Consider the following 136,675-nt stretch of genomic DNA (forward strand, 5'->3'; position numbering starts at 1 on the left):
GCCGAGCCGCGGCGGGTCCGGCCCATCCCGCCGCAGCGGCCCCGGGGCAGAGTAGAGGCGAGGCGCGGCGGGAGCGTCGCCAGGTGAGGCCGCCGGGGCGGAAGGGGCGGGGGCTGTGCCAGGCGGGCCCTAGCGGGCGTGGGGGGCGTGTTTGCGTGTTCTGGGTGGCAGGGGTGTGGGTCCCAGAGCCAGCGCCAGTGGCCGTTTGCGCGCTCGCGCCTGCGGTCACGGAGCCAGAGTGGGCTCTGAGCCAGTCCAGGCGCTGCCTGTGGCGCTCGGAGTGTACAGGACTGTGTGCGTGCACGCGCGTGTTTGTGTGGCGGGGCCGCCGGGTGTGTATCTGCGTATGCTCTGGGCCGTCTTTGTGCCTGCCGCGGGCGCGGGGCGCCGGCCCGCCCCAGCGCAGTCCCTCCTGCATGGGGATGTTTTCCAAACAGGCTTCCTGCGGAGACTGGCTCTGCTGCAGCCGGAGCTGGAGGGGGAGCGCCGCCCCCACAGGCCTCCAGGGACCCGGGCAGCCTGGGGACTGCAGACAGACACCTGAGGGAGGAAGGGGGCGCGCATCCGGGAGGGGTCCAGAGGCCTGCCGCAGGGCGAGGCCAAGATGGGGAGACTGAGGCAGATGAATAGGGAGGCGAAGGTGGCCAGACAAGCAGAGATGGGGAAGAGGGTGGGAGGAGAAATAGCAAAAAAGACAGAGGCAGAGAGGACAGAGTCATTGAGAAGAGACAGAGGCCTAGACCTGCAAAAGGGCAGAACGATTAAGATGGACAGACAGATTCCAAGAATCTGACAGAAGGGTTACTCAGAGGTCCTGAGGCTGAGCAGCTAAACCCACGAACTGAGCCGAAGCTGAGGAGTAAGGGTCCTGGTCAAAAAGAAGCCTCAGATCACCCCAAGTTGGACCATCCCTTTGGCCCCACCAAATTTTCTGACCCTCTATGCGGCTTCTCCCTCTTGGTTCCATTCCACTCATCAGCTCCCGCCAAACCTGCCCCCCCCAACCCCCCCACCCCCGTATCCCAGCAACCCTGGCAGTTTAGGAGAGGCAGAGGTGAAGTGGTTGCCATAGCAACAGAGGCAAAGAAAGGTCACTCTGGCTTTAGCCTAGGTGGCCCTGCAGCAGGCCAGAGCTGGCATTTGAGGGGGTTGGGACGAGAGGCTGCAAAATTCTTTTATTTCCTCTCCCATTCTGCCCAGAATGGTGCTGGAAGGAAACCCTGAAGTGGGGTCCCCCAGAACTTCTGACCTCCAGCACCCTGGGAACCAAGGCTCTTGCCTCCTCTCTTCTCCCGGTGAAGATGCACAGCCAGGCGAGGAGCCCATCAAGTATGGCGAACTCATCGTCCTGGGGTGAGCATCCTTGGTCCAGGTGTGGCAGGGTACTAGGCGCTCCCCAGTTCTCCCCACCTATGATCTGCTGTTCGTCCCTCCTCACCTTCCCAACTGAGAGAGTTAACCGAAGCTACCGTTCTTTTATCTTCCCATTTTTCAAAAATGACTGAGACAACTCTTAATTGTCCACTTAAGTTTCAGAAAAGAAAGTAACACTGTTGCCTTTCATAAAACACCTAGTGTGTGTGTGCACGCACGTGTGTGTGTGTGTGAGTGTGTGTGTAGTCTTTGGTGAAGAACCGTGGTTCTCCAGCAAAATTGCTTGGTTCAAATCCTGCCTCTGCAAGTTGCTTAACTTCCCTGCGCTTCCGTTTTCCCCTTTTACAAATAGGGATGATGATGATAATAATACCTCAGAGGGTTGTCAGAAGGAATGAATGAGGCGATTTCTGTAAAGCACGTAGAACCGTGCCTGGCACGTATCAAGTGTTCTGGGAGGCAGGCCTGTGCCAAGCCCTTTCATGGACATTATTTCATTTCAATCTTCACAAAGATGCTGTGAGGAAGGAGGTGAGAAAACCGAGGCTCAGAGAGGGGAAGTGACTGGTCCAAGGGCACACAGCTGGTAAGTGGCAGGGCTGGGATTCGGACCCAGGTCTTTCTCACTCTAGGTCTAGTGCACTTTCACTAAGCGACCGCTGACCCTCACGCTGCAGATGAGGAAACAAGCGAGAGGAAGCGACGTGAGTTGGCGGCTGGGCAGACCTCGTGCCTTCGCCACCCACTTAGCTTATTGCTCAGGCACAGATCCCTCTTCCTCCCCCGTCCATACCTACTTTTGGCCTCTCTCTCTCTGCCATCTGCCCTGAAGAAAATATCTGATGAGCTATGCTATCGTTATGATAATTATATAAAAATAATAATGGCTACTGTTGGTTGACATGTGAAATGCCACGTGCTTTAAAAAAAATAATAGCTAACATTTATCAAGGACTTACTGTATACATACCAAACTCTGTGCCAAGCATTTTTAAATGTTTTATCTCATTTAGTTCTCACAGTGAACCCAGGAGGTAGGTCTGATAAATCGCCCCATTTTATAGAGGCCATGTGATGAGGGAAGAGCCAGGATTTCAGTCAGGCCCATCTGATCCCCAGCCTGTGTCCTGAAGTGCCCCACGCCCATATGTGGGAAGAGCACACAAGGGCACGAGTGATGCCCCTCTCGGGGGTGCTTGCATTAGAATAGCAGCTGCTTGGGGCCGTGGTGCCCATGCCAGTGTTGCAAAGACAGGGCTGGCTTTGCCTCTGAGGGCGAGGCCACTGGGGGAGAGCACAAACCTAAGTAAGGGTCAGGAGCTCTTGACAGACGGTAGTTCTCTGCAGAGCAGTGAGTCCCCACGCTGACCACATCAGGGCTCCCTGGAGAGCACATCGAATGCACCCAGTGACAGGCCCATCCCAAATCTACAGAATCAGAATCTCCGTGGGCGGGGCCAGAGAATCTGTATGTTAGCGATCCCACCGGAAGATGCTGGTGCGAGCAGTCCATGGCTGTGTCTGGCAGCTGTTTCTTGTCGCTCCTGCTGCCAACCTCCTCGGTTCCCCAGTGCTTACGGAGTCAAGTCAGGCTCCTCAGCCTGGTGTGCAGGGCCCTGCTGCCAGCTTCATCTTCCCCTACTGCACCTTATCACCCGAGTCATCGCTCCCTGATCTCACCCACTCTGCCAGCCCTGGGGACTTCGCTCAGGGCGAGCCCTCCCTCTAAAAGGGCTTTTACAGGAGGCTGGAGTCAGACAGACCCGAGTTCAAATCTAGACTTTTTCACTTACTAGCCTGGGACCTCAGGCAAGTCATTTTACCTCCCTGAGCCTCATTCTTCCTCATTGGTAAAATGGGAAGGAAGATACTCGCCTGGCAGAACACTGCACAGATTCCATTAGGTAATTAATAAGGCCAAGCACCAGGAACACAGGAGACTCCAGTACATGGCAGCAGTCACGGCTGTGACTCACCCCGTCTTTGCTTTCCACATCTTTCCCTCCGGACAAGAGCTGGAAAGGAAGGTAGAAATATAACATGTATGGCTATATGGAGGCGGTGGCATTGTGGGTCTATTTTTCTCTTTCGTTCTGGTTTCCAGTAGTACTTGTGGTGTAATAAATGGCAGTTTGCTAAAGGCGACTCCTTTCCAGTTCTTCAGCATAGGGTTTTTCCCTCTCCCAGAAGCCCGGTTCTGGGGCCAGAATTCCCGTCTCCTGCCTCTGGACCTGTGGTACACTCGGCTTGTGCCTGAGTCATGGCAGATGGCACCCAGGTTCCTTGAAAGTCTGAGGAGCCCCTCCCTGACCACTAGGGCACAGAACTGACCTGTGGTGCATCCCCTGTGCCACCCCAGTGTCCAGCACCTGGCCAGGATGGATCACAGGTCCGGGGAAAACTGGTTAATTGAATGAGAGGCCTTTAGAAGGTGTTCTGACCCCCAGCCCGCCCCCCAAAGGCACTGATTTGACGTAGTTTCTGGTTTTGGGTGATTCTAGGGCTTGTTTATCAAGGTAGGACCTGCCCAGAAGTTGACAGTTTCTCCTCGTCTCTCAGGGGGCTCAATTGCTCTCTCTCCCCCTGCAACCCTTTCTTCTTAACTCCCACATCCGCAGCTACAATGGGTGCCTGGGAAGTGGGGACAAAGGCCGCCGGCGAAGTCGCCTCGCCCTGAGCCGCCGGCCACATGCCAACGGAGTGAAGCCAGACGTCATGCATCACATCTCCACACCACTCGTCTCCAAGGCAAGCAGCTTGTCCCAGCAGAGCCGGGGCGCTGGCCCTGCCCTCCCCGCCCCGGCCCCACCGGAGGAGGGACCCCACTGCATCTCACTCACTGCCTGTGGGGCTGCCAGAAAATGGTCCTGATCCGAGAGCCTTTGCAGTGTGCACAGTTCTTCACCGTTTGCAGAGCATTTTCTTGACCACCGGACCCCATTCATTGGACAGAAACGACCAGCATCATTTTAGAGGCAGCCAAGCTCAGAGGGGGAATGCGGCAGTCACACGGCAATGGCAAAGGAAAAGCCTTCGGGTTACAATTCGAGCTCTGCCATTGCCAGCTCTGTGACTGTAGGCCAGTTCCTTCTCCTCTCTGAGCTGCAGTTCCCTCAGCCGTAAAGTGGGAATGACCACCATGGGGTGGCCGGAGGGAGCAGACGAGGTAACTGCGTAAAGTCCTGGCCGCACTGTACACCCTCTGCGAAGGGCGGAACCCTTCTTTTCCCGGGAGTGGCCCCGGCCTCAGGCCCCAGCTTCTGGTTTAGAGGCTCACACTGCTCACGGCCACATGCTCTTGGAAGTGACTTCTTTCTCTCCACCAGGCCCTGAGTAACCGTGGCCAGCACAGCATCTCATACACACTGTCCCGGAGCCACTCGGTCATAGTCGAGTACACACATGACAGTGACACAGACATGTTCCAGGTACGCTCAGGCCCCTGCACAGGCCTCCTGGCCACCGGCCTCAGTGCTTGGCCCCGCAGGCCTTCCAGGGTGAGGCTGGGGGACCGAGAGCCATGGGGAAGGTGCTTTGGGGCCCTCGGTGCAGTCGACCACTCTTCAGATGAGGAAGCAGGAAATCCCAGTGAGGGCTGTTGACTTCCCAGAGTCACACAGCAAGTCAGTGGCTGTGTCGAGATTCAAACCCAAGACACGACTCCCCGGCTGCAGGAGGCCACACAGTTTAGGGGCTCAGTGTAGGTGTCACACTGTCTGGGTTCAGATCCCGGCTCCATCGCTTACTAGCTGGGTAACTCTGGGCAAGAGTCACCTAACCTCTCTAGGCTTTGGTTTCCTAATCTCTCAGGTGGGGACCATAATAGTACCCACCCCCTAAAATTGTTGGAAAGATTACCTGAGATATCGCACATGAAGTGCTTATCATGGTGTCTGGCATAGAAAAAACACTTACTAAAAATTCACTATTTGCTGCTGATATGTGAGCACTCTCAGACCATGGGTATTATCCTTCTGCTGTTGATTCAGCAAATCCACTAATTTTTATTGAATGGAGTGCTCCCCAGAGCTGTGGGAAAGGTGAAGAAGAAGCCCCAGACGTCACTGATTGGATGTGGAGGCCCCCAGGGAATTGGGATGGTGCTGGCCCCTTATCCTTTGGCGCCTTGCACACCAAGCAGCTGCCGGGCCCCCTGGGGTGGGGAGCCTGTGGGACCGACCTGTGCACACAGCATCCCTCCCCTTCCTCACAGATCGGCCGCTCCACGGAGAACATGATTGACTTCGTGGTGACAGACACATCCCCCGGAGGAGGGGCGGCCGAGGGCCCCTCCGCGCAGAGCACCATCTCTCGTTACGCCTGTCGCATCCTCTGTGACCGCCGGCCGCCCTACACCGCCCGCATCTATGCCGCTGGTTTCGATGCTTCCAGCAACATCTTCCTTGGAGTGAGTGAGCCCCCAGGCAGGGACCAGCGCTTCATCTGAGAGTGAGCTCAGGGGTAGGCTGAGGATGGGCAGTATTCTGGGGTGATGGACCAGCCCATGATAATCATGACCATGACCTGTGCAGGGATTAACAACCCCACTTGACAAATGAACAGAGTGAAGCTCTGAGAGGTCAGGTGATGCCCAAGGTCGGGCAAAAACAATCCCGGTCCTTTCTGGGCCACCTCTGACCTTGAGGGTAGAGGGGCGGTACCCCCGCTTGCAGCCTGCGGGGGGCCACTCGGGGATGTGGTCTGATCCCACATGTCATCCCAGGAGCGGGCAGCCAAATGGCGGACCCCTGATGGCCTGATGGACGGCTTAACCACCAATGGGGTCTTGGTGATGCACCCAGCAGGCGGCTTCTCCGAGGACTCGGCCCCAGGTGTCTGGCGGGAGATCTCCGTCTGTGGGAACGTGTATACTCTGAGGGACAGCCGCTCGGCACAGCAGCGGGGGAAGCTGGTAGGTGGCCTGCTCCATCCCTAGCCCCCCACCCTGTCATCCCGCGGAGGGCTCTCCCAGTCTGCCTCTCCCCCTGCCCGAGCCAGGAGATGATCTCCAGCCCTACTGCACAAGGGAGCCCCAACAGGCTTCATCTGGGGGCACATGCCACTTGCTCCACAGAGGAGGCCAGACCAGCGACCCCAGGTGTCGCCCACGTGGAAGTCCATGGGGTGATGGGAAGCGGAGCGCATGCGAACACACTGTGCAGTACCAAGTGGCTTAGAGGATGCCGGCAGCTTCAAAAATCACACCGTCTTACGAGGGTGACACTTGGCCCATGTGCGAGCAGTTTATAGCCTAAAGTGTTGGCAGTGTGTAACGCGTCTGTCACATTCAGACGGGTTTAGCTTTATTATCCTCTCCCAGGGGAAAGGGCCCATGGGGTAGTTCTGATAGTTCTGACACAGAAAGCAGTGAATGCTTCACCTGGTACTGATCAGACAACTAACATTAGGGGCTGGGAGAGGGTCCTAGGCAGACATCAGCGCTTGACGGAGGTCATGTGGCCAAGCTCCTCCCACGGGCCTTGCAGAACCCTTCCTGGGTCTGAGCGTGTCAGGCAAGGAGGAGCCAAACTGCAAGGAAAAGCATGGCTTATCTTTCCAGAGCATCAATTGTACTGGGAGATTTGGGGGGAAATTATTTTAAAAATCACCCACGTGCAAGTCTCACTGGCATGCGTGTGCTGAGTACCTGCTGAGATCCAGGCACGTGCCAGGTGTTTGCATTGATTGATTCGTGAGAACCACTGACACGCAGGGAAGCGGAATCCATCTGGGGGAGGAGGAAACCAAGGCGCAGAGAGGTCGACCAGGGATGCAGAGTTAGTACACGGCGAGGCCAGAATTCACAGCCCGCCATTCTAGCTCTGCAGTCTGGGCTTGACCCGCAGCCCTTAGGACAGCTGCTTTGGGCTCAGTCCCCAGCGTTTCAGGTAGAAAAGTGTCCTGCCTCCGCCATTAGGGAGAAGCCTGGGAAAACATCTTAGAAAAACCCCATTTGGGTCCAGGCCTCCTGATTTGGCAGACAAGGGGACCAAGGCCCATATCCCACTGAGAGCGGGGAGCCCCGCGTGCCTGGGAGCTCTTGCCTGGCCTCCCACGTGGAGGCTTGGTCATTGTCCCTCCCCTACTTCAGCCCGCCCTGCTCCTCAGCGCCTGCCACCCGCCCCTCTGCCCCAGCCAGCCCTGATGGTCCAGGGCGCCCTCTCCAGGGAGGGCCGGTGGGATGGGTGGGTGGCGAGGCTGGGGAGATGGCTGCTCGATGGCAGAGACTCGGGGGCCTTTCGAGCAGTGAGGCTCTTCTGCTCCCCTGGCAGGTGGAAAACGAGTCCAACGTGCTGCAGGACGGCTCCCTCATCGACCTGTGTGGGGCCACGCTGCTGTGGCGCACGCCGGCGGGGCTGCTGCGCGCCCCCACGCTGAAGCAGCTGGAGGCCCAGCGGCAGGAGGCGAACGCGGCGCGGCCGCAGTGTCCCGTGGGCCTCAGCACCCTGGCCTTCCCCAGTCCGGCCCGCGGCCGCACGGCGCCCGACAAGCAGCAGCCCTGGGTCTACGTTCGTTGTGGCCACGTCCACGGCTATCACGGCTGGGGCTGCCGGCGAGAGCGCGGCCCCCAGGAGCGAGAGTGTCCCCTCTGCCGCCTCGTGGGGCCCTATGTTCCCCTGTGGCTCGGCCAGGAGGCCGGCCTCTGCCTGGACCCTGGGCCGCCCAGCCATGCCTTCGCACCCTGTGGCCATGTCTGCTCCGAGAAGACTGCCCGCTACTGGGCCCAGACACCACTGCCCCACGGCACCCACGCCTTCCACGCCGCCTGCCCCTTCTGTGGGGCGTGGCTCACGGGCGAGCATGGCTGCGTCCGCCTCATTTTCCAAGGGCCACTGGACTAGGCTCCCTGGGGCACCCTGTTGCCGTGCCCACCTGCCCGCCCAGGTCCCCCACCTCCTGCAGCCCAGAGGGAGCTCTGCATGTGGGACTCTACCTGCTGGCACATGGCCACACCAGATGGACGCATTGGATGGGCTGTGTCCCTCTCCTTTTAACTCTGGCCCCCAAGGGGGTCCCCAAGACCCCTACCCTGGTCAGAACGATGGGGCTCTCAGCACCAGCCCTGTCCCAGGCTGACAGAGGGAAGCCCACCCCCACGCCCTGGCCCTTCCTGGGGCATCTCACATCATGCCGCCTACACTGTGCCCTTGGGGGAGTGAAGGGGCCGCGGGCCCCTGACCCCCAGCCTAGGCTGTGCCCTGAGCCTGCCGACCCAGTTCCAGATATTCACCCTGCTGCTGCCCTGGGTTCCTCTATAAACCGTGCTGCTCGGCTGCCCTCAACAATCCCATGTGTCCCACATGTGTGCAGTGCCTCCAGCCCCCGAGTGAGTGACAGGTGGGCGGCAGGCTGGGGAGCAGCATCTGCCGACTCGCCGTGGGCTGGACTCCATGCCTAGTGGTCTGTGGGGACTCGGAGACGATTAGACCTGGTTCCCTGCCTGGTGGGGTTCACAGTCTAGTGGCTGACAGACCAAATTACTGAATGACAGCACAGCCTCCCGTGTGCCAGCATCAGGGAATTATCAGTGGCTGTGGAGCAGGTCTCACTGGCAGGCGGAAAGTGAAGGAGGCTTCATTGAGGAGGTGGCATGGGAGCTCAGCTTAGATGGCTGCAAGGGAGTTCCCGGCAGGAAGGGGGTGCTTTAGGCAGAAGGGAGAGGCGGAGCACAAGGTATGTGAGCAGGGAACTGAGGGGTTCAGAGTGGCTGGGCCAGGGGCTGCCGGGGGACAGGAAGGAGGCCAAAGCAGCAGGTGGGAGAGGGTGCTGGGTGGGGGATTCAGCACCTCACTCGTGGACAGTCAGGAGCTGAGGGAGGAGAGGACTCGTGGTTCCAGAGTGTTGGCTGTGACACGGGGCTGCCATTCCCTAATGCCCACATGTGCCTGGCATATGCCAATGATGACAATGGCTACGTTCTCACCAGGCACCAGGTTCTGCTTCTCTGAGATTTGGTTATTGAGTCCTCACAGGAACCCAGGGTGGGCGGTGTTACTATTTCTGTTTACGGGGAAATTAAGGTACATCCTCCAAGCCACACAGCTAGAAAGTGGTCAAGCCAGGTGTGTATACACACCTGCCTGCCTGGCCTCAGAGCCTGCCCTCTTCTGCACACTACGTTGCTTTCCTTGGATGGGCAGGAGGGGTTGGGAAGGCAGCCCAGGTAACAGTAAGGGGAACAGTGTAGGCAAAGGCATGGCAGGAAAAATGCTTAATGACCAATGACCCAGGTGCAGAGGGGGCAGAAAAGAGAACTGAGAAGTGGGGACATTGGGCTAAGGCCTGCTGGGCCTTGGTTGTCATGGAAGCCAGATCTGAATGGGATCCCTATTCATCCTGGCAAAGTGTCAGCACTTCCTGAGAGCTAAGGCAAGCTTGGGGCGCTGCTCAGTTTGTCCCCGGCCATTCCTAGGGGGAGTGAGCTAGGAAGACGGAGGTTCCGGACATATAAAAGCCTGAAGAGTCTCCGAATACAAGCCTGACCTGGGCATCATCCCCAGTGGAAGACAGCTGCCTTAGGGGGTACAGATTCCTAGGGGAGGGACCTGCCCCAGGCCACACAACCAGTTGGAGCCACCAAGACCAGATCTGGGGCTGTTGAGAGGAGGGCAGGCACCTGTCACTGGTTAGAAGAGGGTGTGATCGGATTCCTGCTTCCAGAGCAGAGCATCGCACTGCCACCATGGGGGAGCCTCGCTGGGGATGCTGGGAGCATGACGACTACACACACACCACCTGCTAGGGATCCAACTCTTTCAAGTGGTTTTCTCTCCTGACCCGATCGGGAACCAGATGGGAATTTTCCAATCCCATTTTCAGCAGGGAACCTCAGGCTCTAGAGGAGAGATGAGCAAAGGGCACAGACACAACTCAGAGTTGGTGGTGGAGGGCGTCAGACAGTCCTGGCCTTGGCCCAGCTCTGCCCCTTTCCAGCGCTTGGAGCCTCAGTTTCTTCAACTGTTAAATGGAATAACAGTCCCGTCACCACGTGGTTGTGAATTATGGAGCATACCTGTAACACAGCAGGTACTGAATAGTTATTTTCCTCATTGCTGTGGAGAACAGCCAAGGCTGGAGACAGTAATGACTCCAGTGAGTGGCTCCACGTGATACTGCGCGCACGTGTGTGCTGGGGCAGATGGAGAGAACAGTGTGGCGGAAAGTCTGAGGAAGGGGTTGTACACTAGTTCAGGGACATCTGAGGACATGCTGGGTAGCCTTAGGGAAGTCGATGAACTTATTAGCCTGTTTCCCCATCGGTACAATGGGTAAAATGATATCCTATCTCAGGGTTTTTGCAAGATTGAAACGAGATCCTCCATGTCAAGCTGCCAGCATAGGAGCTTAGTAAGGCTTAGTCAGATTAGCTGTGATCGTAAAAATGCAGCTTGGTTGGGGCTTCCCCAAAGTGCTAGGATCGTTTGCTGGTCGGAGCTGCCCCCTGGTGGCAGTGCACTGCACTACCTCCTTTACCGGTGTCAACTTCACCAAAGTCAGAGAAGACTTTAAACCCCCAACTTAAAGACAATGAAAGACAGCTGATTTTCTAAGGACATAGATCAATTTGAGCTCCTCAGTATAATGATAATCATCAGAGCTAACAGTAGACTGCTGTGCCGAGCAGGGTTTAGAGACCTTTATGAATGAGAAACTGGAGCTCATGGTGGACAGATAGTGCTCTGGGCCTAGACACAGGTATGGCAAAGGCAGGTAAGGAGTTTGGGTGGATTTCAGGTATCCCCTTCCCGCACCCCTCTCTGCTCAACACTAGGGGGCAGCATGCCCGGTCGACACAGCTCTCAAGCCTAGGACATCTTCCAGAGTGGAAACAATTATTAGCCCGGTTTTCCTGTTGAGAAAGCCAAGACTCAGAGAGATAAGGTGACCCACCCAAGGACACGCAGGCAGGAGCTGGGGGAGGCCCGATTCGACTTTAGATGGCCTGACTCCGCCCCTACTCTGACCTGGGACCTTGCAATGCTCCCTACTCAGCCTGGCTGGGCACCAGGCACTTTCACACGCCATCGTACCCCACCCAGGCCTGTGACACCATCCAGACATGAAAGAATGAACCTGAGACCCGGTTGTGCCCTGGGCAGCCTTACTGGGTCGCAGGTGGCTTTCTCATCCATTAGGCAGGTACCTGGCCAGCACCAAGAAATTGCTCTTGCCTCTTTGTGCTGGGGGAAAAAAAAAAAAAAAAAAAACGTGGCTCGGAGATGTTCAGCAGATAACGCCAATCCCCGCGGCCCCGACCCCCGCTGGCCCCCAGCGAGTCGGTGGTGGTGCAGGCACCGGGTGGGACCGTCAGCCCAGGCAGGGGCCCTCTCGCCCGTAGTTTCGACTCCCAACACGGAGCCCTTTGCAGTCTCCAATTTCCACCTTCTGATCATCGAATCCACTGAGGAAGTAGCAGCCACATCACTCCCATTGTGCAGGTTCACGCCTGCAAAACTGAGGTCGGGGACCTGGGAAAAACCCCAAAGGAGAGTGGAGTTGGGGCTGTGTATGTGGGGGGGAAAACCCTTGGTACTCCGCCCAGGACACTCAATCGCCCCACCGGGACTCGGGAGACCTCGTCTACGCAATCTGCGCGATCAGGCCGCGCCTAGGCGGGCCTCGCAGGTCTCCGCCCCCGTGCGAGCGCTGCCTACGTACGAAAAGCCAAGGCCGCGCGGGCCATCCCGCGTGCGACCCCGTAGAGCCTGGAGGCGGGAAGCGGGCAGGCCGGCGGAGCTCGGCTCGGCACGCCGATTGGCTGGAACCGACGCCCATCCGGGCCCCGAGGCCCGACAATTGGCCTGTGGGGGCGGAGTTTGCGGAGCCCCAATGAATGGGGGAGCCGGAAGCAGGAAGTGAGTTTGCGATCGGAGCAGCTACTGCAGGTGAGACATGGTTCCCGGGTTTCGGGGTCACAATGTGTCATCCTCGGGGGACAGGGCGAATCTTGACCGAGAGCAAGATAACAGTCCCATTCTTCCCCCCTACCATCCAATACCCCCTTTACAGTCGTGGCGGCCCCGGGGCTGAGGAAGGCTCCGGGCAGCAAAGGGTTAACACCCCTTTCAGAACCCGGAGGATTGTACTATTGGGGCGGAGCTTTGGGAGTGGCGGGGAGGCTGGAAACACTTTCAAGGTAGAGAGGACGGTGTGGAGAATGCCCTGGGTTGGGAGACGCCCTGGGTCCCGACGGGGCAGTGAGACCTTCGTAATTTGCTTGGTCTTACTGAACGGGTCAGCCTCTCTGTCTGTAAAGTGAGTTTTCTTCCGGCTCTGAACTTTGTGGTTCTGGCTGCCCTGGCTGAGCACAGGGCAGGAGCCGTTGCAAACGCAGAGGCATGAGAGTGAGACAGGTCCCGGGAGCAGATAGGAAAAGAGCCCAAGGAAAACCGTTTACTGCTGTGGGTCCATCCCGCCCCATGTGACCTCATCTAATTTGCACACCCACTTGGGAAGACTGGGGTCATTTATCACCCCCATTTGACAGAGGTGGAAACTGAGGCACAGAAGAGTGAAACAATTGATTTGATTTTCGGAGCCTGGGGATTGGATCCTGGGTCTTCCAGCTGGTAGCCTGGGACCCTGTCCTTGTGGGCACAGTGTGAGTGGAATTGTAGAACCTGCAGGAACATTCTGAAGAGGAGGCTAGAAGGTCAGAGAAGGAGGTGGGGAGCCAGGAGGGGCCTGGGCTGGGATTCTAGAGGTGCAGATCTCTGCTTTTGAGCCTTCCCTTGTGTTATTAGGCAAAGCTCCTAGCCCCTCTGGGCCTCAGTTTCCACATCTGTAAGACTAGGGAGTTAGAGTCAATCTTTAAGGTCGAAGGGTCACAGGCCAAATATGGCTCACCAATGTATTTTGTAATCACCTTGGGTGAGTCACCTAACCTTCTCTGAGCCTCGATTACCACATCTGGTGAATGGGTCCAATGGTAGTCCCTCATAGGCCTTTGGGAGGATTCAATGAGATTACGAGAACACGGAGCCAGGTGTGTGCAGTTGGCATGGGGTGAATGATGGCTGTGACGATGGTGATGGTTCCCAGCAGGGCCCATGGCGGACACCCAGTACATCCTGCCCAATGACATCGGCGTGTCTAGCCTGGACTGCCGCGAAGCCTTCCGCCTGCTGTCGCCCACAGAGCGCCTCTATGCCCACCACCTGTCGCGGGCCGCCTGGTATGGAGGCCTGGCTGTGCTGTTGCAGACGTCCCCGGAGGCCCCCTACATCTATGCCCTGCTCAGCCGCCTCTTCCGTGCCCAGGACCCCGACCAGCTGCGCCAGCATGCCCTGGCTGAGGGCCTTACCGAGGAGGAGTACCAGGTCAGTTCTCTGAGGCCCACCTGCATTTCTCAAGCGGTTTCTGGGTGTGAGGGACCAGGAGGCAAAGGTACAAAGTTCTTTCTCTCTCTTTGGATTAAACGCAAAATTACAAGTCCTGGAACCTCCTCTCCTGGAGCCTCAGTCTTCCCGTCTGCAAAATATGCTTGAGAGTAGTCTGTACCTCTTCGGGTCATGGTGACCCAGCTCCAGGATGGTGGCTGCCATGATCATAACAAGGGCTGTGAGTAAAGGAAGCAGCTGTGGAGATGCAGGGGTGGTAGAGGAATGAGCACAGGGTAGCAATCAGGAGGTCTGCCTTCTAGACCAGGTTTTCCTCTACCTGTTGTGTTCTGCCTGTCCCCTGGTTGTTGCCTGGGACTTGTTAGCCAAGTAATACACGAATGAATTCTTAATGCATTGCAGCAGTGCAGAAAGATATAAAACAAAACACAAAAATCGCTCATTCTCAGTGCCTTTCTCAGAGGTAGCCACTGAGGATGGCGGGGTAAACAGCCTTTTCAACCCTCTGTCTGTATTGCATACCTCCACACGTACATGTGCACATGGATTGGTTCCTTATTTTCTCTTTTACATAAACGAGATCACACGCTCTATGTTCTTATGAGTCTTGCTTTTTTCACAGAACACCATGTCTTGGACAGCTTCCACGGAATACATATAAGTCCACCTTATTCGTTTTTATTGACTGCAAAACATTCCAAAGCAGTGTACACTATAATCAATTTAATCTTTTCTCTATTGCTAGACATTCAGTTGTTCCCAGTCCTTCTCACAAACAGTACCACAGTGAGCATACTGGTGCACATATGTGAGTAGTATCTATTTCTAGAATTGCTGGGTCAAAGGCTCTGTACATTTACACTTAATCGGTGGTGTTAAATATTCTAAAAAGCTTCACCAAGAATGTATGAGAATCTAGCCTGTTTTTCCAAATGAAAAATAAAGGGATTGGATTGCTTGTCTTGGAGCTGAGGCCCGGGCTGTTTCTTCTAACTTATTTGAACTTTGTGTAATCACATCCTGTCTCTGGGCCTTGATTTACTCATTAAAAGAGTTAAAAGCTGGCAAAGTACTTAAAAATAGACAAGTGTTACCCAAGTATTGCTATTTTCAGTAGGAGTCTTTTGTTTGTAAGTAGCAGAAATCCACCTCAAATGGTCTCGAATGGAAAAATAAAATCGTGACTTCTGGTTTCTAGCCCGGCACGTGTGGAGCCTAGAAGTCACCAGTCTATCCTAACAACAAGTAAAACCTGAACACTCAACAATTCTTCTCAGATTCTTAAGAGAAGTGAAGTCACAGGGCAAATTGTTGTCCCCCAAATTAGAGAGAGACAGGCAGGTACAGAGAGTATCACAACCTACCAGAGCAAAAATTCACGAGCAGAAGCCTCCCCTGAAACCAGCGCTGGGATGGGAAAACCTGAGCTGTGATTGATGAATCACTGTAGGCTCAGTGTGGACAACTCTGAGTTTTAAAAATCCCAGGAGGTCCCCATGCTTTTGGGAATTTTACCTCTAGGAGCTTGACCTGGTTCTCACAATGAATTTCAGAGATAAAGCCCCTCTTGCTTCCGGCAGGAGGAGGACAAAAGGAACCGTTTTTGAAATGCTCTAGGACATTCTGTTCTTCTCAACATGGTTGGCCCTCAGGAGAAGATATTTAACCAGAACCTAATATGCCAGGGTTTTATCTGAACATGACTGGAACCTAGCTGACCTATGGGAAGGGAAAGGACCAACTCCAGCGCACTCCAGCCTTATTGTGAATAAAGGAAGCAGCTGGGACGTGGGACCGAGAAGTACACGTGAAGTTCGCAGTCCAGGCACAGGCTCACTAAAAGACTGAGGCCTAATCATGGGGCCATAGAACCTTCCTCTGCCCCCACACCTCACCACCACGTTGCTAAAGGCCTATTTACAGCAATTCTTCAGCCAGTACATCATGTCTGGCCATCAGGAAGAACATTATGAAACATAATAACAGGCAAAAAACATGATTTAAAGAGACAGAGCAAACATCAGAACAAGAGTCAGGTAAGGCAGGAATGTTGGACTTACCAGACCTGGAATTAAAACAACTGCGATGAATATGTTAAGGGCTCTAATGGATAAAGTAGACAATAGCTGGGCAGTGTAAACAGAGAGATGGAAATTCTAAGAACCAAAAATGCTAGAAGTTGGAAACTAACAGAAATGAAGAATGCCTTTGATGGGTTTATTAGTAGACTTGACACAGCTGAAGAAAGAATCTCTGGGCTTGAAGATGTCTCAACAGAAACCTCCAGAACTGAAAAGCAAAGAGTAAAAAGACACAAACAAACAAACAAACTCAGAACTGAAAATCCAAGAACTGTGGGACAACTACAAGAAGTGTAACACATACATAATGGGAATAACAGAAAAGAAAGAAAGAAACAGAAGAAATATCTGAAACAATAATGACTGAGAATTTCCCCCAAATTAGTGTCAGACACCAAACCACAGATCCAGGCAGTTCAGAGAATGCCAAGCAGGATATTAAGTGCAACCCCCCCCCCCCACACACACACCCACACCTTGGCATTATCATTTTCCAACTATAAGAAATCAAAGATAAAGAAAAAATCCTGATAGAAACTAAAGGAAAACTACTTACCTATACAGGAGCAAAGATAAGAATTACATCCAACTTCTGAGAAACCATGCAAGCAGGGAGAGAGTGAGTCGAAATGTTTAAATGTTGAGAGAAAAAGCCGACAACCTAGAATTCTGTACCTGTGAAATTATCCTTCAAAACTGAGGGAGAAATAAAGAGTTTCTCAGATAAACAAAAATCGAAGAAAGGTATTGCTGGTAGACCTGCTTTGCAGGAAATATTAAAGGAAGTTCTTTTAGAAAGAAGGAAAATGATAGAGATTAGAAACTCAGATCTACGTTGGAGATGTAGAAAGAGCATTGAAGAAGAAATAAGTGAAGGTAAAGTTAAAATTTATTTTTCTGATTCTTAATTATTCTAAGAGATAATAATTTGTTCAAAATAATAGCAATGTTCAATTATATGTGTATATAAATAAAACATGTTTATGTGTGAAACAAATGGCAGCAATGACATAGAGGAGGGGAGGCAGGAATTAGGATTATTTTGTTACTGTAGGAGTTCGCATTATCCATGAAGCAGTATAGTGTTATTTGAACGTGGACTTGGGTTAGTTGTAAATGTATAATGCAAACTCTAGGGCAACCACTAAAAAAAGTAAAAAAGGAAGTACAACTAGTATGCTCAGAAAGGAGAGAAAACAGCATCATATAAAAAGCTTTAAAAACCACAAAAAGCAGAAAATAGAAACAAAGGAGCGGGGAGGTAGACAGGGTAAAAGAGGTCAAATATGTGGTAACAGAAAGAAATCTAACTATGGGAGGTGAATACACTGTAAATATATATATACGCCTTTCCGTTAACATGTACAGCTGAAACATTGGATTTCGTTAACCAGTGTCACCATAAAACAAATAAATATCTTTAAAATAAATCATAAAAAAATAGAAACAAAGAACACGGATGACAAATAGAAAACAGTAACAAACATGGTAGGTATTAATCCAATCATTAGTAATCACTTTGAATGTCAGGTGTCAAAATGTACCATTTAAAAGACAGATTGTCAGAGCGTATCAAAAACCAAGACCCAACTGTTGTTGTCTACAGGAAACCCACTTTAAATATAGACATAGAGATTTAAAGGGATGGAAAAGATATCCCATATCAAAAACTAATCAAAAGAAGTGGGAGTAGCTGTTATTAATTTTGGAAAGAGCAAACTTAACCTGGAAAGTTATCAAAGACAATGAGGACAATTATGTAATGATAAAAGGGTCAGTTCTCTAAGAAGACGTAACAGTCTTTAACGTGTATGTCTCTAACAACAGAGCATCAGAATATGTGGGGTAAAAACCGGTCAAACTACAAAGAAAAAGAGATGAATCTACGATTATAGTTTGAGAATTTAACACTCCTCTATCAGAAATATACAAATCCAGCAGGCAGAAAATCAGTAAGGACATAGTTGAACTCAGCACCATCAATCAACTAACTGCATGTAGTAGACATCTATAGACTAATTCATCCAACAACAATAGAACACACATTCTTCTCAAGCTCATGGGGGACGTTCACCAGGATAGACCACATACTGGGCCATAAAACACATCTTAACAAATTTCAAAGAAGAGAAATAATACAATGTCTGCTCTCAGAATAAAATGGAATTAAACTGGAAATCAATTTAAAAAAAAGCTGGAAAATCCAAAAATACTTAAAGACCAAACAACACATTTCTGCACATGGGTCAAAGAAGAAATCTCAAAAAAAAAGTCAGAATAATTCGAACTAAATGAAAGTGAAAACACGAGTTATCAAAATCTGGGATGCAGTGAAAGCAGTGCTTAGAGGCAAATTTACAGCATTGAATGCATATATTAGAAAAGAAGATCTAAAAATCAATAATCTAAGTTTCCGCTTTAGTAAACAAGAAAAATGAGAGCAAATTACAGAAGAAATAATAAAAATTAGAGCAGACATCAATAAAATTGAAAACAGGAAATCAGAAAAAATCAGTGAAACCAAGAGCTGGTTCTTTGGAAAGATAAAATAAAATTGATATCTTAGTCTTTTGGGAACTGCTGTAACAAGATTGCACAGAATGAGTGGCTTGTAAATGACAGAAATTTATTTCTCTGAGTTCTAGAGGCTGGAAGTCCAAGTTCAGGCTGGGTTCTGGTGTGAGCCCTCTTTGGGGCTGCGGACTGCTGACTTCTCACTGTGTCCTCCCGTGGTGGAATGAGCAAGCTAGCTGTCTGGGATTTCTTTTATAGGACACTAATTCCAGCGATGAGGACTCTGCCTTGTGACCTGATCACCCTCCAAGGGCCCCACCTTCTAATATCATCGCTTTGGGAGTTAGGTTTCAAACATATAAGTTTGAGAGGTTGTGACACAAGCATTCAGGCAGTAACAATTGATAAGCTTCTAGTTAGTCGAAGGAAAAAAAGGGAGAGGTTACAAGCTACTAATATCAGAAATGACAGAAGGGACGTTGCTACAGATCCCATGGACATTAAAGTAACTGAATTAATAATTTTCCCAAACAGAAAACCCCAGGTTCATATGTGTTCACTGGTGAATTCTACTAAACACTTAATGGCAATTTATACCAATTCTCTATAATCTCTTCCAGAAGAGAGAAGCAGAGGGAGTACTTCCTAACTCATTCTATGAGGCCGGCATTACCCTAATACCAAAACCAAACAAAGACATTATAAGAAAACTACAGACCAATCTCTCTCATGAACATAGATGCAACAAAATATTAGCAAATCTAATCCAACACTGTATAAAAAGAATTATATTCCATGACCAAGTAGGATTTATGCTGGGTTTGCAAATCTGGGTCAACATTTGAAAATAGACAAATACATCTAATCCATTGCATAAACAGGCTAAAGAAAAAAAATCACATGATCGTATCAGTAGGTGCAGGGAAAGCATGTGACAAAATCCAGTACCTGTTCATGACAAAAACTCAGTAAACTAAGGATAGAGGGGAATTTCTTCCACTTAATAAAGACTATATTTAATAGTGACAAACTCAAAGCTTTTCCACTAAGATCAGGAACAAAGCAAGGATGGTCCCTCTCATACCGCTTTTCAACATTGTATTGGAAATCCTAGCTAATGCAATGTGAGAAAAGGAAATAAATTTATCAGATTGAGAAGGAAAACAAAACCATCTTTGTTGCAGGTAACATGTTCGTCTATGTAGATAATTTGAAAGAATTGACAAAAGGCTCCTGGGACCTCCATAGACTGCTGTAATAAGCAATTATAGCAAGGTTACAAGATACAAAGTTAATATACAAAAGTCAGTTGCCTTTTTGTGTACCAGCAATTAACAAGTAGAATTTGAAATTTAAACACAATACCATTTACAATACAAAAAAGTAGAATACTTAGATATAAATTCAACAAAATATACACGAGACTTATACAAAGAAAACTGTAGAAGTCTGACGAAATATATCAAAGAACTAAATAAATGTAGAGCTATTCCATGTTCATGGATAGGAAGACTCAATGTTGTCAGGATGTCAGTTCTTCCCTACTTGATCTATAGAATCAATGCAATCCTAATAAAAAAACCCAGCAAGTTATTTTGTAGGTATCAACAAACTGATTCTAAAGTTTTTATGGAAAGGCAAAAGACCCAGAAGAGCCAACACAAGTGAAGAAGAACAAAGTTGGAAGACTGGCGCTACTCGACTTTAAGACTTACTATAAAGCTACAGCAATCAAGTCATTGTGGTATTGGCAAAAGAACAGACAAGTAAATCAATGGAATAGGATGGGAAGCTCAAAATAGACCCCATGAATATAGTCAGCTGATCTTTGACAAAGGAGCAAAGGGAATACAATGGAGAGAAAAAAAGAATTTAGACATAGATTTTTACCTTCACAAAAATTTATTCAAAATGGATCACAGACTTATATGTTAAGGCAAAACTATAAAACTCCTAGTAAGAACACAGGAGAGAATCTAGATGACCTTGGGTATGGAGATGACTTTTTAGATACACCACAGAGTATGAGCCATGAAAGAAATAATTGGTAAACTGGGCTTCATTAAAATTAAAACTTTCTGCTCTGTGAAAGACACTGTCAAGAAAATGAAAAGACAAGCCACAGATTGGGAAAAAATATTTGCAAAAGTTATGCTTGACAAAGGACCATTACCCCAAATATATGGAGAACTCTTAAAACTTAACAATAGACAAACAAAAGACCTTAACAGATACTTCACCAAAGAAGATATACAGACGGCAAATAAGCATATGAAAGGATGCCGCACGTCAGATGTCATTAGGGAATTGCAAATTTAAAAAATAATGAGATACCTCTACATACCCATCGGATTATTCAACATCCAAAACACTGACAACACCAGATGTTGGCAAGGATGTGGAGCAACAGGAACTCTCGTACGCTTCCGGTGGGAATGCAAAATGGTAGAGTCGCTGCGGAAAAGAGTTTGGCAGCTCCTCACAAAACTAAACATGCTTTACCATACAATCCAGCAATCGTGCTCCTTGGTGTTTACCAAGGTGAAAACTAACGTCCACACAAAAACCTGCACACGATGTTTTAGGAGCTGTATTCATAACTGCAAAAACGTAGAAGCAACCAAGATGTCCTTCAGTAGCTGAATCAATCAACTGTGGTCCATCCAGACAATGGAATATTGTTCAGTGCTTAAAAGAAATGAGCTATCAATCCACGATAAGACAGGGAGGAACCTTAGATGCATGTTACTCGATGAAAGAAAATCTGAAAAGGCTACCTACTGTATGATTCCAACTACATGATATTTTGGAAAAGGCAAAACTTTGGTGACAGTAATAAGATCAGTGATTGCCAGGCATTGTGGGGAGGGATGATTTTTAGGGCAGTGATACAGAGTAATGTGTTACACGTGATGGTGGATATGTCATACATCTGTCCAAACCCATAGAACGTACACCATCAAGAGTGAACCCTCATGTAATTACGGAGTTTGGGTAAAGATGTACCAGTGTGGGTTCTTCAGCTGTAACAGATGTACCATTCTAGTGAGGGATGCTAATACTGGGGGAGGCCGCGTGTGTGTGGAAGAAGGGGATACATGGGAAATCTCTGCACCTGCTGCTCAATCTTGCTGTGAACCTAAAACTGCTCTAAGAAATAAAGTCTATTTTTTAAAAAGAGAGTCGTTGGCTCACATAATTGAAAAGTCCAAAGCAAGGGGAGGCTTCAGGCACAGCTAGATTCAGGGACTCAGTGATACCATTGTGATGCAGCCTTCACCTCTCAGCGTCGCTTTCTTCCCGGACTCCAATAGGGAGCTCCGGGGGCTCCAGGCTTGATGATCCTTAGTACATAACAGGGGCTCTTTGCACCTGGGAAATTGCCTGGATAGGGAGGGCTCTGACTGGCCAGCTTGATCCTATGGCCACCCCTGCAGTGGGGGAAGGGAGATCCCCTGTTCCTAAAGGAAGATGTGAGGTTTTGCTGCTGGAGGGAGACTAGATTTGAGGTTAGCAAAAGCCATAGAGTAGATGACCAAGACCCCTCCAGCCTTGACATCTGACACCTCTTGTGCCAGCTGCCTGCTGTGTTGGGGGCAGAGGACAGGCTTCCTGCAGAAGGGGATGGTGTTTAAACTGGGCCTCAGGTGGTCAGCAGGATGCTGGGCACAGTGGGAACAAAAGTGGATGAGCACTTGGGTATGTCAGGGAGCTGCTGAGAAGACCAGTTCGGCGGGACAGCGCGTGCATGAGGGCTGGTCTGTGAAAGTATGTTGGGGTCAGACGGGGGCCTCCCGAGGGCAGGGAGGCTGTGCCTCTAGGAGTCTGATGCCCGCCTCCCCCCAGGCGTTCCTGGTCTATGCCGCGGGGGTCTACTCCAACATGGGCAATTACAAGTCCTTCGGCGACACCAAGTTTGTTCCTAACCTGCCCAAGGTAAGCCGGGCGAGGGCTGGAGAAGGTCAGAGAATTTGGGGCTGATGGGGTGGGAGTGGGGCCCTGAACGGAGGCCTGACCCTGTCACTACCATGCTGTGTGACCTTGGGTTGGCCACCCCAGCCTTGCTGGGTGTAGCTTCCTCCTAACTGTGCTGATCCAAGGGGCAGACAGGTGGAGTCACTGGGCATAGTGGAGAAGCCTGGGCACAGGGAGTCCCTCCCTGGGACCATGGGGCTCTGGCCTGTCTGGGGCCGAGGGGCTCTCAGCCCTTACTGTGCACATGAACTGCCTGGCGGTCTTGTTGAAATGCAGCTTCTGACCAAAAAGGTCTGTAGTGGGGCCCGAGATTCAGTATTTCTCAGGCAACGCCAGTGCCGCTGGTCCATCAACTGCTCTTGGAGCCGGAAGTTCTTAGATGGTGGAAGAAGAGCTAGCTCGGGGTGGCTGTGGAGGTTCCAGAAGACAGGTTCGGGTGGTGCGGCCGGGCCAATGGCCTCCCTTCCCCTGCAGGAGAAGCTGGAACGTGTGATCCTGGGGAGTAAGGCTGCCCAGGAGCACCCAGAAGAAGTCAGGGGCCTCTGGCAGACCTGCGGGGAGCTCATGTTCTCTCTGGAGCCGAGGCTTCGACACCTCGGGCTGGGGAAGGAGGTGAGGCCCTCAACCACACGGCAGAGCGGGGGCAGTGAGCTCTGCCTCACACTCTCGAGGCAAAGCTGCTCCCCACTGCGGGCTTCGGTTTTGCCACCTGTAAAATGGGAAGTGGGTTGGATGGAGTGTTTTCTGCGATCCTGGAGTGCCGTGTGCAGAATGGGGGAAGGAGAGAAGAGCTGAGAGCTGGAGGGAGCAGAGGAGGGAAGGAGGGGAAAGGTGGGGACCCAGGCTTCCTGCAAGCCCGAGGGCTGGGCAGACCTGTGAGAGGCTGCAGCAGAGCAGCAGGAAGGCTGGAGATGGGGCTCTGTTGTTTGTGTTATAATTTTCTCCTCTGGGAAGAGATGGAGGGGGCCAGGGTGGGGCTGCTGAGAGGAGGTGCAGGAAGCCGGGTGGCTGGGGAGTGCACTGGGAAGGGATTCATGGCCACCGCTGCACTGACCCCAGCAACGCCCCCTTCCACTGCCCCTCCCCCGCAGGGCATCACCACCTATTTTTCTGGGGATTGTACCATGGAAGATGCCAAACTGGCCCAAGACTTTCTGGACTCACAGGTTTGGGGAACTCGGGGCATTGGTTTGTTGGGTCCCCTTGCCACTGGCCCCTATTCCTGGGCCTTGGCGTGGGCCCAGAGACACAGACGTCTTGGGTCCTTAGGGTGGAGAAGACTCGGGGTCCTTGTCTAAGTGTCAAGGACACTGGCTGGAATGAAGATGCCCCGCCCCGCCCCAGGCTAAAGGGCCTTCCGACAGCCTCAGGAAAGGTGAAGGCAGTACATCAGGGTCCCTAGGGTGGGCGTTCACCTCCAGCCCAGCAGCCGGGTGACCAGTTTCCCGGTCTGTGAAATGGGCCTGCCTCCTGGTGCCCTGGGCTAGCTGAGGTCACGTGGTGCCTGGCACAGCTGACGTGGTTAGTAAAAGTTAGTGCTCGAGTGTACTGAGCAGAGCGGGAGGGTCCGCCCTGTCCTGCCCGCCCACTCTGTCCTCTCCCAGCCCACTCAGGCAGGTCCCCTGGGGGCCCCAGTCCACTTTGCCTCTGTGTCACCTGGCGTGACCTGCTTTTCCTCCCCCTCCCCCACAGCCCTTTCTAGACTTACTCTCCCCCAACCCCTGCCCTGGTCTTTTCTAGAACATCAGTGCCTATAACACACGACTCTTCAAGGAGGTCGGCCAGGACGGGAAGCTCCACTACGAGGTGCGGCTGGCTTCCGTGCGGGGTGCAGGTGGGTTCCTTTCTACGTATGTGAGAATGGAGAACTTACTAAATTCTGCTTCCCAAATATCTCTACCCTCAGGGTAAAGCCACGTCCATCTCTGAGGACTCCATTGTTCATAACTCTTTGGTTACAAGTGAAGGAATCTATTTTGAATTTTCCTAAACCTAAAGGGGACTTTTTAACCTTTAAGTAATTAAGAAACGCAGAGTAACAAGTCTTCAGGCACAGCTGGATCCAGCCGCTCAGCAGTTTTTCTCTCCGTCTCTTTGCTGGGCTGTCTGACTTCATCCACTGCCGGCTGCTCCCACACAGGGCCTGATAGACACCAGCTTGGCCATTTCGGCAGAAGGAGGGGCCCCTTCTCTCAGCAGTTTCTTCCTAAGGTCTGGGAGTGGCTCTAGTTTCTCTGTTTTGGATCCCGTATTTATCTGTGAACCAATCCCTGTGGTTAAGGGCCAGGTCTCTGATTGGCCAGATCTGGTCTCAAGCCTACCTCAGAGTCAGGCATTGAGGTCAGCCCCGCCCACCACTTGAAGTGGTGGTAGTGGTGGGGGATTCTCAAAGGAAAATTGGGGTCTGTTGCTGGGTTAGGGAACTCTTTCTGGGTTAGGGGGGAATGGACGCAGTATAGACAGAAATGTCCGGGCCGCTATGAGAACCTTTGCAACCTGGCCCTCCCTTCCCTACAACTTCCCAGCCTCTCATCCCTCACAGTCTCTGTGCCCTAGCCATGCTCAGCCGCTTTCAATCCCCTGAAAAATCCCACGTTCTCACATACCCTCTCCAGGCGTTTGCGCGGCCTGTTTCCCCTCCCCACCTGTAAGATCCTCCCTTCCCTACTGATTCCACCTGATGACACCTCTGGACTTCATCACCTTCTCCAGGACCTTTCCCTGTCTTCCCACAACTGAGTCGGGGCCCTTCTCCTTTCCCATCGGCACAGCCAGTAATTTCCCAGTTATTTTTCTGTTTCTTCTACTTGACTGCAAGCCCCTCGAGCGGACAGACTGTGTGTTTCATTCACCATTATCTACCCAGTGGCTCGCACCTGGTCGATATTCATATACTCGGTATATGAATAAATGAAGACGGGCTGGGAGCTGCACTCCTGGTGGAGGGAACAGCATGAACCAAAGCAGAGTAGTGGGAAAGGTTAGAAATTAAGCACGTAATTTGATTCGAGTAGGGAAAAGGATATTGGGTTCAAGGGAATGGGAGCAGATCACACCAGCTGGGCCCGTACTTATAGTGGTTAAGAGTGCGGCTTCAGAGTGAGGCTCCCTGAGTGCATCAGTTATCTACTGCTGCGAAACAAACATCTCCCAAATTTAGTGATATAAACCCACCTTTTCATGCTCATGGACACCGTGGGCCAGGAACCTGGCCAGGGCATGGCAGGAACAGCTCGCCTCTGGTGGACGATGGCTGAGTCCCCAGTTAGGAAGACTTGGAGACTGAGGCTGACTTGACAGCTGGGGGCCGGAATCATCTTCAGGTTCCTTACACATCCAGCGGTGTATCCCAGCTGTCTGTCGGCTGGGACCTCGGCTGGGGCTGTCAGCCAAAATACCTCACGTGGCTTCTTCATATTGCCCACAGTGGCTAGGCTCCAAGAGCGAGCAGTCCACGAGAGCCAGGCCGAAGCTGTGTCACCTCTTATGACCTAGGCTCAGCAGTTACATGTGTCACTTCTGCTATAGTCACAAGCCTGCCTTCCTTCAAGAGGAGGAACTATAGCCCCTGCGTCCTGATGGGAGAAGTCACACTGGGAGATGGGAGATACTGTGGCTGTTTTTTTCTTCTTCTTCTTTACATAACTTAGAAGTCTAGTTTGTTGATCAGAGGCAACCAGCAAAATACAACAGTATGCCGGCATCCCATTGCTTCTGTAACAAATCGCCGCAGGTTCAGTGGCATAAAACAACACAACTTTATTCTGCTACAGTGCTGAGGGCCCAAAGTCTAAAACAAAACTCCGGTTTCCTTCTGGAGCCTTCGGGAGAAATCCGTTTGTTCCATCAGCTTCTAGAGGCTGCGTGTGATCTTCGGCTCACAGTCCTTCCTCATATCGCCCCAACTTCTTTTTCCTCTTATCTCCTTCTCATTCACCCTCTTGTCATCTCATACGGACCATTGTCATTACATTTAGGATATGGCTAGCTTTTAAAAATGCAATCAGCCACACTGAGTTTGAATCCTGCTCCGCTACTTGCTACCTGGGTGGCCTTGGATAACTCACTTAACCTCTCTTTGTTTCTTCATCTGTAAAGTGGAGATAATTATTTCCTTCTCCCCCCAGATCGATGAGAGGCCTAGATGAGTTGCCCACTAAAGCACTTAGACTAGTTCATGTTATATAATATGTATATTTTTGAAAATGAGAGTTTATACTAATTTCTGTAGGCCATGGGTAGCCACGGACGTGGTTGGAGTAAGAATGTCACAGTGAGAAGCCCGCAGGGGTGTCTTATACTGGCCTTTTCCCTGAGTGACCCCTTTTCCCTCAGAGCCTGCTCTGGATTCTGAGATGACTTCCAAGCTGAAGAGCTACGAATTCCAGGGGAGCCATTTCCAGGTGACGCGGGGGGACTACGCGCCCATCCTCCAGAAAGTGGTGGAACACCTGGAGAAAGCCAAGGTAGGGCTGGGGGGTCGACGCCTGTGGGCTCCAGACCCCTCGGCAGCACAGTAGAGTGAGGGGGTGGCCGGGTGGCCCAAGGCTGACCAGCCCTTGCTCACCCCCAGACGTATGCAGCCAACAGCCACCAGGAGCAGATGCTGGCCCAGTACATAGAAAGCTTCACGCAGGGCTCCATCGAGGCCCACAAGAGGGGCTCCCGCTTCTGGATCCAGGACAAAGGCCCCATCGTGGAGAGGTGAGGGGCCCGGCCTTCACCCCACCCCACCCCTCCTTCCCACTCCTCTTCCATCTTTGCCCTTCTCTCCCCCAGTTACATCGGGTTCATCGAGAGCTACCGAGACCCCTTTGGTTCCCGTGGAGAATTTGAAGGTAACTTCTGAGAGGCTGGGGGTCAAGGCGGGAACCCTTTCCCCATGTCCGCTTAGGGCTCTCCCCTTCCCCCTCGGCAGTATAAGGACAATGACAACCACCAACCGTGATGATGTACCACATGCTGGGCACTTCCGTTAGCTCATCTGACACCATTATCCTGTGAGGATTTCTGTCTTCGCTTTACAGATGTGGGAGCTGAGGCCCAGCAGAGAGGTGGCCGAGCCCAGGCCCCTTGGCTCTGAGCCACTTTGCTGCGCTGCCTCTGGTGTCCGGTCTGGGCACAGGCTCTGTCCATTCCAAGCCTGGCTTTGCCGCTCACTGGCTACGTGACCTTGGGCCAGTTAATCCCACCTCTGAGCATCAGTCACTCCCTTTTGCATGTCAGGAAGTGAGATAATACATACAGATGACTCAGCACAATGCCAAGCACAGAAAAGTGCTGGGTGAATGGGAGCATAGTTAGTTATGACTGTGAACTTGACTCGGCTGCTGTCATCCCAGGGCAGATGGCAGGCTGCCTCAGGCCCTATGCCTTCACTCCCACAGGACCCACCTGTGCAAGGCCGGGCGTCCAGCCGGAGGATTTAGACTTGTCTCTGCCAAGCCCCCGGATATAGAATCTGGAGCATCCAGCTGCCAGAAGTCAGAGAGATTAGCCTTGGAAGAGAAAGAAAAGCCCCACCAGCCCGTGGGGGGCCTGGATCTGAGCCCATAGATTCAGGCCCAGGGACAAGGTGTAAGGGGGCAGGTGGCCTAGGGGCCTGAGGGGAAGACAGGTGTGCACACCTGCAGCTTTCTTGTGCAGGTCCTGATTTGCCAGGCTTGTTTTGAGGGCTGAGACCCAAGGGTCTCCCCAGCACACTCGATCTCAAAGGCCATAACTCATGGTGGTTCTTAGAAAGTTATTTACGTTTGTGGCCACAATTTTTTTAAATACAGGAAAAAAATCAGCTGTGATTGCACCCACCCCAAGGTTAAAATTTTGAATATACTTTTTGTCTTTTGTTTACCATAGAGAGCTTATAAAGGTTTAAAAACAAACACATGTATATGTGTGTGTGTGACTTAAAAATCCATGTTTGTCGTAAGGCATTAGAACAGTACAGAAGCATGCTGGATAAAATGTGAAATCCCTCTTTTACTACCTTCTCCTGTGTCACAACCATTTCCAGTGGAGTACGGGTCGTGCCTGACCTTTGTCTAAGCATTTACACACACACACACACACACATTACTTTTAACTCATCCAGGTAAATGAGATTCTACTCTGTCATTGTTCTGTCATTTGCCTTTTTCACTTAGTGCTACATATCGGACATCTTTTCATATCAGTACATATAGACCCACCACCTTCTTTTTAGTAGCTGCGTAGTATTCACAATATATCACAAATAACTTCCCATGCCGTTCGATGCTGCACTATGTCTAACAGTCGCATAGCGTGCGAGCATATGGCTGCCCCCTAATGTATTTAATCAATCCCCAATTGTTGGACATTTTGGTTGCTTTTCCTTTGTTTCGATTTTAATCATCCTGTCCTCCTGGCCTGGTGTGACGATCCCACTGGACAGAGTGGATCCAGACAGGGAGGCTTCGCCATGTCTCTTGGCCAGGCCAACCCGTTCTTCTCAAGGGCCTGACCACGCAGTAGTCTAAGCCAGGCCTTTCTGAGCTGTGGTACATTGGGGAGGAAGGGTTCCCTGCTAAGCAGCAAGAGGTCTCCGCTCGCAGGGCTCTTCAGTACCTTTAATATACAAATGTGGTTAGGAGCCTCTAAGAGCTTGGAGAGAGAGCATATGGCATTGCCCGAAGTTATCTGATCAGGGAGCTCTTTCTTTATGAAGCCTGGTATAGAAAACCTGTTCTGTGGGGTGCATTTTGGAAACACTGCTTTGAGCCAGGAAGTGTAACTGCATTAAACGTAACAGGCTCAGCTGCAGCCCTACTGTTGTTCAGCACTGCCACACAAGCCAGATGCTCTAGCCACGCGGGAGAGGTCACACTTCGTCCAGAGGAGCACCTTTCTTTGCTCGTGTAGTCCCTTCCACTGGGACTCTGATCCTTTCCCCACCACCGCCTAGGTACTCCTGGCAAACTCCTTTAAGATTCATCTCATAAGGATCAGTGAAGCCTTCTCTCCATGACCCACTCACCTGCATGAAGGCAGGGCCAGGCCTGGGGCACTGCTGTCCCCAGTGTGGGTCATCGTACACAGCAGACATGCACTACATGCCCGAGGACCGGAGGGGTACAGGGGTCAAGTGGGGTGTGAGGTCCCTCCTGAACTCCGCCAGCCCACAGACGCCTCTCTCCCCTGCAGGCTTCGTGGCCATGGTGAACAAGGCCATGAGTGCCAAGTTTGAGCGGCTGGTGGCGAGTGCAGAGCAGCTGCTGACGGAGCTGCCCTGGCCCCCGGCCTTCGAAAAGGACAAGTTCCTCACCCCTGACTTCACCTCCCTGGATGTTCTCACCTTCGCTGGTTCCGGGATCCCTGCTGGCATCAACATCCCCAACTGTGAGCGTCCTCGGGCCCAGCCCCTCGGCCCCTCGAGCATGACAGTATCCCCTAGTCCTCCAGGAGCCTCCGTTAGTGTCACCCCCTCCCCCTCCACATGCTCACCTGGCCATGAATCGCCCTGCTCAATCCGCCATCCCAGCCCATCGCTCTTATCTATAACCCTTGACCTTTGTCCTTCTCCCTTGTCCGCTCCCTGCTTTCTCCAGATGATGACCTGAGGCAAACGGAAGGCTTTAAGAATGTGTCGCTGGGGAACGTGCTGGCTGTGGCCTACGCCACGCAGCGGGAGAAGCTCACCTTCCTGGAGGAGGACGACAAGGTGGGCACTGGCAGCCCGAGAGTCAGGGCTGGGCCTGGCCTGACATCACCCGATGGCAGGCAGGCAGGCAGCCCAGTGCAGGGGTGGGGGAGGGGGGGAAGAGCTTGGCTTCAGTCCTGGCTCTGCCACTTCTCGGCTATGCGACTTTGTGACTTTGGAGCCTGTTTCCTCACCTGTCAAAAAGGGGAGGCAGCCCCCTCCTCCCAGGCTGTTTCTGAGTGTGGAGCCTGGCATGGAGTCAGCCCTTACTGCACCTGTGCGTCATGGGCCCTCGGCCAGGCACAGGGGCCATGGCAGGCTGTGTGGCCGTGGCGGGACGTTGGCCAGCATGGGTGGTATCTGCTTGTCTTGGCAGGACCTGTACATCCGCTGGAAGGGGCCCTCCTTCGATGTCCAGGTAGGGCTGCACGAGCTGCTGGGCCACGGCAGCGGCAAGCTCTTCGTGCAGGTAAGAACGTGGCTGGCGGACCCCCAGCGCCTGGGCCTGCAGCCCGCCCCTCCCGTGACCAGCCCTTCCCAGGGGTGAAGGTGCCCCAGTCTTTGCCCTCAGTGTCTCTCCCTCCCCAAAGATGTCCCAGGAGCTCCAAGAATTGACTGGGACCTGCAGAACAGTTCAGCTGAGGTCTCCCCAATACAGAGTCTCCCGCACAGGAGGAATTGCTTGGGTCATGCCAAGGAAGCCTGTCTTGAGGGTGTGACTCAGGCAGCCCTGGGGACAAAGAGGCTAGGAGGCGGCAGGCTCTGGATGCTCCCAGTCCTGAGGCTGAGGCACTGTCTGTCTTTGTCCTGCTGTTCCTGGAGCCTGTACCTTTCCAGGTGTTATAGGGGGCTGCTTCTCCCCAGAGCAGCCCCTTCCTGCCAGCTGGCTAGAGTGGCTGGAGCCCCCTTGACACCCACTGAGGGAATCTGAAAAAGACAGACAGCTTATCTTGCAGGCTAGGAAGAGCCCATTAATGAGCCTCAGCACAGAACTGCACAGACAAGATGACCAGAGGCGGGTGGGACATCACAGTGTGGGGTTCTGGGTGCGGCCTGCTCCCCGTTGGGTGGGGTCGCCCCATGAATGGCACAGGAAGGGCTGGAGCCAGGGCTGGGTGTCAGGAGGGTTCAGAGAGCAGGTGGTGAGGACAGCAGTCTGGTGTCAGGCCTGGCCCAGGCTTTGACGTCACAATGAAGTAGGGACAAATGTGGCCACTTTGTGGCCTTGGATAAGTCAGTTTGTCTCACTGAGCCTCAGTTAGCCCATCTGTAAAATGGGGTTCCTGACCCCTACTGTGTCGGCTGGTGTGAGGAATGAACAGCAAAACCCAGGAGCTTGCATGGCACACAGGAGACCCTCAGCAAATGCGTGTTCTTGTTAAGGGATCGATGCTCTGATTCCACTTTGGGACTCTGAGTCTCTGAGCCTCACTTTCCTCCCCTGGGAAGCGGGATAATTATGGAACCTTCTTTGGAGGATGATTGTGAGGATTAAATGGATTATACACAAAAGACACCGGGCACATGGATAGTGCCGTGAGGGTGACGCTTGTCTGAGGAAGAGAGACACATACTGGGGCCTCTGCCAGCACGGGGAGAGGGGCCGGGGAACACAGCAGAGAGCGGCCGGCCTCTCTGGCCTCCCCACTGGGACATGTCTGACGAGTCTGGGGATCTGGGGCTGGGTCTTCACGTGCCTTCGGGCAAGCCCTGCCCTTCTCGGGCCCTCGGAGTGGCTCTCTACGCAGTGGGCAGCGGCTCTGGTTCTTCTACCTCCCGTGGGCTCTGCGAGAGCCATTGGGGACATAGCACGCAGATTTGGAGGCAGCCAGTGTGTCACTGGACCTGCTGCTGCTGCTACTGCTGCCGGCTCACTGCAGCCTGGTCGCCTTTCTGAGCCACTCGTCAGACCCTTAGGTCCAGGGCTGAAGGCCTGGACCTGGGAAGGGGTACCTTCCCCTCTCCTATCCCATGGCAATGACCCTTCTCCTGCAGGATGAGAAAGGAGCATTCAACTTTGACCAGGAGACAGTGATCAACCCTGAGACAGGGGAGCAGGTGAGGCCGGCTTCGGTGGAGCCCCAGGAGGGTAAGAGGGTGGACATGGGTGGGGTGGCCGCTGCCCCTAAGCCTGCTTCCTGGGGCTCCCCTCCCAGATTCAGAGCTGGTACCGGAGCGGCGAGACCTGGGACAGCAAGTTCAGCACCATCGCCTCCAGCTACGAAGAGTGCCGAGCTGAGAGCGTGGGCCTCTACCTGTGCCTCCACCCCCAAGTGCTGGAGTACGAGCAGCAGGCGTGGGGACAGGCCTCCTCTGTGGGTGGAGGAGTGTCAGCAGGGAGGGCAGGGCCCAGGTAGCCTTGGACCACCCCCGCCACCTTGCGCTCCCTCCCCCAGGATCTTTGGCTTCGAGGGCGCTGATGCAGAAGACGTGATCTACGTGAACTGGCTCAACATGGTTCGGGCTGGGCTGCTTGCTCTAGAGTTCTACACCCCCGAGGCCTCCAACTGGAGACAGGTGGGGGCTGGGGGGGAGCCCTCAGGAGTCGGGGAGCCTGAAGTGGGGGCCAGGATCAGGATCCTGGATACAGGAATGGGACAGCCATGCCTATGAGGCACATGAACTGGGTTTAATCTCAGACTCCACTGCATATGGGGGACAAGTCACATCACTGTTGTGACACTCAGTGTCTCAGCCTGTGAAATGGGAGCCATGATCTCCCTGCCCACTTCTGAGGGCAAATCGAATGAGAGGACTTTACTTCGACTCCTGATAGCTGACTTATAGGACTTAACTCTGTACCCTGCACAGTTGTAAGCACTTTACGTGAATGAGCTCATTCGTCACCATTGTCAGCCCCAGGAGGTAGGTACTATCATTACTCTCATTTTGGAGATGAAGGAATTGAGGCACAAAGAGATAAGCTTGCTGGTAAGTAACAGAGCCAGGATTCAAACCCAGGCAGTCTGCCTCCAGAGCCGTGAGGCTCGACTGCTCGGTTATAAGATAAACTTTGGAAATAGGGTAAGCAATAGAAATGTTTTTTAAAACGTCAAGCATGTTTTAAGGATGCAATATGTCATAAAAAAAACAAAACAAAACATGAAACTTTAGAGTCAGGAAACTTGGGTCTGAGTGCTTGTTCTCCCTTACCAGCCGTATGACCCTGAGCAAGTCACTTTACCTCTCTGGGCCTCTGTTTTGTCATTTGTAAACTGGGAAAAATGATGCCTTCTTTGTTCCTCTGTTGAATGCAGACAAGATTGTGGAGGAGAAAGGGCTTGGGGTCCTGGTGGTGAGGGATACTTGGTGTAACTGCTGTCATCAGGGCAGGGTTTGGAGCAGCAGAGGTCCTGGCCAGATATGGCCTCCTTGTCCTCCAGGGCAACCTGCCCTCCCTTATAAACATAGGAACAAGGAGGCAACGGAGGGGAGAGGAACAGGCAGAAAAGGGGAGAATAAAATGGTAAGAACAATTGGCAGTGACCATGTACTCTCTCTCTATAATATATACATATATCAGGCTTCAAATCAAGTATTCGATGTATCTTATCTCAGGGCTGCAAGTGACTCCTTTCTCCTTGGCCCCGGCAGGCCCATATGCAGGCCCGGTTTGTGATCTTGAGGGTCCTGCTGGAGGCTGGCGAGGGACTCGTTACCGTCACTCCCACCACAGGCTCTGATGGGCGCCCAGATGCCCGGGTCCGCCTCGATCACAGCAAGATCCGGTCTGTGGGCAAGCCCGCCCTGGAGCGGTTCCTACGGAGACTCCAGGTAAGTGGAGGCCTCTCGCCTCGGAAAACCACTCCAATCTCACCCTATCTCCCCACCCTCTAACACTGCCTCAGAGCCTCTTCATTCATTCATTCGTTCAGTCAGCAAGTCTGTGTACCCAGTGCCAGTTACCATGTGTTAGTTACCATGTGCCGGTCACTGAGAATAAGCTGTGATCAGTTTCCTATATCACAGTGACAGAAGGTAGACGATAGACATGTAAACAATAAGTGAATGAGATAATTCCAGGTCATGACAACGCCTCTCGCCACCCTTTCCCCGACCCCCGTGAATTGGCAGAAGTAAGGATCAGACCCACAGAATGTTAGATGTTTGGAAGAGAATCAAAAAGAACCCCTGGAAACAAACCATATACTCACCAAAACTCAAAATTGGCAAGTCGAACAGCTTTTATTTTATTTTTAATCAATTTTTTTTTATGGTGACATAAGTTAACGAAATCCAGTAAGTTTCAGGTGTACAATTTAACAGTAAGGCATATATATATTGCATTGTGTTTGAACAGGTTTTAGATCCAGCTGAAGATAAAAGGAATTATACAGCATGTCACGCAGAGAAACAGAGAGAAAATTTTAAGTTGAAAGAGAGGTTAAGAGACATGGAGGATCATATGAAAAGGTCTAACGTACATAAACTGAAGTTCCAAGAAGAAAGGAGAGAAAAAAGGAAGGAGAGGAAATATTCCATGAGATAATGACTGAGAATTTCTTAGAACTGATTAAAGACCCAATTCATAAATCCATCAAGTTTAAGAATTCAAGAGAGAGAGGAAAATAGGTAGGAAGTTGGAGGAAAATCACAAATATAAGCTCCACAAATGATCCGAAACACAAGTATAGAGAAGACCAAAAGCCAAAAGCTGATCATTTGAAAAAGCTAATAAAACTGACAGACATCTGACGAGATTTGTCAAGAAAAAGAGTGAAGGCACATATAAGAGTAGAAATTTAAAAGAGTACGTACTAAAAATACAGCAAAAATTTATGGCAATAAAATCTACAACGTAGGTAAAATTGACAAATTCCTAGAAAAATATAACTTATTAAAATCAACTCACGAATAGTAGCTTGAATAGTCCTGTGGCTATTACAGAAATTAAATCAGTTGTCTAAAGTCATCTACAAAAAATTCTAAGCCCACAGTTTTATAGGTGACTCCTACCAAATATTTAAGTAACAGATGACATCGATTTTACTTGAACTCTTCCAGATAATAGAGAGAAAATGTTCTGCACCTCATTTTATGATGCCAGTTCGACTTTGAGATCAAAATTAAAGATAGTTCAAGAAAGGAAAATATAAATGTTGAAATTCTAAAAAAAAAATTTTAGCAGACCAAATCCAGAAAATACCAACTTGAGTTTATCCCCAAAATGTAAGGTTTATTTAACATTAGAAAATATATTTATGAAAATCACCATATTGATAGATTAAAGGAGAAAAACCATGATCATCTCAACAGGTTTAGAGAAAACCCTTGAAAATCACTTATTTTCATTTATGATGAAAACTCTTAGAAAACTCAGAGTTGAAAACAATTTTCTTAACTGAAGAAGAGTGTCTCAAGAAATGAATATATGATAAATGTCATCTGTCAAAACACCAAAACATTCCCTTTAAAATCAGGAAGAAGAGAAAAATGCTGTTTCTGCTTCTGATCAACAATGCACTGAAGGTCCTTAGCTTTTAGAAGGAAACGAGAAAAATGAATGAAAAGTTTAGGCATTAAAGAGGAAAAAACAAAACTCATCGTTTTGCGGGTGATAGTGCTGTCCACATAGGCAACCCAAAAAGATCTACGAGTTATTGAAAATAATGAAGGAATTCAGCACAGTTGAATAAAGAACCAAGAGAGTTTTTCATGGAACTCGACAAGCTGGTTGTAAAATTTAGACAGAAGCATAAAGGCCCATGAATAAGAGCCAAGGCATTCCTGAAGCTGAACAGGTTGGGGGACTTGCTCCACCACATATCAAAATGTATTCTAAGGTTCAGAGTTTAGCGTGATACGAGGGCAGGAATGGACAAGTTGACCAGTGAAACAGAACCAAGAACCAGGCGTTGACTCTGGTATATGACAGAGTTGGCACTGCAGATCACTGGAAGAAGGAAGGACCATTTTTAATAAGTGGTGCTGGGACAATAGGTTATCCTTAGGGATGGACAAATTGGATTTCTACCTTTTGCCATACACAGACTCAATCCAAGAGAAATTAAAGGCTTAAATGTGAAGGGCAGAGTTTTAAACTGAGAGAAGAATATCTTTATGATCTCGGGGTGAAGGAGAATTTCTCCAAAAGCGAGAAGCACACGTCAACAAGGGTAAGATTGATCCTTTGAACCAACCCCCTGGGCATGGACCTGTACTGGTCCGCGGCCTGTTAGGAACTGGGCCACACAGCAGGAGGTGTGCGGTGGGCGAGCAAGTGAAGCTTCATCTGTATTTGTCGCCGCTCCTCAGCGCCAGCATCACCACCTCAGCTCCAGCACAGATCATCAGGCATCAGATTCTCCTAGGAGCACCGGTCTCTGTTGCCAAAAAGGTTGGGGACCCCTGCTGCCTTTAACAGCATTAAAAATAACATATTCATCACAAGTTACCGTAAAAAAGGTAAAAGAGGAGTCTTAAACTGGGATAGGGTGTTTATGACATATGTTAACAAAGGTTAATATCTAAATATATAAAGCACTTTAAAAAGAAATGAGGAAGAAAAGACGACCCAATAGAAAAATAAGCAGAATTCATGACCAGAAGAGGAAAATGAGAAGCCCACCAACTTGTGGAAGACGTTCGACTTCATTAGTAATCGGGGAAGCACAAGTTAAACCTCGTGAGATTCACACCCTCCGGCTTGGCAAAAATGAACAACCGGCCTGGTATGCTGAGCAGTGAGGACTGTCACCACCGCTTTCGGAGTATAACTACAGCTTTGGAGGGCAACCTGAGTGTTGTCATTTAAGGCTGTGTACTCACCCGGCCTCTAGACCGTTGATTCTTCTCATGAAAGCTGAATCCGTTCATCATAGAAGGATGTCCACAGCGGCTCTGAATGGCGAAAAGCACAAGTTTCACATCTACAGCAGAGGAGGTTAAATCGTGGTGTGTTTATACCATACGGCGGGGAGAAGGGTGAGCGATGGCTGCATGCACAAACAGATGAATCTCGAAACGTAACCCAAGCAGAAAAAGCAAATCACAATACAGGCAAACGTAGAATATATGGTTGAGAGTAAAACTCAGGGCAAAGAAAGGAATAAAGCACAGAAATGAGGACTGTTTCCTCAGACAGGAGGCCGCGGTCAAGGAGCTATGATTGGTCTCACTCTTTATCTGGGTGGTGGTTGTATGAGTGTCTTATTCTTTATAACATATATACCAGATATTTTGTGTATGAATTGTTTTATTGAAAAAATGGGTGACGGTAATGCCTTCCGTGTCCACAGCTCCAACGAGACCATCAAATGGAAAACATCAGCTTCGTTTTAGTGGGCGCTTACTCTGTGACCAGCGTTTCTCACGTATTCAGCACAGCAATGCTGTGAGAAGGACATGCAGTCCAGGGCTGGGCACCATCAGCTGTGGCCCCGGCAGAGACCTGGGGACGCAAGGTGAGCGTCCGTCTAGGCAGTGACTCCTTCTGCCTCCCCACAGGTGCTGAAGTCCACGGGGGACGTGGCTGGAGGCCGGGCCCTGTACGAGGGGTATGCAGCAGTCACTGACGCGCCCCCCGAGTGCTTCCTCACCCTCAGAGACACGGTGCTACTCCGCAAGGAGTCTCGGAAGCTCATCGTTCAGCCCAACACTCGCCTCGAAGGTAACAGGCTCCTGAGCCCCCTTTGGCGGGGGCCATGCAGTCCTGCGGGAGCCTGGAACTGACTGGGAGCTCAGGGAAGGCTTCCTGGGGTGACTCCTGCCTCTCTTCCTTTCTGCCACAGTCTTCCCCATGCCAAACCTCAGACCAAAACCTTGGCATCTGCCACCACCGTCAACTTTGGGCCGCAGAAAGTTTGAGAAAGGCCAGCAGAGCAGGGAACCTTCGAAACAGACCCATTTAACAGATGAGTAAATAGGCTCAGAGAGAGTGCCGCTGGTGGTTGCCAGCACTTGTGGAACACTCACTGAATGTGTTATTTTTTTATTTTTGATTTTTTTAGGTGAGGCAACCCTTGGTTGACCTCACAGATTGCAAGGACCTTGCCATCTTACAATCCCTTTTTTTTTTTTTAATTTTTCACACCTACAGCACCTAATCTTCCTAGATGGTCCTCCATCCAAGTAGTAACCATGCCTGACCCTGCTTAGCTTCTGAGATCAGACAGGATCAGGCTTGTTCAGGGTGGCATGGCCGTAGTCGATGTGTTACTGTATTTAATCACCACAGCATATTGAGAGAAGAGGTATCGTGCTCACCCCCACTTTACAGATGAAGAAACTGAGACTAAGAGAGCATGAGAAACTTGCCTCAGGTCCCACAGTAGACAGAGTTGAAGCAATTGTCGGGCTGTAAGGTCCCAGAGCCCAAGGACTGTGTCTGTTTCCCCTAGCGTGGCACTGGGCGTAAATCTTTATTAAGTGAATGAGTGAATGAATGAATGAATGAATGAATTCAGCAATTCACTAAGTACTCCTTTAATATTTCTTTCCTCATAGGGTTATTGTAACGATTAAATTAGGTAATAAACCTGAAACATTGAGCACAATTTTGGGTACATGGTAAGAGCTCAGGAAGAAATAGCTGCTTCGATGATTGATGATGATGATGATGATTCTGCTTCTCTATTAAAACCTTTCCCTGCCACTGTTTTTCTCTCCATCTTTCCCAGGCTCAGAAGTGCAGCTTCTTGAGTACGAGGCCTCAGCTGCCGGTCTCATCCGATCCTTCTCCGAGCGCTTCCCAGAAGATGGGCCTGAGTTGGAGGAGGTCCTCACCCAGCTGGCCACAGCCGATGCCCGGTTCTGGAAGGGCCCCAGTAAGGCCCCATATGGCCAGGCTTGAGGCAGATTTGCACAGCCCCTCCCACAGTACATCAAACCAAGGCTGCAAGTGGCCCCTTTTTGTGTGTGTATTAGGGCTTAGCGGAGGGGCAGGATCTCAGGCCTTGGTGCTACCTCAGCCAAGGGTGGTGACACTAACCCCTTCCATCTGTCAGCACTTTCCAATTTACCAAGTGCTTCCCCTGTGTTATCTCATTTGATCTGTGCTGCCCTCTGTGGACTGGGCAGGGCAGGGTGCCTTATCCTGCTTCCCAGGTGAAGAAATGGAAGTTCTAAGAAATGATCTGTCTAGATCCTGCGGGACACAAAACGTCTCCCAGTCCAGGGCTCTTCATGTATTTTATAACCAGAAAAATAAATACTAGTGACAACCACCATCTTTAGGGTTTGTATGATTCTTCCTTGTCATTGCCCTTACTTCTGTTTTGCTCCTGGCAGGGTAGTGGAATCAAGGCCTGGGGAGGGGGCAGGAGGGTAATTTTGTAGGCTATCATCCACACCTCAAAGTGAAGATACGCACACAATGACTAAGGTGACCACAGCACAATTTTTGCAGTCCTCCTTTGTGGAAATTCTTGTATTTTAGAACAGGGGTCCTCAACCCTGCCCTGGGCCACAGACCAGTACCGGTCTGTGGCCTGTTAGGAACGGGCTGCCCAGCAGGAGGTGAGTGGTGGTGAGTGAACAAAGCTTCACCTGTGTTTGCAGCCGCTCCTCAGGGCTAGCATCACCGCCTCAGCTCTTCCTCAGATCATCAGGTATTTGATTCTCATAGGAGCACTGGTCCCTGGTGCCCAAAAGGTTGAGGACTGCTGTTTTTACGATGTTCCAGGAGCCTATAAACTAGAAACCTTCAACTTCGGTCAGAATCCCAGGACTTAATCTCTTAAGCTTTGTCAGGTTTGTTTTTTTGTTTTTGAATCTGAACCTCAGGAAGATAGGACATGGTCTCTTTTCAACCTCAAGAGTGGACAGGTTGCTTCTGCTGCTCATAAACACTGGAAGGGTTCCTCCTCTCCAGGACAGGTAGCCAAAGCACTCTGCTGCTGATCCAAAGTTTACAGGGCCCGGGTGCTCCCGCTGGGAAGGAGTAAAAATAAATCGTATGAGCTGGGGTGAGAGATTGCACTTGAGCAAGCAGAAAAATACCGGAGGCCAGCACCTCCTACTTGGCAGCCTTTCTGCCACAGTCCGAAAGCTGCGCATCCGGAACCTTTGTTCGCGCGCTTCCTGGAGCCCGGGCGCTATTGCGCGTTGCGCTGTGGCTGGCCAGAGCCCGTTGCCAGGGCGACGCCTGCAAAGATGGCCACTGCGTCTTCGTCGGATTCCGACAGCGGCAGAGCTGAGAGGTGAAGGCTGGGGTCCCGAGGCCTCCTTTCCTACAGATGTGAAGAGGGTGCCCCAGTCCGTGTGTTCTGGGCTCTTGGCGGTTCCTGAACTGCGCTGGCTTCCTGAAGGGCTCTTAGAGATTAAATAGGGAAACTGAGGTCCAAAGAGTGAGTGTGCGTGCGTGCGTGTGTGCGTGTGTGTGTGTTTGTATGTGTATGTGTGTGTGACTCAGGGTCACCCAGGGCGCCAGTGGTGCAGCCTGGACTTGGACCCAGACATTCTATAACCCCAGGTCAGAGCTCCCTACACACCTTACCCCTAGAGCCCAATTCCCTCAAAGCTTTCTTCTCCTCCCTTGGTACTCACTCTTCAACCCTTTCCCTCTCCTAGCAATGAGGCCAATTCGAAATGGCTGGATGCGCACTACGACCCGATGGCCAACATCCACACCTTTTCCTCCTGCCTGGGTAAGTCTCTGGGACCAGAAATCCTGGGTTTTGGGGAGACGGAGGAGTCATAGTGGGCCTGGAGTGACGTTTCTAGGATTCTGAGATGCTGGCTTATGGCCCTTTTGTATTTTCCAGCACTGGCGGATTTACATGGAGATGGGGAGTACAAGGTAAGTATATTACCACAGCAGAAAGAGAATTGGAAGGGCAATACCAGAAGTGAGATTTTCTGATGGCTCCAAAGAAGCTTAGCGTAATCTGGAATTTATATATACTCCGAAAAAGCACATTTAGGGTTAAATTGTATATGGAAGATGGAAAAACCTATTGATTTCATCATGCAGACTGCAGAAAGTAAAGCAGAATGAAATCCTCCTGGGGATTTTACTAAGACAAAGCCTCTTAATTTTGTTAGCATAATTCCTTGCTGGAAGGGCACATCCCTTGGTTGGGTGTGGGAGTGTTAGAATCTGGAGGGGAAGAAGAAGGGAGGGATTTGAGTTTTATGTTTATCAAAAGGTCCTGGATTTTAATGTTAGCCATGAGCTGATGATTGTTGAAGCTGGATGATTGGTATTTGGGGGTTCATGATATGAGTTTAATTTTGTGTATGACAGAAATTTTTCTGTAATAAAAAGGTTAAATTTTAAGTTTAAATATAAAGCTAAGTGAAATGTAAATAAAGAAATAAATGAAAAATTTAAAGGCACAGGTTTTTAAAGAGCTGAGAAATACATTGAGCTAAAGAAAAGTTAACATATATTTATCCATTTCTGGACTAGACCGTCTTCGAGGCAATTTCACATACATAGATAATATTATCCCCATATTGTTAATGGGAAAATAGATTCAGAGAGACTAAGTTTACTGAGTTTTTACCCAGTAGAAAGTGGCAGCCCTGGGTATTCTAAGTTATGTGTTCGTTCCACTGTAGCTCAGCCCTCACCATGGGCTGCAAACCCATAATGGGCATATTGGGGGAGCAGCTAGAAGATAGCCTTGGAATCAAACCCTGCATGGAGAGTGCAATAGGATTTAGTGCCTTTTGCCACCAAATTCCTGTCTGTAAAGCATTCAGCAAGCATACAGTGAATCCCTACTGTGTGTCAAGCATTGTACTGACATTAAACTCAGAAACAGTCGGGAGATATAGACACTTTCCTTAATTCATCCATGATATTGACCGAATACCTAGTGTGTATCTGGCGCTGAGTTTACAGCAGTAAAGGCTAGAGAAATCACAGACCCAGTAACTAATGTGAAATGTTAAATGATTTCATGTAGGAACTTTTTAAATTGCTAATTTGTTTCCTCTTGATTCCCAGCATCTAAACCAGTACCTGGTACAAATCAGGTACTTGAATATTTGTGGGGTATGTGCGTGGATGCTAAAATAGAATATATGGGCAGTATTATGCACCAGTGACAGAATAATGAAACCTACCTGGAGGCACCAGAAGGCAGTAGCATGTGAACTAGGTGTTGAAGGATGAGTAAAATATACATCAAGAAGACATGGAAGAGAGGAGGAGGGAGGCATTCCATGCAGAGGGAACGGCACAAGCAGAAGCGCAGGAGCTTGCAAGTTCACAGCATATTTGGAAAGAGTAAATTTGGAGTTAGAAAGTCGATGCCAATGTAACATAGTAGATAAGACCCCTGGCTGTGGGTTCAGACAGCCCTAGGTTCCAGTCCCAGCTCTACCGCGTACCAGCTGTGTAACTTTGACCTCACATTGCTAAGCCACCGCTTCCTCATTTTGTGAAATGGGCTAATAATACCTACCTCATAGGTTGCCGAGAGAGTTTAATGGAAGTTCCTGGTGTGGCTCCTGGCACACTGTACATGCTCAGAATCTGGACGTTCTGTGGCAGCCCCCATTCTGGCTAGAGCAAAGCATGGCTGAGAAGGTGATAGAAAACTAGTCGGGAACCAGATCGGAGGGGCCTTGAAGGCTGGCATACAGCAGGCCTTGAAGAAATGTTTACCGAGTGAATAATGAAAACGTCAGCTGCCACCTGCTCCTCAGTAGCGCTCACCAGGTTCTGTAATTCATTATCTCATTTGATTTTCTCTACAAGTGCCATGAGGTAGATATTCCTATTTTGCAGGTGGGAAAACTGAGGCCCAGAAAGTTTAATCAACTTTCCCAAGGTCACAGAGCTTGGAAGCCTTATTGCAAAGCCTTTGTCATCGTCACCCTCCACGGTACAGGGGTGTGGGAATCAGTGAACGTGCATCACAAAGAGGCTGAACCCAAGGACAGCATCGGTAGAGAGGTCTTTAGATCCTGAAGCTGGAATAAGCCAACCTCTCTCTACAGCTGGTGGTGGGAGACCTTGGCCCGGGTGGGCAGGAGCCCCGCCTGAAAGTGCTCAAAGGACCCACGGTGCTGACCGAAAGCCCACTACCTGCACTGCCGGCTGCTGCTGCCACCTTCCTTATGGATCAACACGAACCCCGGGCCTCAGCTCTGGCACTCGCCTCAGGCCCTTGTGTGTATGTTTATAAGAATCTGAGGCCCTACTTCAAGTTCACCCTGCCCCCGTTGCCTCCAAACCCTGTGGAACAAGATCTTTGGAACCAGGCCAAGGAGGTAAGTGATGTGGGGGAATGGGAACAAGAAGGCAAAGACGGCAGTCACTGGGTCATCCTCATTCTCTGCCTGGCTCTGGAGCTCACAGGCTCTTCCTTCCTCCCATGCTTTCATAGGACCGGATCGACCCCTTGACCCTGAAGGAGATGCTGGAAGGCATCCGGTGAGAGTCCACCTTCCCCTTCATAGGGCTCCCACCCCTCCCTCGCTCCCCACCCCCACTGTTTCATCCCAAAGCTCTTGGTCCGACCCCCTCCCAGCGCCCTGTTCTTTAACTAAACCTGCCATGATTGCCTCTCTCCTTGCAGGGAGAAGGCAGAGGTCCCTTTGTCTGTACAGTCACTCAGGTAAGGGCCCTCTGGAGGGCCAGGGCTCCGGCAACTCCAGGGGGAAGGGAGTGGCTGCACAGTGGCCTGTGGAGGGCAGCCAGGCCCAGGCATGCAGATGCCAGTTCTCTCTATGCCCAGGTTTCTGCAGCTGGAGCTGAGTGACATGGAGGCGTTTGTGAACCAGCACAAGTCCAAGGCCATCAAACGTCAGGTAATGCCCCTTCTCTTTTATTTCCCTAGAAAAAATATGGATATTTTAAAAATATATATATATTATCAGTGGTAAATTCTACAACCAAACCTGACTTGATAATACGAGTTCATTGTAGTTGCAGTTTGCAGTTTCTCTTCTAACCCATGCCACATCAATATGGTCACAAAGCTGCAGAGACGTCTGCATTTCCAATTCACAGTGACAGCTTTGAATTGATCTGTAGTTATATAACTCTATAGAAACTTCTGTTGCCTTGAGAGTAAAGGTAATGTATTCTTATTAGACAAAATTTAGAAAATAAAGAGAAGTATAAAGGAGAAATGTAAGTGACTACCATCTCACTACCTAGACGCACTCCCTTTTGCCATTTTGGTGCATTTCCTTCATAAATACGCTTTCATATCCTGCTTCCCTTGAATATGTAGCATTATATCTTATGCACTAAATAGTCTTTAAAACTCTGTTTTTAGTGGCCCCTTGATTAGCTCATTGATTATTCATTATTTCATTCATGGTTTATGTAACTGTTCACATGCAGGTCTTCAGCCCAGAAAGGGACCCTTTTATTCACTTCTTTTTTTATTTTCTTAGTTATAATTTTAATTGCTTTATTGATAAACCTATTCATTGATGAACTCTAGTGGTTCCTGACCTGGGGGTGACCCTCAGTCGAGGAACAGACTCCCAGAGCTATTCTCCGCATTTCAGAAAGGTTCATGGGAACCATCTACTTCCTGTAGAGGCCACGTGAGCCAAGTATGTTGACCAGCACGTGCCTCAGCTTTGGGCCAGTCTTAGACTATTTCTTTGAGAACCACTGTGTTCTCCTGCTGGTCAGCAATTCAGATCCACAGTTGTCGCTATCTTTAAGTACTTCTAAAATTAAAAAGTGAATTAATTATTGTTTAAAAGATGCAGCGTGGGGGTAGGGGACAGTCTTTCCAGATGTGTATCATGTTAGACGTGACTGAGAAGCATTAACTTCCACACGTTGGCAGCCTTTCTCCTTCCACAAGGCGTTGAGAAGGACTGCACGCAGTAAGCAGCTTTATCCAAAGCAACATTGTTGGTCCTGCTCAATTATTTCCATAGGAGAAATTCCTAAAAAAGGGATCATCCCTTCTCTTTTGTTTTCTCTCCAATCATAATCACAATTACACAAGGAACACATGCTCACTGTAGAAATTATAGAAAAGCACAATGAAGAAATTAAATACCACATGTGATCTCATTGTCCAGAGGCAACCAGCGTGTTTGTATTTAAGGGCTTAGCCTTTCATCATGTTTTTCTATTCATATATTTTTAAAACTGGGATAATGCTAATGTAACTTTTTGCCTATTTTTTTTTTCTTGTAATACTTTAGATGTGGTCTCTCTGTCATCGAATCTTCTTTTAAAATGTGATTTTAAAAATGACTACATGGTTTAGGATCATGTGGATAGTTCGCGATTGACTTAGATATTCCTCTTTTATTAGAAAGTTAGGTTTGTTGCAACAAACACCTTTGCACATAAATCATATGTCATGTCTCTGATACTCTTCCTCATCCTCCTTTGCCCTCTTTCTTCCATCCTGGGAGTGTCTGGGGGTGGTATATGGGGGTCCCCCAGGTGACTCTTGGATCCTCCTGCAGACAGTCATCACCACCATGACCACCTTAAAGAAAAACCTGGCTGATGAGGATGCTGTGTCCTGCCTGGTCCTGGGCACTGAGAATAAGGAGCTCCTGGTGCTGGACCCAGAGGCCTTCACCATTTTGGCCAAGGTCAGTGTGGGGCCTGACTCTGAGCACACCTGAGGTCCATGCTGCATCTCCTGCACCCAGTTAGTTCTTGGTAATACGAGTTCATTGTAGAAAAATGTAGGTGAACATAAAGAAAAAGATATTTATCCCCAAATCCCACCACCTGCAGATAATCTACTATTAAAGTTTTGGCATATGGTTTTCCAGACATCTTCATATTGAGACAGAGATACTTAGCTGTGTATAAGTATATCCCGATGGCTTAGGATCGTGTAACCTGCTCTTTTCACATAGCAGTAGCTCATCAGTCTTTCCATGTCTATATAAAACCACATCCGCCTTTTCAAAGGTCACACAGTATCTGTTAGACAGATCTACCGTAATTTATTTAATTATGTCACCTATTTAAGTTGTTTCCAGCTTTTCACTATTTTTAACACCATCGCAATAGGCTTGCAAACATTTTTGCATGCCTATCTAAATATTTCCTTAGGATGCATTCCTAGAAATGGCATAGCTTAGTCAAAGAGTATAGACTTTAAAAAAACCAACAACAACAACAACAACAACAACAGTAAACCTATGTGTTGCTGGATTTCCCTCCAGAAACACTGTGCGAGTTTAAACTGTTACCAACAGGGTAAGAGTGAGGAGGTTGGGACCTAAGGCAAGGAACCAGCTTGGAGGAGTAGGTTCCTTCGGGGTGGAGAAGGACTGGGGCTCCGGAGACATCGGGGCATTTGAGCTGCTTCTCTGCAGATGAGCCTACCCAGCGTCCCCGTCTTCCTGGAGGTTTCTGGCCAGTTCGATGTGGAGTTCCGGCTTGCTGCTGCCTGCCGCAATGGGAACATCTATATCCTGAGAAGGTAGCCGCATCTGTTGTCTCTGGGGCCGGAAGGGACATCTCAAATACCCGATGGTTCCAGGGGCTTGCATGATGAATGCGGGTTTGGGGCTGGAATTTGGGAATGGGAAGAGCTGAGTTCACACAGGAGGCTGAGCCCACGTGCACAGGGAGATGTCTAGAGGCTTGTGTCATGGGGGCTGGCAAAGTGAGAGACCGGGCTAGGTGGCAGTAACACATGAGCAGTACAATCAGAAATTGGAAGAAATGGCAATCTCTCGTATTTGTCATACTGCTTTATAGGTATGTGATACTTTCTAATGCATTAGTTTGATATTCCTTACAACATTCATTTTTTAATTTGAGAAATGTTTTTGAGCACCTAGTATGTATTAAGCATTGTATAAGGTATTAGAGATAGATCAATGAACAAAATAAAAATAGTCCCTGCCCTTAGGGAAAGACAGATCTTAAAGTCAACAAACCACGATAATACTATAGATTGGATGTGGAGAAGTAATACAGGCTCAATGCGAAAAAATAATGGGGCCAGGGTGATCAGCAAACGCCCGTCCGTAGAGGTGACGTGAAGGTGCAGAAGGAACCAGTTATTCAGAAAGTAGACAGAGTGTCGCAGCAGAGAGAACTTAAGCAGACTCAAGGCGGGAAAGACAGTGGCATGTGCTGCTCGAGCACGGTGGGCAAGGAGGGTGGGGAAAAGAGCCGACGTGGAGACCAGCTTGGCTCATGCACAGCCTGTTAGGGCGTGGTGGAGGTTTTGGGTTTTATCTGAAGTGCAGTCGAAAACTGCTGTGGGATTTTAATCAGAAGAATGACATGATCCGTTTACATTTTTGAAAGATGACTCTGCTGGGTGGAGGGTAGATTGGAAGGAGGCCCAGAGGCCAGTGGGAGGCTCTAGGATGGGTCATCAGATGGGGTATGCATTGGCCTAGACTTGGTGACTAAAAGAAGTGAGCCATAATCTGATCGATAGGCAGGAACTGCCCCTGCTTCCTGGATAAGAGAAACCAGGGCTCAGAGGCCAGGAAACTGAAATGGTGCATTTACACAGAACAAACCCTTAGCATAAATTACTAAATTCCTAAACTCCCCATCCACCAGCACTTGGTGCACTCACTGTAAGCTGTTACATGCCCGATTATCACACGGATCACTGTAGTAAAGGCGGGAGGGAGACTCAGAAGAGAACACACACTTCGTGTTGTCCGAGGTCACACAGCTACTTAGTGGTACAGTCGGAAAGAATACTGTGGTCATCTGCTTTGGGGCTGAGGTTTCTTCCAGGATAGTCTGTGGGGCTTAAGAAAGATGAGGGTCAGCCCAGGATGGAGAGAGGGTTTCTCTGGGGCTGGGAGAGTGTGTCTTCATTCCACAGAGACTCCAAGCGCCCCAAGTACTGCATCGAGCTGAGTGCCCAGGCTGTGGGGCTTGTCCGGGTACACAAGATCCTGGTGGTGGGCAGCACCCAAGACAGCCTGCACGGCTTCACCTACAAGGTGTGGCCCCCAGCGAGCACCTCCTCCCGCCCCTCCACACGTGTCTCCCCCTGCCCGTGGGCAGAAGGGCCCTCCTGGTATCTCCTTCCCAGCAACTCCTGCCACCCCCTCCTTCCACTCTGAGCCCTGGTTCCCCTGTAGACACTTGGCTGTCCCCTCCCAGGGTAAGAGGCTGTGGACAGTGCAGATGCCTGCAGCCATCCTGACCATGAACCTCCTGGAGCAGAGCTTCCGGGGCCTGCAGGCCGTGGTGGCTGGGCTGGCCAACGGAGAGGTCCGCATTTACCGTGATAAGGCCCTGCTCAACGTCATCCGCACCCCGGTGAGTGCCAACACATCGCCACAGGGGCTGCTTAGCTGCCTCCTGATCCCACTCCGTCCACCGCCCCGGACGTCTGATGCATCTCAAAAACATTCATTGGGTACCCCATACGCACAGCTCACTGTATTGGGGATAAGGCAGTGGCTAAGTCCTTGTCTTCAGGGAGCTTACTGTCTGAGGTCAGCCAGCCAGAGACACAGCTAATTCAAATCCGGAGCGCTGGGAAAGCACAGAGTGGGCCGAGCGACAGGGCACTGGCGAAGGATGGATGGGGATGGAACTCAACGAGCCATTTCACAGAGCAAGTGACACTTTAACTGGGCCTCAAAGCCATTTGCCAAGTCAATAAATGAAGGAAGAGCATTCCAGACCGGAAACAGCAGGAGCAGGCTGAGTCATGAGTGCTCTTGATTAAGGAATTCAGGTGATTTGATGAGTTTGGACAAGAGGTTTTCAAACACTAAGTTGTAAGTCATTAAATTGATTGAGTCACAACCAGCAACATAAAAAAAAAAAGAAAGTTCAGCATATATCACGTGAAACTTCTGTGTGTCTGTATGTATAAAGTATCTTATGTTACAGTGGAAAATCTGAAAGCACCTGGTTTGGCCCGCAGGCTGCTGGCGGGGGCGGGGGGGGGCCGCGGCGTGTGGGTCGGGGAAGGGAGAGGAGAGCCATGGCGAAGGCGGGTCAGAGTCAGACTCACGGGGCCCTGAACGCCTGACAGGGAGGACGGAAGCCATTGGAGGTTTTCTAGAAGAGACTAGACACGATTACATTTGTGTTCTCGAAAGGCAGCAGAGGCGGCAAGGCGAAGCACAGACTGGGGAGAAAGACCAGGCTGGGGGGCCCTGTGGGAAACTGAGCCCAGAAGCCCAGTGGTGTGCAGTCTGGAAGTGGCTGTGGCGGCGAGGCCGGAGGGGACATGAGGGACAGGGATGTTTCAGAGGCAGCACTGCCCCGGGCCTCACCTCATTTCTCACCTACTAGATCATATCTGGGGTACCCCCCCCCCCGCCTTATCCCTCCACCCCCAGTCTTGCTCTCCTCTCCAAGATATGTTCCCGACTAAACTCTGGTGTCTCCACCGCAGGATGCCGTGACCAGCCTTTGCTTTGGCCGCTACGGGCGGGAAGACAACACCCTCGTCATGACGACACGAGGTGAGGGGCCCGAGCCCGGCAAGGGGTTCAGAGCAGCGGGTGACGGCGGCAGGCCGGAGCCCGGGCAAGAGGAGGTGGGTGTGGAAAGCAAGGCCCGCAGACGCACGTCCTGTCTGAGGGTGGCCTCCGCTGGGGACGCACCAGCGGTTTGACATCGGTCGTTACCCAGGGGCCAGGCCCTGGGCTGCATCTTGTCCCCAGTTCACCCCAGTATCCCCAGTGCCTGCCATAATGTCAGGAACATCCCAGTGCTCAATAAATAACTGCGAAACGGATGCATCCGCCAGTGGTAGGAGGTTACACACTGTTTCCTCCCGGAAACTGGGTCTCGGCAGGGAGGCAGACACACACGGAAATGAATCCACGTGAGGCTGGTCGTTTGGGGAAGAAATACTGAAATGTAGGATGGGACTGGGGGGGGACAAATCTGTTTCTGTCTGTCTGTCTGCCTCCTAGGCGGTGGCCTGATTATCAAGATCCTGAAGCGTACGGCAGTGTTTGTGGAGGGCGGAGGCGAGGTGGGCCCTCCACCAGCTCAGGCCACAAAACTCAATGTGCCCCGAAAGACCCGGCTTTATGTGGATCAGACACTGCGAGAGCGGGAGGCCGGCACCGGTGAGACTTCGGCCGCGTCCTTCCTCTTCCTCCATTGCTCTGAAGCCGCAAGAACGGGGTGAATGCCACCTGGGGGCCCCGAGCCGTGGGAGGAGACCTGGGTGAACTGGGTAGGTTTCGTGCCTCTGGAAGTCCAGGGACAGCCCAGGAGGTACACCCTGCCTGCCGACGACGATGCCTCAGGTGGCAGGTGCTGCGGGTGAGGAGAGGAGGGAGCAGTCACTTCTCTCGTGGAAGAAGTAGAGTTTGACCAAGGTTCTTTTCCTAGTCAGTGGTTCCTGCTCATTCGTTCGTTCATTCAGTACCTAGGATTATGCCAGGCCTTGCGCCAGGTGCCTTGAATTAGCTCAGGTCCTACCCGAGGAGCTCAGGCTCCTTTGCCAACTTCATGTTGCGTGACGGGTGTAGAAGAGGTCTCTGCAAAGGGCTACTGAGGCACCTAAGAGTAAGTTTGCCTGGGAGACTGGGAAAGGCCTCAGAGAGAGGTAATGTTGGACTTCACCCTGGAATATGATTACACGTCATGGAGGGATAGGGAAGGGTGACTTAGGCAGAAGTCGGGTAGGGGCACAGGGCCCTTCCCGGATTCGAGCGGCATCTGCCGCGTAGCTGTGGTGACGGTGCAGGAAGGCCAGGTGGCCGGAGGGGAGGCTGGAAAGGCAGGTCAGAGCCAGCTCCAAAAGGGCCTGGGATGCAAAGCTAAGATGTTCTGGTTTCATTTAAGTAGCGGGGAGCTGGGAAAGACGTAAATCAGAAAATACAGTAATTCAACCAACTCCATCCGAAAAAGGGATCTTGCTTGCAGTTTAAAGGCAAATTAGAGGATAAAGAAAATAGCGGACAAGCTATGACAGCCTAGAGAATCCAAGAGAAGCAATTGATACATTAGAGGAATAATTAGGAAGTTCTCTACGGTGTCGAAATGTAAAACATACAGAAATCAATAGCTTCTGTATATACCGACAGTAACCAGGTAGAAAATACAGTGGAAAGTTTCCATTCACCATAGCAAGGAAACCCCTTGAAATTTAACAAGAAAATGTACAAAGTCTAATAAAGTTATAAAACTGCTCTCAACAACAGAAAAGACCACCCGAATGTTTAAATGGCGAGATTTACCAGGTCTCAGGGTAGCAAGATGTGATGTTGTAATGTCGATTAATAGCTTCCGCAGTGAACGTAGAAACCTAGCAAAGTGACAGTTCAAATCCCAATTCATCAATTGATTCTAAGAGTAAATCTAAGAAATTGGAAATAAGAACGAGGGGGCTCAGCCTGTCAGATGGCAGAATGAACTGAAGCTGTAGGAACTCACGGCTGTGGTATTGATACAGGACTTGATACAGGCCGTGGCACTTAGGGGAAGTCTAGAAACAGACCTTTGTGTATGTGGAAAGTCAGTGTGTCAAAGCTGTCGTTTCAAATTCGTGGGTAAAGGAGAGACTGTTCACAAGATGTGATTAGGACAACTCGCTTCTAAGAAAAAAAGTTAGAACGCTACCTCATACCAAACATAAAAATTAATTCTGGATAGGTTAAAAATAAACTGTAAAAGTACGAGAGGAAAAGGAACAATTAATAGATGGGACATATGAAGCTGTGAAACTTCTGAACGGCAAAAGGCACCTCACATACAAAGTCAAGGCCGGACTGGCAGACCCAGGTGCTAAGTCTGGAAAGTGACATCAGGAGCGGAGGGGCAGGGGTGGGCTCTGGAGATGGCTTTGGGGAAGAGTCGTCACATCCCGACAAAGGGTTAGATGTGAGGGGCGAACCAGGTGACTTGATGGATAGGGACGTCGTGACAGGTAGGGAAATGAGCTTGGTTCCCGACTGCCGAATTTGAAGTGTCACCGGCACGCCCAGGCGGAGGTATCCATCAGGCGGTTAGAAGCCGGAGGCTGTCCCCGACGCCAGGCTGCTGCGATGCGGTGTGCAGTGTCGAGTGTGGAGACGGGCCAGGCCCTCAGCTGGGCACTGAGGACCCAGCATTCATGAGTCCCTGCTGTCACGAGCTCATGGCTCTGCGTCTGCGGTGGTCACAGCTGGAGCAGGACAGATGGTCCAGGGGAGGACAGCAGGAGAGGACCAAGGACGAGACTCACAGGAACACCGGCCCTTAAGGCAGATCAAAAAGAGGCAGCAAAGAGCTCTGAGATTGTGCAGGTGGCGAGGTGGGGGGACCCAGGAGGAAGCGGGGAGGAGGCCAGCGTCCAGTGTCATCGAAGGCTGGGCTGTTGGACCTCGGCCCTCCCGCCTCTGCAGGCCCTGTCCACTGTACCCTCCACTGCCACCCTCTCCTTCCCACCCCCTCCCCCCGCCTCCAGCATCAGGCCTTTGTGTCCCTCGTCAGCCATGCACCGGACCTTCCAGACGGACCTCTACCTGCTGCGCCTCCGGGCCGCCCGGGCCTACGTGCAGGCCCTCGAGTCCAGCCTGAGCCCTGTGTCCGTGACAGCCCGGGAGCCACTCAAGCTACACGCAGTGGTGAGCACCCAGGTGTTGGGGGGGTGGGGTGGGGAGGTCGGCAGCCTCAGGGACAGGGAGGCGGAGGTCAGAGGTAGGTAGGAACCCTTCAGCCCCTGAGCCAAGCCCAAGCCAACTAAGCCCTGTGGCCCCTTTTCACCTTCGCACAGGCCCGGGCACCGCGGCTCACGTCCTCCTTTCTGAGAGTCCCCTCCCCGTCTGTCTCCTGAGCGACCTCTTCCCTGCCGCCAACCACACAGTAACACGCTGCCCAGCTCCATGCTGGGCCTCAGACAAGCCGCCAGACTTGGGGCAGGGCCCACAAGTCGTCACCTCGGGACGTTTCTTCCCGGGAGCCTGGAGGGTCTCTTACAGCTGTGGCACGGGGCAGAAAGCTGTCGTTTCAGCCCCGCAGGCAGCCCCACCCCCCGCCCTGCGTTCACACCGCCCAGCACAGGGAAGGGAAGGGAGAGGCGCCCACACACTCAGACACAAGTGGCCGCAAGGGCATCGGGGCTCCGGCCAGCCCTAAATGGGTCCCCAAGGTGTGCCTTCTGTCCCAACTGGGCTTCCAATTTCTCTTCCCCCAAAGAAAGTGGATAGATATAGAGAGGAAGAGGCTACAGAGCAGCTGAGGGTGAGGAGAAAAATGAAATCATTGCGGCCACCACAGGGGAAGTGGGCCAGGCCCAGGGAAGAGAGGGGCAGGGAGGGCAGAGGTGAGGACGTAGGTGGGAGTTGGGGCCTGTGTCCCCCGCTAGCTCTGCCTCTGACCAGCTTGCTGAGTGAACCCCATCAGGCCCCTCTCCCTCCCTGGGCCTTTGCTGATCCCCATACACACCGGAGCCAACCCTCTGGCCCCTGTGCCCTTCGAGCGGCAGATGGACAGTGCATTAGCGCGGCTGGCGGAAGGCGATGGCGGGGCAGGGCCAGGGCACGGCGCAGTCAGCGCCCGAGGCCGCTAGGTACTAAGCGCTGTCTCCCCCTGCCCACCCTCCCCACAGGTTCAGGGCCTGGGCCCCACGTTCAAGCTCACACTGCACCTGCAGAACACCTCGACGGCCCGACCCATCCTGGGGCTGCTGATCTGCTTCCTGTACGACGAGGCGCTCTACGCCCTGCCCCGGGCCTTCTTCAAGGTACCGGCCCGCCTCGCGGAGCTGGGCGGCAGGCCTGGCAGTGCTCAGGATCTGCCGACGACGCCGTCTGGCATGCCTGCCGGTTTCCTTACCTCTTTGTTCCCAAACTCAGGTCCCCTTGCTGGTGCCAGGGCTCAACTACCCGCTGGAGACCTTTGTGGAAAGTCTCAGTGACAAGGGCATCTCTGACCTCATCAAGGTAGGTCACCTGTTAGTACCGCTTGGAGGGGATGGTGGGGTGAGTGTGGACAAGGCCCCCGCGTGGCGGCCGGTCGGGGTGGGCACCTGCACAGGGGAGGCCTCCCAGCCTCCCCGTCCCCTTTGACAAAGCCCTGGTGGCCTCTGCAGAGCCAGTGCAGACCAGTCTAGGCTTGGCCTCTGCGGGGAGCAGGGGCTAAAGGGGTCATGGCCCTACTGCCACGGGCACCTCTTCTTCCGTAGGTGCTGGTGCTTCGAGAAGGCCAGAGTGCGCCCCTGCTGAGCGCCCACATCAACATGCCCGTGAGTGAGGGGCTGGCAGCTGCCTGAGCCCCGGGCTGGTGTTACAGCCCCCGTGGACGCAGGACCGGGAAGACCCAGCCGCTTCCACTGAGCGGGGCAGAGCCAGCAGTCCCGGGCTCCCTCCCTGCACGGCGGCACGCGGGGCGACTGCTCTCCTCTCCTAAGCTCCCCCTCTCTTGCCATCCTGACCGCTGCGTGACCTCCAGCAGCAGGGCAGTGAGGACCCCGGAGGTCCAGCTCCTTCCGCCTCAGGAAAGCCCAGGCATTGGCCCCCTCGGCTCTTGCATCTGCCCCACTTTTCTCCAGAAACCACACCCGGGTCTGAAGGAAGAACTGAAGCGGCCCTGTGAGGTGAGGGGCAGAGGCCCGTCTCTCCCCTTAGGCGCATCGCTCCCGCCGCTGCTGGCCCAGGCCGGGATTGGCTAGTGCCCGTCATGGGACAGTCACGGGCTTTTCTTGGGTGAGACTGAGCCCCCTGTTGCTCCCTGGGGTTCCTGAAGCTTGGCTGCTGCCAGCTCAGCTTGCAAGCAAAACATGTGCTCTGACCGCCCCTCATGAGCTGAGCAAGGGACCCTCTTTCTATTCAGGGTGCCCAGAGAATGCTGCCTCCCCACAGGTGGCTTTTACGAAATGTTGGTCTCAGTCATGGTCTCAGGACTGCGACGCTCCATGAAGATTGCCAGGGGAGGAGCTGGCCCGGGCGGGCATAGGGTGCCCACGCAGGGAGCCTGTGGCCCCAGCTCCAACCAGGCTCCCGAAGGCCACACAGCCACCGCTGCTGACTGGGATGCTGTGCCCAGAAAGAGCACCCAGGAGAAGAGGGCTCAGCTAGACAGAGCAGAGGGAGCGCCCGGATGCACGGGAGGGGCATCTTTGGGGCCCTGGGGACGGGGCACAGGAGGCGGAAGCCCAGACTGCCGCTCGAGATGCCCTTCTATGCCCTGAGGCCCAGATCAGGCATGTGAGTGGAGAGTTCACCTGGCCGTGGCCGGTGTGAGAGAACTGCCTGGAAAGGCAGGGACCAGAGGTGTGAGTGAGGCAGAGGACCAGACGAGGCTCTCGTTTAGACCACGGTCCCAGCCCCGGAGCCCCGCAGCCCTGGCCAGTCTGCCTGGCCCACCTCACGGAGCTCTGTTGGGCCGGCGCCACCAGGGCTGCTCTGAGCCACCTGTTGGCCAGCGACCCTGCTCAGTTTCCCACGTGTGAAATGAGGCGGTTTGACCAGATTCAGCTCTCACATCCCGTGAGCTTGGCAGCCTCTCTGGAGGAAACGGAGAGTCAGCTCCAGAACAGGGCCGCAGGGCGGGAAGCGCTGCAGAGCTTCTGCCCTTGCGCCCAGGGGCCCCAAGCTGACGGCCACTGCCCGGCAATGATAGCCTCCGGGCCCAAGACGCTGCGAGGTACTGGGAGGACACAGCCACGGCCACTCCCCACCCCCACCCCACCCCCAGGAACGCATTCTGGGGCCAGATAAGAGAAGCGAAGGGTCTGGACCAAAGAGAGCCTGTGTGGCCCAGTCACTTGCAGCCATAGACCAGTCGGGTCAGAACGGTGACGTATTTCTAGATCAGGCCAACTGAGGCACAGCGGGAACAAACAGGAGGTCTAACCTGGACACGGAAAGACAGACGGAGTTGTCACAGTCAGAGGGTTCCACTTGCCCTGAAGAGCTTTCTGAGAGAGCGGATCAGAGACGGAAGGGCCAGCCCTGGAAGGCAGTGAGCCCCTTGTCACCGGAGCCGTGTCACTGGGGCTGGCCTGTCTCTTCATAGGGTCGTCGAGTCGGATGACCTTACAGTCCCTTTCGCCCCAGTCAAGCGATGATCTGTGTGAACTTGGAACAAAAAAGTCTGCTCCGGGTTCTCTTCGTAGCTATTCCTGATGATGAAAGCGGAGAAACCGCCCGTTCCGGTGCCCGCCCGGCACCTCACGTGAACCCGTGTGCTGTGACGCCGCGCACCGCACCGCAGTGGCGTGGACGGGCGCGCAGCAACGTGGAGGGAGAAGCGGCGCGTGGGCCCCTCGCCCGTCAGAGCTCCAGGGAGTTGGGCACGAGGAGGGCGCGGAGAGCTGTCTGTTTAAAAATTAATCTAAAAACACAGATGTATTTAGCACTATGAAATTAAAGTTTATGAGAAGAAAAGAGCCTTTCGCCCGCCATTCCCCAGCACTGCTCCCCGCCGCAAATCGTTCTCAGCTCTCAGCTGCGTAATTTTAGACACGCTCACGTGCTCCTGCTTGTCTGTCAGCGTCAGCCTCTGTCGGCTCCGTTCTGCCTAAGAGATGAGGCGTTAGCTCTCCTGTGACAGCACCCTGCCCCTCCTTCTCTCTCTACTTTCTGGGTAAATCGATACCATCTTTTCCATTCGCTAAGTTCTCTCCACCTACCTACCAGCTGCCAGTCTTCCCCCACCCAGCCTGACAGTTCCTCTTTTCTGGACAAGTCCCTTCATCCCCGCTTCACTGAGGACTGGGCGCCCTCTAGAGCTGCTGCCCAGCACTCTGGGACTCCCTCGGCCACGTCCTGGGTCGCCATTCCTGCGCCCCAGTCCTCCTCTACTGCAGTTCTTTTACCCCTCGTTTGGTGAAGCATGTCTACAAGTACCTTCTGTAAAAAGCCACCGGAGTTAACATTTTTAAGACACTGTTTCTCTGAAATTTTCTTTATTCAGTTCATACATGTATGTGATAGTTGGGGTCATAACATTTCAAGTTAAAAATCATTTTCATGCAAGAAAACCATTTTTAAAGTGGAACTTTGTTGTACTATAATTTTTGGCACTGCTTTCAAGGAGTCCCATGGCCAATTTTTTCCTGACTTCCTCTTTCTCTGAGGTCCTAAAACGTTGGGACGTGCCTTACTGTGTGTCATTATTCGATGTGCTGTGAGTGGAGCTGGACATCCTTCGATTCCAGAAAATTCTGTTTCTTGAATTAGTTTCTCGACTGATTTCCTCCCATTTTTTCTGTTCTCTCCGGAATTCTGATTAAACCCAGTGCCTGATAAATGGCAATTCCAAAGAGAGCAGGAGTGATCCTCTCACTTTATTCTCTCTTCTCTTATATTGTCTTTTTGTTCTGTTTTATGAGATTTTTTTTTTTCAGCTCTTCCTAGAATCGTTTTAAAAATTCTGTTATTTTAATTCTCAAGAGTCTTTATTCTCTGTTCAACCTTTAATTATGTCTTTTTAAGAACACAGTTGAGTTCAACAGCACCATCAGTCACCTGGGTATAACTGACATTTATAGATGACTTCAAAAACAGCAGAATACACACTTTTCTGAAATTCACATGGAACATTTACCAAGATGGACCACACTATGAGCCATAGAAAACACCGTAACTTAATAAAAGTCATGGAGTGTCTGTTGTCAGACCAAAGTGGAATTAAACTAGAAATCAATAACAGATCATTGAAAAATCCCCCACATACTTGGAGATCAAACAACACACTTCTAAACATATGGCTCAAAGAAATTTCAGCAGAAATTTAAAATATTTTGAACGAAATGAAAATGAAAACATAACTCATTGAAGTTTGGGGGTGGCAGTGAAAGCGATGCTTACGTGGAAATTCGCAGCATTGAACACGTGTTAGACGAAAAGGAAGGTCTAAATCTAAGTTTTCATCTCAGGAAAATAGAAAAAAGCAAATTAAATCCAAAGTAAGCAGAAGAAGAGAAATAAAAAGAATCAAACCAGAAATCAATGAAACTGAAACTCGGAAATCAATCAAGAAAATAAATGAAACCAAAAGTGGTTTTTTTGCAATCTCATCAGAACCAGGAAGGGACGTTGCCTCTCCCCAAGCCTGGTGCCAGACAGAAGGGGGGAAACCTCTCCTAAGAATTTTTAACCACCAGCCAAGCAGCCTGAATTAAGTTTGCAACCTGAACTGACAACACCTAGGTGGTCCGATCAAACCCTACCTACCTAAAAATTTAGTTTGAAGGGGCGCAGGATTAGTTTACCAGTCAAATGATAACGGAAGGATTTACTTTTAACTCAATCTCGAAAAATCCCCATTGATAAAATTCCAACAAATACAAACACAGTCAAAACTCACAAATTGCAAAATAACGCATTGCGAGCAAGAGCCAACAGAAAGGACAGCCAGCATAACCAGGCCTCAAAAACTTAAGTGTTGGAAATACCAAACAGAATATCAGGTGTTTTCTGTGGATTTTAGGAAAAAGGAACGATAGAAAGCAAGAGAGTGTATAAAATGATCAAGCAAATTTGAAAAAAGAACCAGATACAGCTTCTAGAAATGAAAAGCAAAATACTTGACTTGTCAATGGATAAGTTGGCTTTTTTTTTTTTTTTTTTTTTTTTTTTTTGTAAGCCTCAATAGATTGGTTTAGCAACTGAAGAAAAACTTAACTGGAAGATAGCTCTGTAGAAATTATCCAGAATGCCAGAAAGAGAAAGTATGAGTTTTATGAGACTATGAGACAAGGAGGACAGTGGGGGTAGGTCTAATCGATTCCAGTAGGGACAGAAAATATCTGAAGATATGACTGAGAATTTTCTAGAACTGATAAAAAGACCTCAATTCATAGAATCAGGAAACCCCAGGAGTCCTGTTCGTATAGCTATAAAGAAACTATACTTAGGCACATCACAGTCAAACTGCAGAATACCAGAGACAGAAAAATCTTAAAAGTCGGTGACAAAAAATATCTTAAAAGAAGTCATAGTAACAAAGAGATGACAGTTGACATAGCAACAATGGAGCCTTAAAGATCAGTATTTTCAATTTATTGAGAGGAAATAATCATTAATCTAGAATTCTGTACCCAACAAAAGAGTAAAGAGTAAAAAACTAGAAATGGTGGGACGAATTGAAAGTACAAAATAAAGTGGTAGATGTACGTGCAAGTAAGTATATTTTAATTACAATAAATATGAATGACTAAATGCTTCAGTAATAAGACAGTGTTATCTAGACTTGAAAATCCATCTGTAGGCTATTAAGAGAGAGCAATTGAAAATATAAGGATAAAAATCCTAACATACTTGGAATAGAAAGGAACTTTCTCATCCTAATAAAGGGCATCTGTTAAAAAAAAAAATACCACAGCAAACATTTTGCGGTGAAATATTGAAATTATTCCCAATTACACTCAAACAATTCAAAGGTACCGGCCACCTTCCATCCACCTATACAGAAGGGGCAAGAAAAATAAGAGGTATAAAAATTTTTCAAGAAATAATAAAATTGTATTTTTGTAGATATGGTTATAAATACAGAAAACTCAGAAGAATTTACAAGGATAAGACTAATGTTTACGTTTGCCAGACATATCTATTTTCATAAACCACGTACAATAGCATAACAATATCAAACACTTAAGAATAAATGTAACAAGCCATGATCTTCATGAGGAAAAAGTATATGACTTTAACGAAAACATTAAATGGCGAGACACACCATGTTCATGAACTGGAAAATTCAATTTCATGGAGAAGCTGATTTTCCCTAAACTGATCTATAGATTCAATAGGTTCCATTCATAACCTCAAATGGGGTTTTTATTGGAACTTAAGCTGATTCTAAAATCAATATAGAAGAGCAAGCGCCAAAAATAGATCTTAGGGGATCATACACGGGTAGATCTAGCGACCAGTGGGACAAAACGAACTGGTATATTCAGAGGATCACACTACAGCAAGGAAAAGGAATGCTCTACGGAGGCATACGTTGATTCGGGCAAGTCTCAGAAACGTAACATTGAGCGAAAAAGCAAGCCACAGAATAAACAAGGTCTGATTCCGTTTATATAAAAATTTAAACACATGCAAAACCAATATACACATATGTAATAAAACTACGAAGCAGAGCCAGGGAATGACTCAGACTGCAGCGTTTCGTCTACCAGGGAGGGCACAGCAGGGACTTCAAAGGAAATGGTATCCATTTTTTAAATGTCATTTCTCTCTTTTATAAATATATTCTTGCATCTCCCATTTAATAAAAAACAAGAAAAGATTTTTTTTGGGGGGGGGTGCGGGTAAAAGGTAAAGCGGGGGAGGAAACGGGCAGTCTGCCAGAGCTTAGGGACAGCACAAAGTGCCAGGCACACCACATTCCTAACGCAGTTACAAAATAGTAATAGAGCCATTCGGAAAAGCAGAAAACGTCCTAGCAGCTCCAACCTTCGTGGGCATGGGCAGGGCCTGCCAGCAGGGTGGGCTTTTCTGAGGGTTCTTGGGGACGAGCCTGCCCCGCCCAGCAATATCTGTAGACTGCCACTTAACCCCATTTTTGGTCCAACCCCTCAGCCCTACTCTCCCCAGTGCTCTGAGACACAAAGCCACCTCCACCCCAGAGGGGTAGCTAAGTTGCTTAGCTACCGGGGTGGGGTGGGTGCTGACCGGAGGGGCAACCCAGCTGCTCCCCGCTGAGGTTCCGTCCTTCTCTACTGTCAGCCCCAAACCTTAGCCTCCACGATGCTGGTGGAATTCCTGAGCCTTTCTAGGGTTCTAGGGGGCAATCTGACTGCCTCTTGGCCCCTCCCTCTGGGAACGCTTCATTTCCACTTCCACTTCGCTAAGAGAGTAAATGAGCCTCCATCCACTTTCCATCTCTCCAAATGCCAGGCTCTCGGGTCTACTGCTGTCTCCTTTTTTTTTTTTTCTCCTTGTAGATTTCTATTTCTTCATGATCGTTTTAGATTTTAAGAGGAAACAGATACACCCAGGTGTTTAAGCCTGCCACATTTAACTCTAGTTACCATATTTAAATAAAAATGTTTAACAAGCAGCTCGTGAAGAGCCCAGAGAGGACCGGCGTCGCCCTGCATCTCCACGCCTCACAGATGCTCCAACGCCCCCGCCTGATCTCTCAGCCTCGACTGGCCCACTCCCCTCCCTCAGCTGCAAGCATAAGGGAGAAAGCACCGAGATCCGGGTTCACGTCCTGACTCCTCCATTCACTACCCCGTGCATGATCTTATTAACTCTGAGCTTTAACTTCTTCACCTGCATGACTGCTGCCCAACGTACCAGGTGGTGGAAATGCTTCTAACGACAAAGCACTGAACCTGGGAAAGGATTTTAGATACTCATACCCTGGATCACTACGTGCTACCTAGGTCTGCGGGTGCCGCCACACACACCCCACCAAAGCCACAGGAGGCAGGGCCCTGGCCCCTCATGTGCTCAGGGATTCTGCGGCTCCCAGGCCTGACAATCAGAAGAACCTGAAAAGCAGCTGGGCCAACAGAAACCCACAGAGATGGACAGGGGTCCAAGAACCAAGGGGGCACTTTATTAACCTGGCAAAGGGGCAGCTAAGCTGGCCGAGTAGCCCTTTGCCGGACCCTCCACTGCACTCAGGAGCCGCTGATGAAGGCAGAGTCATAGGGCCCAAGCCCTAGATACTGAGTCCAATCTGGGCAGGCGCAAGGCTGAGGATGGAGCCGGAGTTGCCGAAAGGAGGCATTAAGTCTGAACCCACCTCCTCTCCGGAGGCCGGCGGTGGGCCTGAAATGAGTTATGAGCTGCCCCATAGCCCCCACCCTGTGCAGCTCTGGATCTCTCTGGAGTCAGGAACCCATGATTCGCACATCAGCTGCGGTCTGGAAGGTGATCCCATCCCCAGGTAATGGGGAAGCCAGGAAGGGCCAGAGCCAGACAAGGATCCAGCGGGGCCCCAGGGCTGCCTGCAGGTTGTGGTAGGGGCCCAGGTCATAAAAGTGCTGGCCCCGGGCCCACTCCCACGTGGTCTGGCCCCGGAGCAGCAGCATCCCGTGGAAGAGCAGCCCAGCCCCGCATAGGAGCGCACCCGCCACACACGTGTCCGTCACAAAGGCCAGGGCAAACTGCGCCAGAGACACTCTGCCTGCGAAGAGAGAGCAGGGAGGGTCAGGGGGCAGCAGCAGGCCCAGCCCCCCCAAAGCCCAGCTCCTGCCCTCGTCCCACCCCCTACCCTTCAACATGAAACAGGGCTCATTCCTCCCTCAGCAGACACCGAGTTGCCGCTCCCTGGCCGGCCCCCGACGGGCGCTGGAACACACTGCTGGACCGGGCGGACACAGCCCTCTGCCTTACGTACACACACTTTCACTCCCGCATCGCTAACTCGTGAGCACCCTGCACGTGCTGCACACGGTGCCAGGAGCCGCGAACGCCGGGCTAAACGGTGGGTAGCATCTGTGACCGCGGGGAGCTCACAGACAGGCATGCTACAGATCCTTATTATCGCTGTGATGTGTGTTACACTGGATAAGTGCAGCGTCCTGGCCCACAGTAGGTAAGAGGTATCTGCTGAACTAAAGAACTACAAGATGCCATGAAACACGACGCTACGTGAAAAAATAAAACAGACACAAAAGGTCACGTGCGTGTATATGAAATGTCTCAAATAGGCAGGTCTATAGAGACAGTGGTTTAGTGGTTACCAGGGGCTGGAGGGATCAGATGGAATGGGGAGTGGCTGCTAATCGGGACATACGGGCTTCTTTTTGGGGTGATGAAAATGTTCTGGGATTAGATAGTGGCGATGGTTGTGCAACACTGTGAATGGATTAAACGCCACTGAACTGTGCACTTGAAAGCGGTTAAAATGATGAATTTCACGGTATGTGAAGTTTACTTCACTAAGGAAGAGCCTGGGCGGCAAATGCCAAATGCCGTGCAAACTTATCGAGAGGCTAAGGGAAGTAGACTTCATCGCTTTTGATAAAGTGATAATTTGGGCCTGAGGGCTCAGGGATTTATTTGCTAGGCAAAGAGGCGAGAAAAGATTCTGTTCGAAGGTCCCAAGGCAGGACAGAGAGGTGCCTGTGAGAAAGAGGGTGGGCGGCTCTGGAAGCTCAGGAGAGGAGCCCAGGCTGGGCGCAGATCTGCGGGGTGGGGGCGGGGGGTAGGTCTATGGACAGTCCTGAGAACTGCCAGAGTGCAGAGCACGATGAGGACGGCGCTCGACCTCAGCACCAGGAGACCAGGTCCTCGGGGACCAGATGAAAAGGAAGGAGAAAACCCAAGGACGAGCCGTCGGTGACGCCAAGGGCAGAGCCCTTCGAGGAGGCTAGAGGTCACCTGAAAGCTCTCGTAAAGCAAGGAAACTCAAAAGGGTCCTGTGAGTTTTGTAGAGACAGAGGCCTGGGGACCGCGGCAGCGTCAGAGGAGTGGTGGGGACAGAAGCCAGTTTAGAGCAGGTGGAGGAATGAGTGGGCGGCAAGGAAAGCATCCTGTGAGTCTGGGCAAGTCTTTCAAGAAACTCTGTTGCTGGCAGGAGAAGAGCCAGAGAGGGAAACGCTAGAGGAGGAGGATGTGGGGGGAAGAGAGGGTTTGCGCCGCGGGTGACACGTGGGATTCTGACAAGGTCTGGGGTGCAGACATGTGAGTAGGAAAGGAAGAAAAACGGAAACGGTCAGTCAGGAAGCTGAGTGACTGGGACACTGAACAGGTTGCTTGCCCAGTCTTCCAGACACTGTGATTTCCACGGGGCCCAGGGCTGAGAGAGACCGGGCGCTGGAGCTCAAGTCTTCAGGGACTGAGGGCAGCGAGTGGGAGGCCACGGATGGCCACAGGGTGGTAGGGCTTAGGGGAGGTGCAACTGGAGGGCTTCGGTCTCAGCGGAGACAGGACCATCGCGGAGGACCGCTCGAGAAGCCAATGTGGGCAGAGGAAGACACTGACGACCCCAGTGGGCCTCCCCAGGCCTCCCCTGGGCTGCAGGGCAGAGGTCCTTGGGACAGAGCTGGGTTCGGATCTCATAAAGAGACACAGCAACTATTCCGAGTGGTCAGGGAGTGACTGCAGGACAAGGTTACAGGAAGGACTGTGGAGGTCAGAAGGAAGGAGGCAGGGGAGAGAAAGAACGGTGTATAAGACCAACAGCGATTTTATCTTGGGTGGTGGCAGAGGAAAGGGGAATGAATGTGTCATCCGGCCTCTCAGGCAGCCTCCTGCTCTTCCCCTCCCAACTTCCAAAGACTGGACCTTCCCCTGCCTGTGACTTTCAGTGGCTCCCCCATTGCCTACTCAAGTGAGGGCCTTCTCCTCACAACAGCATTCAAGACCTAGACCATCCAGTCCGAACCCACCATCCTAGCCTTAATTCTCACGACTCCCAACAAACTACCTTCACTGTCTGCCCCACCTCCAAGCCCTCACTTAAACGCCCCCTTAGAATGTTCCCTGGTGACCTCCTACTAGTCTTTCTTCCTCTGCCAACACCTCCTGGAACCCCTCCCTGACTTCCCCAGCCAGAACTCTGTGTCTGTGTTCCGGCCCTGTATTTTACCATACCAGCTGAATACCAGGCTGTCCTCCTCCTCCCCATATTTGACACTGGGAATGGGTCCCCAGGGCACTGCTAGAAAAACCAGCCGGAAATCCCTTCTCTCTACCAGATTGGCCCACTTCTCGGGCCTCTGCCTCTCCGTGGAGGCCTCCCAGGTTCCTACCTGTGAGCAGCATGAGCCAGGGCAGCAGGAGGAGGGCGGCGGTGTGGAGGGGCGTGTGGGCTCGAAGCAGGGCTGACAGGGCAGGGCCCAGCAGCACAGAGACGTGGAGCAGGACCCCTGTGGCATGAAGCAGCAGGCCCAGGAAGGGCCGGTAGTTGTGGAAGCCCACGCAGCGGCCCAGCAGGAGGCAGTGGTGGTCCCGTCGCAGGATGCAGACGCGGCAGGTAGAGCAATGCCTGCTGCGTGGGGGCACCTGGCTTTGGCACTGGTAGCAGTAACTGCAGGGAAGGAAACACAGGGTCAATTCCCCCAGCAGCTCCGAGTGCCCGTCTCACGCCCAGATCAGCCCCCGAGGCCATCCTTCCACTAAGCCTCAGGTTCTTCACAGGTAAATGCATGCTGAACACCACTTCCCAGGCCCTTCCAATTCTAGCACTGCAGGTATGAGGTCACTTCCACCTCTGACATCCCCAGTCCTAAGAACTTTCTCTGGCCTCTAACTTCCAGGAGCAAACTTCTCACTTCCCTCATACTCACCATGGCCCACGTCACCATGAACTCTCCCCTGGATTCCTGCAACAGCCTCTTGACTAGTCCCCCTCATACCACCTTTGTCGCCCCCTAGTGTAGCCAGTCTCACGCTAGCAGCCAGCCTGATCCTTAAAAACCTACGTCATGCCCCTCCTCTGCTCAAAACCCTCCAACGGCTGTCCATCTCACTTCTAGTAAAAAGCAAAGCCCTCCCCGTCCTACCAGATCTTTACATCCCTAACCCCTCTCCTCGCCTTCCCTCACTCCACACCAGCCATGCTGGCCTTCTTGCTGTTCCTGAAAGATGCCAAGCTCATAACTTCCTCAGAGCCTTTGCAATGTCTGATCCCCCTGCCTGGAACACCCTTCTCCCAGATTCCCACATGGCTAACCCTCCTACCTTCAAGTCTTTGCTCAAAGGCCACCTTCTCGATGAGGCCTACCTTGACCACCCCGTTTAAAACTGCAACTCGCATCCCCTCTCCCCTGCTCTACTTTTTGTTTTCGTGACACCAACACCTTCTAACATTCTATATAATTTGTTTATTATGCCTACAGTTTATCGTCTGCCCATTCCCCCACTGAAATCAGCTCCGGGAGGGCAGGAACCTGTTTTATTGTTACCTCCAGTGCCTGGAACAGTACCTTGCACATAGTAGGTGCTCAGTAAACATCTGTAAGTGAGTGAATGATACTCCTTCTGGCTCTACCGTCCCAGGTTCTGAAGGAGTTCTCTGGCTCTAACAAGCGGATCATGTTGTAATCTGGGTCTAACATCTTCAGGTCCTAGGGCCCCTCCCCCTGTCCCAGGCTCCCGCTTCCCCGCCGGATCCCGCGCCCCACTCACGCCCAGCCCTGGCCCAGACCGCGGCCGGCCAGCATCACGCCCCGGATGCTGGGATCCGAACGCAAGAAGAGCCCCACGTTGCCCAGCAGGTTGAGCAGCTGGAAGGCGGCCAGCGCCAGCTGCAGGGCCCGGGCCAGGGGTCCCAGCGGGGGCGGCCCGGGACCCAGCACCAGCACGTAGGCCAGCTCCAGGCCCACGGCCGTGGCCCACAGAGCGGTGAGCACGAGGGGCAGCCGCGCGGGCGTCCCCTCCGCGCTCCCCACCGCCCAAGGCTGCTCCATGGCCTGGACCCACCCGCTGTCGGATCCCGAGTACCCCGCTGCTTCCGTATTGGGGCGGGAGAGCGACAGACAGGCGTCTCCCACCACCAATAGGAGCTCTGAGAGGGTGCTGTGCGCGCTAAGAGTCACAGGGAGCAGCCGGCGGATGCGGAGATGTGATTGGGCCGCCGAAGGAGCCAAGGCGATGCTTGGAGTCTCGTTGGCCCTATAGCCCAGTAGGGCCGCGACATTACATCCCCGCCCATCAGCGGAGGCCCCGCCCCGTCCGCGGAAGCCCCGCCAGCTGGTCTGAGCAGCCGGCACGCCCGCGGGATTGAGTTGCACCCTCGGTGGCGTCGGGGTTTCCCGGCTCAGCACATTCCCCCCACCCCCGGCCGCCCCGATATTAATAGCCCCACATTGGCCCATCCAGCTGGACCGGAGCCTCTCCCCACGCTCGAATGTCTCCCTTCATCCCCCCAGAAAACATTCAAAACAGCTCGGCGGCGCCTTGGTGTTTCTGACTGCGAAATGGGGCTAGAGTTCCCTGTTTCCCACTAGTGCGGCGCAGGAAGAGTCAGGAGGAGACTCAAAAGGCGGCTTCTAGAGCGGTCTGCAGCACTACCAATAGCACCACCTCCGTGTACACAGGAGGAAACATTCAGAGAGGGACAGTGGCTTTCCCAAGGTCACACAGCGCTCAAGCGGCGGAGCGGAACCCGAGCCCCGGATCTCCGTTACAGGATTCACCCCCCCAGCGCCCCAAAATTCTGCAAGCCCCTGGTCCCAGGGCAACCTCTTTCCTAGTCGCGACCGGAGCGCCCTCGCCCCCATCCGGCCCCTCCCATCTCCCCCATATTTAGCGCGAATCCGATCCGGGGCTGGGCCCGGCGCTACTTAACGCGGGCCGGGTGTCCTGGAGAGCGCTGAGCAGAGCGAAGCCAGGAGCCCAAGCAAGATGATGATGGTTATGCAGCCCGAGGGTCTGGGGGCCCTGCAGGGGCCCTTCGCGGGCAGCGGCGGCGAGTACATGGAACAGGAGGAGGACTGGGACCGTGACCTGCTGCTGGACCCCGCCTGGGAGAAGCAGCAGAGGAAGGTGAGTGCTAGCCCATTTCCGGACGGCGAAATAGAGGCCTGAGAAACCGGGAGGTTTGTGTTAGCATCTCAACAGGTCAGGGGCAGAGCCTGCAGAGTGCCACTCCCTAGCCCTGGTCTGGCCCATCGGTCCTCTGCTGTCCCCCAGGGCTAGAAGAGAGAGCTAGGGGACCTCATGAGGGGTTTCGGATGACAAGCAGAGTTTCGGGGGTCCTCATTCCCCAAGATTCATTTCCCTGGGCCCACTGTGCCACTTCTGCTGGTAAAAAAAAAAAAAAAAACAGTTGAGCTTAGCCCAGGAGACCCAAGTTTGGGGTCTTCCAGAAGAACAATGTCTTTCTCTCCCCCACCCCCACTCTCTAGTTTAATGTTGTGGAGCCCACGCTGATGGCTTGCAGCCTGGCAACTAGTAGACAGACTTGGGAATGTCAAGGCAGTAACCATCCCGGACCCCTCCCCGCCCTCTCCTCTGCATTCTCTCCAGCATGGCATCCATAGTCACTCCATCCCAATTGTCAAATGAGTAAACTGAAGCCTTGAAAGGGGCAGAGATAGGACCCAAATCACAGACAGTCAGAAAAAAAGCCCCCCACCCCAACCTGAGGGTCTTGCCCCTTGCTTGTCCCACCCCCACTCTTTCCAAGATACTCCACCCCAGTGGACCTGAGTCTGCTGAAAAGGCCACAGGGTCAGGGAGGAGGGAGCCCTGGGTCCCCTTACGCAGTAACTTGACTCTCCGGCCAGATGGACAGTTTGTGCTGAGGCAGCATTTGGGGGAGCTGGGCACACGGGCAGCTGTTCCCTGGGCCCAGCCTTCTAGGGCACATCGGCCCCCTCTCCCTAAGCTATTTTCACTCCCTGAGTTTCCCAAGTAGAAGGGGCAGGACACCTGGGTTCCCAAAAGAGAAGCTGATCCAGGCTGGAGTGAGGAGACCTTGGGGAGTGGCAGGCCAGGGGTAGGAAGGACACCATGGGGTCGTTGGACCTGCTCAGCATTTGTTAAGTGTAAGAGTCCAGGAAGGGGCAGGGAACAGGGGTGCTCAGTGGGGTTTGCAAGCTCTGAGAATCTCAGGATTTAGGATCAGAACATTTCTGCTGGGTTAGATGACAGGAGATGACCCCAGGGACCAGGAGGCAAAGCTGACTCCGATGGGGTGCCCCAAGTGACAAGCCTCCCCCAGGCTCCCCCGGCACCTGTTTCTAAGCAGGGCTGTGGTTCTCTGGGCCAGCAATCTCTGGATGATGTCATTCCTGCCCCAGACTCCAGCTGCCATCTGCTTTGCAACAACTCTGATCCTCACCCCCGCCCCCCAGGCCTCTCTCAGATCTAGGTCCACATGCCTCTCTTAAGGTATGCCTGTCTATAACTTGCCTTTATCAAGTAAAATATTGGGATTATCCTTCCAACCCAACTTGCAGCCACCCACCTTATCCATTTAGTCAGTGGCTGCACAGTGTAGATGCTCTATGAGCTAATCAATGTCCCTGAGATGCTGGACATTCTGGTTCTTTCTTTCCTGTCTGACATTGTTTATTACTTTTCTGTGCTTAGCTTTAGCCCCGCCCCATCCCTGCTCCCCTATCTGCATCTTGGAACATTCCCATCTCCTCCCACCTGATGCCGGATTCCTCTCCATTCAACCTCATTCAAAAACATGCATGCAGTATTTCTTAAAGAGGCCCTACTATGTGTCAGGCACTGTTTTAGGTGCCAGGAATTCAATGGGGAACAACGACAACAAAAAAGCCCCCGCCTCGGGAAACTTAGATCGCAGCAGGAACAAATGTTTCTGTCTCATCCACCTCATCCTGTCCTGCTCCCTTCACTGACACCCTTCCTCTCTCACCCTGGTCCCAGTTTCCGCCTCCTCACCTCTCCCTTCTGCTCTGCCAAGCCTTTATTTCTACTCGGCAACCAGAATGAGCTTTTTAAAACACAGTTCTGCTCCTCTTCCTGAAAGCTTCCCCGACTCCCTGTTGCCCTCAGCATCAAGTTCAAACTCCCTGGCTTAGCGCTGAAGATGGTGCATGACCTGGCCCCAGCCTTCCCTCCGGCCTGCCTCTCACCACTTATACCCCCACACCCCCGGCTTCATTCCAGCAGTGCGCAGAGAGCTATAGCCCAACAAACCTAGCAACTGTTTCTCCCTGCGGAGCACTTGCCCACATGGCTGCCCCTGCATACAATGCCCTTGCCTGCCCTTCCCTGCCTGAATAACTCCTGCTCTTCCATCACAGCTCTGATCAAATATTAGCCTTCCCCAAGAGGTTCCCCGCCTGATTTGGAGAATTCCTTCCCTAGGCTCCCCGACACTAGTCTCCCTCAGCACTTCTCAGCCAACATGACTCTGACTCTGAGCTCCTTTAGGGCAGGGACCACATCTCACTAAGAGTCATGTTTGTCAAATGAAAGGATGCCCCTTCCTCCTCCCTGGAGGCCCCACCCAGACCTGCCCGCCCCACCTCCACCGCCCTATCCAGACCCAGAGGATCCCAGACTCCAGGGTTGGAAGGAATTACAGAGAATCGACTGCCCTTCCTGTGCTTGGGGCCCCATCAAATAGTGCTCAACACTCACTTACACACCTCCAGTGACAGAAGAAGCCCTTTCCCTTAGCGATGAAGCCCTTCAAGTAATTAAAGCATCATCTTCCATGTCTAGCTCCTAAGGCATCCGAAAAGCCAGTCTGAGGAAGAGAAGCTGGCTGCGGGAAAGAATTCCAAATAATTTCCAGGGCCGCCTTCTGGGAGTACCTGCTTAGAGGTGAGGGAATGCCCTAAATTCTAGAATCCTGCTAGGTCAGGGGAAGGACTGGAGACATCATGGAGTCTGACCCCTTAATTGTACAGATACAGAGACTTAGCCTAAAGAAAAAGCAAGGAGTTTCCCCCAGGCCGCAGTGGGTAGCTCAACTGGGATCGGGGCCCAAGTATAGATTCTACCAAGGACTTCACAGCTGATGGCAGAAGCTTGGTCATTTGGTAGAAACTTGTGCACCTGGCTCCAGGTTATCCTGAACCCCAGTAGACACACAGCCATATACCAGCTTTCCCATCCCAGATGGAGACTGAGGCTGAGGCTGACACTGCGGGGGCCGGGGAGGGCAGTCACCTCCAGAAACTAGATCCTCCGGGGCCTGTGAGGCTCTCGCACACTCATGGTCTACCTGGAGGTCAATTCACAACAGCCCTGAGAATTTGGTGGGGCTGAGATAAATTCACAAGTGCACAGTCCCTCGGGCCAAACAACACAGAATGTTTCAGATGGTAGAAAAGCAGTATCAGCCTGCATTGGCCCTTGCGGCTCTGGGTCCCACACTTTGGAGAATCTGCTTTACGTAATTTTCTAAATGTCCCTCTAGTGCTTGAGACTGGCCAAAGCTGGGGTGCTGGTGGTGAGGTGCCCCATGTCCAAACTGGGACCCGAATGGGCTCCAGACCCCATTTCTCCTCTTCCAGGAAGACGAAAGCTCAGAGAGGGAAAGAGGCTGACCCACATCCGGGACCTGAATCCAGGGTCTAGGGCTCTGAGATCTGCCCGACCGAGGAGCCTGAGTGCTGTCCTCAGCACTAGGGTCTGAGCGCTGTTCTCTGTCCCCAGACCTTCACTGCCTGGTGCAACTCACACCTGCGCAAGGCCGGCACCCAGATAGAGAACATCGAGGAGGATTTTCGCAACGGCCTCAAACTCATGTTGCTCTTGGAGGTCATTTCAGGTGAGGGGTGCAGGTCCATGTACAGGGACCCCAGGACCTGGGGCCATCCAGAGAGCTGGGGCAATAGATAGCAGAGTGGTAAGGGGACTTGGTGGGGGAGAGGTAGAGGGTTTGAGAACAATGTCTCCAGCTTCCTCTCATGACCTCTGACTCTTGACCTCTCCTCTTACACCCAGGAGAGAGGCTGCCCAGGCCAGACAAAGGCAAGATGCGCTTCCACAAAATCGCCAATGTCAACAAGGCCCTGGACTTCATCGCCAGCAAGGGGGTTAAGCTGGTGTCCATCGGGGCTGAAGGTGGGGCAGCAGCAGGAGCAGGCCTGGGTGGGGGCGGGAGGCGCGCCTGACATCAGCAAGCCACCTCCGTGAGCTTCAGATTTTTCATCTCAACAATGGGTATAACCCAAAGTGCTGGCACAGGACTGGCACCTAGTAGGTGTTCAGTGAGTCGCTTTTAAGTAAAACGATCAAGTACCTACTAGGTGCTAGCCCTGGGATGAGGGACAAGGGCCGGAGGGCGGAGCAGGGGTAGTCGCTGAGGCAGGTAGCAGGAACCTTGGGCACCAGGTGGGACCCGCTCTGCCCCCACCCTGCAGAGATCGTGGACGGGAACCTGAAGATGACCCTGGGCATGATCTGGACCATCATCCTGCGCTTCGCCATCCAGGACATCTCTGTGGAGGGTGAGTGGGCAGGGGAAGCAGGCAGGGTCAGAGGGCTGGCCTGGACCCTTCCCCAGCTAACACTGCCTGTCCCCACCAAGAAACCTCGGCCAAGGAAGGCTTGCTCCTGTGGTGCCAGCGGAAGACAGCGCCATACCGCAACGTCAACGTGCAGAACTTCCACACCAGGTGTGTCGGTCGGTCGTCACGTGCCCACCAGCCTCTGCCAGGCCCTGAGGCACCGAGCTGGCCCCAGGCACAAGCCCCAGGGGAGGAGAGGTCACAGCCGAGTTCCTGGAACAGTGTCTGAAAATAGGACTCAGTCAACGTTGAATTGACTCTGGGAGGGTGAGGCAGGCTTCCTGGAGGAGGGAGCATTGGGGACTTCCCTGGAAGGGCATTCTAGCTGGGCATGGGGGGGGGACCTTGTGGGAAAAGACCCAGAGGCCCAAAACATCTAGACATTGGTGGGGCCTAAGCTTAGGGAAGGAGTTGCGACGAGGGCTGGGAGGAGATGGTCCAGGTCTGGTAAGGAAGGGCCTCAAATGCCAAGCTAAGGAGGCTGGCCTTCACTCCGTTTTACGGACGAGGCTGCCCTGCTGGGGGCGCTCCCGAGGTGAGGGTAGGACAAGGCCTCAGGGTGAACCAGGGCCTGACACCCGGGTTCTCTCTGTCCAGCTGGAAGGATGGCCTGGCCCTCTGTGCTCTCATCCACCGACACCGCCCCGACCTCATCGACTATGCCAAACTGCGCAAGGTAGTCCTCCACCACCCCAGGCACGGTGCCCCAAAACCTCTGCCCTCAGCTGACCTTTCACCCTCCCCGCTCATACCCACCTAGGATGACCCCATCGGCAACCTGAACACTGCCTTCGAAGTGGCGGAGAAATACCTGGATATCCCTAAGATGTTGGATGCCGAAGGTGAGAGTAAGCCTAGCCTGGGCGAGGCCTCCACTCTCTCATGTCTGATCTCCGCACCTTTGCACCTGCTCTCCCCTCCTTCTAGAAGCCTCTGCCCACCCTCATCCCTGCCACAGGAGCCCTGTAGCCTGTCCTCCTGTCTCTCTCTCGTTATGTAATGGCTCCACCCTCGGCCTCATATCCGTTGTCTGCTCACCTGGGAGCATGTTGGTGGCTTGAGACTTGGGAGTTCCTCTGCAAAGATCCTGCCTCTGGTCCCTGCGCCCAAGCAAGTCTTTAGTTAGTTGAAAGAGCAAACATTTTCTGAGCACCAAACATTTTCTGCTATGCCTGGCACCCTGAGTGTGTGGGCACTGATGGATGAGAACTTGGGGAAAAGACAGACCCACAGACAGTTATGGGATAGTCAGAGACACCGGGCAGTACGGAGTGGTGCCACAGTGTCTGCTCACTCACTCGCTCCTTCACGCTTGCCTCGCCCCGCAGAGCGGGAGGCTGCTGAGTCCTGGGGTGAGCAGAGAGAGCTTCAGGGAGGAGGAAGATGCTGGGTTTGGGGTAGCTGGCAGCTGGCGGCCATGACCAAATGTCTCCACCCCTCACATTCTGAGGGAGGCCTTTGCCTGGGTGGGGACATGAGCCCATTCCCCAGCCCTGGCTTTGGCCAATAGACACCTCGCTGCCATCTCCCAGATGTTGTGAATACCCCAAAGCCCGATGAGAAAGCCATCATGACCTACGTTTCCTGTTTCTACCATGCCTTCGCCGGGGCTGAGCAGGTGAGGAGGGCCCAGGGGCCCAACCTTGGCAGCATCCCCACATTTGGAGGTCCCAGGCCCACCGTGGGTAGGGCTGCCACTGTCTCACGCTTGGTCCTTGGGGAGCTCAGAAGCAGAGGCCCCTGGCCTGGAAGCTCCCCACCCCCACCCTAAAAGATGTGCTCCCCTCATCCTTTCTCCCATTTTCACAGGCCCAGGTTTCATGAGGGAGGCTAGGTCAGGGTGTCTGTAGCAGCTCGTTCTAACGACAGCTCCCTTGCCACCCCCACCACAGGCGGAGACAGCCGCCAACAGGATTTGCAAGGTGCTGGCCGTGAATCAGGAGAATGAGAAACTAATGGAGGAGTATGAGAAACTCGCCAGTGAAGTGAGCCTGCGCCCAGAGACGGCCTCTCCCGACCCCTAACCTGTGCCCTCCCAGCCCGGCCCTACCGCTCCTCCCAATCACGATAACCCCAGGCCGGGCCGGCAGAGCCTCCCTCTCCTCAGAGTAGCCTTGGCCTCCCGCAGCCTCCTCCTGCCATTTTCACCCATCTCATGCCCGCCTCCGCTAACCAAGCTCCTGCTCATTCGCATCATTCATTCACTCACTCATTCATTCATCCGTTCACTCATACTAAGGCAGTCTTATGGCCTTTGCTCTGTGCTCACCTACACTGGTCTCTGGACTCAGGAGTGAACCATCCTCCTTCTTCCCTGACTAATAGGAACCTGCCATTTCTGCTCTCCGGACCCCCAATCTGGCTTGAGGCTGGGCCTTTTGGCCGCAGCCCGGGTGAGGGCGGAGAGGGGTGGGTGAGGTGAGCAGGCAGGCTGAGAGCGCTCTGCTCTGCCCCTGCCTGGCTCTGGCAGCTGCTAGAGTGGATCCGCCGCACCATCCCGTGGCTGGAGAACCGTGTGGGTGAGCACAGCATGAGCGCCATGCAGCGCAAGCTGGAGGACTTTCGGGACTACCGGCGCCTGCACAAGCCGCCCCGCGTGCAGGAGAAGTGCCAGCTGGAGATCAACTTCAACACGTTGCAGACCAAGCTGCGGCTGAGCCACCGGCCCGCCTTCATGCCCTCTGAGGGCAAGCTGGTCTCGGTGAGCCAGGCCCGGGAAGGGGTGACCGCTGCTCTGCCTCCATCTTCTGGGTGACCTTAACTCTGTGTCCCCTTCTGTACAATGGGTGAACTGTGATGGAGGGCACCTCTGCCTGCCCCACAGGACATCGCCAATGCATGGCGAGGGCTGGAGCAAGTAGAGAAAGGCTATGAGGACTGGCTGCTCTCGGAGATCCGGCGCCTGCAGCGGCTCCAGCACCTGGCTGAGAAGTTCCAGCAGAAGGCCTCCCTCCATGAAGCCTGGACCCGAGGTAGGTACACCCCATGGGGCTTGATTCTGCCCTGGGGTGGAGGCTGGTAGAGGGGGACTACTGACAAAATGCGCAGGGCAGGGTAAGTGTTCTGCCAGGATGCCGGAGATCTGTTTGCTAGTCCCGCCCTGACTTGCTGTGCCACCAAATCGCTGCCCTCCTTCGGGCCCATAACTGCCTCCTGGCTCTAGCCTTCTGTAGGTCTGCTCTATTATATTTGTCATTTAGCGTTTTATTTGTACGCGCAGCATGTCACCAAAGGAGAGCCCCCCCACCCTAACATTGCTTACATTATACTCAAAGTATATTGATGCCAAAATCCTGCATGAGTCAGATATCGAAGTATTTGTCTCTGTATGAACATATTCATTCTGCTTTCTGTCAGGGAATTTAGCCTTACAAATGAATGACTCCTGCCTAAAAATAATGAACAAACTCTAACAATGGATCATGGGCATAACACAGTGGTCCCCAACCTTTTTGGGCCCTAAGGATTAGGGAGCCTATGAGAATCTAACGCCTGAGGATCTGAGGTGGAGCTGAGGCGGTGATGCTAGCGCTGGGGAGCGGCTACAAATGCAGATGAAGCTTTGCCTGCCACTCACCTCCTACTATGTGGCCTGGGCCCTAACGGGCCACAGACTGGTACTGGTCCATAGCCCTGGCATAACAAATAACAATGATTTGATATAATAAGAATTCCTTTAACGCCACTCATGTGATCCTGAGACCTCTGAACCTCTAAATCTCAGTTACCTTCTCTGCAAAATACAGAGGCACTCACTCAATGGTTGCAGGTGCAGTTATTATGATTACGTTTTTATTTTCATAATTATGGTGATTGTCCTCCTTAAAGCACTTTTACATTCATTATTCATTCATCCAACAAATGTTCATAGAGGGTCTACCAAGTGCCGGGCACCTTGCCAGGTGCCGGGGAAACTGGTGAGCAAAGGAAACCGTGTCAGGGGCTCGTCAGGCTCAGAGTTTTGAGGAGGTAATTCCGGATCAAGTAATACCAAAAGTGTACCAAGGGCCACCCCACACCATTCAGGGTCAGGGAATGCTGACATCATGTGTGGGTCATGCCCTAAAACAGGGGCTTCCTTTACCTTTACCAGACCATTGTCTCGGAGCAAACCCCTAGGGTAGGCTAGGCCGGCGCGCTCACAGATGAAGAATCTCCGCGGTCACACAGCCCAGTTCAACGCTGTGCTCCTGTCGCGGCCGCCGATGGGTGACTTGAGCTGGGCCTCTCTCTGAATAGGGAAGGAGGAGATGCTGAACCAGCGCGACTATGAGTCGGCGTCGCTACAGGAGGTGCGGGCATTGCTGCGGCGCCACGAAGCCTTTGAGAGCGACCTGGCGGCACACCAGGACCGCGTGGAGCACATCGCCGCGCTGGCCCAGGAGCTCAAGTAGGCGTGGCCCGCCCTGGCGACCACACCCCTCGCTACACGGCCCCGCCCTGAGCCTCATTGCCCTGAGACCCTTCGTTCCTCCCTGTTCCGTAACTCTGCCTTGGTGCCCTTGTCCGTCCACATTACCACTTGCTCTGCCCCTCCTCCCGTATCCCTGTCCCCATGCCCGGACCCTGCTACGCTGCCCACACTCTTCCACTGGCACTTGCTCGCCCCATCTCCATGGCCTGCCTGCTCCCTTCAGCTCGGGTCCCAGGTCTGCTCGGGTCCTCTCCATCAGCCTTGTCCTCGCCATGTCCTCCAGTAAACCCGCCTCTTTTCACATAACCCCGCCCCTGAAGCCCCAGGCCCCACCCCTCCATTCAAGCTCCTTGAGGGGCTGGATCTGAGACCAGTGGGTGCCCGTCTTCCCCCAGGACCGCCCTGGGACCCCACCTCAGGGAAGCCCCGCTTCACCCCCACCTTTCCTGGCTGCCTTATACCTTCACCACTACCGGGGTTATGGGTCAGGAGTAAATCTAGGCTGGCGTCTGACCCCACAGTCACCCCTTCTTCTCGTTCCCAGTGAGCTGGATTACCACGAGGCAGCCTCAGTGAACAGTTGCTGCCAGGCCATCTGTGACCAGTGGGACAACTTGGGCACGCTGACCCAGAAGAGGCGGGATGCGCTTGAGGTGAGGTTCTGTGCCAGGGAGCTGGGGGCTGGCCAAGGAGGCAGGTGAGGCAGCCCGTTGGGCGGGATGCTGACTTGACCATCATTCCTGCGGCCTCTAGCGGATGGAGAAGCTTCTGGAGACCATCGACCAGCTGCAGCTGGAGTTTGCACGGCGGGCAGCACCCTTCAACAACTGGTTGGACGGTGCCGTGGAGGACTTGCAGGACGTGTGGCTGGTGCACTCCATGGAGGAGACCCAGGTGGGCTGGGGCTTGGGGGGCGGGGCCTGCATGCGATGACTGGGGAGCTGGCCTGAATTCCCATCAGCCGCTCCTTTGGGCTCTTGGGGAATGGAGATGAGAGGAAAACCCCAGTTCCTGAGTGCTGGGCTGGGAGACAGGACTGGGTCCTGAAGCCAGCCTACCCTGGACCTGCTGGATGACCTGGAACACACTGCTGCCCTTTCCGTCCCCTGCGGGAAGTGGTGGGTGCTAGCTGATGCTTCCTGCCTGTTGCCCACAGAGCCTGCTGACGGCACATGAGCAGTTCAAGGCAACGTTGCCCGAGGCTGACCGGGAGCGGGGCGCTATCCTGGGCATCCAGGGTGAGATCCAGAAGATCTGCCAAACGTATGGGCTGCGGCCCAGCTCCACCAACCCCTACATCGGCCTCAGCGCGCCGGACATCAACACCAAGTGGGACACGGTCAGTGCCACCCGCCGCCTCTCCCTGCCTCCCACCTGCTCCTGAGCACTCTAACCACCCTGAGACCTCAGGTGCCCCGAGACAAGAACCTGGGGTCTGCTACAGACTCCATGTGGCACTGGACAGTCACCTTGCCTGTCAGCTTCATCTATAAAGAAGATATAACAGTAATATTTTCCTGTCAGGCCCGGTGTAAAGTAAAATGAAACCTGGTGCGTGGGCAGCCTTTACGAAACAACGCAAGTTAGTTATAAATGACGTTGTCACCCCATTGACAGATGAGGAAACAAGCCTAGAGACATTGAGTGGCCTGCCCAAGAGCCTGCTCGGAGCAGCAGGAGCTGTTGGAAGGGTTAGAGTCCATCTCCCCTCAAAGCCATCTCCTGGTCCCCAGAGCTGTCCCTGGCACAACCACCCTCCTTCCCAGGTCCGAAAGCTGGTGCCCAAACGTGACCAGATGCTGCAGGAGGAGCTGGCACGGCAGCAGGTGAATGAGAGGCTCCGGCGACAGTTTGCAGCTCAGGCCAATGCCATCGGGCCCTGGATCCAGGGGAAGATGGAGGTGAGGCTTGGATGGTGGGGCTGGGACTGGGCTGCTGGGGGCTGGGAGTGTTCACTTCGCCTGGATCCCACTGCAGGAGGTGGGGCGCCTGGCAGCGGGGATGGCTGGCTCTCTGGAGGAGCAGATGGCGGGGCTGCGGCAGCAGGAGCAGAACATCATCAACTACAAGAACAACATTGACCGGCTAGAGGGCGACCACCAGCTGCTGCAGGAGAGCCTGGTGTTCGACAATAAGCACACCGTCTACAGCATGGAGGTGGGATCACACCTGCTGAGAAGAGGGGAGGCAGCGCTGGCTGGGGAAGCCTGGGGCGGCCACAGCCAGCCAAACACAGCACATCTGTCCCAGGAAGGTCCCCAGTTCGGCTTGGCCAGGTCCCCCAATGTACCCCTGGGGCTACTGAGACTCAGCAAGAGAAAGTGCCCTTTCCTACAGTCATATAGCAGTCTAAAGCCAGGCCAGGACTGGCCATGGCTGGTTGACCAATACATAACACATAATAAATCATCAAACTTTAAGGTAGGAAGGGCCGCTGGAGGTCACTCAGAAAAAACTCCAAATAGGCACCGAGGCCCAGAGAGGAGAGGACTTGCCCAGGATCTCACAGTGGACTGGGGAAGGGCTAGAGCTAGTGGCCAGGCCCTGACCACCCACTGACTCGGCCTGTCTCCTACTCTCCCAGCACATCCGCGTGGGCTGGGAGCAGCTGCTCACCTCCATCGCCCGCACCATCAACGAGGTGGAAAACCAGGTATTGACCCGAGATGCCAAGGGCCTAAGCCAAGAGCAGCTCAACGAGTTCCGGGCATCCTTCAACCACTTTGACCGGGTCAGCAGGGGCCCAGTCTTGTGGGGTGGTGGACTCTGGGGGCTGGTGGGGTTTAAGGACCAAGTCTAACAGTCACTTGCCCACTACAGAAGCGGAATGGGATGATGGAGCCTGATGACTTCCGGGCTTGTCTCATCTCCATGGGCTACGACCTGGTGAGTACCCCTTCCCCCGTCCCCAGAGTCCCATCAGGGCCCTCTCCTGTGTATGGATTCCACCTTCACATCCAAGATCTCATTTCCTCTTCATTGTACCCGTTGGGGCTGGGCAGAATTTTCCCATTTCACACGGGCTATCACAGGCTGAGAGAGGTAGATTAACTTGTTCAAAGGCACACAGCTGGAATTTAGACCTAGTTCTGTGTGACTCCAAGGCCTGAGCTTACGACACTTTACCTCAGAGAAACAGCACTACTGAGAACCCCAGAAAACAAGACCAGAACCAATGGGAAGCAGGGCATTGCCACAGGCAGGAAGCAGACTGCAGCCTGCTAGAAAGGACTTCCTGAGTCAGAGATAAGGCTGCAGCTGACAGTCTATGGAGAAAGATGGCACTCGGTCACTGAGGTTATCAAGCCAAGGCTGGACAGTCCCCAGAAGGGGACATCAGGAGCCCTCCTGGCTTTAGCACCCACAGACATGGTATCTGGCCTCTACCCCTGCAGGGGGAAGTGGAGTTTGCTCGAATCATGACCATGGTGGACCCCAACGCAACCGGCATCGTGACCTTCCAGGCCTTCATCGATTTCATGACCCGAGAGACAGCCGAGACTGATACGGCTGAACAAGTTGTGGCCTCCTTCAAGATCCTGGCAGGAGACAAGGTGAGTCCTTGGCATGGAGGGGGCTGGAGGGCTGGGGCAGGGAGCAGGACCTCATACCTCTTCTCCCTCAGAACTACATCACCGCCGAGGAACTGCGGCGGGAGCTCCCGGCTGAGCAGGCCGAATACTGCATCCGCCGAATGGTGCCCTACAAGGGGTCTGGGGCTCCAACTGGAGCCCTGGACTACGTAGCCTTCTCCAGTGCCCTCTATGGGGAGAGTGACCTCTGACCTCAGCACCTGAGGTTCTCCATGCAAGCTGGAGAGAGGGTGTTCCCTCTGGCTGATCCCATCCATCCCTCAAACAAGGGCCGCTGAGAAGGACCAGCCGACTGTTCCTGAATAAAGATCCATTCGTGAGCCTCTCTCCACTTCCTTTGGTTCCTGCAGGCTCCTGGGCACGACCAGCTGCCTGGCTTTGACCCTCCAGGGGTCCTCAGCACCCCTCCTTGCCCTCACAGACAGAGTATTCACACCACACTGAAGCTCAGGATACCTCTTTATTGCTGTTAGAAAAGGGTGGTTACAACACTTCGTCTAGATACATAAGGAAACACCGTCCCCAAATCCAGGAGGACCAGAATTTATAGCATCAGACAAATGAAATCCAGGGCAGGAAGGCAAAAATATTTGCTTCCCCCCTGCTCCTTGCCCAAGCTCAAGGTTCTTGCCTGAGCTTCAGCTGCCAAGACGTCATCCTTCACCCCAAGATCATCCTAGCTACCACAGTTCAACAAAGGTGCAGTTGGGAACTTCAGAGTGGGAGTGAGGTGGAGGAGGGTAGGGGCTGTGCCCCTAGGCCAGTGCCCTTTGCTCACCCTGAGGTACCCGGCGTCCATCCCTCAGCCAGCTGCACCTCCTGGACAAGGGCCTGGACACGCGGCTCAGGCTGGGGAAGTGGCTGCTCTAGTCGGCGCCAGGTCCGAGCTGGTGCTCCTCAATTCACCACTGCTGAGCTGGCCATGATGTTCACACCACAGGCCCCGGACCCACGATGCAAGTAGTAGTATCCCTGGGAGAAAGGGGAGGGAGGTCGTGAGGGACCCAGGGCAGGATGGGGCCGGAGGACCAGAAGCCAAGCAGGCAAGACTCACCTCCTCACCCCAGTCGGTGCCCCAGCTGTTCTTGATGGCCCAGAAGGGAATGTCAGAGCCTGGGGGCAGTGCGGAGTGCAGGCAGTCAGGGCCCCAGTTCTCTGGTCAGGGCCCCAAGCACTTTGCACTCTTCGAGTACCTCCTGTGGGCCTACTGTGTGACAGGTATTAGGAAAAAAAGCAGAAAAAAGGACAGGCCCACCCACCACCCTCCTGGAGACCTGGTACGGCTCTAAGGTGTGGGAAGGGCAGCCCCCCACCCACCCCGAGCAGGTTATGCATCTACACGGTTAAGCTTCCCACCGCCTGTGTTCCCTTCACAGAGCGGGTGGACGATCCCGCTGGGCCCACAGCCAGAGGCAGGGGTAAGGACAGGGTTCCCAGGCTTTCTCCGGATTTCACCCCCTTGAGGTCCTGCAATGCTGTGTGGCCCGACCTCTGCCTGTGACCTGGAGTGGATGGGCATAGAGGGGGTCAGTGGAACTCACGGTTGCCATAGCCCACGAGTAGCACAGCATGGTCAATGAGCCAAGGGCTGCAGAGGGGCCGCAGTGGGTGGGAGATCCCGTGGCGGTAGAACTGGTGGGGGAGAGCAAGCAGTAGGGGGCCAACTCCAAGAAGAGGGAGAGGAGTCGGCAAGAAATGGAGCAGGGGCAGTGGGGCTGAGGTCTTACCTGCATGCCAAAGGCGTTGATGGCGATAGAGATAGGACCCTTCTTGGCCAGCCAGGCCGCCAGCTCTGAGACAGGGAAGGGCCAGCGTCAGGGGCACCCAGGCCTCAGCCCCACTTGGCCTGTCCCCACTCCTGTCCCTCACTCACTCTGCTCATTCTGGCTGAGCTCCACTGAGTCATTAATGTAGACCTTGACCTTCTCTGCAGAGAAGTTGCAGGTCTGCAAGTGGCCATTGTAGCTGTAGTCGTCCTCTGTCTCCAGACCTCCTGGGTAACGGTGGGGGGTAGATGGGGGTATAGAGAAAAGGTGGACCCCTGTTTACCATACACTTGTCTCCTCCCAGCCAAAGGCTGTGCTGAACCCTTTATCCATGAGGTCTCACGTTCCTTATCCATCCCAGGCCACTGGCCATCCCATCTGAGGAAGAGCCTCATTCTAGAGATGACAGACATGAGGCTCAGGGGGTTGAGAGGATAACCAGCGAGAAATGAGGCAGAGATGGAACTCAACTCCCAACTTCTGACTCCCCACGGTGCCAGCTTCTTGACCTTGGCTTGCCTGTCCTGCTCTGATAGTCTGTTCCCAATCTGCCTCTGACCCAAGCCAGTCTCCCAGACCAGTCTCTATACAGCCACCTCAGTCCCTCCGCCCTTTATCTTTCTGACACTGCTTAACTGAACTGCCAGTTGAGGTCAACACCTCACCTCAAGGGTGCAGTACATGGCTACCTGTTTTAGCAGCATTCTAGAAATACAGACAAGAAAGCAGCAAAATATCAAGACCTCCTGTTATGCTCCGGGGACTTCATACGTCTTTCCTCACTTAATACTCGAGATAATCCTACGAGGTAGGCCCCCTTTCACAGATGAGGCAACTGAGGCTCTGAAAGAGCTGACCTGCCCAAGGTCTTCAGCCAGAAGAGCCAGCAGGAAGACCCGAACACAATACACTTGACTCCCACACTCATCTCTCCCCCTCACAAAGTGACTTCTTAAGGAGGGAGAAGTGGCTCCCACTGTCCATCCTGACCCCCTTAATGCATACCCAGAGTCTTTATGGCCGAGTAGGCATTGGAGGGCAAGCCACCCAGGCAGGCCTTGTCCAGTTTGTCACAGTCCACGAGTTCTAGGAAACAGAAGGCCGGTTTCTGAGGTGCCCTCTGGGTTGGGCTGGGGACAGGCAAGTAGAGGGAGATGCTTACCCTGCTCAGAGAGGGAGAGCAGGTCCCCCCGTTTCAGGAACCACTGGCCCTCCACGTTTCCTGTAACTGAGAAGGCCCAGCAGGAGCCACACATGCCCTACAAGAGGCGGGCAAAGTCAGGACCGGATCCCTTCCCAACCCTGGGGCAATCCTCACATCACGCCCTCACTTCTGAGGGGTCTAACCTGGTCCTTGACTTTGGTGACAGCCCCCTTCTTCCTCCAGTCCCACTCAGGTGGAGCAGGGTCGCTAACGGACAGGGCCAGGGGCATCCTCTTGCTCCGCAACTCTTTCAGGAGGGGATTCAGGTAGATGGTGTGGAACTCCTCCTCTGTAGGCAGAGGTGGGTGGGTTAGGGGAGGGGCGTATTCTAAGCCAGCCCTGAGCTGGGGCTTTGGGACCAGGCCCTGTCTCTTCCAGCCTCCCTGAGGGCTCTAGCCACCATCCCTACCTGTGAGGTCACTGAACTTGGTGACCCCATACTGAGCTGTACCACGGTCCAGGGCCTGGATCTTCTGTGCTCGCATCATGTTATTAATAAAGACAGACAGGCGCCACCGGGCTTCTGAGGACCAGAGCAGAAGAGGAGGGGCTTGGACCTCAGGCAGATCATTAAAGGAGAAGTGCATGGGGCTAACAGGCAGAAGTTTGCCTGGGGAATAGGTGGGCCCTGGAAGCTCTTAAGGACAGAACCCTGGGGCAGGTAGGGGTGGAGGGCCAAACCTGCAAGTGATAAGAGTGGGAGGTGTGATCAACTTTTAGGGCCAAACTGGGGTGATGACTTCTCATTGTGAAGGCAGAACCAAATGAACTCCAAAGGGAATCTCCAGACAGCAGGTCATGGGGAAAGACCACCATGCCAGGGGGCCTCCAGCAGAGAAAATCTGGCCTTTGCTCCATCCCATGATGGAGGCCCATAGTTCCTGACCAGGAAAACAGATGGGAATAGGGGCCAGGTCCCTGAGTTGGCTGCCTGGTCCTGGCAAGTTAGGCAAGAACTTGGTGATTTAGGCATCCTTGAAAGGATGCACTGTCTCTTCTGTCCTTCCCCTCCCCAACACCAAGGTGCCAAGCAGGGGGAAGGCCCTGATCGGGACAGGTACAGCCCAAGCTGGGTCCTCACCCTCTTTCGTCTCATATGTCCGGTTATAGGTGGTGACAAATTCTTTGAAGATTGAAGCTACCTGCATAACAAAGTCCTGCAAAGGCAGAGGTGTCCTTACAAGGAGTCTTTCTGGAGCTGACCAGGGAGCCCCAGGTCCTGGTGAGAGCAAGAGAGGAGAAATGAGGCAGCAGCCAGCTCCCGAGACAGAGCTGGGTTTCTCACCTCGGGCAGGGTGTCCTTGTTGAACAGTGAAGAGAATGAATGTAAACTCTCGCTTCTTTGATCTGGATAGGATTGGAACAAAGAAATCAAGGCTGAACCCTGGATGAAATTTGCTCCAGACTACTGCAGCAGCTGTGGGCTATCCCGGCACCTGTAATCTTGGTATCCACAGGGCGACAGTCCCGCCTCAGCAGCGTGTGTTTTCCTAGCTCTTCCAGGACTTGGAAACTGCAGAGCTGGAGGTAAAGGAGGAAACCGGTCCCTGTCCTTGGCTAGATGGAGCTGGAGGCTCTCAGACAGGCCCTCCCCAAGGCAATCACCCCCACAGTGGCGAGTGAGGCACAGCCAGCACCTGGGCACCCTCCCTTTTATATAGCATGGTCGCTGGCCCTCAGGGCCTGCGAAGTAACCTGGGGCGCTGTTGCCTCAGATCCCTTCTTTCTGGCTTGACCCATCTTCCCAACTGCTTCCAAACTCAGCCTGGGATCAGGGAATTGAGGGAGCCCCAGTACTCACCAGGGTTTTCTTAGACACAGGGAGCTGGCACACCGTGGGGTCGTTGCAAGCCTCCTCCAGCGTCGCTTGAAGGGAATACAGCGACCCGGGGCCCTCCTGGATGGAGGGGCGGGTGAGGCGGGCACAGCCACTCCCTCCGCAGCCAGTTCTTCAGTGGCCGCACCGCCCCACTGCGCCTCCTCCCCCTTCCCAGTCAACAGAGGTTCGTGCCAGCCGTCCAGCGCGCCCGCCCCATCTCCAGGCCGAAGTGCCCACCCCCGCACCAGGGCCCCGCACCCCGGACCCGGTGCGTCCTCACCCGGCGGACGCGACCGCGCACGGCCGCCAGCGCGGCCCGTGTCCCAGCAGCCCGGCCGCGGTTGTACATCTCCAAGGCGAAGCGGGCAGGCGCCAGCAGCTCCGACGACTCGGCCTCCCAGGCCTGAGCGCCCGCGGCTCGGCGGGGCGGGGCGGGGGCAGCGCCCGGGAGCAGCCCCAGCAACGACAGCAGGGGCAGCCAGGGTGCCATGGCGAGGGTGAAGCCGGCGGCCGAGTCGCAAGGACTGACAGAGCAGCTGACTAACCGACCGGGCGGAGCCGCCCGCGGCCAGAGGGGCCTGCGTCCCTCCCCTGCTTCTAGGCACCGCGGAACCGACCAATGGGCGGCGGCCGAGGGCGCCTGCGCACTCGCATGTTTACGCGAGGCACGTGGGGTGCGTCCGCTTCACCGGCTGGGGGTTGGGGGGGGGCCACATGCAAGCCTGCTCTGGCTTGCGCCAGCCAGCCGTGTCTGCGAGCACGTGGCCCGAGACCCAGCCTAGGACTAATCAATCCTCTTAGGTCTTGGAGCTGATGTTTATGGAAGGGAAAGGACTCTGGCCTGAGAATAAAAATAATAACTAACATTTATTTCATGCTTATTACATGTTACTCAGTAATCATCGTAGCAGTCCTGTGAAGTTGATGTGATCTCAATTTAATAATTGAGGAAACTGAGGCTTAGAGAGAGTAATCGGCTTACCAAACATCTGGTAAGTGATAGAGCAGGGCTTGAACCCAGGGAGTTGGCCTCAGAGCCTGGATTCACAGCTCAGTTCCTCTTTGAGGCCCCATTTCTCATCAGCAAAATGGAAGATTACCGGTCCTGGGATTGCAGTGCCTCAGGCCATTTGAGAGTCAAACGCAACCATGCAAGCATTCGGTTATAAGGGCCTAGTGAGAGGAATTGTGAACAGTTGTTTAGACATAGTGCTGTCTACTGGAGCTCAGTCTAGTGGAGAGAAAAAGAAATTTTCCAGCAGGGGGAGAGGAAACAGGGAAAATTTTAAGGAAATTGGGGAAATCACAGAAGTGGGTTAGTTTGGGTTAGAGAATGTGAAGAACTGATATTAAAGATCATCTAGTCCAAACCTGACTTTCTACAGCAGAGGTCTAGAAAGAAGTGACTTTCCAGCTGCTCAGGAATTAGTGCTGGGGCCAGCTCAAAGCTCCTGGCTGAAGTCTGAGAGTGGAGGGCCTGAGGGATTCCCACAATGCTAATCTCTCTCTCTGCTTGTGCCCTCCTTGTTTTAAACACCTTGGGGCTCCCTTGTCTCTCTTATAAGAGCCCAGGTCCTTAAGGTGGCTTCTAAGGGCTCTCGAGATCCAGTCTAGCCCTGGTCCTCACACCATGCTGTGCATTTGCTTGACATTCCACACTATTTGCATCTCCTCAGAAATTCAAGCTCATGTACAACTCAGAACCTAAACACTGATCTTTCCTCAACCAGACGTCTTTTAGTTCTCAGTTTAGAGGTCACTTCCTCAGTAAGTCACCCCTGACCTGCCTCCACTGCCCCTGGCCAGGCTCCAGTGCTGCTTCCTCTCTACTCCTGGATACCTAGCCCCATGAACTTCCTCTCACACTGTACTGCAATTTCCTGTTCACCATGGTGAGGAGTTTGTTAGGGTGCCTTGTTGTTCTGCTCACTGTTGTTTCCTCAGTGCCTGACAGACATAATAGCTGCTTAATAACTGTTTGTTGAATGAATTAATGACTTTTTTGGCATGTCCTGGAGTGGGCACGGTGTCACCTAACTGTTGTTTAATGCATAGCTTCACTTTCTAGAGGAATGAAACCTGTGATTCTTCCCGGCAGAAGAACCTCAGAAATGCCTACCGTCACTGACCAAGGACGCATACCCGTGTCTGGAAGGGCACATACCCATGCTCATACACTTCATCTTCCAAAAGGTCTGAAGCTGAATGAATTTTAAAAAGGGATTTCTAAGACAGCAGACTTTTCCTAGATCAACATTTCCGGAGAGCCACATCAGCCTCACGATGGCCTTTGTGGGAAACAGTGAGATAACTTAAGTTTCTAAACTTTGTTACCCAAGATAAAACAAGTCTTTTTCTGGGACTGGGAGATCAGAGACAGTGAGGAGTGATTAGAAAAGAGGGAAAATCACAGGCTTTAGAATCATACTGATTTACCTGAGTTCTAATTCTGGTTCTGCCACTTCAAATTGGCTGTATGATTATGAGCAAGTTGCTTTTCCATTCTGTGCCTTTTTATAGAAACAGGAAGAGGAATATGCCTCATTTTATCACATCAATTCTTTCCTTCTAGCAACACAAAAAACAAAAAAGCAGTTGCAGACAGATTCCTCAAGGGAGAGATAAGAAGTGAGGGTATAAAAGCCCAGGTTTTTGGGAGGGCCCCGAAAGAGGAGGCCAATAGAGCAAAGCTTAGGCAGCTAGGCATTAACATACACGGGAGGTCCCAGAAGAGGATCTACTGTCCCTGGAAATTTAGATTTGGAAATTCATAGGGACATTTTTGGTTATCCCATTGATGGGGCCCTTCTGGTCCTTAGCTGACAAGGGCCAGAGATGCTAGTTATCCTTCAATATTTAGGACAGTCCCACATTACCAAGAATTGTTCTGTGTCCTGCACAACTCTCTAACATCCCACAGGTCACATACAGAAGTGGAAAAACCTGTTTATAATTATCTGTGCCCAAAATTCTAACTCTGTTATATATACGAATACATAACATTATGCGTACAGTTTTGGCATACACTGTATTTTCCAGGAATGCTACTAAAGTGAAAATCAAGGGAAGAATTCTTCTCGCATGAGTTCAGATCTTTACAAAGACAATATATTTACCATTTCAGAAGATCATATCTCTGAAGGCAACATATTTGTATCAGTCTATATCTGGAGCAGTTCCAGTTGACAATAATCACTTCATTATGTCTTCTAGTGTGATCCCAACCAAGCACGTAAAATGGGAAATGGGAATTTCTTTAGCATAAATTATTTCCATTTTCTTTTTCTTTGATTTTAAAAATTATGTGTGTAGGTAGGAAGATATTATCTATGAACTTAATTTCATTCAACAAATATTTACTGAGTGCATACTATGCATCAGGCATACTATGCATACTATGCATCTAGATGCTAGGGATGTGAAGAAGGCATTATAAAATGTTTGTTGTTAAAATGGTGTATCGGGTCTGATACAATTGAGATCCATGGGTAGACTGACCTGGGTTTTAATCTTAACTCGACCACCATCTACTACTATGTGACCTGGGACACATCTTTTCACCTCTCTGAACCTCAGCTTCCTTACAGGGATGCGTGTAGATTGCACGAGATCATGCAGCCCTTTGTAACTGCTCACTAAATGATAGCTGTCAACATTATTATGTTGACCAATACCTTTATGCCATGGGTACAATACCACCCTTTTATCTCTCTTAAATAATTCCTCAAAATCCATTGCTATGTCAACCAATTGTAAATGAACCAGGAGGCTTTGGCTAGAAAGAAAAGATAAAAATTTATTCAAGGGTCTTGTGGTTTACAAACTGTAAGCACAATAGGCAATATTCAGAGTGTTCTGGAGAAGAACAAAAAGCTGAGTTCTCATTGCAAAAAGGACGAGAAAAAAGCGAGAAGAATCAATCCTGCATTCTTAGCTTCTGGTTTTGTCCAAAATGGCACTCTTCTTGATGGCCAGTGGCCTGGATACTGGCTGTCAGGTAGTCCGCATAGTGGACATTCTTTCCTTAGTCCTTCAGTGGGGAACCAGAAGGTTATCTGGAAGTTTGATATATATCCAGGCATTGATGCAGGAAAGTTCAAAAGTTTAAGTCCCCAGGTTAGTTAAAGCAAGAACAGAATCATTTCCTCATACCTCCATCTACTAGATTTTAGTAATTTAGTAGCTTGAGTATGGTGACTCCATTTTATTTCTGAGTACATGCTGTTCCTCGCCTATCTCTCTCTTTTCAGCCTTCTCCTCTCCCTCCCACCTCTAAGCTGTCGAGAATCCTAGTAATTTATTTGTCATTTGTCCAGAGCCAGCGGTGGGGCTGGCTTCCGGGGCACAGGCTGTGCTCTGACCTCTTTCCTCACCATGCCTAGGAAGGGAAGTCTGGAGTCCACCGCCGTCTTGACTCTCTCGCCGCCACATGGTGGCGCTGTTGAGGTTTAGTCCTCCTGCGCCTTCCCAGCGTCCGCGCCCCAGAGAGGCGCTCTTGCTGTGCCCTCTCACCTCCTACGAAGCCACTGTCTTCCAAAGCACAACCGCTGGGCCAGAGAGGCACGGGCAGAGAAGAGCTCTTGATTCTTCTTTTCCTTCATGTTCCATATCTAACCCATCTCTAAGTGCTTAGGATTCTATCTCCCGACACTTCCCAAATGTGTCCACTCTTCATTCCAACGGCCACGGCTCTTGGCCGAGCCACTACCATCGCTTGCCTGACTGGATCCCCTCGTGCCTCCAATAATTTACCGTCCACGCAGCAGCTGGAGGGACCTCCCTGAACATAAACTGGTCCGGGTGTGAATTGTGATCATGCGCACACCAGTTCCCCCTTCGGAAATGGACTCGATATTCGGCTATTGGGTGTGCCGTCCTCTGCTGTCAGCCTCCCAGGGGGTTGCTTTGGCCGAAGAGGCATGTCCCTTTCCCCAGGCAGCTGCGTCTAATGACAAATCTGAAGGGTCATCCCAGCTTCAGAACTTCCTGCCAGGTCAGGGGAGGTGTCCATAGGGACTGGCTGGCAGCTCATCTCCTTCTGCCGGGTCTTCCTCTTTTTGCCCTGGGTATTGACCCCAAAAGCCCTCTCTAATAGGCCTCTTGCCTGCCAGCCTCCATCTCAGGTCAGAATCTGTTTTCTGGAAACCCCAACCCATAACAGACCATGTGGCATCCTGCACTTGAATAAAATGCAAACTCCAGACCATGGCCTCTGAGGCTAGGCACCATTAGGTCCCTACCCTCCAGTCTGAACGCATCTCATGCCTCTCTCACTGTCCCTCACTATGCCCCTCCCACAGTGACCCCTCCCAGTCCACAAGCTAAGCGCTTTCCTGTTTGGGGAACTTTACACTGGCTGTTTGTTCCCTCTGCCTGGAGAGACTTCTTTGCTCTGTACGCGTCAGGTTCCTGGCCAGCTGGCCCGTCTCAGCCTAAATGCTATTTCTTTAGAGTTAAAGGGCACTCATCTGAAGGAGCGCCTCCCCCCCCCCACTTCAGAACACTTTATATCTTTCTGCAGTTATGATATTCTGTCCTTATTTTGCTTATTCCCACTGGACTGTAAACATGAGCCCAGGGACCTTGACTGTCCTACCCCCTTGTTTCTATCCCAGATATGCCTGACCCTCAAGGCCATTTTCTCCATCAGACACCAGAGGCCTCTGAGCTTTCCAGAGGCTGTGGTAATGTTGGAGACCAGAAAGAAATTTTATTGAGTCCAGAATTCTTTTAAAATAGAAATTGCTCTGTATGTCATTAACTGCCTAATAGATAAAGTCATTTTATTGACCTCATTGTTAGTATTCATAAACATTTTGGTACAACTGAGAAGGCTTGTAAGTTGGAATTTCCTAACCCAAGTCCATCTGGAGTGTACAGGATGATTGCTTAAAAACATCCATGGCAAATCACAATTTAAATAAGTAACATAAACACAGATAGTTTCGAGAGCAAAACTGTAAAATTCCTTTCAAAAAAATTTTTCAAAAAGTGACCCTACCAAGGCCCTTAGTGGGTTTGCCCTAATATTTGTGGAATGATTTGATGGATGGGTGGATGGATAGATGGATGGATGGATAGATGGACGGACAGACAGATAGACAGGCGGACAGAGGTTCTGGGCCCCAAGTCTTGAGCTTAGACTCCTTTCCTGGACATGAATTTATTTCATGGGCCACCTCTCAGCTTTGAGTGGACAGCTCTGGTCTTTGGCCGAATCATCAGCCCAAGGGCTGGGGTGCTGACTTTTCCCGGCCCCACCCCCAAAGGCTCCAGGGCCTCATGCATAAATTGATACATATCCTCACTACTTTGCGGCCAAGATCTCAGGCTACAGCAGCTTTGGAGAGGAGAGGAGAGCCCTCAAAAGATTCCTTTTACATTCTAATCCCAGAATGACCCCGTCACCCCACTGTTGCATAACTCAGAGGAGTCATTCAATAACAATTATAATGCATAGCCAGTGCTCACTCAGTGCCCTGTGCTACACCCTTCACAGGAATTATCTTTTAATTTAAAAAGGTCATCTTCAGGTGACCTAAGGCTTTCGGGCCTAAAAGTAGGAGAGGCTGACACCTTAAGAACTTTCTCAATGGAACCCACTTAAATCTCTGCCTTAACCAGTTGGCATGTTGTTATTTTGGGGCGTTTGGTCAGATGAGGTATAGCAATTTCCAATGTGAAACTAGACCGAGGCCTTGGCCAATTCTACCATGTGTGTGTGTGTTGGGGGCAGGGGGCGGGGTGGGGAGTAGAGGGAGCAAGTGTGGGAGCCTGTGATGTAAGAGCTGCAAGAAATCTCAATTAGTCCAAGGAAACCCAGTGTCCTATGGTATGGTGAGAACTGGTCACAGGCCTAGGTATCCAAAGCTGGGGTGGGGTGGCACACAGGCCCTCCTGGGGTGGCGGAATACAGACCCATGAATGATGGTAGTCAGAAAGCCAGCAGCTGGTAAGGGCTCCTCACCTGGCCTCCCTTTGCTGGAGAGCAGCACAGAGCACTTCCCCCCAAGTTCAGGTCCAGAGCCTTGAGTCTGGATTCCCTTGATACCCAAGATATGCCTCAGTACCAGCCTTCTCACCCCTCCCTAGGTGCCCTCCTGGCATTCTCCTCCCTGCCCCATTCCCCACGCTGGTTCTAAACTCCAGGCCCCTCTCCAGGGGCCAAATCTTGGTCCTCACAAGTGTCTCTCTATAAGTGGAAAGATTTTCAAATAATGGCTGAGCTAGTCCTGTGCTTTGGAGAGGGCTCCTTAGTTATTAGAGTCTAGTTCCTCTGAGCTAGTGGCCTCTGAAACTCTGCGAGATTGAGTTGTCTAAGGTCTACAGAGAATCGGCCTCAAAGCCTGTGTTTCTCTCCCTGAACCATGTGATCTACCCTGGGCTCCCGACTATGGGCCCCTCATCTCTTCGTCTATAAAACAGCAGCGATGTTTCCCATGGACAGAAGGGGAGTGTAATAAGATGAGGCACATAAAGCCCAGATCGCAGGACTTGATTAGGCTCAGACAGAACCTACACTCTGCTGCGTCCCTCAGAGCAGGCAGGAAGTGTCCCTGAGGCTCCGGAGCATGGGTGGCCCACTGGCCTCCCCACACCTCTCTCACCTCATTACTTTCATTTGTGGTCTCTACCCACCCATATAGGAGGTCCTTGAGGGCAAAGAGCTGTTGATTTGGCTCATTGCTGTATCCTCAGTGCTGGCACAGAGCCATAGAGAGTGCTCACTAAATATGTCATGAATGAATGAATGAATGAATGGGAGATGAATTCCTTGCCCAGTATCACACAGACAATGAATAGGAAAGCTGGAGGACTTCTGACTCTCTGGCTTCTGAGGCCTTTCTCAACTGGCTGGGCTGCCATAACAAAATATCACACACTGGGTGGCTTATGCAACAAACATTTGTTTCTCATGGTTCTGGAGGCTGGCAAGTCCAAGATCAAGGTGCCTGCAGATTCAGTGTCTGGTGAAGGCCTTCTTCTTGGTTTGCCAATGGGCCGTCTTCTTGCTTTACCCTCAGAGGGTGGCGTTGGTGGTGGCGAGAGAGGGGACTCTGGTGCTCCTATTGTTTACACAGGCCCCACCCTCACGACCTCATCTAATCCCAATTGCCTCACCCCCAAACACCATCACATTGGGGGTTTGGGGGGCACATGTATTCAGTGCACAGCAATGCCTAACTCAGTGGTATTAGGCAACCTTTGCATTTAGTGATTAATAGCTTTTTAAAAAAGTACAGCTTTGGGAAAATTTTTAACAAGTCATTCCTATACATGTTTTAGGCCCCAGATTGATACCTTCCAGCTAAAAATAGCCTAGAAAATGACAGATTTGTGACAATATCAGCAGCTACACAAGACGCATTTACATAGATACACTGTTCAAAGAGTATACCTATCCTTAGCAGAATAGAAAAATGTTTGCCTCTGGATGGCTCTCACTCAGACGCCCTGCAGGCACCTCACACTTAACCTTCTCAGGGCTGAACTCCTCACCTCTCCCCACCCCCACTGCACCCATCCCCGGTGAGCCCTCCATCCTCCCATTTTATATCACGCTCCACCAGGGGCCCGAGCCAGACACACAGGAGGTGTCCTTCACCTCCTCGTTCCCCACACCCAGTCATGCCCCAATGCTGCCAAGTCCGCCTCCAGCCCTGCTTATCATCCCACCGCAGCGGCCCTGCTCCCCCTGTGGCAGCCGCCACCTGCTCTGCTTACCTCCAGCCTGGCAGCCTCCTAACCATCACCCCGGGGGCCGCCAAATGTCACCTCTCTGACTTAACGCCTGTTAAAACCCCATTATTTCTCTGACCTAGTTCCCAAGCAACCCCCACCTGGTTCACTGCACTCCAGCCACACTGGCCCCCTCGGACCCATCAGGCACACACCCGTCTCAGGGCTTTTGCACTTACCCGAGGTCCTGCCCAGAATGTTCTTTTCCAGGATATCACACAGCACTTCCCACCCTTTCCAGTGTTTTTTCAAATACTCCCTCCTCCGACTCTCCTATTCTAAATTGCCACTCTCTGAACTTTCTATTGCCCCTTTTACGTTTTCCCCCCATACTATTTGTCACCATCTCACGCACTATGTTTTACCTGCATGACTGTCGAGTCTCCCCAAATGGAACATGAGGGCTCCTGGTCTGTATTGTTCAGCATGGCATCCTCGGCGCCTAGACCAGCGAGCGCCTGGCGTGGGGCAGGTCCTCCGTACGCATTTGCCGTTGGGTACGTGGCTTCCCGCACCTGTGGAACTAACCCCAAACTTGCCCTGGTCCTGCCTCCCTTTCTGGGCTCGCTCCCTTGCGGGAACTTTGAAGGCTGGTTAATGACAGAGCGCATGCCTTTCTTCCACGTACTCCGAGCTCATCTTCCTTCTGTGCTTTTGTTAGTGCCGGACTTAGAATGCTCTCCTGTCCTCTGCCACCATGTGCCTGGCAATTCCCACTCAGTCTTCTAGAACCCAGCCCCAACTTGGGTGTGGCCGGCTTTGAGCAACTCTACCCACCCCCTGGCCCCAGCTCTGTTGAATGTCCTTTTGGGAGGCTCCCACTGTACCCTTCACCTGCCATATTATTGAAACGTTCTTTTATATGAAACCATAAGCTCCTTGGCAGCAGGAACTGGGCCTCTAGTTCCCCCTGGTGTCCCCTGGTCCCCCCACCACCTCTCTGAAGCAGAGCATCTGACCCTCAGAAGGTGGCACAATGAATGTGCTCTGGACTCTCAGGGAAAAAATCTGATTTCCTCAGGGTGCAGGCAATAATGTAATTCCAAAATTTGAACATATTCAGCATCTTCCCAGGGGCCTCGACTGGGCCATGTGTTTTCTATTTTATGATAAAATACAATATAATGGTTAAGAGCATGTACTAGGAGTCAGATCCCTGGGTCAGAATCCACGTTCTGCCATGTTCCTAGCTATGTGACTTTGGGCAAGTTACATAACCACTCTGTGCCTCAGTTTCCTCACCTGTACCTTAAAATAATGGTAGTACCTACCTCATTGCATTGCTGTGAGGATTAAATGAGTTACTGCATGCGAGTGCTTACAACTGAGACCGGCACTTAATAATCATTATGCAGGTATTAGCTAAGATGATTTAAATTGCTTTTTAAAATAAGTTTAAAAAGTGAGTCAACATAAAGTGTTTGGTAAGCAATGATACAAGGAAAAGGTGGGCCACACACAGAAACCCCAAGGCCAGGAAGGGCCGGGCTATTGGCTTAGTGGAGTCAGAAACACCTGGGCTCAAATCTAGTCCTCATCAGGACCTTGGGTGCCTGTGGCACTGGGCCTCTCTGCGAGTCTCAGCTTCCCAGAGCAGCCAGGTCACCAAAAGCCAGTCTGCTTGTCCAGCAGCAGATGACCAATTCACAGGATTACTGTTTTGTTTTGTTTTGTTTTTTTCCACGTTGTAGTTTTACCTCTGGTCTTGTCCTTGACATTTTATAAGCAAACAAGCATTCTTTGTCACTCAACCCTTCCCCCACCGCTACTGCTCCTGCCCCAGCAACTAACTGCCCAGTCTCCAGGTTCAACATGTCCCACTGCCCCTTCCACCACCCTCACCACTGCTTTTGTCCCCATTTCTGACCCTCCTCTACTTAAAAAAAAAAAAAAAAAGTTCAAATAGGGTCCCCAGAGGCTACATGGCCTCTGATATTGCAACAGATGCATGCAGAAACAGATAATCCAGCTGTCTCCTATTAGGCCAGACATTAAAGAGATTTGCAAAAGAGTAAACCAGCCACTTTATTAACACATAATGGGGTTAATTTAAATATCTAATATATATATTAAATATGCACGTAAATGAGCCATCCCTTTAATGTCTTAGTAAACAGAGCAGATATTGGGCTTTTATGGGTTTAGGCTCTGCCCCTTCCTGGGGAGAGAAAGGGCCGCAGCCAGTCATGCCAGCTCAGATTCGAAGTATTGTCTGATGGCCTCTGGATCTGGAACAGGCATGAAGCTGAAACTTCCACAAAAATCCTTGGTAATTTAGAGAATCAGTTTTCATCCAATTATCCCAGAGTCCTGTTTCCCCAAAGGGAACTGAAATGTCTTTTTTTTTTCTTTGCAAGATTGTTGTGAGGATTAAATGAAATAATAGCTTTAAAGCACCTGAGTCTGATACTTGGCAAACAGTTGGTTCTCAACATAATTGAGTTTGCTGGGACGGGACCAGGGGCCGCTGGCTGCGTGGAGGCTTGGCTTGGCCCACAGCCAGACACCCAGGGAAAAGGACTTGAAGTCCCCAGACCTGGGTTTAAGTCTTGACTCCACCACTTCAGAGGCAAGTTACATTCCACTGATTCTTAGCTGAACGAATGTGAAAAGCACTTTGTAATCAGTAAAGCACGGATGAACAGTAGTTATCATTACATTCTCCAAACCCGTAAACAGGATCAGCAATGGGGGATTGCACAGCCTGGAACTCTGGGAAAGCCGGTCCCAGAATTAACTTATTATGCAACATGCTTTAAGAGATGCTGCACCAAGCTTCCTGTCTTACTCCTCCTGAGTGCATTTGCTTTTTAAAGGGGCTGATGCTGCAGCACTTTGATTAGCAAACTACAGCCTATGGGCTGAATCTGGCCGGCTGCCTGTTTTGGAAATAAAGCTTTATTGGAACACAGCCCTGTCCATTTACTCAGGTATTATCTATAATTGCTTTCACATGACGAAAGCCAAGTCGAGCTTTGTCACATATCGCTCACAAAGACCCACATATTTTTCTACCTGGTTCTTCATAGAGAAAGTTTGCTGACTTCTGCTGTAGTGCCTCTCACCTAGGTTATGTGTGACTTCTGGAGAATACGGCGGTATGCCGGGAAAGAATAAATGCTAATACAGAGGGCCAATTTAATTTAAAGATAAGTGATATCAAGCAATAAATATGGACATATTATTTTCCATGAATTTCAAAAATAAGACTTTAAAGAAATCTCTCTTATTCCTTTCAGACCAGTACTGCTTCCCTCTACTCCCTCTGCCCCCAGTCCCTCATACCTGATCAAGATGCTCGTTTATCTTCCTCCAATCTAAGAGGTACTTGAGCAGGAAAGTTTGAGAAATGCTGTTTTAGGGAAAAAAAAAAAAAAAAAAAACGAAGCGGAAATTTATCTGCCAGCAAATAGTGAGTGGCGATCTGAGGCTTTCACATTACCTACACCGGCAGGTGAGGCAGGCTGTGTCTAAGAGCTCACTTACCATATCTCACAGAATCAGTACACATACATGTAGGCTTCTGGGTCAGACAGACCAGGGCTTGGGCCCTGGCTCTCCATTTTACTACCTTTTGGACCCTGGGTAAATTACTTAACCTACCTGAGCCTTCATTTCCTGTAAAATGGCAATTAAAATACGTACTTCACAGGTGATTGTGAGGAGTCTCAGAAATCATGCGGAGAAAGTGTTTTGCACAAGGTAACTACTAACGTGTTGGCTAATTTCCTGAGTATACAAAGAGCATTGAAAAATCAAGAAAACAAAATAGTCAAAACCAATTGAAAAGTGGGCAAAAGGCATGGGCATTTTACAGAAAAAGAAATAAAAACAGCTTCTAAACTTATGAAAGATGCATCTTCACTCATAAAAGAGAAAACAATTCAAATAAGATACCATTTTTCACCTACTAGATGGTAAAGATTTAGAAATTTGATAACATTCTATTGTTGAAAGTGGGCAAAGTATAGTCATACAATTTTGATGATACTGCAAATTGTCACAACTTTTGTGGAGGGTGATTAGTAATATCTACCAAAATTACAAATGCTTATGCTTAAACATAATTCCATTTCCAGGAATTTAAACTATAGAAACAGTTGCAATCCTAAATAGATGAAAAAAGATGTTTTTAGAGCATTGTTTTTGTTTCTAAGTGTCTGATAACAAGGAATTAGTTAAATAAAATAAAAATACAATGGAATATTATACAGCTATCAAAAAGACTAAAGCAGCTCTATGTGTATTGATACGAGCTTGGGCATGTTACATGAAAAAAGGAAAAAAAAAACAGGGTACAGCATGCTACTATTGATGTAGCTATAAATATGCATAGATAATATGTACATATATGCTCATAAGTGCATTGGCTATCTCTGAACTAGTTCATATGATGGTCTACGAGGCCTCACGTAATCTAACCTGCCCCTCGGTACCTTGTCATGACCCTTCTGATTCATGTCTCCTCCTCTTACTTTGCTCCACCTACACTGGCCACCTTGCATTTCTGAGATACCTCAGGCTTCTACCTTTAGGCTGTACGGTGGCTGTCAGGACAGTTGTTGTCCCACATATCCACAGAGCTCACTTCTTCCCCTCCTTCAAGCCTTTGCTCAGCTCTCACCTTCCCAGTGAGGCCTATACTGACCATCTTTGATCTCCTCTTATCCTCCTCTTTTTTTTTTCCCCCACAGTACTTACCACTCTCTAACATTCAATGTTCTTAGACACTATGTTTATGGTTTATTGTGTTTCCCCCCCAGTAGAAGAGAACTACAAAGGGTAGGGGACTTTGTTTTGTTCAGTGATACAGACTAAGCATAAACCACATTGTAGGTACTCAATAATTATTTCCTGAATAAGGAAATGGAAAGATACACGAGAAACTGGTAACAGTTGTTACCCCCAGGGAGGAGAACGGAGGTCCTGGATGGAAAGGACATTTACTCTTCAGTACGCACCCTTGTGTACTATGAACCGTATGCTTGTGTTAACTGGTAAAAGTTTAATTAAAATATTTAACTCTACCCACGGTGTGCTAGAACTGGAAGTGGTGACAACCTGGACCCAACCCTTTCATCTGACATGTGACGGTGCAGGTGCCAAGCAGTTAAGTAACTTGCCCAAAGTTACAAAACCAGATTTAACCCCACATCTGCTAACTCCAGAGTCCTAGCTCTTAACCATTATGCCACTAAGGCTTTTGATTTGGGGCCCTATTGGTCAATTGACTGTAGTGTGATAGAAATGCCAAGGTATTCCAAAGGTGATGGTTTGCCTCTGTGTGATGTTTTCCATTACAATGAACTTCAAGGGATGGTCTCAGTTCTTTTGTTATATAAGATATTGACTGTATTTTGCTTAGCTTGACATACATGAGAATACTGGGTTTGGGGGTTCTTAAAGAGAATTTCACTGTCGAAATAAAGTGTTGATCTCAGTCCCTTGATAGTTGGAAGCACAGTGTTCCTGAACCCTGCGCTCCCAGATATTTCTTCTCCCAAAGCAGTCGAGAGGTCTGAACTGCAGGGTGTTGGGGAATTAGGGAGGGATTTGAAGGCACTTGGCCTGGTCAGAGAAGAATGGAATTACTCCCAGGGTCTATTACAGGTGAGCTGCTGAGCCTGCTGAACATGGCTGACTGATGGGAAGCCTTCTGGGCCTGGACCAGGTGGCGCACCCGCCGCCGCTGCTGCAGCCAGTAGAGCATCTCCACTTTGTCATGCTTCATCTTGTCCAGGTAGCGCCGCCCCTTGAAAGTCACTGGCTCACCAAAGATTAGCTCGATCTCCTCCAGGAGCGAAGCCAAAGGAGCCTCCAGTAGTTTGAGCTTCCTATGCAGATGGCTGCGGATCTGATTTTCCTCCAGGAAGCGACTCAGACCCGTGCCCGTCTTTTGGAAGAAACGGTTGGGGTCAGAGGCCTGTCGCTCGAACCACTCCAGTTTCCCCAGCAACATCTCTCGAAGCTGAATGGGCTGCAGGGCCCGCTCCCAGGCACTCACCAGTGAAGGCAGCTGCCTTAGACGGGCATTGGAGCTGTACTTGATGACTATGTCTAGCCGGTCCTTGCTGGGGACCTCAAGCATGGACCACAGCCGCTCCAGACGCTTCTGCAGGCTCTGGATTTTGTAGGGTTCTCCTTGGAGGTTGATCCTCTTAGTTTCTAGCCTGTGCCCTAGCACTGTGTTCCAATCCCACTCTCCTGGCACAAAGTCTGGCTCTTCATCTTTTAGCAATGGAGGTGGGTGCTGAATCTTTAGGGGCTCTTTGACAGGGGCCATGGGCTCCACAGGAACCTCTTCTTCATACATTTGGAAGATGACATGGAGGAAATCTGTCTCCTGGTCAGTGAGATACTTGAAATAATCATCCGCAGACAAGGCGATTTTCCGCCAGTTTACCCACGAGGACTTGTTTGCCTGCTTCTCCCAGGCTTTGCTTGCTTGGAGTGATGTGACGGACATCCTATCAGGGTTGGGCTGTGAAATGTTTGCTCTCTGGGGACGAAGTCCAGCCAGCTTGGGGTTGATGACATATTGTTTTTCTTGACGTATGAAGGCTGAGGTCAGGAACATCGACCAGTCTTTATTGGCTGCAGGCTCAATCAGGGGTCCCTGCTCAAAAGAGAAGTGGTCAGTAGAGACACGGCTCATCAACTCCTTATAGACCTCCCTGATGTTATTACCGACAAAGCGGTCAGTATCCATTTCCTCAATAAGTTTGGGATCCAGTTCGCCAGCCAGGTGGTTGTACAGGACTCCAGTCCCCTTAATGTGGAATGAATCCAAAAATTTTCTCTCAGAGACCTGTACACCAGCTGCCTGGACCACAGAGTGCTTTAGCTTCAAAGTAACAGTCACTGGCTGTGGCTGAGGTGACGGGGATTTGGGGCCCTGCTGCCTGGAGGCTTCTTCTTCTTTCAACATTCGCTGCAGCTCTTCCATGCACTGTGCAGCAGCCGGGCGGTGGGTCATGGCCCCCAGGAGCAGGGCCAGACCTGAGTCCAGTGGTGAGGAGCGAGTCCACTCCAATTTCATGTTCTTCATCATTTGCTTCAGGTCCTCAGTCACCGGGTCCCCTGCCAGCTCTGGTTTCCTCTCTGTAACCAGGACCAGCGGGGTTAAGGGGCGAGGTGGGAGTGGAGGAAGGCCCAATTCATCTGCTAGCTTCCAGCCCTCACGCAGAGAGGGCATGGACTGGCCCCTCTGGAGCTGGGAGCAGAGAGGCAAATGGGAGATAGGGGGAGACTCGCTGGTGGGAGCCACAGAGTACACAATCTGTGAGTAACTGAGGCCGCTTTCTCTATTCTTTTGCGCGGAGGACAGCAGGCGGAGAGGCTTTCTCCTCTTCAGCTTGGGGATGGACTTCAATTCCTTCATTGGATCTGATTCGGGCTCACTGAGAAACTCTGGCTGGCGGCTGAGTTGGATGAGGTAGGTCAGGTTGAGGTTGCAGCATGGCCCTTGGGTGACGCTGGTGCCTTGAGGCCATAGCTTTAAAGTCCCAGGGGGGCTGATGGGGCGCAGCTTGTATAAGCCGCCCTTGGCCTGCTCTGCCTTCAGCAGGGCGCGGAAGTCGGCGAGCAGGCTACGGTAGACATCAGGGCTGGTGAGGAAGACTGTGCAGTCCTTGGCGAGGCTGGCGGTCAAACGCGTGAGCGTGGCTGATTCAGTGAAGACCTCTGAGGTGGCCGACATGGTCTTCAGCAGGTGCAGGTAGCGTAAGAAGAGCTGCTCGCAGCTCAGCAGCACGTAGACCAGGAGCCGCTTCCGCAGCCTCTGGTTGTTCAAGTGGCTCAGACTAGGCTCGGGGGGCGGCTCCCGCCAGCTGCACTTTAGCTCGTCCAGGATGACCTTTGTGAAACGTTGTCGGCCCTCAGGAGGCATTCGCTCCGTCAATCCGCTGCTGGCCAGCCGCTTGGCCACCTGGCGGCACAGTGATGTCACTGTCAGCCGCGAGACGGGCAGGGGCAGTAGCATCGGGACGTCCAGCGAGACGCGCTTCTGAGACTCTGGGCGCGTTGGCCTGCGGGGAAAGAGCGACAGCGGACGCAGCAACTGGTGGTAAAAGTGCTGGAGCTCGGACTCCTGTTTAAAAGGATCCATTTTCGCGCTGGCGGCGCCGGCCACAGATGCAGAGGCGACCAAGTGGTTCCTAAGACAACCAGGGGGCCGCGCGTCCGGAACGCGCCTGCGCGGCCCATGCTCTCCACCCAGTGGCCGCGGGGGGGCGGGGCGGGGCCTTGCGTGCGCGCGCACCTGGAGGCGGGGCAAAGTCCGCCTCTCGGGGCTCCGCCTCTTCGCGACGCTGCCAGTGGTTTGCGCAGCAGGTTTTTAGCAGTTCAGGGCTTTCCGCCAGTGACTGGGTCCGAGATGGCATCGAATTCGGGGGACCATGGGACTGCCTGCACGGTGAGAGTCGAGGCCTCGTGTGGGATCCTCGCCGGGCAGAGAGAGAGCCTCGGCCCCTAGGGGTGTGACCGTTAACTTGTGAAGGGAGTCGAGGGGGGAAGAATCAGGCACCAGGGGCGAGGCCTGGGGCTCCGGCGTGAAACAGGTGACAGAGTAGCAGAGTCCTTGGCGTTAATATATGCGGGTGTTGGTCCTGAAATGATCTGGAGTGATAATGAAGAAGGCACTTGAGGAGGGGTCACGTGGGGCGTTTCCCCAGGCCTTTGGGGTGGTTCTAGGAGGTAATGAAACAGTCACGCGAGGGGAGTCCCCAGATCTCATCGGCCAGTCACTGCCGCCCTTGCAGCTGGAGTTCGCGGTGCAGATGACCTGTCAGAGCTGCGTGGACGCAGTGCGCAAGTCCCTGCAAGGGGTGGCAGGTAAGAGCCCCATAAATTTTCTGTGGACAGTCCAGAGTCCTCTGGGAGAGTCAGGCACATCTCGTAGACTAACCCTACTCCCATTTTACAGATGCAGAAATTGAGACCCAGAGAGAGGAAGGAATATGCTCAGAATCACATAAAGACCCAGAGGCAGAGTTTGGAGTACAGGTCTCAAGCCTGCCTTGCCAGCAACTGCCTGTTCTAGTTAGTGTCTTAAACCTCAGATGCCTGGAGAGTGGGGAGCTAGGCTGAGTGTAGCCCCATCTACAGAGGGAGTTCCTTGGAAAATAGGCTCTTCTTGCTTGTTAAAACAGCATAATCTTGACAAAGCAAAAGGCAGCCCTGGCCATGTTCCATCCTAGACAGCTCCTGATTCTCAAAATCCAGCTAACAAGCTGGTCTGGAGGTGACCTGTCACAATCGGAAAGATCTGAGAAGGCAGAGTCACCAGCATGGCAATGGGAACTGCATTCCTTTGTGTTAAATGTGCGTTCTTCCAGTCATTCATCAGGCATGGACCAGACTCTGGGGGCTTTTTAAGAAGTGTTCACAGGTGTTTCAGGCACAGTCCCCGCCTTAGGTAAAGATGAGCATACAAGCATTGCTCATGAACGAGCAGTTCTGGGAGGAGATGAGATCAAATGAGTTCTGAAGTGAGGACAGTGATGACGCTCAGCTCTGTATAAGACAGCTGTGTGTCACAGTTGTTAGGGATGTGTGCGTTAGAGTCAGACTGGATTCAAATCCCCTTTTGCCACTTAATGGCACTGAGACCTCATGTACGTTACTTTTTGCACCTCTCTTTCTTCAGTATTTAAATGGACATGATAATTAATGGAAGCTACTCCAGCAGATTGTGGTGCAGAGCAAATTAATCATCACTTTAGAAAAGTCTTTGGCATGTAGTGAGAGCCCACTAAGTCCTAGGAAGTATGAGAGGAGGGCCTTATAGGTGAGAAACTGGCTGGACAGAGGTAATAGGGGACAGATCTTGAAGCTGGGTTTGCTATGTGTTTTGGTGATGGTGAGTGAAGGTCTGCGGAGATTCATTTCACTGAATGAAGCTTTCTAAGGATGTCAAGCTCTCCACTTACTGTAAAATATTCTTGCTGGGACAGCAGACAGCTGGACTTTCTGTTGGACACAGGGCAATTTTTAGTTCTCAGAAGGTTTCTTAGGCACAGGAAAAAACTGCTGGTGACTCCACATTTGTTGATCTGGGTAACTGGAGCCAGCTTGGCTGAGCAGGGAAATTGTAGTTTCTCACAATGCGGAGAGAGAGAGAGATTGATTTGCCCTCTCCAGGAGGTTCTGGGGCTCTGGGGAAGAGGGCTCTGCTCCTTTCGTAGGTGTTAAGTGGAAGAGCTCCCAGCCCAAGGCTCACTTCCTTGAACTGTTATCACACATGCTGGGGTTCACTGTGGCCTTATCTTTTCTTCCTCACTGGGCTGTGAACTAAACAAGGGCCGACCTGGCCACACTCTGTGGTTCGCCAGCCAAACTGAACTGCTGCTTAGCTGGAGAGCCAGCCTCTTCTTGGTTTAGACTTAGGTCAAGAGTTCAGGAAGTGCATAGTTACAAAGAACTTCCTACTTGGAGCCCTCTCATTTCAGGAGCAGAGAATCAGCAAATCGGGAATCTACCTGCACCCAAGCCAGTCCGTCATAAAGTCCTGTCTGCTGTATGTCTAAAACATACTCAGAATCCAGCCTTTCTACTTCGGCCTTCACAACCATCCAAGCCACCTCACCTCCCCCTAACCCCCACAAGAACCTCATCTTTGGGCTCCCTGTTGCCTCTGTTGCTCCCTCTAATAGCTTTTCCACGTAAAAGCCAGAGTGATTTGTAGTCACACATCAGATAATGTGGCTGCCCTGCTTTAAATCCTCTAGATGCAATGTTTAAGAGCGTCCCATGGACCAGGCGCTGTTCCAAGTGCTAAATATGAAATAACTCATTTAGACCTTAAATACCTTCTGAAGTAGGTAGTATTACTCTCTCCATTTGCAGATGAAGAAACTGAATAGAAAACTCAACAGAAAGGTTGAGTAACTTGTGTAAGGCCGCACAGTTAGTATGTGGCAGACCTAGGATTTCAACTCGAGTCCACACTCTCCACACTATCCACTGTAGCTTCTCCCAAAGGCCGCTTGTTGCATTAAAATTAAAATCCAGATTCTCTCTTGTTGCTTACAAAGCTTTATTTGATCGGTCTCCACTTACAGCTCCATGTCTTACTATTCTCTTTACTCCCAGCTTCAGCCACACTTGCCTTTTCTAAAATGTGCCGATGTTGTTCCTGCCTCAGGGTCTTTGCCCATGCTGTTCCCTCTGCTGGAATGCCCTTCCCTGGCTACATTCAGGCCTTTGCTTAAAGGCTCAGAGAGCCTTTGACCAGCCTATCTAAGTGGCTCACCCCCAAGTTGTTCCCTAATACCCGTTTCATTGGTCACACTTTTCACTCTGAGTCTCATGCGCATCTTCGATATCCATGTTCCTGCCGTGGAGTGTGTGCTGCTGCGTTGGGCAGAGACATCACCTGACTTATTCCCAGCTGTTTCCCCACTGCTCGGACCATGGCGCATGATAGGCTCTCCCTGGACATTTGTTAAATATATGAACAGGCGAGTGAGTAAATGAAACCTCTTCACTGCATCCTTATCTGAGCCCTTGGAGCCTCAGACAGTCAATCATTCTTTCGGGGCCCAAGCATCAGCTTTGGGGTTAGACAGGCTACCCTTCCAAGCTTTGTGAGCTCAGGCCAGTTGCATAACCCTCTAGTGTCATTTCCTTACCTGCCAGATGACAGTGTCACCGTCCTGATGTGTATAAAGCAGAGCACACAGCTCTTGGCACACCCTGCAGCCTCAGGCCACGAGTTGCCTGCCATCCTGTCCACACCCCACTTTGCATCAGAAGGTGCCTCTAGGTGGACCCAGAACTCCAAGGTTTCACAGGCTGTTGGGCGGCCCAGGATGAGATGTCGTGTGAAATGAGGGACAGTTTAGTTATTTGGAGGGTTTTCTTCTCACAGAATTGCCCCATACTTGCAGGGGAAGAGTTGGGTATAGACATGTACCCAACTGATCCCTTCCACGTTCTGCCTGTCCCCCAGCGCTGTCGTGGATGCTGCAGGGGATCTGAAGAAGCAAGCCAATGAGACCTTTCGTAACCACAGGCCGCCTGCTCCCATCTCTCAGGTGCTGCCTCCTCTCAGTAGCATCTCCGTTTTGCCTCCTTTGAGCAGAAAGGAGTCTGACAGCTGAGGTTCCTGGTCTGTACCCTGGGAGTTATTCCATTCATTCTGCCTGATGGTTAATGCCAGCATAGACTGAGTTCTCCCACAGCCTATAAGCTCCCTGAGGACCAGGCCCAGTGCTTTCCCTGACCCTGGCTTCCTCCGTGCCAAGTGCACACTTGTTGAAGGACTACAGAGGAGGGAAGCCAGGGATGCAGGGAACGCCAAGGGTCAGTGTCACCAGCGGTTCATAGAATGTGAGCTCCACGTGGTGTGAAAGGCCTCGTTTAACCTGAATCTCCTGGGTCACCATGGCTCCCCCGGGCTTCACTCTGCAGAGCAGCAAACACACACGGAGAGCAAAGCAGAATGATTGTAAGCCCTGCAGGTGAGAACAGCATGGAGGATTCCCGCCCTCCCCATGTGCTGGCTGAGGATTCAAGAGTTCTCTTAAAAGACTTGGGAGCCCCAAATAGCCAAATGAAAGAGAAGTCCTTCTTTTCCTTCTTTGAGTTGGCTCAGTGTTCCTCAAAGCTAAGCATGTGGCAGAATCATCCCACAGGCTGTGTACACACAGGGGTGGCACCGAGACACACTGACTTTTGAACCTGACCCCGTGAACTGCCCAGAGCTGCTGTCCTCATAGAGGATTGTAATTGGTGCAGTGGAAGTTACGTGGGGGAGTGGGAGCTTCAAGGAGGGCAGAGGAGGGGGTCCCAACCCAGCCCGGAGGCTGGGGGCTGCCTCTCACGGTGAGCAGCATCCAGGTGAAGTGCTTGGGTTCCAGAGCTAGGCTGCCTGGGATGAATTCCAGTCCTGCAGTTTACTACGATGTGACTTTGTGCAAGTTTCTTAATTTCTCTGTGCCTCAGTTTCCTCATCTGTAATATTGGGAATAAGAGTACACATCTCGCAAGGTTACCTGAGCATGAAATGAGTTACTTACTACAGGTAAAGTACGAAAGAGCCCTCCGTGCATGCTCGGTTAAGTGTTAGCTCTCACGATGATGGTGATGGCCCCCTTATGTGTAAACCAGCTTGATTGAGGTATAATTCATATGCCATGAAGTTCACCCACTTCCAGTATGCAATTCAGTGGTTTTGAATACATTCACAGGGTTGAATAACCATCACCACTATCAATTTTACATTTCTTCACTTCATGAAGAAACTGTATCCTTTAGCTAGAAATTACATCCTCCTATTCTCCTCCCTAATGTACTATGTGTCTCTATAATAGAGTTACCTGTTCTGGACGTTTCATCCAGAATGACACCCAACATGTGGTCTTTTATGACTGGCTTTCCTGTAACGTAGTGTTGTCAAGCTTCGTTGTTTAGCATGTAACCCTGCTTTGGTTCTTTCTGTGGCCGAATGGTATTTCATTGTATGGAGATACCACGTTTATCCATTCTTCGGTAGATGGGCATTTGGGTTGTTTTCACCTTTCGACTGCCATGAATAATGTGTTTATTGAGAGCCCACTTTTATAAAAATATTTTTAAAAGACTGATCTATGTTTCAAAAGTTACAAATAGTGCCTGGCATATAATAAGGACTCACTGTAATCCTGGGAGTGAGGTGGCATTATCCCCACTTTTTAAAGAAACAGACTCAGAGAGGTTAAGGGCCTTACACAGCTAGAAAGCAGCTTCCGAACCTGCCTCCAGCCATGATGTTGATGAAGATGGAGGTTAGGAGTCGCCCTATTTCTCTCTTCCCTGTTCCCAGCATAGGGGTGCCTGCCCTCTGCTGCCCTCTGCCCGCTCTCTCCTCCCAGGTATCCAGGGTGTGGAGGTGCAGTTGGAGAACCAGACGGTCTTGTTGCAGACCACTCTGCCCAGCCAGGAAGTGCAGGCCCTCCTGGAAGGCACTGGGCGGCAGGCGGTGCTCAAGGGCATGGGCAGTGACCTACTGCGTGAGTAACCACTGTGGCCTTGACCTTGCCTCTCTGGGAGGGAGGTGGCCTGAGGCTGGTACAAATCTAACCCTAGGATTTGGGGGCTTTGGGTTGGAGAGGCTTTTGGGGAAGGCGTAAAAGTTACGTGGGGCTCTCTCTGTGCCCTCCCCCAGCTTATGAAGGGGTGGGGCTGGGTGAGGTAGCGAGCCAACCTGAGTGTCTAATACATTGCAGAGAATCTGGGGGCAGCAGTGGCCATTCTGGGGGGGCCTGGCCCTGTGCAGGGGGTGGTGCGCTTCCTACAGCTTACCCCTGAGCGCTGCCTGATCGAGGGGACCATCGATGGCCTGGAGCCTGGGCTGCACGGACTGCATGTCCACCAGTTTGGGGACCTCACGAAGGACTGCAACAGGTAAGTCGTCTGTAACCTCCCTCGTAGAATCTTTGTTCCCCCAGTCGTGCACCTACTATGTGCAGGGGGCTGTATTCAGCCCTTTACACACACTGTGATACTTGTTCCTCACAAGTGCCCTGTAAGGCATATGCACATAGGCCCTGTGTACAGATGAGGCAACTGAGGCTCAAAGAAGTTAAATGACTTGTAAAAGGCCCCAAAGAATGTAAATAGTAAAGTGGGGATTTGAACCAAAATCTGACCTGGATGCTCCTGCTGTTAGCCACCTTTACTGCCTCTGAGATGGAAGGTAACACCTGGACGTGAGAAGGGCAGGTCCCTGTGTCGTGGTGTTTGTCATGCTGCGGTACAATTAGTCATTGACTCAGCTGTGTCTCCCCTGCAAGCTTATTGAAGGGAGGACCCATGTTCGATTCTTCTTGGTACCCTCAGACCAAAGCCTATCATAGAGAGGGCCTGTTTGTTGAACGAACGAATGAATGAGTGAATGAAACAAATGTGGGGGATGGATCACTCGGCCTATGAATTGCTGTTTCACCGCCCACCTGCTGCCTTGTCTTCTTAGCTGTGGGGACCACTTTAACCCTGATGGAACGTCTCACGGGGGCCCGCAGGACGCTCACCGGGTGAGTGCTCGTCTGGGCGAGGCTTGGGCTGAGAGAGCGCCCAAGGTCTCAGAGGCAGAGCAGGCAGCTCTGCAGGCAGCTCTTGGCACCTTCAGGCGGGCGAGATTCCTTTTTGGACCCCCCTTCAGTTCCTTTCGTTTCCTTTAAAAGCATTCGTTGACGCTTTCTGTGTTCAAGGTCTGCCCCCTAGGCACTCCCAGTCCTGTGGGGGAGACCACCGTGCACTCTGGGGGTACAGTGCAGTGTCAGAGGGGCACGGGCAGCATGTCGAAGTTGAAGGTTTTCCCTCAACTAAATCCTGATGCTCCAACTCCTGGTCCCGGAGTTTCGCTTTTCTCTCTCTCTCCCTCTCTTCTTTCTTTCTTTCCTTTTTTTTTTTTTTTTTTATAGGTGAGACAACCCTCGGTTGACCTCACAGATTGCAAGGACCTTGTCAGTTTACAATCTCTTATTATTTTTTTTACGCCTACAGCACCTGGTCTTCCTGGGTGGTCTCCCATCCAAGTACTAACCAGCCCCGACCCTGCTTAGCTGAGTACTGCTTGTTCTGTTACTCATTGTTTTGGTTTAAATCGACTCATTTTTTTTCCTTAGGTAAATTTAGTTATTTTTAGCATTTTAACCTGTCACAGAAAGTTCCACACAGATTCCGAAGTAAAGAAACTACTGTCCCGAACCCCTGGGTCCCTGTTACCGAGTTTCAAGTCACCATCTCATGACTGGGCCTGTTTTGTCTACACCCCAGACCTTGTCCACCATTATTTTGAAGCAAATCAAGTCATTATTTTATGTAGCAAAGATAGATCGATTTTTAACAAGAAACTTGATATTGCCACAGAGAATGGCAAACCAGTACTTCTAACCATAATGGGAGGATCTTTGTAGAATAAATCAGTGCAGGCCTACAAGTGTTCTCGGAGTCCCGCTGGGGACTGAGGTCCCCTTTGTCTTTTGTTAAAGTGATTAGCGAATGTTAAGACAGGGCCATGCCAAAGACCTGTTACCACCAAACTAAAACTTTGTCCTGGTTGTCAAGACAAGAGGACTGCCTCCTCCCCTGGGGATTTGAGGTTTCCTAGTGGACACACACCTAAGACCATCTTCCACTTCCGGTGGTATGTGCTCCCCCCACACGGGGATTCGGTACCAGGCAGGCTCTGGGGGCTGGTCCTGAGAACCGGTGACTCCTCTTAGTGCCCTCCCAGGACTCAGGCTTCCTTGGTTTTTATTTTCTGTCTTGAAAATTTGAAGGCTTCCGACACAAGATAAGTGAAAACATGGTATGTGTTTCTTAATTCGTATAACTGATTTTTTGTACCTTTCACAGCTCTGTCATGTTTTTCGTGGTCAAAAGTTTTTATTCCAACCCCTGCTCCCCCCAAAGTTGGAGAAGCCTTTCTGTCGGGTCTATTGTACAGTCCTGTGCTTGCATTCAGTGTATTAGTTATCTATTGCTGTGAAATCAGTTACTCCGCACTTAGAGGTTAAAACACCAAGCACTTATCAACTCATAGCTTCTCTGGGTGCAGCTTAGTGAGGATCGGGGCGTCTGGCTCTGGGTCTCTCACAGCCTTCAGCCAAGATGTTGGCTGGGGCTATAGGATCACAAGGCTCAAGGTGGGGACAATCTGCTTCCATGCTCGCTCACACTGCTGTTGGCAGGCCTCGAGGCTTCCCTGGCTCTTGGCCAGACATCAGCCCTTGGCCACGTGGGTCTCTGTCTAGGGCAGCTCACAACGCAGCAGCTGGCTTCCTTCAGCAAGTGAATGAGAGAGCAAGGGAGGGCATCCAAGACCAAAGCGACACTCTTTTTGTAACCTAATCTTGAGAGTGACACTGGGTCCAGTCTGCACTCAGCGGGAAACACAAAAGTGTGTGAATACAAGGAGGTACCGCTTACGCCTGTCTTCCTTGCGCGAAGCCTTGAACGGTGCTGAGCTGGAATTAGGCCGGTGAAGAGTTGCGGGGCTGGTAGTGGCAGGCTTAGCAGAGACCTGGAGGCATGAACCAGCAAGGAGCATCTGGGAACTGCAGGCTATGTTGCTTAGGAAGTGGAGGTTTCTGAAGGACAAGAGATGACCCATGCCCTGGCCAAGGCCCCTCTCAGGGCCAGGAATCAGAAGGGGCTGGAGTCAGCTGGAGTCAGGTGTAGGTGGAAGAAGACTTGAGCAAGGGCCGTGTGGCCAAGGCCGCCATGACGACTGGCCGGTTCTTTTTGGATTTCGACATCTGGTTTTGGCCAGATGTGTGAGAATTTACATCCAAGCCTGGTCGTCCCTTCGCTTGTCTTCTAACCAGTCTCAGCTTTCTTCCCTTCTCTCGTTGTCCCCCTCCAGTTCCTTCTCTTCATATTAGAGGCACCGCTGTAAAACATTGGGTCACCATGTCATACCCCTCCCTGAAACTCTTCCTGGCTGCCCTGCGCCGAGGGTGCCAGGCTGTGCGCAGTCGCTTGGCGTGACATTCAGGGCCATCCAGCCCAGTTCCGTCCACCCATGTGTAGGGGAGGGACTGGGAAGGCTGCCTCACCTGACCCTTTGCTGCACCGCCCTCTGCTGCTCCCTCAGCCCTGTCCCGAAAACGCTCCCCAAGGCTCAGCGTCGTCGCCTCCCCCTCCTTGGTCTTTCTACCATGAAAGCCCCCGATACAAGGCGTAACAAGAAGTACCAGGTGTAAGCAGTAGTTGTCTCTCTAAGAAAACAAGATAAAGGAGAAATGGCTCTTTTCGCCACTCGTCAGACCCATCATACAGTGACATGCTTTGTGACCATACTTTTCAGCAAGGCCTTGTGTACCACCCACACTGCCACAGGCACTTGCTTCTGCCCGAGGTGTCAGGTTGGAGACAATGTATTTGCACAAATGTGAGTCTCTGTGACTCACCAGTAAGGTCTACTACACACTCCGTTTTGTATTGAATAATCACTGTCTCTTCCACATCTGGCTCCCACCAAGCTGGGCCCCCTTAAGGGTGGTGACCGCATATGCACCCACATGCCTGGCAGAGGGTGCCTGATGTGGGAGCTGCTCGGTGGATGTGTTATGGCACTTTAATTACCTTCAAGAGAGGAGGTGGCGGAGCCGGCTTCTGGAGGGGCAGGACAGGCCCTTTGCCCCTTGGCTTTCTTCTCTCTGTTTCCGGAGGCCAGAAGTCAGGAAAGGATGCTGGTCTGATGGTCAAGAAGCCAAGCTTGTCCATCTTAAGCCCAGGAGAATTATAGACTGTGGAGGCCTCACAGAATCAGCAGGAGGCTAGAGAACTGGACTTGGAGAGAAGCAGGAACCGGGCTAACTTCTGAGACTGGGAAGCAAGGCTGGGCGATGGCCTCGTAGGAGAAGGTCTTGACTTCCTAGGAATGGAGTCGCTGGCCGTTTTCAGTGGACTGTCATTCTGCCCAGGGTTTCGGTTCTGGGGGCGAGCATCCAGTTGCCTTCCTGTGTCCTGGGCTATCCCTTCACCCTACCTGACGGTACCCACAGGAAGACACTGGTGCTTTTGGGAAGGGAAATCAGATACTGAAGAGCCAGAAGGTAGCAGCTGTGCCCCACGTGCTCCCCCTCCCTGGGTCTCATTGCAGCACCGGGGAGACCTCGGAAACGTCCACGCGGATGCTGACGGCCGAGCCATCTTCAGGCTAGAGGACAAGCAGCTAAAGGTAGGGTGGAAAAGAAAGTGGGAACCTTTCCTCAGAGATCCACTGTCTAAGGCTGTTGTCTCCCCTCAAAGATATGGGATGTGATTGGCCGAAGCCTGGTCATCGATGAGGGAGAAGACGACCTGGGCCGGGGTGGCCATCCCTTATCCAAGATCACAGGGAACTCAGGAAAGAGGTGGGTAGCGCCACGCCCAGTAGGAGGCCGTGCGTGCGGAGACCTGGAGGGGCCCGGACAAGTACCCAGCCTTGACCACACATCCTTCTGCAGTTTGGCCTGTGGCATCATCGCACGCTCCGCTGGCCTCTTCCAGAACCCCAAGCAGATCTGCTCCTGCGACGGCCTCACCATCTGGGAGGAGCGAGGCCGGCCCATCGCTGGCGAGGGGCGAAAGGAGCCGGCCCAGCCCTCCGCCCACCTATGAGCATGGGGTCGTTACTGCTCCCGATGAAGGTGTGCCGTCCACTTCTGGGGGTGAGGAGAGGGAGGTCCTTGTCCAGTCCGAGGAGAACTAGAATACGGGGCGTGCAGGGGTGGCTGTGATTCTCCCTTGGCAAATTAAAGTTTTATTTTCATATGGAGCTTTGTGTTTTGTCTGTGCCTCCATGGCCCTTACATGAGCTCGGCGAACACAGTCCCTCTGCCTCTGCCCTCCCCTTCAAGGGCCAGCTCTTGGCTTTGGAGCCAAACAAAACTGGATTCAAATCCACCCACCTCCTAAGGCTGCATCTTTCTCCTTGAGGTCACGACGAAGGGCCATAGCAGTCAAATGTTTCTTTGTGGCCTGTCCCCCTCCCCTCACTGTGGCCAGTTAGAACCAAGATGAACACCTGACTCGTGCAGGGCCTTGCCTTCCCTGAGAAGTCCGAGCAGATGCAGCTTCACTTTCTCCCTGTGGCTGGATCTGCCACATGGGGCTAGGGGGGCCGCAGGCGGCCTCTTCTCCCTGCCTTATCGACTGAGTATCAGAAAAAGCCAGTCCGCCAAGGAGGATGAATGAGGTGGACGCACAGGGAGAACCTAAGAGTTGCTGGCCAGTGCCAAACATACAAGCATCCCCCAAAACTGGGCCTTTCTTGAGGCCAGCTATCTCCTGACCTGTGGTTCAAGAGACACCCCTGTATCCTCCCGGTGCACCCCCTCCCCTCTTTTTAAAAATTAATCTGGCTCGAGTTGATTTCTTTACTCACAAGTGAAAGACTTCTCATTAATAAGCGAAGTGCTTGGTATAGGGCCTGGCACATGGCAAGTCAAGGGAGCAGTGGCTGTGATTCTGAGGCCAAACGGGGTTCTGGAGGCAGCCGCAGCCTGACTCTCCTCTCACAGAGATAGCGGACATCCACAGACTAGGGTCAGGCCTGCTTATGACAAAGCTGCTCTTATGACACAGTGAACTGTCGGAATTCAAACTTTGCCCCCTACGCTGCCTACTTGAATCTGGTGGGTGGTTGTACAGTTGGCTGGCCTTGGCTCAGCTGTGCCTGGCTCTGTTCCCATTTTCCAGGCCCTGCCTGGTTCCCCCTGAAGGTTGCTGCTGGCTGTACCTCTAGCCCCAGCTTGGACCTGCTTTTTCTTGCCAAACCTATGTGGTTGCTTCCCAGTTTTGCTTGGTTCCTGGGAAACCAAATCCTTCTAAGCCTGGGGCCCAGGCAGTCTTTCCCATAGCTACTCCTCTTGGCCTCTGCCTACAGCCAACCCTTGACCTGCTCTCACCTTCCTTCTGGAATTATAGCTGGATTTAATCCTTTTGTGGCTAAACTGTTCACTATTCCCTACCAGTCTGTTTCAACTCTTAAGGAATCAACATCCACATTAGCTTTCTCTTTCTAAACTCTTAGCTGTGTGGTTTTCAAACTCTGTTTTTAATCGCAAAATACTGTTCAAACATTTTGAAGCCCCATCTATAAAACAGTAGTGGAACTGCAGCCAAGGATGCTTAGCCCTGAGAGTGATTATTATTAAGTGCCAGGCTCTGTTGTAAGCACTTCACGTGCTGTAATTCATTTAATCCTCATGACAAAACTACAAGGTGGATTCTGTTATCTCATGTTACAGATGAGGAAACTGAAGCACAGAGTGGTTATGTAACTTGCTCAAGGTCACACAGCTAGCAACATGACTGAGTCTAGCTAGATTTAGGCGCAGGCGGTATGGCTTCAAGTCTATGCTCTTAACTAGTCTCAGCTTTCAAAAAATAGCTCAGGGCCCGGCATCTTCTCAGAGGTGTGTCTGCCTGCTGCTCCCTGTCCTGGTGTAGGAGTAGAGATCAGGACCATCCTCCAGTTCCCCAACACGTCCCTCTAAATATATGTCACCCACTTCCAAAAAGGACCTAAGTTATCTTAGCCAGAGATAGATTATACCTGAAAACACTGGGAAAGAGCAGTCCCGTTAACAGCTCAGCTTTAAGGCAAAGAGGAAAGTGCTCTGGGGTCCCTGGGTCTCATTGCCCAATAATAATGCTACCAATTTCAGCAGGAAAGGCTGTAGGCAGAGGCCAAGAGGAGTGGCTATGGGGAAAGACCGCCTGGGCCCCAGGCACTTTAGTGGCTTTGGTGCACTGAAAAGACTATTAGCAATTAGGTGTTTTGTTTTGTTTTGTTTTAATTATTATGGTAGGCTGAAAATGGCCCCCACATTATCAGTTCCTAATCCCTGGAAACTGTCAATGTTACCTTATTTGGAAAAAGGGTCTTTGCAGATGTGATTAAATTAATTTTGAGATGAGATTATCCTGGATTATCTGGGTACTAAATACAAGCACATGTATCCTAAGGAAGAAGCAGAAAGCATTTTGACAGATATACAGAGAAGACAATGGGAAGACTGCAGAGAGAGATTTCATGGTTCTGATCTTGAAGATTGGAGTAATGCAGCCACCAGAAAACAGCTGGAAGATGCAAGGAACGGATTCTCTGTAGAGAGCAAGGCCCTGTTGGCACCTTGATTTCAGCCCAGTGCTACTAATTTTGGACTCTTGGCTTTCAGAATTGTGGGAGAATAAATTTCTGTTACTTTAAACCAATCAGTTTACGATAATTTATTTAAACAGCCACAAGAAACATAATAACAATTCAATTCCATGAAATGAATACATTTTAAACCTAGTTTTCCTTGGGCTTTCAAATTCAAATTACACATTTTATTGTTCTATTTATAAATCTAGCAAAATAAGAACTATTATCTTTACCTTCTCAGGTTGGGTATATCAGACTCCTTGAAATAATCATACCCAGTTGCAACTTAAATTCTCTCAATCTTCTAAAAGTGTTTTGGTATATGTAATATATTTAATTTTCTTAAATACCACAAATGTCTGGCCTAAATGTAAACTTCCCAACCTACTTCCTGGTAAATCTTAAATGTATCAATACAGAGAAACTGTTGTACTACCATTAACAATCTTTAAAAATATATATATATTTTTAGCACAATATCACGATCCTAAAATCAATGTTTAAAACCTTTTTATTTTGAAATTATTTTAGATGAAGATAACACATGCTTGCAGTTGGGCCTACTTGAATAATTCAGGATAATCTCATCTCAAAATCCTCAATCACATTTGCAAAGATGCTTTTTCCAAATAAAGTAATATTTTCACGTTCCAAGATTAGGACCTGATATTTTTGGCCTATTACAGTGATCTAGTAAACCAAAGAACTTTTGTTAATATAATTAACCGAGGCAAAGGTCTTATAAGTAAATTTAAATTTAATTGGGCTCTGTTCTCTAGTTTACAAGATAATTTCTCTCTAATGTTTTCTTCCATTCTTTGTAAAGAGGTAAGGACTTTTCCTATCAGATTGCTTTATTACAGAAATACAAAATTAACTCAGCTATGCAAAGTTAAGTTTACTCTGAGTTTTGCAAAATTCGGTTTAGATCAGTGGTTCTCAATGGGGGTGCTGCTGTCTCTTAGGGCACTTATGGGGGTTTGTGAGGGAGATTTTTCAGGTTGTGACATTGCTAGGTAGGGAGGTGCTCTTGGCATTTATTGGGGGAAGGCTAGGGATCCTTGCCAGCCTGCAATGTGCAGGATAGTCCAGCTCAATAAAGGACTGTCCTATTTTCTGTATAACTCTCAAATGTCCCATCGGGTATCTCTGTATTTGAGAAATGTTTATAATTCAAACCTAATTTGTTTTACTTATTATTTTATTTATAAACCACAAAGCATTTCTGGTACAGTTTTAATGGACACTCAATTTTCCTGTTCTGTGTTTGGTTTGGAACATTACTGAGAGTCGTTCCCCATTTTGGAGAATGGTATTGCCGGTGATAACGGCAGTTGTACTATTTGAGTTGCCAATGCAGTGCCTGTGTGACTGTCTGCATTTGACCAGACGCATCACTCATTGGATATTTTGTGTGATATGTATTATTTTATTAGAAATGTCTTTCCTCCTGGTTCTCCTTTTTTTTTTCTTTTATTACAGTTAAGGCCGTTTGGCACAGCCATGATGGGCTAGTTACACCTCTGGGGTACCACATGGGGAAAGGGGAGGCATCGGGAAAAATTACCAGAGAAATAGACCCAATTGTGGGTATGACGTAGGTGAAAAACTGAGAGAGACGCTTTTTGTCTTCAAACACATACAGGACATTATTAATTCTAATCGAATTTTGTTTCAGAAACTGGAAGAATGCCTGGCAGATAGTAGGTGCTTAATAAAATTCTAGTTGGGAACCCATAGGTTCTTTTTATTTGACCTATAATAGAATTATGCAGCAAACTTTTCTAACAGCATCATTTATCAAGATTCTTACTATGTACCTTAGAGGGTGCTAAACACTTTATCGTACCTTGTTTAATGCTCACATTGACCTTTTGGTTTAGGTACTTACAAAGAGAAACTAAAACTTTTGTTTGCACAAATGCCTGTATGCAAGCTTTAGTCATAATTGCCAAAAATTGGAAATAATCAGATGTCCTTCAACTGGGGAATGGAAAAACAAATGGTGGTACATCCATACAATGTAAATCATTGATGAAAAGGAACTAACTACTGATACAGGCAAGGACATTGATGACTATCAGATTCATTATGCCAAATGAAAGAAGCTAGACTCAAAAAGCTATATAATGTATGACTATTTATATGACATTGTTGAAAAGACAAAACTATAAAAGAAAACAAATCACTGTTTGCCAGAGACCAGGGTGGTGAGGTTGGAGGAGGTTGACTACAAAGAAACAACATAAAACTTTTCATGGTCATGGCACTGTATCTTGATTGTGGTGATAGCCATGTGACTGTGTTTGTCAAAACTGAAAGAACGATACGCAAAAAAGAGTGAGTGTCATATGTAAATTATACTTTAAAAAACAAAATCAGCAATTTCACTTCTGTCTATATACCTAAAAGAAGTGAAAGCAGGGACACAAATGGATACTTGTATACCCATATTCAGAGCTCAAAGGTGGAAGCAACCCGAATGTCTATTGTCAGATGAATGGATAAAAAAATGTAGCATATGCATACAATGGAATATTATTTGGCCTTAAAAAGGAAGGAAATGCTGACACATGCTTGAAGACATGCTAAGATAATCACAAAAGAACAAATATTTGTATGATTCCACTTACATGAGGAATCTAGAGTAGTCAAAATTCAGACAGACAGAAAGGAAAATGGTGGTTGCCAGGGGCTGAGGGGAGGAGGGAATGGGAAGTTAATGTTTAATAGGTACAGATTTTCAGTTGGAGAAGATGAGAAAGTTCTGGGGATGGAGTGTGGCGGTGGTTGCACAACAACGTGAATGTACTTTATGCCACAGAACTCTCCCCTTAAAAATGATTAAAATGGTAAGTTTTATGTTACATATATTTTATTTTATTTGTTGTTATGTATATTTTCCAATGATAAAAGAAATCTCATAGGAAGGTGGGTTATTTTGCAAGTGAAGGAGGTAATGTTCACACACATGAAGACTCTTGCTGACGTTCACATCGATGAGAATCATGATTTGAACATGGCTATAACTCCTTGACCCGGGATAATGGAAAGATCTACACCAGTTTGATGGTGGGCAGCTCCTTTCCTGTCTCCAGCTCTGAATGGATCTTTCACCTGTAAAGTGTTTGGGCCGGCCTGGCTTGGCCTGCCTCATCTCTACAAATCCTTTGCAGCTTCATTACTATTTGTCGATGGATATTTTGAGCTAGATCTTCCTGCCCACCCTCATTCTCCACAGTTGGGGCTATTTTTAAAAATCAGATGCATCCTAAACATTGCAGTTCTGCTTTTCTGAAGGAGGTCCCTTCAGGATCAAAAGGCCATTTCAAGAGGAAGGCTAAATCTACACTAGCCAATATGGCAGCCACTGGCCACATGTGGCTACTGAATACTTGAAAAGTATGTAGTCCAGATTGAGATGTGCTATAAATGTACAATACACAATGAATTTCAAAGACAGAACGAGGAAAAGAATATAAACTATCAAAATAATAATTTTAATATTGATCACATGAAATGAGTTTTTAGATATATTGAGTTAAATGTTATTAAAATTAATTTTACCTTTTTATTTTTTAAAGTAGATACCAGAAAAATTAAATAACATATGGGTTTCACATCATACTTCTGTTGCACAGTGCTCTGACCCTACCGGCATTATTGGGACAAACATGGAACTGTCCCCATGATACCTTTAAATCGCTGTCCTCGCTGGGTGGCTAAGGGCTTGCTGATACCCAAGGTGGGAATACTATCAGCAGTTTTGATCGTGATGATATCAGAGTGGTACCAAGGCGGTGCCCTTTTTCCTCCTTAAAATGTACTTTATTTTTTTAGTTATAAAAAATTAGTTTTTTCCCCTACAGTTTAGAAAGATGTAACATAATACAATCACATTGTGTTTTTTCCTTCTTAAATTATGGTTATCCTTCCAGATTATTCAATAAATTCTGAACTACTTTTAATAGCAATATAATGTTCCATCATAAGGCAATACCTAATTCCCTTATTTATGGACATTCACGTTACTTCCACTGCTTGCTACTACAAACAATGCTACTATATATAAATTTATACCAATATCCTTATTGATGAGTTTTCTGAATGCTAGTTTTCCAGTAAGATTACTGTATCAAAGACTCATCACATTTAAAGTTTTGATATTGGCCGAATACTTTCCAAGTAGGATGTAAAGTTTGCACTATTGTCAGCAATATGTGAGTATAAGTGTACTTTACTCTTTCCAGTAATGTAATTTTTCATTCTTTTTTTTGCAAATCTGAGGGGTGAAAAATGTTCTCATTTTCTCAGGAAATTGCATTTCCCTGACTACCAATGAAATTTCTTGCTTATTGGCTATGTGCATTTCTTTTCCTATAAAATTGCCAGTTCATGTCCTTGACTCATTTTTTTTTTTACATTTAATTTGTAGTTCTTTGTACAGATGTTAACTCTTTAGACTCCCAAATTTACATCCCCAGCCCAAACCTCTGAACTGCAGATACATATCTACTTGGCCATTGATTATCTCCACTTCGGACAACTTGAGGCATCTCAAACATACCATGTCCAAAATTGAATTTCTGGTCTTCCACAGAAAACTTATTTCTCCTGCAATATTCCCCATTTCAGTAAATGGCAACTCCGTGCTTCCAGCCGCTCAACATCATCTCTGACTCCTCTTGCACAACTCACATCCAATCTGAGCTCTATTGTCAAATTACATCCAAATCTGACCACTTCCCCCTGAATTCTACTGGGCAACCCTGATTTATGTTGCCATCACCTCCCCCCACCCCTGTATTTTTGCACTAGTGGTAATTTTTCTGAGCAAACAATTGTTTTCTCTTTGTTTTGCCTATTTCAATAACAACCAGAATGATATGAAACTTATGAAAAGTAAGTCCTAGCAGATGATCCCCTCTGCTCTATGCCCGCCACAGACTTCCAGCGTAAGAGTGAAAGCCAAAGTCATTTCAATGGCCCACAAGGTGTTACACCTCTATCCTCCCCTCCCCCCATGCTTGTGCTCTATTATTCACTCGGTTTTGGCCTCCAGCAATACTGGATTGTTGCAATTCCTTGCACCAGCGGACATGCTCCTGCCCCAGGACTTTCTGAATTGTACTTTCTGGCTTGGATGATTCCCCTGGAGGATGACTTGCTTGCTCCCTCGATTATTTCAAGTTTTTATCACTATCCAACAGGTTATGTGTTATACTTGCTAATGTCTCTCCCCACCATAATATAAACTCCAAGAAGGTGGGGATTTTTGTTACTTTTTGTTCACTTCTATGTTCTTGGTGATGCCCACATGGTAGGTACGCAGGAAAATTTGTAGAATGAACATGCTGACAAATATTTCCCTGAGTTTGTCACATGTATGTTTTTGATGTCTTAAGCCATGCAAAATCTTTTCTACACACGTCTGTCGGTTTTGGATTTTTCCTTTTTGTATTTTTTTAAAGGCTTAACTTTTGTCCACTCAAGGACTGTCCTTTTGGCCAAATTTTCTATTTTATTAAACTCTTTATTGTGGAAAATTTCATTAGTTAATCTTCGCTTGTAAATTCCATAAAGGCGGAGGCGTGCTCTGATTTTTCACAACTCCAGCGACTGCTAGGACCTCAAGCGACCTCAGAGGATGTGTTTCGGAAGAATGAATTAATGGCACGAAGGTTTCTCCCGGGGCAGACGCCTCTCAGATCCCCTCAGACTGCTCTGCACAGTCCCAGAAGCAGAAGTCCCAGGAGCCGTTTGCTGATGGAAGGCGTTAGTCCGGGTTTCTCACGCCAGGCCCGGCCTTCCCGTGGACATTCTCCCTGCCACTTCTAGGCGTGGGTTTGGCCTAGGCTGCCAGAATGGGAGAAGCTCGGACTTCCGACTGAACGAAGTTTTTCCTTGGGCCCGCGAATCTCGGCCCCGCCCGGGCCAGAGGCCGCCTCACCAACTAGGCCGCTCGGCTGCCGGCGCACCCCGAGCGCGTACCTACCTCTCCACCCCTTCTTCCCCTCCCCCCGGTGGTGGCGGTTGGTCGCGCGCCGCCGTCCCTCTCCCACCCCTCTGCTAACGAGCGGGCTCCAGGCCCTCCGGGATTGGCTGCGCCTGAGTGCATCTCCTCTCAGCCTCTATGATTGGCTGCGACACGCGCGGGATGCGAGCCCTGATTGGGTAGATCAGAGCGCCTGCGCGGCGGGGTTCTCGGTCGCCAGCCATTCCTGGGGAGGACTGCCGGCCGAGCGGACGTCTCGCCTGTCGCTGGAGGAGCGTTCCCGGCTCTCCGGGAAGGCGGCTGCGGCGGCAAAATGAAGATATTCGTGGGAAACGTCGATGGGGCGGATACGACGCCGGAGGAGCTGGCAGCCCTCTTCGCGCCCTACGGCACGGTCATGAGCTGCGCCGTCATGAAACAGTTTGCCTTCGTGCACATGCGCGAGAACGCGGGCGCGCTGCGCGCCATCGAGGCCCTGCACGGCCACGAGCTGCGGCCAGGGCGCGCGCTCGTGGTGGAGATGTCGCGCCCAAGGCCTCTTAACACTTGGAAGATTTTCGTGGGCAATGTGTCGGCTGCGTGCACGAGCCAGGAATTGCGCAGCCTCTTCGAGCGCCGTGGACGCGTCATCGAATGTGACGTGGTAAAAGGTAACGCGGAGACGCGCGCGGGGGGGCGGGCGCGGGCGCGGGGACGCGCGGGGCACTCTGCTTGTTAGCCACGCCCCTTTCCCGGTGGTCGGTCACTGCGCGGTTGTGGGGGTGGGGAAGTCCGCGGGAGCGAGGCCGGAGGTGTTGGGGGCGCGATGGGTTGAGCCACCCTCCTCCCCTGCGATCTAGGCACCATTCACAAAATGGGAGGAAGCGGCTCTGGGTGGGTGCGGTGGCCACTGTTGGCCAAGCTACGAGGCCGAGGCGGCGGCCGCGGCCGCGCCTGACAGATTTGCGAGTGTCCCGGGGGCGCGTCTTCCACTGTTTTCCTGGGCCTGGCACCGAGCGGAAATTGGGAAGTGACGGGCACAAGCCGGATCATGGAGCGGGGAAGATCTCTCCACTTCCCCACTTCCTCTCCAGACGTCGGTCAGAGCGAGGGAAGAGGGAAAAGGTGGGGGCTGACGCCCCAAGACCACCCTCGTGTTCCCTCCCGGTGAATGCTCCCGAGCGGAAGGTAACGGGGCCCTTGGTCGTTTCTTGGGCTGGGATCTCTTTAGTATTGTGTGGCATGGGTGTATTCATGGGTATAGTTACTCATGGGTACAGGAGGGTCCCCTTCTGAAACATTTTGGCCTTTCAGTACTGTTAGGTGGGTTAGGCGTGGCAACTCTGCGCTTTCCAGCTCCCTCAAAGTTGGATTTTTTTCCTTTGGGTTTGATTTTACTTATATAAACTGGAAACCCTTGACCTCTCGCATGTGGAAGGAGGCTCGTTTGCTGAAGACCTCTTCGGAGACTGCTGGCCAAGCCTGTGCCCCAAGGCAGTGTCATTCTTTTATAAACTTGGTGATTTTGCAAGGGGGCATACTCTGGCTGAGGGGGACTATGGGAAAGGGCGTGTGAGAGGTCTTCGTTAAACATTGGTTAAGCAGATTTACTTACTAGTCGTCTCTGTTTGAATGTCTAGTCTAATCTGGACAGATACCTATATTGCCTTTGAGAAAAATAGATTACCATAATTTAGGCCTGACTTCCTTGGGACCCAGTTGATGTTTTTCATTCATAACCTGGGTTCCTACTCGAAAGCTCTTTTAATTTTATGTTGGCAGGATTTGGTGGGACAGCCTTGTATATGCGGCTAGTCTCTGTTCCACTTGGGAGCAGATCAGAGTTAACTTTGCCCTGCCACCTTCAAGGATGCAGCCTGGGAGTATCGGACACCCTGCTCCTGGTGTTGGGTTCATACGTGCTCATACCCTGTGAGACAAGTTTTGAGGATAAATGTGGGTGCGGGTGCTTATTTATTTCTACCAAGATACTTCATTTGCTGTCTTGGAAAAGCCCATCTTTTGGGCCATACCTTGTCCTTTTCGTAACTGGGAAGTGTAAAGTGTAGTCTTCACTACCAGCATCAATTCCTTGTTCTGCATTAATGCTACGTTCTATTTTCCTCAACTCAGGTTATGCGAGTCCACGAATATCCGGAATCGGGCTTTCCTGCTGGGTGCTCTGTGGCAGGCTGTATGGTGCATGGATTTTTGCTTTTGTTTAGAGTAAAAGAGTGGGAAGGGCCTCAAATGGGGCACCTGGCCAGGAAACGGATGGGGGATGTATGGCTCATTATGAGAGTTCTGTGTTTAATTGACCTACTGTGTTTCTTTTGTGATTCTTAGGCAGGGTGGCTACTAGTTTGGAGTCTAGAAACTAGCTTCTGCAGGGACAGACTGGATGGAACTCATTGATCAAGAAGCTTGCTTTCAGGTGGTTGGGAAAGCTGACAATTTGCCGAATATTCGTGGGACCGACACTAAATGGCAGTGGGGGACAGGGTGAAGTGTATAACTACACGTGGTTTTTAGAACTCCTGGCTGACTCCTTGTGAGAGTGAAAATTTTGTGCATTTTGTCCCTTTATAAACATTTGATTAGCAGAAATGCATTGACTTCCGCAGGGAGTTGTGGTCAGCTGTTATTTGTAGGTACACTGATATGTAAGGGACTGGGAAAGATTTGACCATCATATCCTTCACTGATGCTTTTCTTTCTTTCGGGGATGAAGAAAAGTGAGGTTTTTAAATTGGGAATGTAATAGAAGAGACTGACTCTGGCTCTGCAAACAACATACTCTTTTCTCGGGCTGGGAATGGACATTTGATTGAGTCTTGTGTCGGCTGTCAGGCGAAAAGCACAGAAGCTTGCCATGGCACAGGACATCCAGTTCTGTTTCATTTCACAGGGAAAAAAACAGTTGCTTGGTTACCCCAGGAGTTTAGCTGTGATTCGATTTGTGGAGTTAAAAACTCCATAGCAACAGTGCATTGTTACCCACTCTTCACAGCTACATCCTATTGGGTGTTCAAAGATGAAGTAGGACTATGAGAGTCCCTGACATCTAGGAACCCTTTAGACTTAAGGGGGAGGTCTGAAAGGTTGTGGGCAGCCATTTCCTCCTATACACAGCTATATAGTTTCATGTTCGAGGCTTTTACTCTTCTCAGGATAGGAAAACTCATTTTTCTGGATTATCAACTTGGTATGGGAGGAATTGTGAAGACCATGTAGAATTCTCTGTAAAAACATTGCTTGCTACTCCTTTTAAATGCAGTGGATTTCCTTAAGAAGTCACTGTTTTTGAACTAGCTCTCCAGGCAGGTGGCTCCCTGGAGTTCCTAGATCTGTTTTTTCTTAATTGTCCTAGAAGTAGTTGGGTTCCTGGGAATCTTTGATAGAGTTAGGCCTGTCTTTGGCTGCTCACTGTGATAGAATTAGTTAGCCTTGATGTGATTGAGTCAGCTGGACAACTGTTCACCCTTCCCTCCAATGTCAAGTTTAGGAAATTTCTGATATAAATTGGTTATGATTTTATCTGATGGCTTCTTTAAAAAAGTCAGTTATGCAGCTCATCTGGGTGGTCATTTGAATTGTACATATGAAATCTCAATTTTAAAATTTCACAACTTGGTCTCAATAAAACCCAGCTATGTAGGGAGTAGACAAGCGGGATGACCTATTCTTAAAATCCCCTTTAATTTTTTTTGTTGGGTATTTTTTCCTAGATCATTCTAGTCTCAGTATAGTCAGGAATATAGAATGCTGCTTTTAACATTTTCTCCCAGTGCTTGGAGTTTTTTCCCATTCCCTTAAGCTGCAAAGAGGTCCTGCTTTCTGCTTGCCATTACATTCTCTGGTTGGTTTTGCCATTCTGGAGGGCCAAGCTCAGTCTCTGCTTTTAAGGAAATCCCCTACCACCAGTATCTGTTTTTAGCTCACTCTACCCAAAGTGGAGGTGAGAGATCAGAGAACAATTCTAGTTCCCTGCATCTAGGTAGAAAGTAACACTTTTGCTTTTCACAATTGGTAGATACCGGGTTCTGGCCATGGGGGGAGGTGTGTGGACTAAGAGTGGTTGGTAATCGTTCATTTTGTTTTATCATCTTTGGCAGGTTCCAAATTTGCATGTACAGATTTCATTGTAGCTCTTGTGTTTTTTTAGAGATGAATAATAACATTCTGTAGGGAAATAAGCCTATAGTTATTCCTAGGCTTGAATAAGTGTCATAATCTATCATTTTATAGCTATTTTGACTTTACAGAGCACTTTTATATTCTCATTTCAATCTAACTCTGAGGTAGGTAGGGAGAGATTTGTCAGATGGAGAAATAAATTGTAAGTTCCTTGAGAGCTTACAGCAAGTCTGTGATATCCAGTTCTGTAATTGAGGCCTTTTAGCTCCTAGCCCAGGATTCCTTGTGCTGTACCACACTTCTGACTTCTGCCTGTTGGTTAAATTTTTATTCTCATTTGTATGGAAGTCCTTTGGAGGCATTGCCTTACATCCAGGAAAATAACTTCCTCTATAGGAGCAGTAAGCGAGGGCATCCCAGTATGAAAGTTTCTAGAAAGTAGAACACTTTATTTAGAGGCCGTTTAAAAGGATTTCTATCTTCAGGAATGGAACCTTAGTAATTTCATCCAGGTAGTACTTCATTTCTTAAACTGATGTGAGAGAGATGGGGTACTCCCATCCAGGTACTAACCAGGCCCGACTCTGCTTAGCTTCCGAGATCAGTCGGGATCGGGCATGTTCTGAGTAGCATGGCCGTAGACTGGACTCTCTTAAAGTAGCAATAGGTCCAGGTGGAGTTAAGTGCATGGCTTTATTTCCTACAAGCATGGGCTGCTTATTGTTCCTCATATTCTGCTTGCACCATCGTGGTTTGTGAGTCTGAATGTGAACAAGAATTTTTTCTCCTTTCTTTCCTGAAATTTTCTCTTTCTATGTGGTAGGTGTGTAGGTCTTTGAGCTCATTATCCATAATTGGTCGTTTCCAGTGTTTGAGAGTCTTAGAGCATATCCCACCCAGCTCATTCAAATCCTGAATGAGGGTCTCAGGGGTAACCTGTTTAGCAGAGTCTGGTAGCTGTGGAAATTGCAGCTTCTTGCCTTAAAGCTGAGAAACCAAATCTTTCCTGTAAATCGTCTGCTCTGTGAATAGGAGCCGAGGGGTAAGGTGTACCTGTCCCTTGTAGAGGAACTGGTGGAGGCTGTAATGTAGCCTGGGGGTGGGGAATGGGCCTGAACTCAGACGGGAAGTTTAGTTTCTGTTCCCACACCTTGCTAGCTTACAGAGGGTCCAGCTTCTCCCTTCTTTAGTCGTATTACACAGTGCTACCTTATATGTGGACTTCTCAGGATAGACTGTTGTAGTGAAGCACCATGGAGAGCTGGAATTCCGTTCCTGGCTCTATCTAGCACATTTTGATTGGGGGTAAGCCATATATGTATTCTCTGAGTGTGTTTGGCCACCTGTAAAGTGGGGAGAGTGATCTTTTGTTCTGCTTACCTCACGGGATTGTTGTGTGTGTCATTGTCGTCCTGCTCATGGAAGTACTTTGAAAACTGGGAAGTACTGTGGAAAGGGGGAGATAACATTGAAGGAGTTTTATGAACTATGCATTGCAGTCTAGCTCTCTTGGCCACATTGGACCCTAGGCTGAGATATGGGTCGTGCCAAGACATAATTGGTCGTTTCCAGTGTTTTGAGAGTCAAGTCTCAAAGGCGAGCAGTTGTGTTTGGTGATCTTAGGTTAGAGAATACTGAACGACAGTGATCCAGGGCCCCTTTCTGTGCTTTGTTTGCTGGTTTATACTTACAGGAGCTGCGAAGATTTCTATCCTGTGTTGCAGTTCATCTTTGCTCTTTCTTCTCTCATCAGGAAGTTGGGTGAGGTGGCAGGGGGAAAGGGGAGAATGGGGAGAAGGCCACAGGCAAAGGTGGCTGCTTGGGACAGTCAGAAGCTTTGTTACATGGGAGCCACATTTTATGACATACTCCCGGAGAGGAGGGTTTGGAGGCCTGGAGGTAGCTGGCAACAGCTGGGTGCTGTTGGTGTGTCCATTTTGGGACCCATCGGGTAGCATGCCCTGCCCCCCTAATTGCTAACCCTCTGTCTGCTGCTTTATCAGACTACGCGTTTGTTCACATGGAGAAGGAAGCAGATGCCAAAGCCGCCATCGCGCAGCTCAACGGCAAAGAAGTGAAGGGCAAGCGCATCAACGTGGAACTCTCAACCAAGGGTCAGAAGAAGGGGCCTGGCCTGGCTATCCAGTCTGGGGACAAGACCAAGAAACCAGGGGCTGGGGATGCAGCATTCCCTGGAACTGGTGGCTTCTCTGCCGCCTTCGACTACCAGCAGGCTTTTGGCAACAGCACTGGTGGCTTTGATGGGCAAGCCCGTCAGCCCACGCCACCCTTCTTTGGTCGCGACCGCAGCCCCCTGCGCCGTTCACCTCCCCGAGCCTCTTATGTGGCTCCTCTAACGGCCCAGCCAGCCACCTACCGGGCCCAGCCCTCGGTGTCGCTGGGAGCTGCCTACAGGGCCCAGCCTTCTGCCTCTTTGGGTGTCGGCTATCGGACTCAGCCCATGGCAGCCCAGGCAGCCTCTTACCGCGCTCAGCCCTCTGTCTCCCTTGGGGCCCCGTACAGGGGCCAGCTGGCCAGCCCCAGCTCCCAGTCTGCCGCAGCGTCCTCACTTGGCCCATATGGTGGAGCCCAGCCCTCGGCGTCGGCCCTCTCCTACGGGGGGCAGCCAGCTGCGGCTAACTCGCTCAATTCCTATGGGGCTCAGGGCTCCTCCATGGCCTCCTATGGTAACCAGCCATCTTCTTACGGCGCGCAGGCTGCCTCTTCCTATGGGGTTCGTGCGGCTGCCTCCTACAACACCCAGGGAGCAGCTTCCTCCTTAGGCTCCTACGGGGCGCAGGCAGCCTCCTATGGGGCCCAGTCTGCAGCCTCCTCACTGGCTTATGGGGCCCAGGCAGCTTCTTACAATGCCCAGCCCTCAGCCTCTTATAATGCCCAGTCTGCCCCATATGCTGCACAACAGGCTGCGTCCTACTCTTCGCAGCCTGCTGCCTATGTGGCACAGCCAGCCGCAGCCTATGCCGGCCAGCCAGCCGCCTACGCTGCACAAGCCGGTACCCCAATGGCTGGGTCCTACGGGGCCCAGCCGGTCGTTCAGACCCAGCTGAATAGTTACGGGGCTCAAGCATCAATGGGCCTGTCAGGCTCCTATGGGGCTCAGTCAGCTGCCGCGGCCACTGGCTCCTATGGCGCCGCAGCTGCCTACGGGGCCCAGCCTTCTGCCACCCTGGCAGGTCCTTACCGCACTCAGTCAGCCTCACTGGCTGCTTCCTATGCTGCCCAGCAGCATCCCCAGGCTGCTGCCTCCTACCGTGGCCAGCCGGGCAATGCCTACGATGGGGCAGGTCAGCCGTCTGCAGCCTATCTGTCCATGTCCCAGGGGGCCGTTGCCAACGCCAACAGCACCCCGCCGCCCTATGAGCGTACCCGCCTCTCCCCACCCCGGGCCAGCTACGACGATCCCTACAAAAAGGCTGTCGCCATGTCGAAAAGGTACTGTATGCCCCCCCTGCCTCTGCCCCCAGCTGGGGCTTAGGGCAAGGGGCTGAGGTTGGCATGGGAGGGAAACTGGAGCCATCGGCCCCTCCCTTGGTTTTCTCTATTCCCATGGGTTATCCAAAGGCTGAGGGGGATATCTGTGAACTTTCCTGGTCACCAGGGTTCAAGTGGATCATAGTGCTCAGTCTGGGGTGGTACCAGCTAGTCAGGCTGGGAGAAGTGTCACCTGTCTGGGCTAGCCCAAGTGCCATTGGAGCTACTGCCTGCAAGATCGTGGCCCATAGCCTTTCCCACCGTCTCTAGGATCCTTCAGCCTGTTACGTGGTTGTCCTGGCTCTGGTGGGGGTGGGTTTGAAAGAGTAGTCCCTTTGGCACTCACTGGCTGAAGGCAGGGTGTTTGAGATGCGTCCACTCTGGGGGAAGTTGGGGACCTTGCTTTCGTCCGCCGTTCTGTTGATAAACAACCACGGTCTTTCTGTGCAGGGCCCAGGGGTAGGAGTAGTTTGCTTGTGGTTTGGGAATGTAGAGCAAAATCCACCCTGGCCAGTTCAGAAGGGAGGGCTTCAGCGGCGGGCTTGGTTTCCCACTGAGCCGAACCATGTTTGATTTCTTGCCCTGGGTAGGGTGATGAGCCTTCTGACAATCTTGTTTGTTGGAGACCAGTCTGATCACACCCTCCCTGCCCCCATTGGCATCTCCCCCATGCCCACCTGGAGCCCTCCCCTCGATTGTCTCATTCACCAACTGTCTTCTTCTCTCGACTAGGTATGGTTCCGACCGGCGTTTAGCCGAGCTCTCTGATTACCGCCGTTTATCAGAGTCGCAGCTTTCGTTCCGCCGCTCGCCGACAAAGTCCTCGCTGGATTACCGTCGCCTGCCCGATGCCCATTCCGATTACGCACGCTATTCGGGCTCCTATAATGATTACCTGCGGGCAGCTCAGATGCACTCTGGCTACCAGCGCCGCATGTAGGGCCGTCCTGGGTGGGGTACCGCAGGGAGGGAAGGAGAGGAGGAGTGGGGTCGGGTGCAGACCCAGGTTATCACCACTGGCCCAGAGCTCTCCCGTTTGCGGTTTTTCATTCCTTCTACCATGTGGGCCTTCCCCAGGAGACGATCCTTTTGAGTGTTCGGCAGTAACCTACTTTGTTCCTTCGCCTCAGCAGCAAGTCTTGCTACTGGCTCTAGATCTGCGGTTTCCCCTCTCCCTGCCTCCCATCTCCCCAGGATGGGAATTTCTTTTATGTTTTTATTTTTTCCTGGCTCCCTTTTATTTTTGTGCGCGATATTTAAGGTCGTCTGGATGGGGAAGCAACCTGCAGCTGAGGTCGGCGGCGCCTTTTTCTTTTTAGATACGAGGGAGGCCAGGAAAGGGTTAGCTGAACCATTTCCTATGCGCCAACCTGTGCCAGCAGTCCAGGGGGCCCTGACTGTCTCTCTGTAGACTGTGTTGAGACTGAGTTCCTGTCGGGACAGCCAGTTGGTACACGTCCACATCCTTACCCCTGATGTTCTAGCAGATGCCGAGTGGCACAATCCCACTTCCCCATCTCCCCAAGTAGGTGGTGTTAGAAAACCTTAATTTTTTTTCCCTTTTGTATGGACTACAAATAAAACTTGGGGCAATTTGCAGTTTGGAAACCTGGTTGTCATTGTCTTGATTGCACTCAGTTTCAGAGGAGTCAGTTTGACATCCAGGAAGACGTGACAGCTGAAGGGAAGCAGCCAGAGGACCCAGAGCAGATGAGGAAGGGGGTTTGAATGTGGAACTTAGAATGATTTCCCTGCATCCCAGAGGGATTTAGCTCATCATTGTCCTGATCGTCTGCCATCTTTAGGACTGGAGAGTCCAGACCAAGTTGCTTGGGCTTCTTCAGCCTTTGGCTTGACTTAACCACACCAAAATGCACTAAATTCATTGCCCATTTTCCCCTGCCTATGCTTGACCATTTTCCCTCATTTGTTTCCCATTGAGAAACAATCTGTGCTCCAGCAGAGTGGTTCTGGGGTTTGGCTTCTCAAGTGAGAAGTGGGGAATGGGCTGCTTTGGTGCTTGAGAGCTAGTGGATCCTTCAGGCAGTATGCTCGAGTGACTGCTGAGGCCAGGACCTGGAAAGGAGCCAGTAGTGAGCCGAGGGTGATGTTGGTGTCTCGTACTGCCCTCCCTGTGGTTGGAGCAAGAGGGGCGGGGATGGTTGGAAGAAGGCATGGGAGATTGTCGCCATGAACATGTTATTTCGCCTGTTGAACATCGCCTGGAGCGTCCTTCCTGCGTCCTGCCCTCCTCTACCATCAGTCACCTGCAGCTCACTTTCCCTATTTGCATATGTTAGGATTTCCAGATATTGTCTTACAGACTCTAGGAACGGGTCCAGGTGCGCATGACCAAGTGGGGATGCTGGGAGAGGGTGAGAAATTGAAGATCCTTTCTCTACTTCTTTTTCCAGGGCTGGGGGTTAAGAGGACCTGGGCAAAAAAATATGGCAGTTCCAGCCAGGGACAAAATGGGAGGTTCGGGGTCAATGATGGGTGACTGGTAGGGTGGGATGATAACCGGACAACCAACTGATGTTCCTTTGGGTAAGAATGCGTTAGAGATTTGATTTGGGAGCCTGCCGGGGCAAGGTGATTTTGGGGAGGGGCGTGTGTTGACTAGTGCAGATGGGTTCTCTTCTGCCTCCGCTGGGGACTTGTGAACTGGTCTGTGACAAAGTAGTTTTCCCTACATGTTCTCTCGCCTCTGCCCATTGGGGAAAAGCATATGGATGGTCTTTGTAACCACGAGCTCTTACTTGTGGATGCTAATGGGTAATTTCGGGGTACTGGGCCAGGGCTCTTTTTCTGCTCATTGCTTTGCCTTTAAGTGCTTTGCTGCTCCTTTTCTTTTTATGACTGAGAGGTTTCTTGTCATTTTTCTGCAGTGAAGGTGGGATGATCTGAGGGCCAAGCTAACAAGCTTACCTCTGGAAAATGGAGAGTTGGTGGATCGTAGGGCTGTGATTGTGGCCTGCGTATTTGTAATATTTCTTTGTCAATGTGGCTTCTGTCTTCCTTTCTCTCCAGTGAGAATTCTGCCACTCCCAACCCCATGGTTCCTGTAAAAACAGCTTAAAGTGCTCTTGGGACCAGTGTTGATGTCGGTATTGTAGCCCAAGTTCTTCAGAGTGACCTGGCCTTGATGATCAGTCACTCTTTGACTGCCTGTCATCTTTAGGTCCCGATGCCCTTGCTGCCTCAGCCCTTAGGCTTCTCACTGTTAAAGCAAAAAGAGCTATAAAGCTAAATCATTTGTCATTTTCCTTTCTTGCAGATTGTTTTAAAATTCTCTCCCCTCTTAAATTATGCCACCTGTGTCAGTCCTATAGCCCACTTCTCATACTTCGCTTTTTGTGGATTTGTGATTTCCAGGGTCCTATACCTTGGAGACAGTTGGGTTGAGTGAATGGGAGGGCAGACGTTTAATGTATGTTCTGGGAAAAGGGCTGGGGAATATGGGCTCCATCTTAACACTTTTGCATCTCATGACCTTTACAACTTGGCCTTCATTCACTGGGGGAGTTTTAGATGGTTTATTCCCGGAACAAGACCAAGCAGAGGCTTCTAGCCTTGTCAGCCTGCTTTTCTGAGGTTTGGACTTCGTTTCAAATTCTGGGGTAGGCCTGGGGCCCCATACCTTATTTTACAGGTAATGAGACTATCACCGAATGGTCAGCCTCTACGAGTAGGCACCCTTTCAGGTCATACCTGTAGGTTGAGCTCTACTAAAGTCCGTGTACAGACTGTTCTCTAGTCATTTTGTGCTGTCAAGCCAAGTAAGTTTGACTCTAACATGGGATGGCTCAGGTTATAATGAAAATAAATTTCCTAGATTTATGGACTATTATGCTATGTAATAGGATGCTATTACCCTAGTTGGGTAATAGAGAAGAAAGATGACAGGTGGACAGTTATAATAAGTACCTAAATTCTATAGGTACTTTTTAAAAGGTCATAAAGGATGGAATCCAGGAAAAAAAAGTTCTTAAATAAAATAATGTTAAGTCTAGCTCTAAATCATTTGAAATACTGCGTCTGTAGTGCCGGAAATACAGTGTTTATGTAGCTGGGTCCATGGGCTGACCTTGAAGAATTCATAGTGTGGGGAAGCCAGACCTATCTCAGGGAATGAGCTACAGTTCATAAACAATGCCAGGGAAGTGATAGGTAAGGAAGGGGAGAGGGTGGGGCAGTGCTAGTAACAAGAGAAAACTATGGAATTAGGATTTGTTTGATGTGAAAACTCATTTGGCACAGAGAGAATGACTAAGGGTGTTGGCTCTAAAATCAGGTTTCTTGAATTTAAATCCTGCTTGGTTCTACCACTTAGTTGTGTGATCTTGGACATGTCAGGTACTCTACCTCAGTTTTTTCGTCTATAAAATGGGGATAATAGCTAACGTTTATTGAATGTGCGATAAGCACTGTTAAAAGTTTTTTCCATATATATTCCTTTAATCTTCATTGCAACCCAGATGCATTAGGGATTCCTAACTCTATTTTATAAATGGATGTTAAGGTTATAGAGTAACTTCTTAAGATCACATGGTTAGAAAGTGGATTAAAAAACTGAACCAGCCATTTTGAACTGTTAGGACTTTGCTTGTAATCATTACAACAATACTGTTGGAAGGCTCAAATGAGAACATGTAACAGGTGTAGAGCCTCATATATAGTCGCTCATTAAATGCTAGCCATCTCATAGAAATGAGAACATTCTAGGGAGATTGGTGTGGCCTAGTGGAGCACACATCTGAGCAAGGACTTTAGATGTAGGCGTGAGTGCAGCACATATGAGTAACAGTGCAGCACATATGAAGTAACAGTGCAGCACATATGAAGGCAGTGGATTTTTGTAATGTGTGGTACTAGAAGTGACATAGGGCACTGAACCACACCAGTTTGGGCTATTTCCAGTCTCAGGCAACATTGTTCAGTGCCTTGGGATCAGATTCTCCTGGGTATGGAGAAGAAAGGTTTGGGCCTGTGAAGACATTAAAGGGAGGCTTGAGAGCATGTAGCGGGGAGTGGGATTGGAGGCATAGGAAGCTTGCTTAACTGGCCTGGTGCCTCCCACTGAACATCCCTGGAGAATACTTGTTTTAATTTCAGCCCTTATTACACCAGTAATTCATTTCTGGACCAGGAGCCAGCATTTATTAGGTGTATTAAATTTATTTATTCATTCTAAGGGTACGAAATCTATACATTTTGCTTACTCACATTTGAGTGGCTTTCACCGACACCAGTGTTTCCCCCTAAATTTGGATTTGCCTTTCATTTCCCTTTCAAGAGTCCAGGCTCCAAGCTCATTTCTTTCTTTTTATTTTTTTTTTCCTTTTTTTCCCCTTTTATTATTTTTTAAACATTTTTTATTTCTCCCCCTCCTCTTATTTCTTTAAGATCTTCAGACAGAATATTTATGCTTGACTCTGATAGAATATCAGCTTTCTAAATAACTTTGGACAGGTCACTTTACCTTTTATGGGCTTGGTAACCTAAACAGCAAATTAAGAATCAGCAAAATTGCATCTACAGTGTTCCAGTCAATGTATTTTGAAAACATCCCATTCAATCTCATTCTCTGTAGTTGAGGTGGTAAAGGATTTAGACCAGATATCTTTTAATTTAAAAACCTGTAATGGTTTTTAAGAGAAAAACATTAAGCTCCTTTAGTGCTCTATAAAATAACGGTTGGTTAGATGAACATAATTGTCGAGACACTTGAGCTATAAGTCTTCCTACTTAAAGCTTCGTTTTGCAGCATTTGTGAAGCTGGTGATCCTGGTGATCAAACGCTCTAGCATAGGTTACCCCCTGGCTTTTGGGCCCCTGGCTTTTCTGTTTGAGGGAGACTGGAAAGTGTACTTGCTGATGAGCGTAAATGAGCTTCCTTTTAGTATTAAGTGTCTCATCTTCTAAAGTTGGTATTAACTGAAAATCCAGTCATTCCTTTCCGTTATCAAGAAGTCAACTCGAGTTTATTTGCTAGCTAACAAAAATTTGATTGCCTACCGTGTGCCATGTGCCGTTCTAACACTAAGGACGTAGTAGGAAATAAGAAAGGCCCTGTCCTTGTAGAACAAGCATTTGCTGGGGGCTGGGTGTAGGAGGAAGGCAGAAAATGAACAAATAGGACTTCAAGTGGTGGTAAGTATTTGGAAAAATGGAGTCATGGGATAGAGTGAGAAGGTAGTGCTGCAGTAGGGGGATGTCTTTAGATGGGTAGCCCATGAAGGACCTGGAGAACATTGCAGTCTGGGTTTTGGTTCGAAAAGGCCAATGCGCCGGAGCATAGTTGGGAGATGGGGGAGCGGTTAGGGGTTGTTAAAGAGATTGGGAGATTCTGGCAAGAACCAGATTGGGTAGGGTGAGTTTGAAATGTTTTGAATTGCAATGGGTCTTAAAAAGCAGGGGGACGATTTAATGTGTTTTACTCAGTTGGATGAGCGTGCAAAATGAAACATAACGACCTAGAGGGCTTTCAGAAGTAAATCATGTAATTAGATTGGGAGGTGGTGGTGGGCAGTGGTGTACAAACTGGCTTGATTTGTGATCCTGAGAGGATTTATATTCCCAGTCTCTCTCCTGTGGACTTGGGAGAGATTCCTAGTTTCATAGAGTTGATCTCATATGTTTTGGTATTTTGGAAGATCAAAGTGACAGGAGCTGAGACGATTTCTATACCAGATGCGTTTCCCTGTGTAGATTGAGTTGTGACCACCTCCTCAAAAGGGCACATGGGCAGCTGACTAACATTGAGTTGGTTTTCTTCATCACTGATCCAATGGCCTTGAGTCTCAGAGCGTATCAGAATCTACAATGAAAATGGACCAAGATCGGTGACCACGACATCTGTAAATATTTTTATGTTTTTAGGTCTTTATTTTCCCACCCTAGAGTTAAGTTTTTGACCAGTTTTCCACCATTTGATTTCATTTCCATAACCTTGGTTTCACCATTCTCTTTGTGACCCCACACCCTCTTTTTTGGGGGGTGGGGTGGGAAGCACTGCTTTGATCCATATTATGTTCATTTCCACTCGTGATCCTTTCCTCATAAACAATTCACTTCTTTTTTTTTTTTTTTTTTTTATCATACTTTAAGTTCTTTTACCCAGTACTTGTCTCTACCCCTTTTAACTCCCTCTTGAAAAGCTGCCTTGAAAAGGGTCATTGCTTGCTCGGTAAATATGAAGAAGCCAAAAGATGGGGGAAAAAAAGAAAAAGAAAAAAAAAAAACGTGATGAGGGAGCCGGACCGTCTGGAGAATGCTGTTTTGATTGTACTTTGTCTATAGCTGGTTGTGAGTAGGCTTTTTCCTCCAAGGGTCGGTTCTAGGAGTTAAACCTACAGCTCTCGCTGATGGCGCCTAATAAAATAAAACAAAAAACTTTGCTGCTCCAGTTTTTTCTCAGGGCAGGGTGGGGGGTATTTTCTCAATCTCCATGGTCACGCAGAGAAGCCGCCTCTTCATCTTGGACCCTGAAAGGCTGATTCCTGGGGGAACTTGCCTCAGCAGCTCCAGAGTAATGCCAGCCTCAAATGGGCGGACTTTGGGGCCGTTATACCCTAATTGAAGCTCTGTTCATTAACCGTTTTCAGAGTTCCTTTCATCACCCCCTGTGAAAGTTTTAATTTGGGGGAGCCCCGGGACTCGCATGGCTACAGTATGGATTCTTGGTCAAAAGAGGAGGTTTATTCGGGTGGGACGCTTCGCTATTTTTTTTCTTAACCGATTTTGGGTCTGCGTAAAGCTGGCCGCAGCATCCTGGCTACGTGGAGGTAGTTTGGGAGTGTAGAGGGAGACGTTTGGGGTAGAAGGCAAAATAGAGCGCGGAATACTGTCAGGGCGCGCACGTGGAAGTGGCGAAATGAAGCTTAACAAAGTTGGCGCCATGAAGCTAAAGACCGCCACACCTGGGCCCTAGCTCGCTCCGCCTAATGGCGGGTCGAATCCCGCTGGTGAAGCCCACGTTTGTAGTTCCTCCCTTACGCTAACCCCTTGTCCAATCAGTGACTTTGGCTTCGCAAGATTGGTGCTCATTGGCTTTCGTGTAAAAGCTCCGGGGTTACTGACGTTCCCACCTCTTCCCGGCCTCTCAGGTAATTGACGTTCGTGGTAACCAATCAGGAAGAAGATTTCCGGGAACGCCTGCTTTTTACTTTACGGAATGGCCAATCCGGTGGTAGGCTCACCTCCCCCTCTCTACCCAGAGTCACTGCTGCGGTCGCCGCCATTTTAGCGTTTTGTCAGAAGCGTCCGCGCCGCGAGGAAGAGCTGCTGCTGTTTTCCGTGCGGGTGAGAGACTCCGACCCCCTCCACTGTCTT

At 50.8% G+C, this 136,675-nt stretch overlaps 10 protein-coding genes and 1 pseudogene across 21 annotated transcripts in view; 7 read left to right on the top strand and 4 right to left on the bottom strand.

The window, feature by feature from the left end:
* Positions 1-12: 12 nt before the first annotated feature.
* On the top strand, positions 13-8,656 carry PELI3 (pellino E3 ubiquitin protein ligase family member 3). Of its 3 annotated transcripts, none has more exons than XM_016119508.2 (8): positions 13-83; positions 1,201-1,353; positions 1,889-1,960; positions 3,993-4,122; positions 4,701-4,802; positions 5,588-5,782; positions 6,098-6,286; positions 7,647-8,656. In XM_016119508.2, the coding sequence occupies exons 2-8, from the start codon at positions 1,202-1,204 to the stop codon at positions 8,214-8,216; spliced, it is 1,410 nt and encodes a 469-aa protein (XP_015974994.1). In that variant the 5' UTR covers positions 13-83; position 1,201; the 3' UTR covers positions 8,217-8,656. The 3 variants fall into 3 exon arrangements, with proteins under 3 accessions (XP_015974994.1, XP_015974996.1, XP_015974995.1); XM_016119509.2 differs by lacking the exon at positions 13-83 and adding an exon at positions 297-332; XM_016119510.2 differs by lacking the exon at positions 1,889-1,960.
* Positions 8,657-12,148: 3,492 nt separating this feature from the next.
* DPP3 (dipeptidyl peptidase 3) lies at positions 12,149-39,109 on the top strand. 3 transcript variants are annotated; one of them, XM_016119396.2, is made up of 18 exons: positions 12,149-12,260; positions 13,420-13,694; positions 22,157-22,246; positions 22,760-22,897; positions 23,377-23,451; positions 24,026-24,119; positions 26,621-26,751; positions 26,859-26,989; positions 27,065-27,123; positions 29,447-29,641; positions 29,851-29,963; positions 30,319-30,411; positions 31,938-32,000; positions 32,099-32,223; positions 32,339-32,459; positions 33,537-33,716; positions 37,389-37,551; positions 38,561-39,109. In XM_016119396.2, the coding sequence occupies exons 1-18, from the start codon at positions 12,209-12,211 to the stop codon at positions 38,731-38,733; spliced, it is 2,271 nt and encodes a 756-aa protein (XP_015974882.1). In that variant the 5' UTR covers positions 12,149-12,208; the 3' UTR covers positions 38,734-39,109. The 3 variants fall into 3 exon arrangements, with proteins under 3 accessions (XP_015974882.1, XP_015974881.1, XP_015974883.2); XM_016119395.2 differs by having other exon boundaries at positions 12,180-12,260; positions 13,417-13,694; XM_016119397.2 differs by lacking the exons at positions 37,389-37,551; positions 38,561-39,109 and adding an exon at positions 37,181-37,326 and having other exon boundaries at positions 12,180-12,260; positions 13,417-13,694.
* Positions 37,972-38,090, bottom strand: LOC118603119 (annotated as a pseudogene).
* A 481-nt stretch (positions 39,110-39,590) lies between the features above and the next one.
* Positions 39,591-56,111, top strand: BBS1 (Bardet-Biedl syndrome 1). Of its 3 annotated transcripts, XM_016119399.2 has the most exons (17): positions 39,979-40,081; positions 40,452-40,528; positions 40,646-40,680; positions 42,834-43,106; positions 43,223-43,269; positions 43,415-43,453; positions 43,574-43,646; positions 45,285-45,416; positions 46,155-46,261; positions 47,639-47,759; positions 47,923-48,081; positions 49,175-49,244; positions 49,701-49,859; positions 52,213-52,346; positions 53,330-53,464; positions 53,577-53,663; positions 53,906-56,111. In XM_016119399.2, exons 1-17 carry the CDS (start codon positions 40,035-40,037, stop codon positions 53,990-53,992), a joined length of 1,782 nt encoding a protein of 593 aa, XP_015974885.1. In that variant the 5' UTR covers positions 39,979-40,034; the 3' UTR covers positions 53,993-56,111. The 3 variants fall into 3 exon arrangements, with proteins under 3 accessions (XP_015974884.1, XP_015974885.1, XP_036076402.1); XM_016119398.2 differs by lacking the exon at positions 40,646-40,680 and having other exon boundaries at positions 39,591-40,081; XM_036220509.1 differs by lacking the exons at positions 39,979-40,081; positions 40,452-40,528 and adding an exon at positions 42,303-42,718 and having other exon boundaries at positions 40,656-40,680.
* Positions 45,524-66,155, bottom strand: ZDHHC24 (zinc finger DHHC-type containing 24). Of its 2 annotated transcripts, none has more exons than XM_036220510.1 (3): positions 65,763-66,155; positions 64,385-64,662; positions 45,524-47,561 (listed from the first exon to the last, which is right to left on the bottom strand). In XM_036220510.1, exons 1-3 carry the CDS (start codon positions 66,041-66,043, stop codon positions 47,377-47,379), a joined length of 744 nt encoding a protein of 247 aa, XP_036076403.1. In that variant the 5' UTR covers positions 66,044-66,155; the 3' UTR covers positions 45,524-47,376. The 2 variants fall into 2 exon arrangements, with proteins under 2 accessions (XP_036076403.1, XP_015974887.2); XM_016119401.2 differs by lacking the exon at positions 45,524-47,561 and adding an exon at positions 57,065-61,812 and having other exon boundaries at positions 65,763-66,130.
* A 207-nt stretch (positions 66,156-66,362) lies between these two features.
* ACTN3 (actinin alpha 3) lies at positions 66,363-79,911 on the top strand. Of its 3 annotated transcripts, XM_036221282.1 has the most exons (22): positions 66,363-67,121; positions 70,722-70,836; positions 71,013-71,132; positions 71,432-71,518; positions 71,599-71,686; positions 72,176-72,254; positions 72,339-72,420; positions 73,111-73,196; positions 73,471-73,563; positions 74,049-74,279; positions 74,403-74,550; positions 75,818-75,968; positions 76,537-76,645; positions 76,746-76,886; positions 77,149-77,331; positions 77,759-77,893; positions 77,970-78,149; positions 78,577-78,723; positions 78,813-78,905; positions 79,258-79,311; positions 79,388-79,546; positions 79,618-79,905. In XM_036221282.1, the coding sequence occupies exons 1-22, from the start codon at positions 66,981-66,983 to the stop codon at positions 79,774-79,776; spliced, it is 2,781 nt and encodes a 926-aa protein (XP_036077175.1). In that variant the 5' UTR covers positions 66,363-66,980; the 3' UTR covers positions 79,777-79,905. The 3 variants fall into 3 exon arrangements, with proteins under 3 accessions (XP_036077175.1, XP_015974991.2, XP_036077174.1); XM_016119505.2 differs by lacking the exon at positions 79,258-79,311 and having other exon boundaries at positions 78,813-78,878; positions 79,618-79,911; XM_036221281.1 differs by lacking the exon at positions 79,258-79,311 and having other exon boundaries at positions 78,577-78,748; positions 78,781-78,878.
* Positions 79,912-80,026: 115 nt separating this feature from the next.
* CTSF (cathepsin F) lies at positions 80,027-84,958 on the bottom strand. The gene is given in 14 exon segments (XM_036221283.1): positions 80,027-80,557; positions 80,640-80,698; positions 81,127-81,217; positions 81,313-81,377; positions 81,459-81,578; positions 82,357-82,437; positions 82,514-82,610; positions 82,699-82,844; positions 82,965-83,078; positions 83,637-83,712; positions 83,841-83,948; positions 83,951-84,076; positions 84,357-84,452; positions 84,655-84,958. Coding segments are annotated over 14 exon segments (1,464 nt in total). The 5' UTR covers positions 84,865-84,958; the 3' UTR covers positions 80,027-80,482.
* A 13,149-nt stretch (positions 84,959-98,107) lies between these two features.
* Positions 98,108-101,330, bottom strand: CCDC87 (coiled-coil domain containing 87). The gene has a single exon (XM_016150981.2). It carries the CDS (start codon positions 101,218-101,220, stop codon positions 98,686-98,688), a length of 2,535 nt encoding a protein of 844 aa, XP_016006467.2. The 5' UTR covers positions 101,221-101,330; the 3' UTR covers positions 98,108-98,685.
* A 48-nt stretch (positions 101,331-101,378) lies between these two features.
* Positions 101,379-112,362, top strand: CCS (copper chaperone for superoxide dismutase). The gene is made up of 8 exons (XM_016150980.2): positions 101,379-101,526; positions 101,873-101,945; positions 106,967-107,104; positions 107,321-107,498; positions 108,067-108,127; positions 111,706-111,783; positions 111,855-111,958; positions 112,052-112,362. The coding sequence occupies exons 1-8, from the start codon at positions 101,488-101,490 to the stop codon at positions 112,203-112,205; spliced, it is 825 nt and encodes a 274-aa protein (XP_016006466.1). The 5' UTR covers positions 101,379-101,487; the 3' UTR covers positions 112,206-112,362.
* Positions 112,363-120,924: 8,562 nt separating this feature from the next.
* LOC107513861 (RNA-binding protein 14) lies at positions 120,925-136,580 on the top strand. Of its 2 annotated transcripts, XM_016150976.2 has the most exons (3): positions 120,932-121,383; positions 126,853-128,302; positions 129,074-129,949. In XM_016150976.2, exons 1-3 carry the CDS (start codon positions 121,047-121,049, stop codon positions 129,279-129,281), a joined length of 1,995 nt encoding a protein of 664 aa, XP_016006462.1. In that variant the 5' UTR covers positions 120,932-121,046; the 3' UTR covers positions 129,282-129,949. The 2 variants fall into 2 exon arrangements, with proteins under 2 accessions (XP_016006463.1, XP_016006462.1); XM_016150977.2 differs by lacking the exons at positions 126,853-128,302; positions 129,074-129,949 and adding an exon at positions 136,450-136,580 and having other exon boundaries at positions 120,925-121,383.
* Positions 136,448-136,675, top strand: part of LOC107513862 (RNA-binding protein 4) — a 7,997-nt gene continuing 7,769 nt past the window's right edge. The window contains exon 1 of one of the 2 annotated variants that reach the window (XM_016150979.2): positions 136,448-136,645. The gene's annotated coding sequence lies outside the window, so the exon portion shown is untranslated. The remainder of the gene's footprint in view (positions 136,646-136,675) is intronic. The other variant, XM_016150978.2, reaches the window with a different exon arrangement.

This window comes from Rousettus aegyptiacus, unplaced genomic scaffold (assembly GCF_014176215.1).
Source record: "Rousettus aegyptiacus isolate mRouAeg1 unplaced genomic scaffold, mRouAeg1.p scaffold_m13_p_5, whole genome shotgun sequence".
Classification (NCBI taxonomy): domain Eukaryota; kingdom Metazoa; phylum Chordata; class Mammalia; order Chiroptera; family Pteropodidae; genus Rousettus; species Rousettus aegyptiacus.

Excerpts from the sequence above, each read along its gene's own strand:
- DPP3 (XM_016119395.2), top strand. The coding sequence starts at position 12,209 with ATGGGGGAGCCGGAAGCAGGAAGTGAGTTTGCGATCGGAGCAGCTACT. Across the intron at positions 13,695-22,156 it reads TTACCGAGGAGGAGTACCAG|GCGTTCCTGGTCTATGCCGC; the intron begins GTCAGTTCTCTG and ends GCCTCCCCCCAG. Across the intron at positions 32,460-33,536 it reads AGGCCTCCAACTGGAGACAG|GCCCATATGCAGGCCCGGTT; the intron begins GTGGGGGCTGGG and ends TGGCCCCGGCAG.
- CCS (XM_016150980.2), top strand. The coding sequence starts at position 101,488 with ATGGCATCGAATTCGGGGGACCATGGGACTGCCTGCACG. Across the intron at positions 107,105-107,320 it reads CATGGGCAGTGACCTACTGC|AGAATCTGGGGGCAGCAGTG; the intron begins GTGAGTAACCAC and ends AATACATTGCAG. Across the intron at positions 111,784-111,854 it reads TAGAGGACAAGCAGCTAAAG|ATATGGGATGTGATTGGCCG; the intron begins GTAGGGTGGAAA and ends CTCCCCTCAAAG.
- ZDHHC24 (XM_016119401.2), bottom strand. The coding sequence starts at position 66,043 with ATGGAGCAGCCTTGGGCGGTGGGGAGCGCGGAGGGGACGCCCGCGCGG. Across the intron at positions 64,663-65,762 it reads GGTCTGGGCCAGGGCTGGGC|TTACTGCTACCAGTGCCAAA; the intron begins GTGAGTGGGGCG and ends CCTTCCCTGCAG. Across the intron at positions 61,813-64,384 it reads CTGGCTCATGCTGCTCACAG|GCAGAGTGTCTCTGGCGCAG; the intron begins GTAGGAACCTGG and ends CTCTCTTCGCAG.
- CCDC87 (XM_016150981.2), bottom strand. The coding sequence starts at position 101,220 with ATGGATCCTTTTAAACAGGAGTCCGAGCTCCAGCACTTTTACCACCAG.
- LOC107513861 (XM_016150976.2), top strand. The coding sequence starts at position 121,047 with ATGAAGATATTCGTGGGAAACGTCGATGGGGCGGATACGACGCCGGAG. Across the intron at positions 121,384-126,852 it reads CGAATGTGACGTGGTAAAAG|ACTACGCGTTTGTTCACATG; the intron begins GTAACGCGGAGA and ends CTGCTTTATCAG. Across the intron at positions 128,303-129,073 it reads GCTGTCGCCATGTCGAAAAG|GTATGGTTCCGACCGGCGTT; the intron begins GTACTGTATGCC and ends TCTCTCGACTAG.
- PELI3 (XM_016119508.2), top strand. The coding sequence starts at position 1,202 with ATGGTGCTGGAAGGAAACCCTGAAGTGGGGTCCCCCAGAACTTCTGAC. Across the intron at positions 5,783-6,097 it reads CCAGCAACATCTTCCTTGGA|GAGCGGGCAGCCAAATGGCG; the intron begins GTGAGTGAGCCC and ends ATGTCATCCCAG. Across the intron at positions 6,287-7,646 it reads CACAGCAGCGGGGGAAGCTG|GTGGAAAACGAGTCCAACGT; the intron begins GTAGGTGGCCTG and ends CTCCCCTGGCAG.
- BBS1 (XM_016119398.2), top strand. The coding sequence starts at position 39,838 with ATGAGCTGGGGTGAGAGATTGCACTTGAGCAAGCAGAAAAATACCGGA. Across the intron at positions 45,417-46,154 it reads CCTTCACCATTTTGGCCAAG|ATGAGCCTACCCAGCGTCCC; the intron begins GTCAGTGTGGGG and ends GCTTCTCTGCAG. Across the intron at positions 46,262-47,638 it reads AACATCTATATCCTGAGAAG|AGACTCCAAGCGCCCCAAGT; the intron begins GTAGCCGCATCT and ends TTCATTCCACAG.
- ACTN3 (XM_036221282.1), top strand. The coding sequence starts at position 66,981 with ATGATGATGGTTATGCAGCCCGAGGGTCTGGGGGCCCTGCAGGGGCCC. Across the intron at positions 74,551-75,817 it reads CCATGAAGCCTGGACCCGAG|GGAAGGAGGAGATGCTGAAC; the intron begins GTAGGTACACCC and ends CTCTCTGAATAG. Across the intron at positions 77,894-77,969 it reads GGATCCAGGGGAAGATGGAG|GAGGTGGGGCGCCTGGCAGC; the intron begins GTGAGGCTTGGA and ends ATCCCACTGCAG.